Source organism: Pinus tabuliformis, chromosome 2_2 (assembly GCF_031772625.1).
Source record: "Pinus tabuliformis cultivar Carrire ecotype Pingquan chromosome 2_2, CPIR1, whole genome shotgun sequence".
Lineage (NCBI taxonomy): Eukaryota > Viridiplantae > Streptophyta > Pinopsida > Pinales > Pinaceae > Pinus > Pinus tabuliformis.
Genome location: NC_142300.1, coordinates 35346143 through 35490321, shown reverse-complemented (window position 1 = coordinate 35490321; position 144179 = coordinate 35346143). Strand labels below are relative to the sequence as shown.

The following is a 144179-nucleotide window of genomic DNA, read 5'->3' as shown; positions in this document are numbered from 1 at the left end:
CATAGATTGCTCCTATTCTTTGTTTTGAGTCTGTATTTTGGGGAAGGCTCTGTAGCTGAGTGCGCGGAGGCCTTGAAGAGTCTACATTTGAGCGTGAAAAACACCTGCATCTAGGTGCACAGGTTAGGGAAGAGAATTTATTGAAGATCATTATTGATAAAGAATAAGTTTTGGCAAAGTATTGTGTACCTTTTTGTGTTGATTCTTTGTTGTTATTGATATTGTTATGCATATTGTTTACTAATTTATCTGAAAGAATACATGTTATACTATTTTCTCTTATGTCCATGCGTTAGGAATAATTCTATAATATCAGTCATTAGCGTGAAGTTATTCATGTATGAAAAGTTGTAGGAAGGTAAAAAACATGAGTAAATAGATGACACAACAATGCACATAACCCTCTTGCTACAAAAACCTGGTTCTGCAACCTCACATAACTGCTTCGGTTGAGACTATCATATGCTTGCAGGTCATTGGTGAAAGGGCTAGTGGTTGAGGCTTTTGTTGGTGCATAGTGTTGATTTGTGTAGCTTGGGAGGTATGCCAAGCTGTATGGTTCAGGGTTTGGAGGGAAAATCACCACAAGGGTAGCTTGTGGGCTTTGAACCCAGGTATGAGGTTTTGGCACCCATCTTGTTTTGTGGAAAAACCATGATGGATTCATGGCATGTGATGGATGCAGATGATAGTGCTCATAAAGACAGTTCCAACACATTGAAAATTGTGCGAATTCGAGTTGTAGTTAGAGAGATATGAAATTTTCAAGTTGACAAATTAATTTGGTTGTCAAGTAGGCTGCCTTGATATGTGTCACTTGAAGTGAGACATTGAGACATTGTATGTGTATAAATACAAGGTGTATTAAAGTTAGTTAAACATCCAACACTGTGCAATACATCTCTTACTATGCTCTGAAATTTCAGTGAACCAAGAGGGGAAAATGACAGCATGGAAATGCCCTAGGTGTTGCGTGGAAGAGTTCAGATGGCTGTAGGTGACAACATGAACATGTAGGGAATTTTGGGTGTTGTTTGGTATTATTTTTGGGTGTTCTTGCAGGGCAGAAAGACTGAGTTTGTTGGTTTCTAGGCCAATGTCTTGAGGGCTAGAAACAAGTATGTTTGGGGCTCTTTTGGAGGATTACAGATGATTTGTGATAGAATTTTGAGGGTAGCGTATTGCAACAGAACTTTTGTGTGGTAGGCCGCATGCCATACTACAGTAGCAAGGCTTGCGTGGACTATTTGAAGGGATAGTTTTAGCCCCTACCCTCATCTTGGAGGGCGAGTCTATCTCTGATCTAGGTTCGGGTGTGACAAAGGACCCTTCCAAGACCTTCTACTTCTGTGATATGTTAAATTCCATATTTAAAAGAACATAAATGAATACCTCTGCATGCTATAAAGAAGAAGGAACATGACAATCATCAGCAACATAAAACTCAAGGCATTGATAATGGAGTTTGTCCAAGAGTGTTATCGGGAAATCTAGTGTCTATGCAGAGCTGCTAGTCCCACTAACGTTGGTAGCTACCTGAGACACTAGATTTCCTGATAACAAAATGGCGACTCGGCTGGGGAGCGAATAGATTGTTTTTTTGTCTACATTTGTTTACTTTATAAACTTACAGACAGAGCCTGAAGTTAAGCCAGCTAGCCTTCGAACTGCATTTACTATGCAAGTGCAAAGTAGATCAATGCTGCTTCAGTCTATCTCTGGGTTTTGTTTATGAACTGAATAATCAATTTCCAAGCTCTCTAATTGCCCTTGTGGTGGCTCTAGTAACCTTCTTAGATCTACCCCTATGATTGATTTACTGATTACGATTTGCTCGGCCTAAGTCCCTAAACTGAGTTGCAAACTGTGACCGAGAACCCAGTTCAAGTCCCGTCCTTAGACCATCGCATTGTCTCTTCTTTGGATTCTGGATGCATCGCACTTCTCGAGTGTAGTAGGTGCACTGCATCTCTTTTTCCCTGTGTTACAAGTGCGCTGATCAGACAAGGCCTCTTCTGCTCTTAGATTTTGGTTTCTGTGTTCACTCTTTTTAGCTCTATTCAGGAGTTTTGCTGCCTATAGTTAGTACATCTCTGTTGAAACCCCCTTCCTTGCCATTATTCCACCTCCATTGTGCAAAGGACTGTAAATGATTTTATGTGTTTTGAGCCATTTTCAGTTCTCTTTTACAAAGAAGTAACGTAATTGAACTGTCGTTTCTTGATTTGAAAGTGTCGCAAGTGTCGTTTTCAGTCATAGAAGAGAATCTGATTGTTCTTTATAGTCGATTAAACTGTTACTCTTGTATTTGATTTGAATTAATATTTTTTCAACCGTCGAAAGCAAGTTTTCAATTCCAAATAACAAAGTGTCGTCATTGTCTTCATTTTGTCTTGAAAATAAACTTGTTAGTAATGTCGCTTTGAAAATAATTCAGATTTGTGCTTATCTTTCTTTTAATCATTCACACATTATGAAGGCTGAAAACAAATACATGCATGTGCATTTGCATTTACACTGTTTGTTGGTTTGATTTAGGACAATGCATATAGTGTGTGCTCTCTGCTCTATGTTGAAAGAATATTGTGTCTCTTTCCTTAGTAGCTAGGATTTTCATTGCAAAAAGAAGATTAAACGATTGTTTATCATCTTAGATTGCATTTTAGGAAATTGTATATCTACATCACACGGTCAACCTGAAAGGCAAATTTCTTAAGCATGATCAACTGTAAAACAAATTTAATGAATCTAAAAACACTTTGGAACCTAACGCACAACATTTAGAAGTCTAGGCTAGAGATATATTCTGGCATCGTAAAGCTTGGTAACTCTTGTTTTCATTGCTGGTTGGCTGATTCCTCCACTTTGAGACGATAAGTGCCAGTACGAACTTGTGCTCCCACGTATCGTCAAGTATATATTGGGAGACCACAATAGGCTTTATCCTTTATCCATAGGAAGTCGTGTCTGCCGCCCTATTGATCGCAATGCACTAAACACAACATTCGGGAATATTGACTGCCATACCGTAAAAAGTATTCTGCAGTTTTTCGATTGGTTTGGTAATCCATCTGTCTAGATTTCCAGAGTAGTCTCTTTCATTCCTTTTCAAACTCCTTAAAGGAAAAGGTCCATATGAGCACTTGTCACTTCAGGCTCATTAAAAATCGAAGGCGACTAGAGTCATCTTTTGTTTTTTCTCAACTCTTAAAAATTGAAAAAACAAGTTGTGTCAAAGCGTCTAAAATTTATTTTAATCTAAATAACGTCACTGTTCCCTCATTGGTCTTAGAAGTTAGTCTCCCTTCATCGCAAGTTCTTGTAGAATCGCTAGGAAATATTTTGGATAGACTAGATATGTCTGAACAACCGTCGACATCCAGGACTATGTCATCTGACGCAGCAGCGGCAGAGCCTCCTGCTGTTACTCCAACGATGTTCGCTGGTATACCATCTGTCCCGGCAAGTTATCAACAACAAGCCGGAGTCCAATCAGGGACTGTTTCGACGACATGGTTAGTTCCTATTTCTTCATCTGGATTATCATCTGGTATTTCTTATGTTGAAACTCAAGAAATTGATCCAATGTGTCTTCAAAGGCCAATCTACCCTTTAAGTACTGGCTTGCCACCATATGGAGGGCAGTATGCCTTTTCATTGTTCCCTCCCGGAGAACAACCATATGAGAGTTTACAACAAAGTTCAGGTCAAACTGGAATTACATCCAGCGGTTGGGTACCAATACTGCCTCAGCAACCAAGGGTTGTATATTCAATGCAATCAGTCCACCCTGTGTCGAATATTCCCACTATACCTGCTATGGTGACTGCATCGCAATTACAAGCGCTACCTGTTGTATGTCAACCCCAAGTTTCTTAGGTTGCAATACAACAGCCTCTTATCTCAATGACTCAATCAAAACCTCAAGTTAGTGCCTCCCTATCTGGAGCGACTCAGGCTCAAACAAGTACTATGACTCCTCATCTTGGTCAATCATCCAGTATTGGACAATGGCAAATGGTCCAACAACCAGGGCTGGTTCAATCTCAACAACCGCAATTCCAACAATCATATCAAGGACTTGAGCAACAAGTCTTTGTAAGTAATGGGCAACTTCATTTCCAAAGTGGTTATCAACAACCATACTATAATGGTTATTCCCATCAACCTTATCAAAGTTACCAGCATCAAATGCTTTATGCTGGTATGCGAAGATCCACTGCTCAGGCGATTCCATCTTATCCTGGGTATGCTTCGCCTAACCTGAATCAACAGTTGCCCTTTGTAGCAACTCTAGAATTACCAGATCTAAACCAGCTGACGAATGATCCAATTTCTTATGCCCCTTGGTGGCTGGAATGGAAATCCGGGTGAAGACCCGTCGAATCATGTGATGACCTTTCATCTGTGGTGTTCATCTAATACTCTAAACGATGATTTGATTAGGCTTCGCTTTTTTCAGCGAACGTTAACTGGTTCGGTAGCAAAATGGTATATCGAATTTCCTAGAGCTTCATTTGATAACTTCACCACCCTAGCCACAACCATTTTAACCCATTTTCAGTTACCAATAAGGTACAAAATAGGAACAGAGCTTCTTACCAATTTCAAACAGACAACGGCCGCTCACATATCTGATCATATTCATGAGTGGTGACGTCATCGTAGAATGGTAAAAACATACGTTCCTGATCAGATTTTAGCTTAATGGTTTATTAAGTCATTATTACCTTCCATTATAGAAGATGTGGCAAAGGGAGGAGTCGTCACTGAAGAGCAAGTTATTTCTCGTGCGCAATATTTAGACTTGATTTATACTCAGTTTGGCACGCTCTACGATAAAATCCCTGACGCCCCCAGACTGGAATTCTCTATTCCTCCTCCTCCTAAATCGAACAATAAATCTCATGCCGACGATGGCGTGATTGGTACGACAAACACGAAATTAGCAAAGGCTACATCTAAAAAGGCCTGTAATATTTCTAGTCAAAATGCAACTAAAGAACTTCTCGCCTCGGAGGTAAATGCCATGTCAACCGACAAGGGCAAACAACTGAAGCAACCAGGGGGCAAGAAGAAAAAGAAAGGGAAGAAGAAGAAACAGGAGGAGTCATCTCCTGAAAAATCTTCTGTAAACCCTTCTGGAAATAGGAAACCAAATCATCCATGCTTTATATGCGATGAGGATCATTAGACATCAGATTGTCCATATAAAGTTGAGCGTAGAAAATTCTTCAAGAATACAAAAACCTCGGTAGTATTAACTGATTCGTTTCCGAATCCAAGAACAAATACGGTTGCTAGTGACAATGCTTCTTGATCCCAAGTACTTATGTTGTCCGTTTCGAAGAACCAAAATGATGCTTTGATATCGACAAGGAATAAAGATTACAGGAATCCACAGCTGTCAAACAACAAGGCTAATGATCAACCTAGTAGTTCGACGACAACTTCGACCGAAGTTGTGCCACCCATCATTCCTGAGATAATGATAAAGCCACCAAAGGGAGTAGTACACAAAAACCCACTTAATCCTCGTGCCAGAGCAGCACGGCATTATAATATAGTAGGGGACTTGGCCCAATCACCATCCTCTATGTCGACACTTGAGGTACCACAAAATTGCCCCTCCCAAAAGCAAGCTTTATTATCAGTAATAGGTGGGATTGACCCAATGGATTCCAATCTTGTGGCCTTTGATCGTAAAGAATATGACCCTCAGTTACCAGCTCAACTAGCTTTCCTTATTCAAGTGAAATCCCTCAACAAAATTGTTCATCGAACAAATATTAATGAGGGGGAATCTACATGTATTATGTCGATGAGTTGTAGGAAAAATTTAGGCTCACCACCCTTGTCGAGATCGTCAACGACGTTAAAAGCATTTGATGGACGATCATACACTCCATACAGGATTTTAAGTAACTTGCGAGTTGAACTAGGGGGCAAAATAGTAGAAATAGATGTTGAAGTAATCGACAGAAACCTCGATTACAACATCCTACTAGGAAGGCCCTCGATATATGATATGTTTTCCATTTTGTCAACCTACTTCAGGAAGATTGCATTTCCCTTTCAGGGAGGAATTACAATCGTCGACCAACAAACTTTCCTCCCCAATAGTTCACAAGTTACAAGAAGCATTCCAATGATCCATGGAAGCAATCATTCGCTTCAAAATATCGGAGTAGGCCTCCTAAAAGACCCTGCCTTAATGGGTACTTTTGCCCTACCGCCTCCGAGTAATCTGGCGGAAGTGGCCACAATGGAAACCTGCAATATGAAATCTTCTATATCTAATGGATTCGGAAGATTCCTAAACATTTTGTCAGCATGGATCATCGCCATTTTAGAAATATTGTAGCAATCAATTTTCTTGGCTTGGGGGGCAAACCCAAATCAACGCTCATAGAGTGTTTGGACAGATAGGTCTAAGGAATATGGCATCTCTTCAAATCCTTGGTTGCATGTAAATTCTATAGACGAAGGAATCATTCAATCAATGATGAAAGGAGAGGCACCATGGGAATATTACCACCATCACTCCCATCTTCCGAATTACCGCGAAGATTATTCCAACAACCTTAATCATCCTTCAATTTTTTATTTTCTATCAAATACTGTAAATACGGTGGATGTTGAGGATGGTTCTTATCTTGTGTTGACCTCATTAAAAAATGAAACAAGGAGTCATGAGGAAAGTTCTTTTACTATGCCAACCTCATTAAAAAATGAAACAACTCCCTTTCCAAATCGAGTCTTTGATTATGATCTTGTAAAATCCAAGTCAAGATTTTCAAAGATCTCGGAGGTAAACCTTCATCCCAACCACCGTTTTGAATGCAATGAAGCTTGGGGGGCATGCACCTCAATTTGCGTCATTATGCTAGGGACATGCAAACTTATCATGAGAAGTGTTACCGCAAGGTTAAAGATAGTTAAAAAATAAACCCGCCTCGAGCAGTTTTAACGTGGAATTCAAGCTCGTTAAAAAATAAACATAAGCAATGAGCAAATGTTCCCCCAGAGTTTAAGCTCCTTAAAAAATGAACCGTTTTTTCTGTAAATAACCATCGTGAAGGTATTATCATCAGCCTTTGAAGTATTAGCTGATCATTCACCTCCATTTGATTGTTTACCCTTTTGAGGAACAACTGTGAAGAGTGATCCTGTTAGCCATCCTTGTGACACTGTCGTGATTGGAAAATTCCAAACCTCACCTGGAATCAGCTGCTACCCGAATTTATCACTCGTTCCTCAAAAAACAAGTCTTCTTTAAGCTCTTTTCAACTGACTCATAAAATATGAAAAAATTACCGAGCAATTGGCCTCTGCAGCTGGTTAAAGGGACCGGAAGTGCTATCCCTCCTTTAGATTTTAATCTTTTTGGACTTGAGGGATCATTACACAAAAATATCAAGCGCTTGTTTTGTTCGGCTCATTAAAAGTATCGAAAATTCATCCCTTTTGTATTGTTTTATACTTTTTCGAACTCAAGGGATTATATGACGAAAAAGGATTATTGGAGTTTTCTTTACGTCCCTTTTTCAGGCTCTCTAAAATTGAAAAGGACCGAGTTATCCTTGTTGTTAAACTTGTTAAAACCGAATAGCGACAAACTTGTCCATACATACAAGAATGAGTTTCACTATCGCTAGGCTCGTTAAAACATAGCGATGGGTTTGCCCAAAGGGAAAATTATAGAACAAGCATATGTTATCCTCCTCAAGCTTGACAAAAATAAAGAGGTACTGGTCAGCAATGACTGGGGAAAAATTGGGAAGAAAACTTGAAGAAACTTTATTGGTAGCAAGTCGCTCTTGAACATGACACTTTCACTCCGCATCCGAGTCAGGTTGGGTTGTTCCATTCACTCGTCATATCACCATGGGTCCATCAAACCATCCATATTTGGGGTTAATGCTACCAATCCATCATGTCAGTGTCTCCGCTATGTTCAAGAGAAGTCGCTTATAGAATTCACCTGTGTCTCACCCACTTCAATACATTTACGCTCCATTCATTCATGACCGCCACCCTGAACCTTATATCACCAGATCGTTTTTACCTCCATTAAAATCATTTTCTCCGTTCTGTGTCATTGATGTGGGATTCACTAAGGCTCTCCTATGACGGATCGCTTCTTGTCGACATCAGGTCATTATCCAAGAAGTCGATCTAGGAACAACCCTTTCAGTACTTTGAAACTTGCATGCCTCAATGGCAAGTTATTTCACTTCCAGCGATAGGTTTACATCAATGGCCTTCGACCGAAAGATTTTGCGTGGCGTTCGATGCCAAGTCCCTTATTCACACCACGTGAATTGTACTGTAGTACCTTGAGGGTCATCATCATTATCGGTGATTCCTCTCGCGCCTGTTAACAGCTCACATCATTCGCTGGTAATCAGGCGATGTCTTTCCATGTTTGACTCCAGAACATCTCTCACATGGATCGACTTGTACTTTGAGTGAAGATCGAAAAATATTGAAGACCCCGGATCTAGTTTCATCCATCTGGGCTGTGATATATATTCAGGAAAATAAAGACATCAAATGTACATCATTACTGCACAGATAATCATCCAACCTAAGGGATGATGGATCTACCAGATCATCAGTCTACACTCAGATGATTGTCTATCTTATGTACATGAAAATGAATTTATAAAGCTGAGCATGGGAATGCCCACCTCAGCTAGATCATGAAAATATTATGAAGATAATGTATTGTATTGTATCTTATTACAGGTCACCTTCCAGCTTGAAAAAACTTCAGATCCTCATGATAAATCATTTCACCTGACATCAACAGATTAACGACCTCATGCTTTAGGGGGCAACTGTTATAGACATTTTTGGGCACTGCAACCCCGATCGTAAATGTCCATAAACCAAGGGCTCTTAAGTCCCTAAAAGTGTTGTTCCAACCTCTAAAAGAACAAGCTCAACTGATTACATCTTCTCCCAAAAGTTCTCCATGAAAAACCACTCAGAACTGGTCAAAACTAGACCATCTCACCTGCTCCATGGTCAAAGTGCGGTGCATCCCACCTAAATACACACGGGAGGTGTGATGCATCTTGAAAAGCCCTTCTATGGGGTGTGATGGGCGAGAGTGGAAAAATGGCAGGGTCAATCTGCAAGGTGGAGGATCATGGAATCTTCCAGAAACTTCTCCTGTGACACTTGCCTCTCTGCATTCGCCCAGGGATGAGTAAGAGATCATCAATCTCCAAGTGGAATCAAGAACTATCAGGGAGAGGACACTAGTCAAATCTCAAAAGCTAACTCACCCCCCTTGCAAACATCTATATATGGATCCCTCATCCCAGAGATCCAGAGGCTGCAATTTTGTATCTTGTAAGGAAGTGCTGTTGGTTTCTTGGTGTAATATCGTAGTGTTGGGTGATCTAAGATTTTCATGAGGTGAAGAAGGGCTTTCGTGCTGAGAGGATGATGTTGGGTCATAACAATTGGTTGTAATCCTATTTGCTATTCTTGATTATTGATAAATCTATTCAAGTTTTCCTCCACATTCTTGTATGATTGATGATATATGCATTTGTGTGGTCAATATATATCTGGTCCTATATTGCTTATGATAATAGATCTATGTTCCTGGATAGCGCTATGCTGCTTTGATTCTACAAGTGCTCTTTGAAGCTGGGTAGACAAGTAAGCAAGTGGAAAAGATCTATCAGAAGGGAGAGGAATCAAGCAAGGAACCAAGCGTAAGATAGAGGTTGGTCTCCTTTATTCCCCTCTTATCTATTTCTCATAAAGAAAAATGAAAGTGGTTTTAGTTTGTTTGTTTCTAAGGTATCTACCAGCCTTAGTGGGACTAGCAGCTTTGCATAGACACTAGATTTCCCGATAACAAGGAGGGACTACATATCTAGTCCCTCGTGTCAAGATGGTGTAGGTTGCTACATTAAGTGCTGTCAATAGGGATGATGTACATAAGAGGTGGTGTCGCTATCATATGAGGAAAATGCTCTCATGTAGGAGTAGCTCCAAGAGACGGTCCACTACAGGAACTCTCATTCAAAACGGACTCCTATTAGTATGGCCGAAACTCATGCATGACGATAACGAGCATCCCACCAACATGGCATAAAAGGGATATCAATGCAAACATACATGGGAACAACATGAGTATCCCATCAACATGATGACAAAGGGATCTCAAATAAAACATGACGCATCATGACAACAAGTACATCACATAAATGATTCCACATCACATCAAGCAAGAATCATGAAGCAAGTAAAAAAAACAAGATCCAACATCAAACATCAAACAAGGATTTGTGTAGCACAATGCATAGCAAAAGAAGTACATGAATGCACTGCATATACCTCACATCCTGAGGCCATCTGAAGAAAAGGATGTCAAGCTACTGAAGCTATTTGTACCATTGATCTCACGGTGTTGAATCACATGGAAATGATTGCTCGCACATGAATGCTGACACTTGCACTCCACTTTGAAAAGTGTTTGAAAAATGAAATGAGCAAATGAAAAATCTAAATGTACCATCAGATTTGTGGCATCGAATAGTGAAAAATCAACTTTCAAATTTCTAAATTCTGAGAAAGTGGAAATCTGGGGCTTAAGGAATCATTTAGATTCCCCCTAGATTCCTCAAAGATTCCCTCCTCCAAGCCCTCCGAAAATCTGTTGTCCAGATTAGGAAATTGACTACGCCATCAAGCTCATGTCACTAAGAGGTGTAGGATCGACATAAAGTTTTTCCAATTTGGACACTGCAAAAATTTCACCCTTAGAATTTCACCCAATCATGGTTCTACCTATGTTGTTGTCAAGTTCATGGTTCCAACTTGCATTAAAAATTAATTAAAAAAATGCCTCGATCTGCATGCACACTTTTAGCTCCTCCATGCCTCCTGGTGCACTGACAAAATGAGGGTATATATAAATTTTGGGCGGACATTTCCATGTGGGTTGATTGGTGCGGTGGTAAATTTGTTATGTGATTGGAGAGAGGTGAGGGGATCAAGTCCCGGCCCTCTCGAATTAGGCATGCATCTAAATTTTTGACATATGGTTTATAACCGTTTCCCACAATCGATTCAAAAGGCACGTTAATGGTGGTGGGTTTGTTGGTTGTACGTATTAATGGTTGGTTGATGTGTTAAATGGTTTGTTTAAGTGTGACATGGGGCCGCCGAATGGTGGTGGGCTACCCCACATGGCTAGCACGGGCTTGATACTTGCTGCCCCGCATTAATTATATGCTTATATATGGTATAGTGTGGTGGGGCGTGGGCCGGGTCCACCGGAGGTGGCCCGCCCGCTGCCCATAAATTACATTTAATGCATATGATGGGGTGCCTAGAGGGTTCGGCAGGGTCATGGTCACTAAGCCATAACTAGCTTTGATTTTTGTAGTTGAGGGAGGGTCAGCGAGGGTTGTAGCCCATAAACACATAAATAAAATTTGTTTTTATTAAAATTTTGTGTCCGACGGGGGTGCCGGGGGTCATGGCCCGCCACCCAAATTATATTATTTTTTTATTTTCATTAGAACAGGGCTATTTTTTTAATTTTGTCTAACATAAGGGTTATTAGAAAAATTAAAGAGGCAACAAATTCACCCAGTTTCGGGAGATAGGTTTCATGCCTTGGGGCCAGTCAAATTGTAGGACACTTAAACCTAGCCCATAGTCCAACATTGACCAAAACTTTGACTAGCTCGTTCTCCCTCATACGAGCTCAGATTGATGAACCGTTCACATTGTAGCGATCAGGACGACAAGATCTACGCTATGGTCCTAGTTCAAAAGCATTTTGAACACTCTAATTTTCAAGCTTCCATAAGCCCTCTGTCCTGTGTGTGTCCTTAGAGCCACCTGGATCAATCCTCCCCATTGAAGAGCTTTTGGTCCTCCAAAAGCATGAAAAAAATAATCTTCAACTTCTCTGTACCTTGTTTGCATCATACGTGTCCTGAAAAGGTCCCGCTTCCATCTCCTTCACCTTTGTTCTTTGGAGCCTTAAGCAATGAGACGACACCTGCAACCTTTGCAACCTATAGTACATTGTTTTTGAAAATCACATGCTCAACTTACATGACCAAAGAATGACCCAAGCATCCCATACTTGCCATGAGTTTATAACACATACTTAGTGGTACATCGAAATGGAAAGAATACCCCAGCTACGAAAATAAGGCCAAAATATCATTGTTGCTTCAACAAGTGATGGTCAAACACATCATCACTGCAACACATGATTTACAAAGATAAGGCCAAAACTATTTTTGCTTTGAAAAGTGATGGAAAGACGACACCACTTTTACATTTTATCATGCAACTCAAAATGAGACCAGACATCATTTTCACATAACAAGTGATGGAAAACATCATCAATTTTTACATTTTAAAATGCAACAAATGATTTAAAAAGTCACGACCATGACAAGATAACATATCCAAAAACCATTTTTCACTTATCGATATGAATGGGTCACCTCCTTGTGTCATACTTGTTGGTCAAACAATTGTTTCATCTGGTTCATGCATCAACACTTTGTCTTCCAGGAGCTGCTCTAGATGGAGCCTCCAACATGTGGCTCTTTGATGGCCACCTCTGTTGCAATAACTGAAATACATCTTCTTCTTCCAGATCTGTTTAACATGTTTCTTTGTCTTCCATTAAGAGGTTCTTTCACACCTCATCTTGTTGTGTGCTGCTATTATTTTCCAACACTTAGAGAATGTATGGTTATGTAATCCACAAATGGTGCATGTTTTCCGATGCCATGTGTTACGCTTATCATTAAAAACATGATTATAACCGAAATGAACATTAGAATATCGAGACTGGTTATACCTTCCCTTCCTATCTTTGGTGTAAGTATGCCAATGAGATCTTGCCTCAGCTCTTTCCCTGCAATGGAAACTACCATGGGATGATGGGGATGTATTCCCATCATTCTATTTCCTCGATGATTTAAACAATGTCTTGGAAGAATCCGACACCTTCGAGCATTCTCCCTTGGTGTATCTCAAGCCTCCAAATCGAGGTTTCTTCTTAACCTCCAATGGTTCAGTTATGCCTTGGTTATTAACAGCAAGTTCTTCTTCCTCCTCGTGCCTTGTCCTTGTAAGGAGCCTCATGTTTGTCCCTGTAATTGGGATCTCCAAATCTCCAACAAAAATCATACTGTGTGAAGATGAAACTGGAAGGAGATCAACATTTTTTACCTCCTCTATCGATTTGGAAAGAACTGATTAGGGTTTCTCATCATCTATTGTTGGTGGTTCACTAGCTGTCTCAGCGCTTTCCCAAACTTCCTTTCTAACATACCCAAGCCCAGCCTGATAGGGTAATTCTTCTACTTTGATGGGTTTGACAATGCCTTGGTCATTAATTCCCAAGCCTTTTCCTTCATACCCAATTCTCTTCAATAGTTTGGAGCCAATTCCTGAGGTATGATTTTCAAAAATAGCAAAGTCATCATCAGGAAACATACATGAATTTAGAGAATTACTTTTTACCTCACATGGGTCATGCTACAGCTTTTCCAAAGCCTCATCCTTAGCTTGTAGCTATCATAGAAAAATATGTTTCTCCTCTTTCCCTTCATGTAGAAGCATCTTCAATTCAGCGTTATCGATTTGAAGACTTTGGTTGTTGCGCTTCAATTCTTCCAGGGCCTCTTCTATGGCTCGCAACTGAAGCTGCAATCGATCCTTTTCCTCTGTCTCTTTTTGTAGAGTTTCATACATTATTTCCACTCTTTTGGAAATTCTGAGCATGGTCTCGTACATTTTTTTTCATCCTCTATCACTACACATTCCATTGTTCACACTTGCAATTCACATCCACACAAAGACCGCTCTGATACCAAACTTGATCCGGGTCTGGGTGTGACAAAGGACCCTTCCAAGACCTTTTACTTCTATGATGTGTTAAATTTCATATTTAAAAGAACATAAATGAATACCTTTGCATGCTCTAAAGAATAAGGAACATGACAATCATCAGCAACATAAAACTCAAGACATTGATAATAGAGTTTTTCCAGGAGGGACTACATCTCCAGGCCCTTGTGTCAAGATGTTGTAGGCCGCTGCATTAAGTGCTGTCAATAGTGATGATGTACATAAGAGGTGGTGTCACTATCATACAAGGAAAATGCCCTCACGTAGGAGTGGCTACAAGAGACATTTCGCTGCAGGAACATTGATTCAAAAAGGACTCCTATCAGTATCACCGAAACTCATGCATGACGATAATGAGCATCATGCCCACATAGCATAAAAGGGATCTCAATGCAAACATACATGGTGACAACATAAGTATCCCATAAATATGTTTATAAAGGGATCTCAAATAAAACATGATGAATCATGACAAAAAGTACATCACACAAATGATTTCACATCACATCAAGCAAGAATTATGAGATCAAGAGGAATACTGGGGATGGATCTTCATTAAAGACTAATGATGAATAGAATTGTCCCTTAGTGATTAAGGCAACGAAGGGGAAAGGTAAAATTTCTCATTCCAAATCAGATTCTTATCATGGAGGTAAGAAGAAGGACATGACGAAAGTTAAATGTTTTCATTGTCACAAGATGCATCACTTTGCTACAAATTGTCCATTGAGGAAGTCCAAGGAGAATTCCTAAGGAGGAGCGGTGGGTGAGGCTTTGGCCTCCTAATTCGAATTGGATTTCTCCTTTATTGCATGCTTGGTGTCTTCAATGATGGGAAGTGTTTGGTACCTTGACAGTGGAGCTTCATTCCACATGAATGGAAACAAGGAATTATTCAATGACTTGGAGGAGAAGGATCTCTAGATGCATATGAATATGGGCGACAATGGGAAGCATAGTGTTACCAATATCTAAAACCTTTCAGAGGGAGCATGGGGCTCCTCTCACCTTGAAGAATATTATGCATGTACGCGGACTGTAGAAGAACTTTGTATATGTTGCCATGCTTGAGGATAGATGCTATGATGTGATCTTTTTGAAAGGAACGGTGTTCCTTTGACACATAGCCAAAGGGAAAGTAAAGAAGATAGGGATTCAAGTTCAGAATATATATAAGATAGAGGTAGAGGATTTTGCTTCTTTGAGCTCAAAAATGGAAAATATGTTGAGACGAGACATCGACGAGTTGTGGCATAAGCGATTGGGCCACTTGCATCATGGGGCTTTGAAGATATTGCAGCAAATCTCTACCGGTCTTCCCAAAGGTATGCTTGAGCAAGTTGATACATGCAAGGGTTGTACTTTTGGAAAATACACCAAGCCTTCCTTTGGAGATAGAGACAGTCAAGTAGAGTCTATTCTATAGAGAGTCCATTCAGATGGTTTTGGACCATTCTTGATAGTATCCACCACCAAACATAGGTATTATATTATATTTGTAAATGACTATTCTCATAAATGTTGGATATTTTTCATGCAGAGAAAGGATTAGACATTCACAAAGTTTTGTGAATTCAAAGAATTAGTCCAGAAACAGTCAGGCAAGAAGGTTAAATCTCTACGGAGTGGTAACAATGCAGAATATGTCTCTAATGCATTCAAGAACTTCTATGCAGCGGAATGGATTAAACGAGAGTTAACTACACCTCATAACCCTCAACCGAATGGGGTTGTCGAGAGGAAGAACATGAGAATAGTAGGGGCAGCAAGGGTGATGTTACATGATCAAGGCCTACCACTACACTTGTGGGATGAGGCATGCAACACATCAGTTTATGTTTAGAACTGTATCCCACATCAGATACTTGTGAGTAAAACACCAGAGGAAGATTATTCTTGGTAAGAGGCTAGATGTTGGTCACATCAGGATTTTTTGGGACATCGGTTTATTTCCATGTGACCAAAGATGCAAGGAAGAAGCTTGAGCCAACAAAAAAGTTGGGGATGTTTGTGGGGTACACTGATAATCTCCACAACTATCAAGTGTATATGCAAACTAGTCAGATGACAATGGTTTGCAGGGATGTAAAGTTTGATGAGGAGAAGGCCATGCAAGTATCCCTTGAGAGGGAGCTTGAGCTACATGCAGAGGTGGAACTTTTAGTTGCTAAGGTTGAGGAACCTTATATTTATGTGGAGTAGACACATGCAGAGGTTATGTGAATGGAAACATCCACTCAGGTAGAGTCTCCCAGAGAGGGAAGAAAGTGCACCAGAGCGGCTAAGAAATTGTTGGATGATGCACCGGAGAATGTGGGAGAACCCTGTTCTCAGTGTTGACAGAGGAGGTCACCAGAGAGGTACACTAGATACATGGCACATATGCGTGCATGTGTTGTAACAAAGCCATCTTCATTTCAAGAAGCAGTGCAACAACAAGTTTGGGTTGATGCGATGGTGGAGGAATATGACTCCATAGTTCGAAACAGTGTTTGGCATGTGCTCCCGAGACCAGAGGACAAGTCAGTTGTGAGCTCTCATTGAATTTACAAGGTAAATCAAGCTGCAGATGGTAGTGTTGAGAAGCATAAGGCAAGTTTTTTGGCCCATGGGTTTTCACAGGTAGAGGGGATTGACTATGATGAGACATTTGCTATTGTTGCAAGGTACTCATCTATTAGATCTATTTTGGCTCTATCTACACAGATGGGATGGAGTATCCATCAGATGGATGTGAAGACTACCTTCCTTAATGGAATGATTGAGGAAGAGATGTACATAGAGTATCCCGAAGGTTTTGAAAGCTTGGACTGTGAGTCACATGTGTGTCGACTCAAGAGAGTGTTGTATGAACTGAAGCAAGCACCCCGTGCTTGGTACACCAGGATAGATTGGTACTTCATTGGGTTAGGCTTCACGAAGAGTGAAGGAGATGCAAACCTGTATCACATAGTGGTGGAAGGTAAGATTTTGATCATTGTACTTTATATAGATGATATCATACTGAGAGGTGATGAGAATATCATCAAATATTGCAAGGAGGAACTTGCAAGAGAGTTTCAGAGGATGGACATGGGGCTCATGCATTAATTTCTTTGCATGGAGGTATGGAAAAGAGATGGGGAGTTGCTTGTTTCTCAAGGCAAGTAGGCCAACGAGATACTCAGGAGATTTCACATGGAGAGAAGTAAACCCATGGAGACTCCTCTAGCTGGTAACTAGGGGAAGGAGGATTCTACTTGAGGAGAAGTAGTGGAAGCTACTGTTTACAGGGAGCTTGTGGGTTCACTCATGTATTTGGTGAACACATGACCAGATATGTTTTATGCAGTTAACCGGCTTAGTCAAGCGATGGTTAGGCCTACCAAGCTGTATTGGAAGGCAACAAAGCATGTATTGAGATACCTCAGAGGGACTACTCAATTTTGCTTATGGTACATATAGACAAAGGGATTGAAGCTTCAAGGCTTCACTGATGCAAATTGGCCAAGGTGTCCATCCGACAGGAAGAGTGCATGAGGAGGGATATTTAGTATTGGGTCACCGACAGTTTCTTGGTATATCAGGAAACGAAGATCGGTTGCACTTAGTTCAGTAGAGGCAAAGTACATCGCTTCAAGTCAAGAAACATGTGAGGTTTTCTGGATGAGGAAGATCCTGGTTAGTTTCTCTTGTCAGCAGATGGATCTGACATTGATATATTGTGATAATCATAGTTGTATCAAACTATTTGAAAATTCAATTTTTGAAGATCACTCCAAGGATATAGATATCCAGTATCATCATCTCAGATATTGCATATTAAGGAGGATCATGTTTTTAGATTACATTCACACGGAGGAACAATATGATGACATCTTGACAAAGGAATTGCCAAGATGTAAATTCGAGTTTCACAAAGACATGATCGAGGTAGTGGATAATCCCTTTCTTGTTGAGAGGGAGTGTTGAGAAATGGCAATAAGAAATTCCAGTTTAATTTGTCCTTGAATTAAACTATGAATTAAAATAGAATTATTTTCTCATAGAAATTTGAAAATAATTAATTAATTTTAATTAACACAATTAATTTAGGAAATTTGAATTGGAAGTCTTTTAGAATACATGTATATGTTATCCCTAACTTATAGGAGTTAAGGATGCGTTATGAATGAGTTGTAATTAGTTAACTCAGTTTATTGAGTTAAGTAGAGTTAAATTAGTTCCAATGAGTTTCACGAACTAATAGTGAGTAAACAGTGAGTTGGGACACTAGTGACCTAATTAGTGCTACTCTAGTTAACTCAAGGTTCCACCATAAAAAACTCATGCATGTTGATTCTGAGAAATACCCAGTTGAGACTATCGTGTAGGGAGTGTGTACTAATTGTTTTAGATTTTTCCGAGTTGCACTGATAGTGCATGCAATCAGGAACTGATCATTGAGGGATTGCATTATTTTTAGAGCCTTTGTTTCCCTTTAAATACAATCTCTCCTTCATAGGAATTACACATTGGAATAGAGACTTGGAGAGCTTATGAATTGGCTAAGATTTGGCCTTCAGCTTGCTTATGAGTTGGAGATTGAATTTTTTGAGTGCTAGGATTGTTATAGAGAGAGAAATAATTGTAATTTCATCTTGATTTTTCAGATTAATACAAAACAAATAGTGGGGTTTTGAGCTGTGGCTTTCCTGGATATTTATTGTGTTATGTGCCTTTGATTCTCTTCCTCTATTCATTATTGTTTACTCGATGTTTATGGGCTTTCGTTGTAAAGAGTAGAAGTAGATTCTTGTCTCTTGTTTTAGTAGATTACATGAGCTTGTTAATCTGCAATTTTTTCTACAGTTCAATCCAGGTATACCCAAGAGATCAGATAAACTCAACAACGCTCATAGGTAACATTTCAAGATCCCTTGGGCTTTGGGTCTGCCATTTAAGGCAAGAATTTTAGTCGCGCGGTTTTGGGTCATGAGGGTTTTACAAACCGAGACTCCATTCCCCTCTATGCATGTCTATTACTAGTCTCAGACAACTTTCTTGGCCATTCTCGAGCGAATTAGAAGTATATTATGTTTCCTTTTTTTTAGTGAACCTATTTATAATTTATCCATTCCCATTCATAGGGTATGACTCTGATTTTTTTCCTATTCTTGGTGGCTATGATTTTTCTTGCTTATAGGTACAAAGGATTCCCACTGACCTAGGCTCACAGTTGGAAATCTCAAGCTTTTCTTACCCTTCCTAATTCATGATATGCCTAGGTCCCTTTCCTGGTCGATTGGCTCTTTCTCCAGTGGTTTCTCGTTATTGCTTGCTTTCAAGTCACGGCTTGAAGCTACAATGTGAATGTATTTAGTGTTTTTCTTGGCCTTATTGGTTCATGTGAGTTAGCCCCACAGTGGTAACCTTAACTTGTTTACTCCACATGCATTATATGTCTGGGCCAAATTTGTACAGTTCAAGGATTTATGGATTATGAGTAAATTTTTATGTTTAAGCTCAACCATTTACTGGAATCCTAGCTCTCTATAATGTATGCATGCTTGTATTCTCTATTCATAGTTACAATATATTATGTGGGATTTTTTGTGTGATGGATTATCGCATTGTCGAATACATGAATGTTGTCAATGTTATATATTGATTCAAATTTAATATATTGTAGATGCCTATTGTTGCTCCTATTTATGATATTGTCATACTTCTACTTTTGGTTATCATTGTTTATCCAATTTACCTATTAGTCTTATTAGGCTTCTTACTGCCTTGATTATGATGCATATTTAAATGTTATGTTTCCCTTTTTACTCTCTCGACTAAAAGGAAATCTACAGTTTATCATTCCCTTTCATATTTGGTTTTGTTATATGGTTCAATGTAAATTTATAATATGTCATAGTATTTTCTAGCATATCCAGCTAGTCACACTTCACAGATTGTTACTGGATAGTGCTAGCTTTTGTTATAACAAAAAGTTCAATTCCATTCTACCTATGTTGTGATGATAATGGAATGGTGCCTCCTTATTTATAAAATTTAGGTCCTGTGTGAGTCTCTTCATGAAATGTTTTTCTTTTCTATCTACACAGGATTACTTGTCTAATTCTATTTACAACTTATAGTTGCAACTAAGTAGTTACACTAGAGTTATAATTTAAATCTCTATATTATTTATCAGAGTTTTTGTACTTCCTTATTAAAGGTAACAGAGTGATGTCTAGATTAGTTCCATTGTGATTTAAACTGGTTGTATTACTCATATAATTTCCTGTGAACGTGTTTGTATTGTTTCAAGTAATTGGTGTAGAGATAGGTGTCTCCAAGGGTTAACTATGGTTCCTATCTTATGTCACTTAATGCATGCGATGCTCATTTTTAGTATCCATTATTTAGTTTAACAATTCTTTGTAATATAAATATACATATGCATAATATTTTTGAATCATTGCAATACGGAATTTGTACTTTCAATACTGATATAATAAGACATGATACAGGAAAACAGGTAGTAAATCAACATTACTCCATTCTAAATGACATAACTATTCTAATCCTTAAAAAAAAAGACTACTATTAAGTCTTCTAGAAGTATCTTAACTTATTAATTCCTATGCTATGAGAATTCAGTGTTACCAGATATCCTTACTACTATCACATTAGTAATAGAACACCAGTTTCCCATATTTATGTAGACATCATTCCTTGCCCTATTATAATCATAACAGGTAGAAAATCAACAGCTAACACTAATTGCAAATGTGTAAAAAAATAGAAATAATAACCTAACCAGAACAATGGTAGTCATAAGACAGTTCAAGTCGAGCATTGCTCTCCTCCCAACCATAGAATTGCTCTTCCTCAGTTCACCCCCATGCAGAGATTCTTTTTCCGATAAGAGATCAACAACTCCATTGATCCTTGCAATAGGAATTTTATGCATTCTTTCCATGTGGGAATCTTCCCTAAAGCAGTGTCCCTCTTTATGGGTTTTTTTTCCTTTTTAGCCCAAATATCATTTTTGCATCCTTAGTGATGCTTTATGCGATTTTGAACTTAGAATTTATCTCCAGCTAAGTTCTTAATGGATATTTATCTCCCATCCATTAAGTTTACTGAGAATTATTTCTAGAATCCTTATCATGGAAAGCCATCTTATCCAGAATATATTCTGCAGGTGCTAAACTTTCAACTATTTCCAATTTCATTATTATTTATAAGTAGACATTTATATACATTATTGTATCAGCAAAGTCTGTTTTTCAATAGACAACCAAAAGTATGGATCATAACTAAGAAAAGTAATAATTTTTTCCATAGGAGGAGAGATGTTACAATAATTCTCCAAAACATGATAACCTCATGTATGTGTGTGAACAAAAAAGGGTACAATATGTAAGGGTGTTCCATTAATATAAATTGGTAATTTTTTAGGTATGTTACAAGATGGTATTAGAGTAATAGGTTGCAACACTCTAACCTATGAGCTCAACCATGCTTTTTATTTAGCAAAATAAATGCCCCATTGTAAACACACACACACACAAACACAGAAGATCCATTAGAAGGGTCACACATAGGCAAATAGTATATTTGGGTACATTTAGGAGATCAGGCATCACTTTCTAAAATAGAATTATTGAATATGGTTTAGAGATATGATGACAAAGTTAATAATTCTTTGTACACACAATGAGAAGTTACTAAAGGCCAATGCTGAGGATGAAATACTTGTTAATAATCTAACAGATAGATTAGATTGAAAAACTATGGAATCAATAAAGGAAGAGGAAGGCATAAGAGAAACCTCCAAACAAAAGAATCCTGGTAGTGTAGATGAGATTAGAGATGAAAAATATGAAAATTTGGAGGAACATATTTAAGCCAAAATACCTCTAAATCATGGAAAGAAAACAAAAATATAGATGAAGAGGGAATTTAAGAAGATTAGGCCTCCAACTTACGATGGAGAGTTAGAAGAAGCAGCCAAAGTATTGTAATTAAATATTAGCCGATATTTTCAAGCTAATGATTACCCCAATAATTTGAAGGATAAATTAGTTAGATATTAGTTATAGGGAAAAGCATCCTTGTATTTGGAGGAAGTTAACACGGTACAAAATTTGGATGATAAGATGATTAAGTGGGAAGAATTTCAAAGGTTTTTCAAGGAAAAATAGTTAAGTAAAACATATTATGATGATAAGGAAAAATAATTTCATGAATTGAAACTCAACTAATGAACATTTATGTGACGGTGATGAAATTTACTCACCTTTTTTAGATACATACCTTATATTTGTGAAGGAAAAACCAAGGTACAATGGTTCATTGGTTGCCTTCATCTCTCCTTTAAAGAGAAAATTGAATTTGATAATATTGAAAAATAATGTATGCCTCAATCCAAAGAGAAATAATATGGTATTATCAGTCTAAACAAATAAATGAAAATACAAAATCATGTTCCAATAAGAAGAAAGATATATTTTCACAGGGAAGAAAAGTAGTTAAATATACCTATTTTAAAAAAATTGGTAAGGGTAACCAAAGTCATAATTTCAAGAGAATCACTAATCAAAGATAAAAGACTCAGACAAAATTTAAATCTAAATAAAAAGACTTTAACAATAAAGGTTTTAATGTGAAGGGAAGGGAATCAGCGAAGTGTTGTGGTTTTGAGGAGCCTCACTTTCTATTGAACTACCTTTGTAATACAAAATCTAGAAAATATTTGAGGGGATTCTCAAATAAATTATGTGGATAGGAGTATTCCCTGAATTAATGAACCATTGGAGGAGTGCTAGACTAAACATCAATCCATTATGGTGGAGTAGAAGTTAAACTTTTGAACTAACCTGCTTCTGTTTTGATAGATCCTTGTGCCAATTTAAGTCGTATGAGTCCCCAGATAGGAGAAAACTATAAATGAAAGTCTGAAAATTAAAAAAATGCATTGTTGGTCCAGCTCGCTACAAACACAAAGACGAAAGTTACTAATTGGGTGAAGGCCTTTCCTATTAATTTAAATGGAAGTAAGACCATTATGAACCTGAATATTCTTCCTTTGGGTTCTTATGATATACTGGTTGGAATGGATAGGTTAGAAGGACATAGAGAAATTGTTAATTGTTTAGATAAAATTGTTACCTTTACCATGGATAATGGACAAATATAGATTGTAAAAGATATACCCATACCCATTTTTGTTTAACATATATCTTCCTTATAGTCAAAAAGGTGTGTTAGAAAGGGGTGTGATATATTTTCTATTCAAGTAGACAACCATTCACAAGAGACAAAAAAATGGAACCTTAGATGACCTAGAGGTGATTTTGGAATGCAAAGATGTTTTTTTGGATGAGATTCTTGGACTCCAACCGAAGAAATATATTGAATTTTATATCAAAGTGATACTGGAGACCACACCAATGTCTAAAGAACACTATAGAATGAGTGTGCCACAGTTAATGGAGTTAAAATTGAAATTTCAAGAATTATTAAATAAAGGGTACATTACACCGAGTGTTTCACCATGGCGAGAACTAATTTTCTTTGTTAAAAAGAAGAATGATACATTTGTATTATGCATTAGTTATGTTATCACAAAATCAGGTACTGAAGGCTGCTAATCAGCAAGATTCTGTGTAACTATTTCAAACCAGGCTTTGGACTAAGGCTTAGCCTCCTTAGTCTGAGAGGGCTCTCTCACAGATTATGAATATTGACTAATGACAAGAAAAGATGGCTAACTCTTATAAGACACATGAAAAATAAGCTGGCTGGACAACATTGAATTGATTCCCATTGGGCTTATGGAGTCTCTCATATCTCAGCAAACAAAAACACTATCTTTTCATAGAAATCAGGGCACTTTACATCTATATGTTCAAACATAACTTTGAAACCACAGTTTGCCAAGGCATACAGGAAGTCAGAGCATGATTCATGAGTTCTGAGTGATTATGCATTAACAAAACTGTAAAAGAACCTTAAAGAAAGAATACCATCACACATTTGAACAAGAAGATCCATTGTGAATCCTGAGAAGAAAACACAGTCATTTGCATTACTGAAATTTGTTTATACATAAACCAAAAACAGTCTTCTCCAAAACATCCAACCCCTTGTCTATCTCTGTTTCAGCTATTTATAAAGTTCTTCTACCTGACTCCCCTTCATCTGAGGGGAACTCGAAGTCCTTTTCTAATGACACCTATTCATCTTTAAACTAACTAATAAAAGTCACTTACTACTAACTGACAGCTCTAGAAACCTAAAACAACTAGGATTCTAATCCTACATCATGCTGGACATAGTATTTATTACAATCAAGATTCATTCTCTGCCAAGTGGATTACTATAGCTGTAGCTTTGATGGCTTTAATTACAATGAACTTCGTTCTTTGACATCTGCTCTCCTTCTGGCGGTGGCTGTGATAGCATGAGAAGAGTATGCAATGAACAAGCTAGCTTTGGATACTGGATGCATTAATGGTTCAATAGTATTCAGATAAAACCCCTGTTTTTCCGGTCTTTGTCTTCCACCACTCTTCGAAAATGTAGCAGCATGTCCCCAGCTCTTTAATAACCCAAGGTATGGAACGTTGCCATGTTTCTTATGTGCTGTAGGCTGTATTGATGGACAGGTGTGCAAGCCAAAACAATACTCCTCGTATGCAATTCTTTCCAAACCCTAATGACCGGTAATAAAGTGCCTTTACAACAGTATCTTAACAGAAGTTGTTTACTGTTGAATATGTCACAGCTTTGATAGAAACCTTTATTAAGATTCATTCACTAGTCTCTTGACCTCCTAATACTTTCTACAGCAATTTTGACATCCTGTCTTTCAAGCCATTGATCAATTTGAGAGATGCCCTAAGCTGCAAAACAGTTTCTCGAATATCACCAAGTTTGCTGAAATCTCCTTTAGTTACAAGGCTGTTCAGAGCCGTTATTTTATTGGCAACATCCTTGATGATGTCTTGTGATAGGACATTCTCAAACACTCCAAATGGTAGAACAACTGACATTGGAACTTTGACCCATGAAGGTACCTTTCCTCTCAAATATGCAATATTAAAAGATTTAGATCCCACCAGTTCACCATTAAATTCATCAGCTGACACTGCATATGTTCCAGCAAAATGCTTCTTCTTTAAAATGATTCTTGGGGTCTGCTCATTTGAAGATGACAATATTGCACAACCTCCTTGCAGGTTCCTGCTCGCACTGAAACATGGGATAGAACATCTGGCATATCATCTGTCAGAACAGCAACCACACCATCTGGAATTTCTTTCTGTGTCTTATCATTATCCAAATTTGAGTAATCTAAATGAAGCCTCCAACCCTTCAATCCAGCTAACCTAGCATAATGCACAGCTGCCACGAGATCACTATCTGTTGCAAGTAAAACTTTATCACCTTCATCATCCTCATACAGAATCTGAGGCAGATGAGCCGAATCAATGTCATCTCCCACTTGCTGAATCATTGCAGATATGAGCTCTGTCAAACTCTCACAGTTAAACCTATGAACCCGGCCTTTTCGATCCTCTAATTTAAAAGGGCAAAGGAATTTCCTAGGTTCAGAGATGGATAAGCAGCTTTTGCCATTTCTGTTGTCTCAGAAGCCATCCTTGCAGATGCATCGCTGTGGGAATCCTCATAATCTTCTGCTAGCTCTAATGCCAAAGTTGAATCCCAAAACTTCTGCATCATTGAACCTGCCATGTCATTTCCAACTGCTCCAGAGCTTCACACAGTGGCCATTGCTGCATTGGTAATTTGCAACACGTCTATATAGGCCACAACGAATCCATCTCTATCTACAACCGGCAGGTGTAAGAATTTGCCATCATGCAAAGTCATACAAAAAGAGTCGCATTCCATTCGTTACCTTCTCAACCAGCTCTTTGTGCGCCTTAGGCAACCCAAAAACACGATAATCGGAAACAGTCCTCCTTTGTTTTCGAGTTGCACATAAATATTAGCCCTTGAATGTCTTCCTTCACGCCACCAGCTGTGAATATTTGTCTTGAGTCCAACATAATGATATATTTGCCGACGGGGCATTAATTCGCCATTATCCACCAGGGTTCCGACATCTGAGTTCCGCTGCATCTAAAAGGCATGGCTTTCAAAAAGTATGAGACCGTGTACAAGTCTTTGAGCGATTTTTACAGAATAATTAACCCTCATAACTCACCCGTTACACCTAAGCTGAATGAGTCTCGGCACCCCATTAGATTGCGGGGCTTCTGAATTGTGTAACGTCGGCACCGCCCTGAATTTCTTAACACCTTTTTTCAAGAGATAAATTACAATGGTTTTCACATCCTCGTTCACTTCATAAAGGCCATCAAATATAGGGGTTCAAAGCATTTCTCGCTTGAACTTATCCTCTAACAACAATGCATATATGCACAATATGCGAGCTCTTTTAATCTCTCATCCCCCAGGCATGATTCGATCAAAGTGATTGTAGATGGAAAATCATTTGGAAATGCGATAATAAGCTTTCCTGCTAAGCTTAAGGCAGCTACCTTGAGCTATGGTGTTTCTGAATGGAACATACACTCTAAAATATCCCTGTAGTCCTTTGTCAAGTGGGAACTTGTTGGCATGTATTGACCAAGGATTTTTTGTAGCTGCTACTCTTAAGTCTATTGGAAGATTTTCTGCTTGCACAAGCTCTCTTAGAAAAGGAACATGACACCCTGGGACAAATTGTCCATCTAGAAACATCTAAGCATAATGGCCAACTGCATCTTCTTCCATTGCTCTTAGTTCATCCTGCTTTGAGTAACACGGCCAGGACCTTGGGTGCCCACTTAATGATTTGTTTCTTGACATCTGTCTCTGTTGACTCCAAATCAGAGTAGAAGCGGCCCTCAGCTAAAAGTGCATTTTCAATTTACTGATCCTGCTGTGCTTTTATAGCAGCTTTCACTTGATCCCTGTCTATATTTTTCCCTTGAAGAATACTAAAGCCGAGGCCAGCACCAATTGTCAATCTGTGTGGATCAACAAGAGAATTGTGGTGGTTTCCACGATGATAGCTAAGCCGGATAGGAGGAGAATCGGTACCATAACTACCATGAAATATGTTGATAGGCTCTGTACTGTATAAACAAATATGAATGGGATGATTATATATCTCCAATATTGCCTGGATTTCCAAATTATTACCATAGACCTTGTCTCTCCTTTTCTCTTGGAAAAAGCTGTGAAGCTTTCTGTGAAAAATTGAGAGAAGTGATCTCTCTCTTTCTCCATATAGTCAATGCACATCCGTCTTGTGACATCATACACCTCTGGGTCACCATAAACCTGATCAGCAACTGCACGAAAAAGGCAATTACCATCTGCTATCATGCGCCTCACTTCAAGCCCCTTTGATGCCAACAGAGCCTGCACGTGTCAAGACCGATATGTAAAACCTTACACATGCTATTCCCGTAAAATTCTTGCAGAAAATATGACAACTGGGATGAGATGTGCTATGGATCAGCACGAATTCCCCATTTTGTAGCACAGTTAGTACAAAGTCGGTGCTTTCTGCTACGAAATCACGAAAACAGGTTGCGTTGCGAAACTGCTAAAGGATTTATGCGCACCGAAAACACTTTGTCCTTAAGCTAGTCTGAGCAATTTTGGCAACATAATTTTCAGTGATAACAGTGGCTCCACTTGGGATAGTGTGCCCTTGTGGCACACTAAGAACTCTCAGGTCCAATGCCTTATAAAATTTATTTGACAACCATCTTCTTTAATTTCTTTGGGCCTTCACCTCGGGCTTTAGCTAGATGATCACTGTAGGAGAAAGAAAACTACATCTACTGAAAAAAAATGCTCAGTCAACCTTGAGCTTATTTGCAATTTCCTACCTACCTACCCTATCAAGTTCAAACTTCTTTCAGCTCAATCAATGTGAAATTTCCAATGTAGCCAATCATTTGTCTTATCTGATATTTGATTTCTTTGACTGCATCGGAGCTCAGAGCCAATATGATAGTATGATGACCGCTGCCACTGAAATTGTCTCTGATCTTTATAGGAAAACTGAAACACTGGAGAGTAAAACTCTTCCATGTAGTCAGCGATAGGATCCCAGAATACATGATCAGCTTGATTTTTCTTGTAACTTTCCAGCTGTGCAAACTGATCTTCAACAACAGTGTTCAATTCCTCAATCGTGAAAGAGAAAGGAACCAGCATTCTCCCCTTGCGTTCTGCCATAGAAAACTTCTGAAAATAATGATCATGATTATGAAAACTATATGCCTGAATTTGACCTTCTAAACCTTCAATTTCTTTCTCAATGTCCTCAGCAACTTCACCCAAAAATCTCATCTTATCCTCTGCCTTGCAGTCAAAGGATTTTAGATATGAGGACAAGGACAAAGGAAAATTTTCATTTGTTTCTCCATTACTATGATCATTATTCCATTGTTTGAAACCTTGAATTGAAGGAGAGTTTACCACCACCTCTGACCTATCTATCCATTCCTCTAAAAACATAAGCCATAAATCTTGAAATGACTTAATGGATTTGATAGGAAAGCTTCCAATCCATTGTTTACATTTCCCTTGAAGTGAATCATAGAATAACATAATGCAAACATCCTCATGTTTAACTCTAAGAAGCTCAGCAAAATGACAGAAATCTGAGATATGCTTCAGAGTTAAACTCAAATCCTCTCCATTAAATTTGGGACCATTCCTTAGAAAATATGCATCCTTGGGAAAATGATTTGGGAAACCATGAATTCTTGAAAAATCTATGCATGCATACCTTGAACTAAGAATGGTAGCTTCTGGGTCCTTCATAACTCCAGTGGAATCACCATGAATGTATGAATTTTGAATTATTCAACAATGGAGTTGCCAAGGTAGATTTGCAGCCTCAAAAAACCTTCTGAGCTCCTGCTACCTTCAGAAGTTCAGCTTCATGATTACGGGAATGAGTAATCTTCAGGCTCCTGGCAGACACACCAAAATGTTATCACAAAATCAGGTACTGAAGGCTGCTAATCAGCAAGATTCTGTGTAACTATTTCAAACCAGGCTTTGGACTAAGGCTTAACCTCCTTAGTCTGAGAGGGCTCTCTCACAGATTATGAATATTGACTAATGACAAGAAAATATGGCTAACTATTATAAGACACATGAAAAATAAGCTGGCTGGACAACATTGAATTGATTCCCATTGGGCTTATGGAGTCTCTCATATCTCAGCAAACAAAAACACTATCTTTTCATAGAAATCAGGGCACTTTACATCTATATGTTCAAACATAACTTTGAAACCACAGTTTGCCAAGGCATACAGGAAGTCAGAGCATGATTCATGAGTTCTGAGTGATTATGCATTAACAAAACTGTAAAAGAACCTTAAAGAAAGAATACCATCACACATTTGAACAAGAAGATCCATTGTGAATCCTGAGAAGAAAACACAGTCATTTGCATTACTGAAATTTGTTTATACATAAACCAAAAACAGTCTTCTCCAAAACATCCAACCACTTCTCTATCTCTGTTTCAGCTATTTATAAAGTTCTTCTACCTGACTCCCCTTCATCTGAGGGGAACTCGAAGTCCTTTTCTAATGACACCTATTCATCTTTAAACTAACTAATAAAAGTCACTTACTACTAACTGACAGCTCTAGAAACCTAAAACAACTAGGATTCTAATCCTACATCATCCTGGACATAGTATTTATTACAATCAAGATTCATTCTCTGCCAAGTGGATTACTATAGTTGTAGCTTTGCTGGCTTTAATTACAATGAACTTCGTTCTTTGACATCTGCTATCCTTCTGGCGGTGGCTGTGATAGCATGAGAAGAGTATGCAATGAACAAGCTAGCTTTGGATACTGGATGCATTAATGGTTCAATAGTATTCGGATAAAACCCCTTTTTTTCCGGTCTTTGTCTTCCACCACTCTTCGAAAATGTAGCAGCATGTCCCCAGCTCTTTAATAACCCAAGGTATGGAACGTTGCCATGTTTCTTATGTGCTGTAGGCTGTATTGATGGACAGGTGTGCAAGCCAAAACAATACTCCTCGTATGCAATTCTTTCCAAACCCTAATGACCGGTAATAAAGTGCCTTTACAGCAATATCTTAACAGAAGTTGTTTACTGTTGAATATGTCACAGCTTTGATAGAAACCTTTATTAAGATTCATTCACTAGTCTCTCGACCTCCTAATACTTTCTACAGCAATTTTGACATCCTGTCTTTCAAGCCATTGATCAATTTGAGAGATGCCCTAAGCTGCAAAACAGTTTCTCGAATATCACCAAGTTTGCTGAAATCTCCTTTAGTTACAAGGCTGTTCAGAGCTGTTATTTTATTGGCAACATCCTTGATGATGTCTTGTGATAGGACATTCTCAAACACTCCAAATGGTAGAACAACTGACATTGGAACTTTGACCCATGAAGGTACCTTTCCTCTCAAATATGCAATATTAAAAGATTTAGATCCCACCAGTTCACCATTAAATTCATCAGCTGACACTGCATATGTTCCAGCAAAATGCTTCTTCTTTAAAATGATTCTTGGGGTCTGCTCATTTGAAGATGACAATATTGCACAACCTCCTTGCAGGTTCCTGCTCGCACTGAAACATGGGATAGAACATCTAGCATATCAGCTGTCAGAACAGCAACCACACCATCTGGAATTTCTTTCTGTGTCTTATCATTATCCAAATTTGAGTAATCTAAATGAAGCCTCAAACCCTTCAATCCAGCTAACCTAGCATAATTCACAGCTGCCACGAGATCACTATCTGTTGCAAGTAAATCTTTATCACCTTCATCATCCTCATACAGAATCTGAGGCAGATGAGCCGAATCAATGTCATCTCCCACTTGCTGAATCATTGCAGATATGAGCTCTGTCAAACTCTCACAGTTAAACCTATGAACCCGGCCTTTTCGATCCTCTAATTTAAAAGGGCAAAGGAATTTCCTAGGTTCAGAGATGGATAAGCAGCTTTTGCCATTTCTGTTGTCTCAGAAACCATCCTAGCAGATGCATCGCTGTGGGAATCCTCATAATCTTCTGCTAGCTCTAATGCCAAAGTTGAATCCCAAAACTTCTGCATCATTGAACCTGCCATGTCATTTCCAACTGCTCCAGAGCTTCACACAGTGGCCATTGCTGCATTGGTAATTTGCAACACGTCTATATAGACCACAACGAATCCATCTCTATCTACAACCGGCAGGTGTAAGAATTTGCCATCATGCAAAGTCATACAAAAAGAGTCGCATTCCATTCGTTACCTTCTCAACCAGCTCTTTGTGCGCCTTAGGCAACCCAAAAACACGATAATCGGAAACAGTCCTCCTTTGTTTTCGAGTTGCACATAAATATTAGCCCTTGAATGTCTTCCTTCACGCCACCAGCTGTGAATATTTGTCTTGAGTCCAACATAATGATATATTTGCCGACGGGGCATTAATTCGCCATTATCCACCAGGGTTCCGACATCTGAGTTCCGCTGCATCTAAAAGGCATGACTTTCAAAAAGTATGAGACCGTGTACAAGTCTTTGAGCGATTTTTACAGAATAATTAACCCTCATAACTCACACGTTACACCTAAGCTGAATGAGTCTCGGCACCCCATTAGATTGCGGGGCTTCTGAATTGTGTAACGTCGGCACCGCCCTGAATTTCTTAACACCTTTTTTCAAGAGATAAATTACAATGGTTTTCACATCCTCGTTCACTTCATAAAGGCCATCACATATAGGGGTTCAAAGCATTTCTCGCTTGAACTTATCCTCTAACAACAATGCATATATGCACAATATGCGAGCTCTTTTAATCTCTCATCCCCCAGGCATGATTCGATCAAAGTGATTGTAGATGGAAAATCATTTGGAAATGCGATAATAAGCTTTCCTGCTAAGCTTAAGGCAGCTACCTTGAGCTATGGTGTTTCTGAATGGAACATACACTCTAAAATATCCCTGTAGTCCTTTGTCAAGTGGGAACTTGTTGGCATGTATTGACCAAGGCTTTTTTGTAGCTGCTACTCTTAAGTCTATTGGAAGATTTTCTGCTTGCACAAGCTCTCTTAGAAAAGGAACATGACACCCTGGGACAAATTGTCCATCTAGAAACATCTAAGCATAACGGCCAACTGCATCTTCTTCCATTGCTCTTAGTTCATCCTGCTTTGAGTAACACGGCCAGGACCTTGGGTGCCCACTTAATGATTTGTTTCTTGACATCTGTCTCTGTTGACTCCAAATCAGAGTAGAAGCGGCCCTCAGCTAAAAGTGCATTTTCAATTTGCTGATCCTGCTGTGCTTTTATAGCAGCTTTCACCTGATCCCTGTCTATATTTTTTTCTTGAAGAATACTAAAGCCGAGGCCAGCACCAATTGTCAATCTGTGTGGATCAACAAGAGAATTGTGGTGGTTTCCATGATGATAGCTAAGCCGGATAGGAGGAGAATCGGTACCATAACTACCATGAAATATGTTGATAGGCTCTGTACTGTATAAACAAATATGAATGGGATGATTATATATCTCCAACATTGCCTGGATTTCCAAATTATTACCATAGACCTTGTCTCTCCTTTTCTCTTGGAAAAAGCTGTGAAGCTTTCTGTGAAAAATTGAGAGAAGTGATCTCTCTCTTTCTCCATATAGTCAATGCACATCTGTCTTGTGACATCATACACCTCTGGGTCACCATAAACCTGATCAGCAACTGCACGAAAAAGGCAATTACCATCTGCTATCATGCGCCTCACTTCAAGCCCCTTTGATGCCAACAGAGCCTGCACGTGTCAAGACCGATATGTAAAACCTTACACATGCTATTCCCGTAAAATTCTTGCAGAAAATATGACAGCTGGGATGAGATGTGCTATGGATCAGCACGAATTCCCCATTTTGTAGCGCAGTTAGTACAAAGTCGGTGTTTTCCGCTACGAAATCACGAAAACAGGTTGCGTTGCGAAACTGCTAAAGGATTTATGCGCACCGAAAACACTTTGTCCTTAAGCTAGTCTGAGCAATTTTGGCAACATAATTTTCAGTGATAACAGTGGCTCCACTTGGGATAGTGTGCCCTTGTGGCACACTAAGAACTCGCAGGTCCAGTGCCTTATAAAATTTATTTGACAACCATCTTCTTTAATTTCTTTGGGCCTTCACCTCGGGCTTTAGCTAGATGATCACTGTAGGAGAAAGAAAACTACATCTACTGAAAAAAAATGCTCAGTCAACCTTGAGCTTATTTGCAATTTCCTACCTACCTACCCTATCAAGTTCAAACTTCTTTCAGCTCAATCAATGTGAAATTTCCAATGTAGCCAATCATTTGTCTTATCTGATATTTGATTTCTTTGACTGCATCGGAGCTCAGAGCCAATATGATAGTATGATGACCGCTGCCACTGAAATTGTCTCTGATCTTTATAGGAAAACTAAAACACTGGAGAGTAAAACTCTTCCATGTAGTCAGCGATAGGATCCCAGAATACATGATCAGCTTGATTTTTCTTGTAACTTTCCAGCTGTGCAAACTGATCTTCAACAACAGTGTTCAATTCCTCAATCGTGAAAGAGAAAGGAACCAGCATTCTCCCCTTGCGTTCTGCCATAGAAAACTTCTGAAAATAATGATCATGATTATGAAAACTATATGCCTGAATTTGACCTTCTAAACCTTCAATTTCTTTCTCAATGTCCTCAGCAACTTCACCCAAAAATCTCATCTTATCCTCTGCCTTGCAGTCAAAGGATTTTAGATATGAGGACAAGGACAAAGGAAAATTTTCATTTGTTTCTCCATTACTATGATCATTATTCCATTGTTTGAAACCTTGAATTGAAGGAGAGTTTACCACCACCTTTGACCTATCTATCCATTCCTCTAAAAACATAAGCCATAAATCTTGAAATGACTTAATGGATTTGATAGGAAAGCTTCCAATCCATTGTTTACATTTCCCTTGAAGTGAATCATAGAATAACATAATGCAAACATCCTCATGTTTAACTCTAAGAAGCTCAGCAAAATGACAGAAATCTGAGATATGCTTCAAAGTTAAACTCAAATCCTCTCCATTAAATTTGGGACCATTCCTTAGAAAATATGCATCCTTGGGAAAATGATTTGGGAAACCATGAATTCTTGAAAAATCTATGCATGCATACCTTGAACTAAGAATGGTAGCTTCTGGGTCCTTCATAACTCCAGTGGAATCACCATGAATGTATGAATTTTGAATTATTCAACAATGGAGTCGCCAAGGTAGATTTGCAGCCTCAAAAAACCTTCTGAGCTCCTGCTACCTTCAGAAGTTCAGCTTCATGATTACGGGAATGAGTAATCTTCAGGCTCCTGGCAGACACACCAAAATGTTATCACAAAATCAGGTACTGAAGGCTGCTAATCAGCAAGATTCTGTGTAACTATTTCAAACCAGGCTTTGGACTAAGGCTTAACCTCCTTAGTCTGAGAGGGCTGTCTCACAGATTATGAATGTTGACTAATGACAAGAAAAGATGGCTAACTATTATAAGACACATGAAAAATAAGCTGGCTGGACAACATTGAATTGATTCCCATTGGGCTTATGGAGTCTCTCATATCTCAGCAAACAAAAACACTATCTTTTCATAGAAATCAGGGCACTTTACATCTATATGTTCAAACATAACTTTGAAACCACAGTTTGCCAAGGCATACAGGAAGTCAGAGCATGATTCATGAGTTCTGAGTGATTATGCATTAACAAAACTGTAAAAGAACCTTAAAGAAAGAATACCATCACACATTTAAACAAGAAGATCCATTGTGAATCCTGAGAAGAAAACACAGTCATTTGCATTACTGAAATTTGTTTATACATAAACCAAAAACAGTCTTCTCCAAAACATCCAACCACTTCTCTATCTCTGCTTCAGCTATTTATAAAGTTCTTCTACCTGACTCCCCTTCATCTGAGGGGAACTCGAAGTCCTTTTCTAATGACACCTATTCATCTTTAAACTAACTAATAAAAGTCACTTACTACTAACTGATAGCTCTAGAAACCTAAAACAACTAGGATTCTAATCCTACATCATGTTGGACATAGTATTTATTACAATCAAGATTCATTCTCTGCCAAGTGGATTACTATAGTTGTAGCTTTGATGGCTTTAATTACAATGAACTTCGTTCTTTGACATCTGCTCTCCTTCTGGCGGTGGCTGTGATAGCATGAGAAGAGTATGCAATGAACAAGCTAGCTTTGGATACTGGATGCATTAATGGTTCAATAGTATTCGGATAAAACCCCTGTTTTTCCGGTCTTTGTCTTCCACCACTCTTCGAAAATGTAGCAGCATGTCCCCAGCTCTTTAATAACCCAAGGTATGGAACGTTGCCATGTTTCTTATGTGCTGTAGGCTGTATTGATGGACAGGTGAGCAAGCCAAAACAATACTCCTCGTATGCAATTCTTTCCAAACCCTAATGACCGGTAATAAAGTGCCTTTACAGCAGTATCTTAACAGAAGTTGTTTACTGTTGAATATGTCACAGCTTTGATAGAAACCTTTATTAAGATTCATTCACTAGTCTCTCGACCTCCTAATACTTTCTACAGCAATTTTGACATCCTGTCTTTCAAGCCATTGATCAATTTGAGAGATGCCCTAAGCTGCAAAACAGTTTCTCGAATATCACCAAGTTTGCTGAAAACTCCTTTAGTTACAAGGCTGTTCAAAGCTGTTATTTTATTGGCAACATCCTTGATGATGTCTTGTGATAGGACATTCTCAAACACTCCAAATGGTAGAACAACTGACATTGGAACTTTGACCCATGAAGGTACCTTTCCTCTCAAATATGCAATATTAAAAGATTTAGATCCCACCAGTTCACCATTAAATTCATCAGCTGACACTGCATATGTTCCAGCAAAATGCTTCTTCTTTAAAATGATTCTTGGGGTCTACTCATTTGAAGATGACAATATTGCACAACCTCCTTGCAGGTTCCTGCTCACACTGAAACATGGGATAGAACATCTGGCATATCAGCTGTCAGAACAGCAACCACACCATCTGGAATTTCTTTCTGTGTCTTATCATTATCCAAATTTGAGTAATCTAAATGAAGCCTCCAACCCTTCAATCCAGCTAACCTAGCATAATGCACAGCTGCCACGAGATCACTATCTGTTGCAAGTAAAACTTTATCACCTTCATCATCGTCATACAGAATCTGAGGCAGATGAGCCGAATCAATGTCATCTCCCACTTGCTGAATCATTGCAGATATGAGCTCTGTCAAACTCTCACAGTTAAACCTATGAACCCGGCCTTTTCGATCCTCTAATTTAAAAGGGCAAAGGAATTTCCTTGGTTCAGAGATGGATAAGTAGCTTTTGCCATTTCTGTTGTCTCAGAAGCCATCCTTGCAGATGCATCGCTGTGGGAATCCTCATAATCTTCTGCTAGCTCTAATGCCAAAGTTGAATCCCAAAACTTCTGCATCATTGAACCTGCCATGTCATTTCCAACTGCTCCAGAGCTTCACACAGTGGCCATTGCTGCATTGGTAATTTGCAACACGTCTATATAGGCCACAACGAATCCATCTCTATCTACAACTGGCAGGTGTAAGAATTTGCCATCATGCAAAGTCATACAAAAAGAGTCGCATTCCATTCGTTACCTTCTCAACCAGCTCTTTGTGCGCCTTAGGCAACCCAAAAACACGATAATCGGAAACAGTCCTCCTTTTTTTTCGAGTTGCACATAAATATTAGCCCTTGAATGTCTTCCTTCACGCCACCAGCTGTGAATATTTGTCTTGAGTCCAACATAATGATATATTTGCCGACGGGGCATTAATTCGCCATTATCCACCAGGGTTCCGACATCTGAGTTCCGCTGCATCTAAAAGGCATGACTTTCAAAAAGTATGAGACCGTGTACAAGTCTTTGAGCGATTTTTACAGAATAATTAACCCTCATAACTCACACGTTACACCTAAGCTGAATGAGTCTCGGCACCCCATTAGATTGCGGGGCTTCTGAATTGTGTAACGTCAGCACCGCCCTGAATTTCTTAACACCTTTTTTCAAGAGATAAATTACAATGGTTTTCACATCCTCGTTCACTTCATAAAGGCCATCACATATAGGGGTTCAAAGCATTTCTCGCTTGAACTTATCCTCTAACAACAATGCATATATGCACAATATGCGAGCTCTTTTAATCTCTCATCCCCCAGGCATGATTCGATCAAAGTGATTGTAGATGGAAAATCATTTGGAAATGCGATAATAAGCTTTCCTGCTAAGCTTAAGGCAGCTACCTTGAGCTATGGTGTTTCTGAATGGAACATACACTCTAAAATATCCCTGTAGTCCTTTGTCAAGTGGGAACTTGTTGGCATGTATTGACCAAGGCTTTTTTGTAGCTGCTACTCTTAAGTCTATTGGAAGATTTTCTGCTTGCACAAGCTCTCTCAGAAAAGGAACATGACACCCTAGGACAAATTGTCCATCTAGAAACATCTAAGCATAATGGCCAACTGCATCTTCTTCCATTGCTCTTAGTTCATCCTGCTTTGAGTAACACGGCCAGGACCTTGGGTGCCCACTTAATGATTTGTTTCTTGACATCTGTCTCTGTTGACTCCAAATCAGAGTAGAAGCGGCCCTCAGCTAAAAGTGCATTTTCAATTTGCTGATCCTGTTGTGCTTTTATAGTAGCTTTCACCTGATCCCTGTCTATATTTTTCCCTTGAAGAATACTAAAGCCGAGGCCAGCACCAATTGTCAATCTGTGTGGATCAACAAGAGAATTGTGGTGGTTTCCACGATGATAGCTAAGTCGGATCAGAGGAGAATCGGTACCATAACTACCATGAAATATGTTGATAGGCTCTGTATTGTATAAACAAATATGAATGGGATGATTATATATCTCCAACATTGCCTGGATTTCAAAATTATTACCATAGACCTTGTCTCTCCTTTTCTCTTGGAAAAAGCTGTGAAGCTTTCTGTGAAAAATTGAGAGAAGTGATCTCTCTCTTTCTCCATATAGTCAATGCACATCTGTCTTGTGACATCATACACCTCTGGGTCACCATAAACCTGATCAGCAACTGCACGAAAAAGGCAATTACCATCTTGTATCATGCGCCTCACTTCAAGCCCCTTTGATGCCAACAGAGCCTGCACGTGTCAAGACCGATATGTAAAACCTTACACATGCTATTCCCGTAAAATTCTTGCAGAAAATATGACATCTGGGATGAGATGAGCTATGGATCAACACGAATTCCCCATTTTGTAGCGCAGTTAGTACAAAGTCGGTTTTTTCCGCTACGAAATCACGAAAACAGGTTGCGTTGCGAAACTGCTAAAGGATTTATGCGCACCGAAAACACTTTGTCCTTAAGCTAGTCTGAGCAATTTTGGCAACATAATTTTCAGTGATAACAGTGGCTCCACTTGGGATAGTGTGCCCTTGTGGCACACTAAGAACTCGCAGGTCCAGTGCCTTATAAAATTTATTTGACAACCATCTTCTTTAATTTCTTTGGGCCTTCACCTCGGGCTTTAGCTAGATGATCACTGTAGGAGAAAGAAAACTACATCTACTGAAAAAAAATGCTCAGTCAACCTTGAGCTTATTTGCAATTTCCTACCTACCTACCCTATCAAGTTCAAACTTCTTTCAGCTCAATCAATGTGAAATTTCCAATGTAGCCAATCATTTGTCTTATCTGATATTTGATTTCTTTGACTGCATCGGAGCTCAGAGCCAATATGATAGTATGATGACCGCTGCCACTGAAATTGTCTCTGATCTTTATAGGAAAACTGAAACACTGGAGAGTAAAACTCTTCCATGTAGTCAGCGATAGGATCCCAGAATACATGATCAGCTTGATTTTTCTTGTAACTTTCCAGCTGTGCAAACTGATCTTCAACAACAGTGTTCAATTCCTCAATCGTGAAAGAGAAAGGAACCAGCATTCTCCCCTTGCGTTCTGCCATAGAAAACTTCTGAAAATAATGATCATGATTATGAAAACTATATGCCTGAATTTGACCTTCTAAACCTTCAATTTCTTTCTCAATGTCCTCAGCAACTTCACCCAAAAATCTCATCTTATCCTCTGCCTTGCAGTCAAAGAATTTTAGATATGAGGACAAGGACAAAGGAAAATTTTCATTTGTTTCTCCATTACTATGATCATTATTCCATTGTTTGAAACCTTGAATTGAAGGAGAGTTTACCACCACCTCTGACCTATCTATCCATTCCTCTAAAAACATAAGCCATAAATCTTGAAATGACTTAATGGATTTGATAGGAAAGCTTCCAATCCATTGTTTACATTTCCCTTGAAGTGAATCATAGAATAACATAATGCAAACATCCTCATGTTTAACTCTAAGAAGCTCAGCAAAATGACAGAAATCTGAGATATGCTTCAGAGTTAAACTCAAATCCTCTCCATTAAATTTGGGACCATTCCTTAGAAAATATGCATCCTTGGGAAAATGATTTGGGAATCCATGAATTCTTGAAAAATCTATGCATGCATACCTTGAACTAAGAATGGTAGCTTCTGGGTCCTTCATAACTCCAGTGGAATCACCATGAATGTATGAATTTTGAATTATTCAACAATGGAGTCGCCAAGGTAGATTTGCAGCCTCAAAAAACCTTCTGAGCTCCTGCTACCTTCAGAAGTTCAGCTTCATGATTACGGGAATGAGTAATCTTCAGGCTCCTGGCAGACACACCAAAATGTTATCACAAAATCAGGTACTGAAGGCTGCTAATCAGCAAGATTCTGTGTAACTATTTCAAACCAGGCTTTGGACTAAGGCTTAACCTCCTTAGTCTGAGAGGGCTCTCTCACAGATTATGAATGTTGACTAATGACAAGAAAAGATGGCTAACTATTATAAGACACATGAAAAATAAGCTGGCTGGACAACATTGAATTGATTCCCATTGGGCTTATGGAGTCTCTCATATCTCAGCAAACAAAAACACTATCTTTTCATAGAAATCAGGGCACTTTACATCTATATGTTCAAACATAACTTTGAAACCACAGTTTGCCAAGGCATACAGGAAGTCAGAGCATGATTCATGAGTTCTGAGTGATTATGCATTAACAAAACTGTAAAAGAACCTTAAAGAAAGAATACCATCACACATTTGAACAAGAAGATCCATTGTGAATCCTGAGAAGAAAACACAGTCATTTGCATTACTGAAATTTGTTTATACATAAACCAAAAACAGTCTTCTCCAAAACATCCAACCACTTCTCTATCTCTATTTCAGCTATTTATAAAGTTCTTCTACCTGACTCCCCTTCATCTGAGGGGAACTCGAAGTCCTTTTCTAATGACACCTATTCATCTTTAAACTAACTAATAAAAGTCACTTACTACTAACTGACAGCTCTAGAAACCTAAAACAACTAGGATTCTAATCCTACATCATGCTGGACATAGTATTTATTACAATCAAGATTCATTCTCTGCCAAGTGGATTACTATAGCTGTAGCTTTGCTGGCTTTAATTACAATGAACTTCGTTCTTTGACATCTGCTCTCCTTCTGGCGGTGGCTGTGATAGCATGAGAAGAGTATGCAATGAACAAGCTAGCTTTGGATACTGGATGCATTAATGGTTCAATAGTATTCGGATAAAACCCCTGTTTTTCCGGTCTTTGTCTTCCACCACTCTTCGAAAATGTAGCAGCATGTCCCCAGCTCTTTAATAACCCAAGGTATGGAACGTTGCCATGTTTCTTATGTGCTGTAGGCTGTATTGATGGACAGGTGTGCAAGCCAAAACAATACTCCTCGTATGCAATTCTTTCCAAACCCTAATGACCGGTAATAAAGTGCCTTTACAGCACTATCTTAACAGAAGTTGTTTACTGTTGAATATGTCACAGCTTTGATAGAAACCTTTATTAAGATTCATTCACTAGTCTCTCGACCTCCTAATACTTTCTACAGCAATTTTGACATCCTGTCTTTCAAGCCATTGATCAATTTGAGAGATGCCCTAAGCTGCAAAACAGTTTCTCGAATATCACCAAGTTTGCTGAAATCTCCTTTAGTTACAAGGTTGTTCAAAGCCGTTATTTTATTGGCAACATCCTTGATGATGTCTTGTGATAGGACATTCTCAAACACTCCAAATGGTAGAACAACTGACATTGGAACTTTGACCCATGAAGGTACCTTTCCTCTCAAATATGCAATATTAAAAGATTTAGATCCCACCAGTTCACCATTAAATTCATCAGCTGACACTGCATATGTTCCAGCAAAATGCTTCTTCTTTAAAATGATTCTTGGGGTCTGCTCATTTGAAGATGACAATATTGCACAACCTCCTTGCAGGTTCCTGCTCGCACTGAAACATGGGATAGAACATCTGGCATATCAGCTGTCAGAACAGCAACCACACCATCTGGAATTTCTTTCTGTGTCTTATCATTATCCAAATTTGAGTAATCTAAATGAAGCCTCAAACCCTTCAATCCAGCTAACCTAGCATAATTCACAGCTGCCACGAGATCACTATCTGTTGCAAGTAAAACTTTATCACCTTCATCATCCTCATACAGAATCTGAGGCAGATGAGCCGAATCAATGTCATCTCCCACTTGCTGAATCATTGCAGATATGAGCTCTGTCAAACTCTCACAGTTAAACCTATGAACCCGGCCTTTTCGATCCTCTAATTTAAAAGGGCAAAGGAATTTCCTAGGTTCAGAGATGGATAAGCAGCTTTTGCCATTTTTGTTGTCTCAGAAGCCATCCTTGCAGATGCATCGCTGTGGGAATCCTCATAATCTTCTGCTAGCTCTAATGCCAAAGTTGAATCCCAAAACTTCTGCATCATTGAACCTGCCATGTCATTTCCAACTGCTCCAGAGCTTCACACAGTGGCCATTGCTGCATTGGTAATTTGAAAAACGTCTATATAGGCCACAACGAATCCATCTCTATCTACAACCGGCAGGTGTAAGAATTTTCCATCATGCAAAGTCATACAAAAAGAGTCGCATTCCATTCGTTACCTTCTCAACCAGCTCTTTGTGCGCCTTAGGCAACCCAAAAACACGATAATCAGAAACAGTCCTCCTTTGTTTTCGAGTTGCACATAAATATTAGCCCTTGAATGTCTTCCTTCACGCCACCAGCTATGAATATTTGTCTTGAGTCCAACATAATGATATATTTGCCGACGGGGCATTAATTCGCCATTATCCACCAGGGTTCCAACATCTGAGTTCCGCTGCATCTAAAAGGCATGACTTTCAAAAAGTATGAGACCGTGTACAAGTCTTTGAGCGATTTTTACAGAATAATTAACCCTCATAACTCACACGTTACACGTAAGCTGAATGAGTCTCGGCACCCCATTAGATTGCGGGGCTTCTGAATTGTGTAACGTCAGCACCGCCCTGAATTTCTTAACACCTTTTTTCAAGAGATAAATTACAATGGTTTTCACATCCTCGTTCACTTCATAAAGGCCATCACATATAGGGGTTCAAAGCATTTCTCGCTTGAACTTATCCTCTAACAACAATGCATATATGCACAATATGCGAGCTCTTTTAATCTCTCATCCCCCAGGCATGATTCGATCAAAGTGATTGTAGATGGAAAATCATTTGGAAATGCGATAATAAGCTTTCCTGCTAAGCTTAAGGCAGCTACCTTGAGCTATGGTGTTTCTGAATGGAACATACACTCTAAAATATCCCTGTAGTCCTTTGTCAAGTGGGAACTTGTTGGCATGTATTGACCAAGGCTTTTTTGTAGCTGCTACTCTTAAGTCTATTGGAAGATTTTCTGCTTGCACAAGCTCTCTCAGAAAAGGAACATGACACCCTGGGACAAATTGTCCATCTAGAAACATCTAAGCATAACGGCCAACTGCATCTTCTTCCATTGCTCTTAGTTCATCCTGCTTTGAGTAACACGGCCAGGACCTTGGGTGCCCACTTAATGATTTGTTTCTTGACATCTGTCTCTGTTGACTCCAAATCAGAGTAGAAGCGGCCCTCAGCTAAAAGTGCATTTTCAATTTGCTGATCCTGCTGTGCTTTTATAGTAGCTTTCACTTGATCCCTGTCTATATTTTTCCCTTGAAGAATACTAAAGCCGAGGCCAGCACCAATTGTCAATCTGTGTGGATCAACAAGAGAATTGTGGTGGTTTCCACGATGATAGCTAAGCCGGATAGGAGGAGAATCGGTACCATAACTACCATGAAATATGTTGATAGGCTCTGTACTGTATAAACAAATATGAATGGGATGATTATATATCTCCAACATTGCCTGGATTTCCAAATTATTACCATAGACCTTGTCTCTCCTTTTCTCTTGGAAAAAGCTGTGAAGCTTTCTGTGAAAAATTGAGAGAAGTGATCTCTCTCTTTCTCCATATAGTCAATGCACATCTGTCTTGTGACATCATACACCTCTGGGTCACCATAAACCTGATCAGCAACTGCACGAAAAAGGCAATTACCATCTGCTATCATGCGCCTCACTTCAAGCCCCTTTGATGCCAACAGAGCCTGCACGTGTCAAGACCGATATGTAAAACCTTACACATGCTATTCCCGTAAAATTCTTGCAGAAAATATGACAGCTGGGATGAGATGTGCTATGGATCAGCACGAATTCCCCATTTTGTAGCGCAGTTAGTACAAAGTCGGTGTTTTCCGCTACGAAATCACGAAAACAGGTTGTGTTGCGAAACTGCTAAAGGATTTATGCGCACCGAAAACACTTTGTCCTTAAGCTAGTCTGAGCAATTTTGGCAACATAATTTTTAGTGATAACAGTGGCTCCACTTGGGATAGTGTGCCCTTGTGGCACACTAAGAACTCGCAGGTCCAGTGCCTTATAAAATTTATTTGAAAACCATCTTCTTTAATTTCTTTGGGCCTTCACCTCGGGCTTTAGCTAGATGATCACTGTAGGAGAAAGAAAACTACATCTACTGAAAAAAAATGCTCAGTCAACCTTGAGCTTATTTGCAATTTCCTACCTACCTACCCTATCAAGTTCAAACTTCTTTCAGCTCAATCAATGTGAAATTTCCAATGTAGCCAATCATTTGTCTTATCTGATATTTGATTTCTTTGACTACATCGGAGCTCAGAGCCAATATGATAGTATGATGACCGCTGCCACTGAAATTGTCTCTGATCTTTATAGGAAAACTGAAACACTGGAGAGTAAAACTCTTCCATGTAGTCAGCGATAGGATCCCAGAATACATGATCAGCTTGATTTTTCTTGTAACTTTCCAGCTGTGCAAACTGATCTTCAACAACAGTGTTCAATTCCTCAATCGTGAAAGAGAAAGGAACCAGCATTCTCCCCTTGCGTTCTGCCATAGAAAACTTCTGAAAATAATGATCATGATTATGAAAACTATATGCCTGAATTTGACCTTCTAAACCTTCAATTTCTTTCTCAATGTCCTCAGCAACTTCACCCAAAAATCTCATCTTATCCTCTGCCTTGCAGTCAAAGGATTTTAGATATGAGGACAAGGACAAAGGAAAATTTTCATTTGTTTCTCCATTACTATGATCATTATTCCATTGTTTGAAACCTTGAATTGAAGGAGAGTTTACCACCACCTCTGACCTATCTATCCATTCCTCTAAAAACATAAGCCATAAATCTTGAAATGACTTAATGGATTTGATAGGAAAGCTTCCAATCCATTGTTTACATTTCCCTTGAAGTGAATCATAGAATAACATAATGCAAACATCCTCATGTTTAACTCTAAGAAGCTCAGCAAAATGACAGAAATCTGAGATATGCTTCAGAGTTAAACTCAAATCCTCTCCATTAAATTTGGGACCATTCCTTAGAAAATATGCATCCTTGGGAAAATGATTTGGGAAACCATGAATTCTTGAAAAATCTATGCATGCATACCTTGAACTAAGAATGGTAGCTTCTGGGTCCTTCATAACTCCAGTGGAATCACCATGAATGTATGAATTTTGAATTATTCAACAATGGAGTCGCCAAGGTAGATTTGCAGCCTCAAAAAACCTTCTGAGCTCCTGCTACCTTCAGAAGTTCAGCTTCATGATTACGGGAATGAGTAATCTTCAGGCTCCTGGCAGACACACCAAAATGTTATCACAAAATCAGGTACTGAAGGCTGCTAATCAGCAAGATTCTGTGTAACTATTTCAAACCAGGCTTTGGACTAAGGCTTAACCTCCTTAGTCTGAGAGGGCTCTCTCACAGATTATGAATATTGACTAATGACAAGAAAAGATGGCTAACTATTATAAGACACATGAAAAATAAGCTGGCTGGACAACATTGAATTGATTCCCATTGGGCTTATGGAGTCTCTCATATCTCAGCAAACAAAAACACTATCTTTTCATAGAAATCGGGGCACTTTACATCTATATGTTCAAACATAACTTTGAAACCACAGTTTTCCAAGGCATACAGGAAGTCAGAGCATGATTCATGAGTTCTGAGTGATTATGCATTAACAAAACTGTAAAAGAACCTTAAAGAAAGAATACCATCACACATTTGAACAAGAAGATCCATTGTGAATCCTGAGAAGAAAACACAGTCATTTGCATTACTGAAATTTGTTTATACATAAACCAAAAACAGTCTTCTCCAAAACATCCAACCACTTCTCTATCTCTGTTTCAGCTATTTATAAAGTTCTTCTACCTGACTCCCCTTCATCTGAGGGGAACTCGAAGTCCTTTTCTAATGACACCTATTCATCTTTAAACTAACTAATAAAAGTCACTTACTACTAACTGACAGCTCTAGAAACCTAAAACAACTAGGATTCTAATCCTACATCATGTTGGACATAGTATTTATTACAATCAAGATTCATTCTCTGCCAAGTGGATTACTATAGCTGTAGCTTTGATGGCTTTAATTACAATGAACTTCGTTCTTTGACATCTGCTCTCCTTCTGGCGGTGGCTGTGATAGCATGAGAAGAGTATGCAATGAACAAGCTAGCTTTGGATACTGGATGCATTAATGGTTCAATAGTATTCGGATAAAACCCCTGTTTTTCCAGTCTTTGTCTTCCACCACTCTTCGAAAATGTAGCGGCATGTCCCCAGCTCTTTAATAACCCAAGGTATGGAACGTTGCCATGTTTCTTATGTGCTGGTGGCTGTATTGATGGACAGGTGTGCAAGCCAAAACAATACTCCTCGTATGCAATTCTTTCCAAACCCTAATGACCGGTAATAAAGTGCCTTTACAGCAGTATCTTAACAGAAGTTGTTTATTGTTGAATATGTCACAGCTTTGATAGAAACCTTTATTAAGATTCATTCACTAGTCTCTCGACCTCCTAATACTTTCTACAGCAATTTTGACATCCTGTCTTTCAAGCCATTGATCAATTTGAGAGATGCCCTAAGCTGCAAAACAATTTCTCGAATATCACCAAGTTTGCTGAAATCTCCTTTAGTTACAAGGCTGTTCAGAGCTGTTATTTTATTGGCAACATCCTTGATGATGTCTTGTGATAGGACATTCTCAAACACTCCAAATGGTAGAACAACTGACATTGGAAGTTTGACCCATGAAGGTACCTTTCCTCTCAAATATGCAATATTAAAAGATTTAGATCCCACTAGTTCACCATTAAATTCATCAGCTGACACTGCATATGTTCCAGCAAAATGCTTCTTCTTTAAAATGATTCTTGGGGTCTGCTCATTTGAAGATGACAATATTGCACAACCTCCTTGCAGGTTCCTGCTCGCACTGAAACATGGGATAGAACATCTGGCATATCAGCTGTCAGAACAGCAACCACACCATCTGGAATTTCTTTCTGTGTCTTATCATTATCCAAATTTGAGTAATCTAAATGAAGCCTCAAACCCTTCAATCCAGCTAACCTAGCATAATTCACAGCTGCCACGAGATCACTATCTGTTGCAAGTAAAACTTTATCACCTTCATCATCCTCATACAGAATCTGAGGCAGATGAGCCGAATCAATGTCATCTCCCACTTGCTGAATCATTGCAGATATGATCTCTGTCAAACTCTCACAGTTAAACCTATGAACCCGGCCTTTTCGATCCTCTAATTTAAAAGGGCAAAGGAATTTCCTAGGTTCTGAGATGGATAAGCAGCTTTTGCCATTTCTGTTGTCTCAGAAGCCATCCTTGCAGATGCATCGCTGTGGGAATCCTCATAATCTTCTGCTAGCTCTAATGCCAAAGTTGAATCCCAAAACTTCTGCATCATTGAACCTGCCATGTCATTTCCAACTGCTCCAGAGCTTCACACAGTGGTCATTGCTGCATTGGTAATTTGCAACACGTCTATACAGGCCACAACGAATCCATCTCTATCTACAACCGGCAGGTGTAAGAATTTTCCATCATGCAAAGTCATACAAAAAGAGCCGCATTCCATTCGTTACCTTCTCAACCAGCTCTTTGTGCGCCTTAGGCAACCCAAAAACACGATAATCGGAAACAGTCCTCCTTTGTTTTCGAGTTTCACATAAATATTAGCCCTTGAATGTCTTCCTTCATGCCACCAGCTATGAATATTTGTCTTGAGTCCAACATAATGATATATTTGCCGACGGGGCATTAATTCGCCATTATCCACCAGCGTTCCGACATCTGGGTTCCGCTACATCTAAAGGGCATGACTTTCAAAAAGTATGAGACCGTGTACAAGTCTTTGAGCGATTTTTACAGAATAATTAACCCTCATAACTCACACGTTACACCTAAGCTGAATGAGTCTCGGCACCCCATTAGATTGCGGGGCTTCTGAATTGTGTAACGTCGGCACTGCCCTGAATTTCCTAACACCTTTTTTCAAGAGATAAATTACAATGGTTTTCACATCCTCGTTCACTTCATAAAGGCCATCACATATAGGGGTTCAAAGCATTTCTCGCTTGAACTTATCCTCTAACAACAACGCATATATGCACAATATGCGAGCTCTTTTAATCTCTCATCCCCTAGGCATGATTCGATCAAAGTGATTGTAGATGGAAAATCATTTGGAAATGCGATAATAAGCTTTCCTGCTAAGCTTAAGGCAGCTACCTTGAGCTATGGTGTTTCTGAATGGAACAGACACTCTAAAATATCCCTGTAGTCCTTTGTCAAGTGGGAACTTGTTGGCATGTATTGACCAAGGCTTTTTTGTAGCTGCTACTCTTAAGTCTATTGGAAGATTTTCTGCTTGCACAAGCTCTCTCAGAAAAGGAACATGACACCCTGGGACAAATTGTCCATCTAGAAACATCTAAGCATAACGGCCAACTGCATCTTCTTCCATTGCTCTTAGTTCATCCTGCTTTGAGTAACACGGCCAGGACATTGGGTGCCCACTTAATGATTTGTTTCTTGACATCTGTCTCTGTTGACTCCAAATCAGAGTAGAAGCGGCCCTCAGCTAAAAGTGCATTTTCAATTTGCTGATCCTGCTGTGCTTTTATAGCAGCTTTCACTTGATCCCTGTCTATATTTTTCCCTTGAAGAATACTAAAGCCGAGGCCAACACCAATTGTCAATCTGTGTGGATCAACAAGAGAATTGTGGTGGTTTCCACGATGATAGCTAAGCCGGATAGGAGGAGAATCGGTACCATAACTACCATGAAATATGTTGATAGGCTCTGTACTGTATAAACAAATATGAATGGGATGATTATATATCTCCAACATTGCCTGGATTTCCAAATTATTACCATAGACCTTGTCTCTCCTTTTCTCTTGGAAAAAGCTGTGAAGCTTTCTGCGAAAAATTGAGAGAAGTGATCTCTCTCTTTCTCCATATAGTCAATGCACATCTGTCTTGTGACATCATACACCTCTGGGTCACCATAAACCTGATCAGCAACTGCACGAAAAAGGCAATTACCATCTGCTATCATGCGCCTCACTTCAAGCCCCTTTGATGCCAACAGAGCCTGCACGTGTCAAGACCGATATGTAAAACCTTACACATGCTATTCCTGTAAAATTCTTGCAGAAAATATGACAGCTGGGATGAGATGTGCTATGGATCAGCACAAATTCCCCATTTTGTAGCGCAGTTAGTACAAAGTCGGTGTTTTCCGCTACGAAATCACGAAAACAGGTTGCGCTGCGAAACTGCTAAAGGATTTATGTGCACCGAAAACACTTTGTCCTTAAGCTAGTCTGAGCAATTTTGGCAACAGAATTTTCAGTGATAACCAGTTACAAGAATTTGATAAATTAAAAATTCAGAATAAATATCCATTTCCTAGAATCGATGATTTATTTGACCAACTAAGATGCACCGCTATTTTTCCTAAACTATACTTAAGGTATGGATGCCATCAATTAAGGATTAACGATGAGATATTCCTAAAACAATATTCCAACTAGATACATACGCTATGATCTTATAGTACTTTCATTTGGAATTACGAAGCCATGAGATACCTTTATGTGCTTGATGAAAAGTTTCTTTAATCAATGTATGGATAAAAAAATTGTGTTAATATTTATCCATGATATTTTGATCTACTCCAAGACATTAAAGGAACATAAACAATACTTGGAAATAATATTGCAAAGATTTTGGGAACACTATTTTCATTAATGTAATATCGTTAGAACTCATATATTAATTTTCAAGTGTTAGCATTTATAATTTTAATAACATAAAAAATATTACTGGATTAATGTATTTGGCATGATTCGAAATGGTTGGTTTTCATCTAGAATCATCTTCAGAACAATTTGTAACAAACCTAATCTCTCGCTCAGTCAGTTTATCCAAAAAAAGATATGATATCATGATCAAATCTCTAAAATTGTTTGTTCCTAACCTTGTTTGACTCCATCCATTCGATAACCTCTTTGTTTTATTATGAAAAATAAAGAATAGCTTCAAATAAATATGGACATCCATATGACTAACATTATAGGTCATTAAAGGTGAAAGAATTGGTCAAGGAAATAAACATGTAATTTTCCAACAACTTGGCACAACAACAACTATCTCGAATGATAATGAGAGAGATGAGAGCTAACACTAACCATATCATTAGTTTACATCAGTGATAAACCCTTTATTTTGTTCTAGACCCTTTATGATTTTCATGATACATTCCTTCGTTACATTTTTAACTTTATTTGTTGTTCATTCGATTTGTTGAACTTTGGATTAGAGATGGGGTTTTATGTCATGTAAATGACCTTGGAGGATGTATTATATTCTAATTTCATTCTCTTAGCTACATGGAGACGTCAAGGTAAATGGTTCTTGTTTCCATCATTTAATATTTTACCACAAGAAAGTTTTGATCATTTAGGTTGATGTATTTCCATTTTTTTCTTTAGATGTAACTTAATATGGGTTTTCTACATTCGAGGCTGGTAAATTGACTACTCTATGTTCCCATAACACTGCTTATTTGTGGATTTTTTTTGATGCTATATATTTCTACAGGTGCGTTTGGAGAATGTATATGTGGTTTAGTTTATTACCAAAAGTGAGCTAAAGGTAGTGTAATATTAGAAGGGACAATGTTTGTGTAAACTAATTGCTTTATTGGACTTTCTAATATGATGGCCTCTCATGTGAGAGTTATTCTCCCCACTTTAGAGTAAATATGTAGGAAAAAGTGAATGGAGAGAAGGGCAAACCATACAAGAAAAAGATAATTTAGCTATGCGTTAATCTCTTTAAAATATTGCATGGTGTTGCACATAGAAAAATAAATTAAATGTGGTAATCTCTTTGAAAAGATTGCATTGTTCTTGTGCCTAGAAAGATAAGTTAAGTATGATAATTATGTTGAAAAGATTGCAAAGATAAGTTAACTATGGTCTTGTTCTTAGAGAGATAAGTTACTATCATTATTTATGGGAGTAGTCATAATTTTATAATTGCATATATGTTTTTTATTTGTATGCAATTTAATATAATAGTAGTTTGCAATTGAGATACATATTAAGTCATGGTTTTATAATTTCATGCACACCCTTCATTCACATGTGTGTTGCAAGTTGTTATTATATAGTTAGATGTCGTTTTGCATTTGGAACATGGATAAATAGGTGAAATTTTATAAGTGTATGAATTTGTATGGTACATTTGGAATATAGGCAAAAAGAATTGACTATATTTCATTATTTTACATATTTTGTTACATGGGTAATGATAAGAATGATTTTGAATTGGAATAAATAAGTACATTGTTACCCATGGTTTTGCAGTAAGGAGAATAAATGGAAAACAATCCTATGGTTGCGCGAACATATTTCCATGGTTTTTCATTTCGATTAGATCCATTAAAATTAAGATTTAGGAGATAATAGTTATGGAATTGAATGGGTTAAATACTAATGACTTGTACTTGTTAAATGTAAAATATTAGCTATGAATATGAATTTTATTTATGCATGTGTAGGAAAGTGTTTTTAGGCCAAGAGGTATAATGGGTAGAAAATTATTAATGATTCTGTCAAAGAAATGAGAACTAGTATAGATTGAATTTTATATTTGATGAAAAAGTCATAATCCTATGTGTTTGGTAAATTGATATTGTAGATAATTACGATGTCAGAGTTTCACTAACACTACTATTGTATGAAATAATCATAAGTTTTGCAAAAGAATGGAATGATAGTTTCAAAACTAACCTCATTTGTAATGATAATAAGGTGAATTATAACCAATAATATTGGAGGTGATAAGGTAATTATGTATAACCATTGTTACATGAATAGGGAAAAATAATTAGGTGTCATTTACAACAGTTGTAGTAAACAATCATGCCATGAAAACACTATGCTCAAAATATTGAGGGGTAAAGAGTTCAAGAAACTAATGATCTCTAGTTAATTTTTCTTGTATTTAGTAATATGTTTCTCATGTAAAATTTCAACAATGAACAAGGGATGGAATCCCTTCTTTCCATTGAGTGAGGGGTGAACTCCATCATGAAACATTTAACAAAATAAATGTTTCGATTTTCTCTTCAAGGTTTCCACGGTAATATTGGTGTTCATTTATGGGATTTCTTTATGGTTTTCTTGATGATATGATCACTTTGAATAGCATTCGATATTACATCATTCCTTACGTTTTAATAAGCCTAACTAATTGAACAATGCTAATGATGAAAAATACAATAGAATGCATTATGATAACATGTTGCATTAATGATTATTCCTTTTTACACATAGCTATTTCATTTTTATGATTTCTTCACTTGATGATGGTGATTATATCATTTGATGATCAATTAAGTATATGATAAGTAATTCATGGGATGCTATATTTTGGTAAAAATTGATAAAGGAATTTAACCCTGTGTATGTTGCATCAGTCATAGCGAGGGATGTTACAAGTTGTATGCTAAGTTCAGTAAATGTGAATTTTATTGGGATAAAATATAGTACCTGGGACATGTAAATTACCTAGATAGGATCACTATAGATCTTGAAAAAGTAAAATCCATTTTTAACTAGCCAATTCCTAAGCATGTGGTAGATTTTATATTGTTTATGGGTATTACAAGGTATTGTCATAGATTCATTGAGGGGTTTTATAAACTGGCTTACCCCATAAATTCCTTACAAAAGAAGGGAATTAACTTTAAATGAACCCATAAATGTGAAGGGAGTTTTGCACAGTTGAAGCATTTTCTCAATGATTCACATGTGCTTAAAATAGATGGCATTAGCAAATATTTATATTTTTTACTGATGCTTATTTGGAGGGTTTGGGAGGAGTATTAATGCAATAAAATCAATTGTCAGCATATGAATCAAGAAAATTAAAATACCATGAAAAGAATTATAAAATATATTACTTCGAATTAGCTACAATTATCCACGCACTTAATATGTGGCATCATTACTTAATTAGTAAGAAGTTTAACCTAATCACTGATCATCTTAGTTTAAAATACCTTTTTAGCTAGCCTACCATGAATTCCAAACAAGTCGAGTGGATTTCTTTCTTGAGTGAATATTACGTCAATATTAAGAATATTAAGCGGAAGGAAAATAAAGTGGCTAACATGTTAAGTCAAAGTTTGAAGCAGATTGGTGAGGTAACAATAAGTTGTATTGAAACATATTTTATAGAACAAATCAAAATAACAACTTTAGAAGATAAAATTTATTGCAGTATTTTGGAAAATTTCAAAGATAAAACCAATCATGTATACAAAATACGCAATTAATGAAAATTATTTGCTAACATTTAACCATAGAATTTGTGTCCTTGATGTGCCCAAGTGTTGGGCGCAACACAACTTGACCCAAGTTTTTCTCAGAACTCTGCATTTTGGGGTAGCAAAGTGCACAGTACTGCAGGGCTATGTATTGTGTGATGTTTTAGGGGCTTCGGGGTGCATCAAAGTCCCTTCTTTTTGTAACATGTTTGGTCAGTAGTTGATTGTTCTTAAGAGAACCATGATATTTGGACCCTGATATTTTGATATACCCATTGGTGTAATTAGTATATATAGGAGAAAGGATGTAAGTAAAAAAGAAGAAGGAATGAATAGTAATGATAGAAACATAAGGAATTATCTCTATAATCTATTTCAGGGTTGAAGGAAAGGCTCCACACCTAAGTGCACAGAGGAATAAAATCTGAAACTGAGTGTGCAAACACTTACATTTGGGTGCGTAGGTCAAGGATTTGTACACAGTTTGAAGAATTAATATAAGAAGTACAATTTTGATGGGAATAACTTGTGTATGATTATTGTGTATCTTTTTGATTTATGTTCAGAATTTTGGCTATATTTTACTTCCGTGCAGTAATGGTTATAGTTATTAGTTGGTTAAGTAGATAATCCAACCCTGCGAAGTAATATATGTATGTTGAGGATAAAAGAACATAAAAGGACCACATCGCATCATCCCTCAAGGTTGTAGAAAAATGGTTCTACATCACCCCATAACCACTTCCAGTGATATTGTGATCTAGTTGCAGGTCGTTGCCGTGAGGACTAGTGACTGAGGGTTTTTTTGGTGCATAGTAAAATCTAAACCCGGGCCTACCCACCTAACCCAACAAATTATTCCATTGTGGGGACCACCATTTGTTTGAGGGATATGTTTATGTGGCATTCGTTGATGAAGGAAATCCAAGAGTGGGTAGAACATAAGGAACGAGAATTTTCAGACCAAGAGAATAGAAGCCCTCATCTTTCAACTAAAAGGTGGTTGGAGAAATATATTTTCAAATATCATTACGAAATTTTGTTCGTCTCATTTCATGTTAAGATGTACGAGTGGATATCAAGGTTGACCGAGAGAAAAAACTTTTTTAAGGGAGACAAACCTAAGGAGTGGGCTCCTAAATTGATACAACAAATCAAGAACAAAAAAAATAGGATCTCAAGAGCTATTGAATTCTAAATTGATAGCATCCTGGGAGGATCCATTACTCAGTTTGTGATAAACTCAACTATGTCCTACAATGAAGCAAAACATAAATTTTTTAAAGGACCGTGAGGTAAGTACTTGAGATCTTTAAAACTCTCAATTAAGATGATTTTATGTGAAATGGGAGTTCTACGAATGAAACCATATTATTAAATTACTTATGTTTGGAAGAAGATTTGAAGAAGAGACTAGAAAAATGCAAAGTGGTATAAGATATAGAATAGACACTAAAAAGAGATATGATGGCCAAGATCCAAAAAATTTCATAGAAACTGACTATATCCTCTGTTGAATGAACCTGAAAGTGAATAAAACCTCCCCAAAAACTTCGATGTAAATCCACAATATTCACCATTCTAGCCTGAAAATTCACCGAAGCCTAAATCGAGAAATAATCATGGTACTTTTGGTTTTCCCCATCTCCTTACCCCCCCAATCCCCACCACCCCCCCTTATGAATCCCCCTCCCCCCCCCCCAGAGAAGGAATATGGTCGATGATATTAAGCTACCTCTATTTAAAGGAACTAGATCAGAATATCTAGAGCAATTCTGGTTTTTACGTGAAGCAGTATGGACAGCAAAACAAGTCCATGATGAATATATAAAGAAGGCGCAACTCCTCACAACATTCAAAGATCGAGAATTGACATGGTACATGAAGTATTCAAGCAACCAGATCATATCATTCATAGATATTAAAATAGTGTTGGTCAAAGAATTTAAGAAGCCAAAGTATGAGTTGCAGTGTATCAAACAATTAAAGGAGATCAAACAAAGGCCTACTAAGTCTGTTTGGAAAATTGGCCAGGGATTGAATGTATTATTGGATCAGGTGAGCTTTGACATATCTCTGCAATATCATAAGGAATGGTTCATAGCTGCGCTACTGCCACATATCAGGTTTCCTTTGACACAACGGAAGATAGAAACTCAATATGAAGATTTAGAACTCGCAATGAAATGGAAGCTATGCCATTGTAGATACCAATGCAGGTATACAACAGATTCAGAGTTATCTAGAAAATTTGACACTGCAGTTACAAGATATGAAGAAAAGTAAGGAAGTTTGCAATGAAGTGTGGTGTACAAAGTGAAAACCAGAAGGCCACTCTAAGGAACAACACTCTCTCTTCAAAAATTACATGGTTAGTGGATATGCAAACCCTTTTAATGCCAAATCCATATTATGGTGTGAGATCTAAAGAACTAGAGGTGAACGTCACTTAGAAGATTATTATCTGTTATAAAAATATGTGTAGACTCCAAATAATTTATATTGCAAGTTATGTAAATTAGTGGGACATGATGAGAATAATTGTCAAGCTTATGAACTAATTATGGATGGCGACGCTGACACATATAGAATGCAAGATGAAGAACATGGATAGGAAGGAAGTGGATAACATGGTGGTCAAGTAAAATATCAAGGAAGAGGTCAAGGTGGCAGAGCTAGTCAAGGTCGTAGACAGATTATCTGCTACTACTACGGTCAGGTAGGTCACTTTGCAAGAGATTGTCAGAATCCTAATACAACATGTAAGTATTACAAATCATTTGATAATGTAATTGAGGAGTGTCTCGTACTTATGAAAAAAATGCAAGAAAATGAAAATGAACATTTGACATAGAACATTCAGATGATGATTTCGGAACAAAGAACCGATGAAACTCACATTCATATTGTAACAAGGAGTGGAGTTGTGACTCGAAATGATAAATAAAATGGGAAGAAGGAAGTTGAATTGACTTGGGTAAGAAATTTTGTGGATAAAGCTCCTCCCTCTGATGTTCAAAAGGAAAAGGAAGTGTTTATGGAAGCAAGGCGAAGCTTTAAGGACGTTAGAGCTTTTACCTCTAACATATAACCAAAACAAATGCATAAGAATAACTTCAACATAATATCAGTTGTGATACATGATTTTGTTCTAGGTATTTTAAAGTATTTCTTACAAACATGCATGAATTTAATAAGAAACTAGAAATTTGTAGAAGGGATGCAAGAATTTATAGATTCGTGTGCTTCTAAAGATGTACCACGAAACAACATGTGCGTAGTTAAAAATTTACATCGAGCTAAGCAGAGGACTGGAAAAGAAATGAGGCTCACTGCATAGATCAAAGAATACGACATGGATCGGGTTATTCTAGATTTAGGATCTGATGCCAATATTTTACCACATAAGACCTGGGAATTGATGGGTAAGCCAAAGTTGAAATCGTCACCAATTCAGTTGACAATGTCTAACCAGTAGAAAACCTTCCCTATGGGGAGGTTATCAGGTGTTAAAGTAGACATTGAAGGAGTATGTACTATTACAGATTTTGAAGTGATAGAAATTGTGGATTTTTGAAGTAACTAGACCTGAACCAGAAATACCATATATATTGAAGAAAATAAAGACTAAAATGGTGAATACATGATGAGAAAAGGAACCGAAGTTTGCAATGACTAAATATTATTAGGACGAGGATACAATTAGTAAAGTTACATAATTTCTTCATGAATATCATAAGTTGTTTCCCATTAAGTTTTCAGAAATGAAGGTTATAGTAGGAGATTTAGTATCTATGAATATACCTCTTAAGTCTGATGTGAAGCCAGTCAATAAAAGACATAACATATTGAATCCAAAGTATAAGAAGAAGTTAAAATATGATTTGGACAAGATGATAGTAGCAGGAGTCACTGAACCTGTGGAAGAATCGGAATGGGTAAGTCCCATGGTGATACAAGAAAATAAAAATCAAGGAGACATTATGATTTGTGTGTATATAAAGAAATTAAATGATGCATGCACACATGATCCCTTCCCTACACCCTTTACAGATGAATTATTGATAACATAGGAGGACAAGAGGCCTAGTCATTCACAGATGGATTTTCTGGCTATCATCAGATCAAGATTGCACCAAAATATTTGCATAAGACAAAATTTTCATTAGAGTGGGGCTCATATTAGTATATAGTTATGCCTTTTGGGTTGAAGAATGCCCCTGCTATATTTTTAAGAGTTGTGGTCGCAACATTCAAGGAGTACAGACAGAAATTCCCAGAGGTATACTTTGATGATTGGACAGTCTTTGGACTATTGAAAAATCATGTTGTGAGCTTAAGGTTTATGTTGAACACATGTAGGTAGTACCGGATACCATTGAACTTAAAGAAATATATATTTTGTGTGCCTTTTGGCATACTTTTGGGGCATAATGTGTGCAAGCAAGGCTTGATGGTGAATTCCGCAAAGATAGTTGTCATTGTGAACTTACTTCCACCAAAAACAGTGAGACAATTACGCACTACATTGGGACACAATGGATATTATAGAAAATTCATTAACGGGTATGTGTAGATAACTGTGCCAATGGAGAAAAAATTAAACAAAGATGTGACTTTTCAATGGAATGAAGAATGCTAGAAAAGTCTCTATATATTGAAAGAAAAGATGGTAGCTATGCCTATCTTGGTTTTACCAGACTGGAATAATAAGTTTCATATTCATGTAGATCCATATTGCATAGCTTTTGGAATAGTATTGGCACAACCTTGTAAAGAATAAATCGATCACCCTATAGCTTTTACAAGTAGGAAGTTGTTAAAGGAGAGAAGAACTACACTACCACACAAAGAGAAGGCGTGGCTATGGTATATGCATTACAAAAATTCAGACATTATTTTCTGGGATGACATTTTAAAATGTTCATGGATCATTCTATATTGAATATCTAGTGAATAAGCTCTTTCTAGGAGTGAATATTTGTAGATGGACCAGGAAGGTTGAATGTCGGGCCTCATCATCTATCAAGGTCTGAAACAGGGTAAGAAAAAAAAACATTGAAGATAATATTCTTGATGCGCAGTTGTTTGCAATCAGGATTGCAGATGATTACTACACAAACATTATTTAGTTTTTGGCTAAAGGAATGGCCCCTACAGAATACACTATGAGGCAAAAGAAGGGGTTGGTGGTAAAAGAAACTGATTTTTCATTGATAGCATGACATTTGTATAATATGGGACCAGATGAGATATTGTGCAGGTATGTTTCCGAACATGAAAGACATCCTATTTTGGTAGAAGCTCATGGAGGCATAGTTGGTGGACATTATGGAAGGAAGGATAATACACATAAGGTATGAAGAGCAGGATTATGGTGGTCCATGCTATACAAGGATGCAAAGGGGTATTGTCAATCATGTGATGTATGTGAAAGAACTTGGCAGCCACTAAGGAGGGATGAAATCTATTTGTGCCACAGGTGAAATTGCAGGCCTTCGACAAATCGACCATTGATTTCGTTGGACCTATCAAGCCACCTGGGAAGAAAAATAGGGCAAGGTATATAATCACAACAATTTATTATTTGACAAGGTGGGATGAGGCACAAGCAGTGAGTGATTACAACGTATAAAATGTTGTGAAGTTCATTTTTTGTATATTTTGTCAAAATTTGGGTGTCCAAAGGTCTTTATGAGTGATCAAGGATCACATTTCCTGAACAGAACCATTGAGGTGTTGATTGAATAATTCCAGGTGTATCATCATAAGAGAATCACATATCATCCTCGGGTAAATGGCATAGTCAAAGCTTTTAACAAGATTTTGGAAAATGCATTGACCAAAGTGTGCAATGTGATTAGAGATGACTGGGATCTGATAATTCCAATGGTGCTATGGGCTTATAAAACCACATGCAAGAAACTGATAGGACAGACACCTTTCAGGTTGGTTTATGGGAAAGAAGTTGTGATGCCCATGGAGTATATTGTGTCAATCTTAAGGATTGCAACCTTTACAGACATGGCCAACCCTGACATAATGGAGGAAAGAATGGCACAATTGTTCACATTAGAGGAAGATAGATTTGCAGCAGGATTTCATCCGTAGGTGCAGAAAGCAAGAGAAAAATCTTGGCATGACCGTAGGGAGATCTTTTTCTTTTGTATGGCAGTAAATTTGTGAAGTTCCTAGGAAATTTTAAGATGCATTGGTTGGGCCCCTATATCATCAAGAATATCATGATTGGAGCCATAGTTTAGTTCGAAAATTTGAATGGAGAATTGATATCATTAAGGGTGAATTGAAGCAAATTAAAAATATATAGGGATAACCCTTCCATGGTAGCTTCACTCTAAAAAGAAATGAGGAAAGTATTAGTGCCACTTGCGGTAGGAAGTGGGCACTGGAATATAAACTACACTATAGGAAAGAGCTTCAACATACGAAGGTTAATTCGCGACAGTCAGGAGTATATCACAGCTCATAAGAACCATGACAAAAGAAGGATTTTTCACTACAATGAAAGGTGCATCGAATTTCACTGTAAATATGTCTCTTAAAAATAAAATGGTTGTTGGTGGAGCGGAAAGTTGCATTTATGGAGATAGGTCAGCAAGGATTGAGGGACAGATATGCAATTTATAAACAAAATCCAAGCAAGATTTAGGATAATGATGAGGTTATAAGATCAGGAGAAGTATAAAAGGCCACATCTCGCTAATATTTTAGCACTTTTTTGTCTGAGAGCTCAAAAATCACTAAGTATTGAGAAATTGCAGAAGTCACACTATTGCATGAACACTGGAGAGCTACTCTGCATATTCGAAGAGAAAGGTATATAGGGAGTTATGGCAACTACAACACCATCTGGTACACAGGTAGCATCACCTCTCTCACAACAAATATCACCAAGGAAAAAAATGACTCTCGAGAAGAAAAGAAAGAAGAAAGATAAGAAGCCTAAGAAGCCTAGTGCGCTGCATCCACAAGCCCAACCTGTAAGAGACATTGAAGAAGAAGAAAAACAACTTCATATGAAGACAAAGAGCGCAATAGTTTTGTCCCCGCTATTGCCATATTTATCACCCAAGAAACCCAACACAAAACTAGTCAAAGACTCCAAGGATGCAAAGTATGGAACCTTTACACCATTTCTACCAAAGAAGATACGATTTGAAGGAGAATTGCTTGGAACAATCCCACAATTTATGTTAGAGGATAATGACTTCAACGAGCATAATAAATACCCATAGTTCGCACCAAGAAGGTACCTAAAATAGGTCCACTAATCAGAGAGCAGAGTAATAAGATTGCAACGACATCAGTGGTACAAGCATTGGAGAAGTCATTCTTACTAAAGATGTTGAATGTGCCACACATCGACATAAGTAAACCTAACATAGCATCCGTAAGACAATTGCTCATGTTGATGCACGACTGATGCTGTGGTTGGGAAAGATGATCCCCATTGACAAAATGCTAATATTGCAGATTAACATGTTTCCATACTAAGGAAGGGACCTTGTCAAAGAGTTTGCGGGTAAGGATCATGACAAAGTGATAATGCAGAGTATGAAGAACAAGTTCATCTTGGTTAAGAAAACCCAAGGCTACGACATAAATTCCATCAATGACCAAGGAGTAGGATTTGCCACACATATCTTATCTAGGAATATTATGCAAAAAATTTCGAGACAATGAAGTCCCCATAGTAGTTATTTCCTTAGCTGCATAGTGAAACAATGGGGTCCAATACAACTAGGCCAAATATCTATGTAGATGATTCCTAGAAGATTGTTAGGAATTAGGAGGAAGGTAAGACCTTTCATTATGTATGGATGATTTTGATCATAAAATTGTTGGCATGGAAGGAGTTGGAGGATACACAGTTATCTCTAGTAGAAGCAAACGTGTGCTAAGTCGCATGGTATGCCTCACTCTACTATACCAAGGATACATCGCGAGCATAGGAGAACAAAATATTTTTTTCTTGTATCACATGGATTTACACATGGTGGTAAATCAATAGCCTAGACTATCACCAAGCTTGTACAAACAATATAATTCTACTGTGCAGTTCAAAGCAAACTTTCATAGGATATATGTACAGGCGCAAAAGGATACGATGAAGACATGGCATCCTCTGCCATACTTAGCTACTGAAGATGATATTCTGACATTAATATAACAGTGGCCCACAGAATGGATGACTGCAATGGAGAAATATGTCGAAGATAGTGAAATAGAGGAAGGAACCTCACATCATGGGGAACCAAGTGGAAAGGATAAATACAAGGATGAATAGGAGAAAGAATAGGAGCAAGAGTATGAAGAATATGAGATTAGGAAGTAGACAAAGACAAAAAAAGGAAAGAGGAAGATGTAGAGTGAAACATCGCCAAGAAGTAGAAAGAAGTAGAAAGTAGATAAATACAAGGGCACAATCACAATGGTCCTTACTAATGGGGACCTAGATGAAAGTAGGGAGAAAGTTCAAAAAGTCACAGTGTAGTCATGGAGAAAAATAAAGGATCGCTATGGTGCACTCCTGATATGGTTTGAGTAGAGTATTACATAATTGAAAATATTGGTGCAAACATCCAGACAACTAGTGCAGATAGGCCAAAGACTCCATCTAGAAAGACTAATAGAGGGGACATTTGGGATAAGGATAATGTAGATACTTGTCGGAGCTCTGTAGTTCGAATCCGTTGAAATTAAGTAGCACAAAAAAGGTTGGGACCATGTCAATGTGAACATGGCATCGCTGCTGATCTGATATTAGATGAAATGCACCAAGGCATCGCAAATGAGCTAAAGGAGCATGAACAATGCACTTCATAATTAAATTTTCACATAGAACAACAGCACGCTCGTGATAGGTGTTGAGTAGAGTATTACATAATTAAAAATATTGGTGCAAAAATCTAGATAACCAGTGCATATAGGCCAAAGATTCAATCTAGAGGACTAATAGAGACAACATTTGGGATGAGCATAATGTAGACACTTGTCAGAGCTCTGCAGTTTGACTCCATCGAAATTAAGTAGCAAGAAAAAGGTTGGGACCACGTCAAAATGAACATGGCAACGTTGCCCATTTCAATATTACATGAACTACACCAAGGCATCGCAAATGAGCTAAAGGAGTGTGAACATCACACTTCATAATTAAATATTCACATAGAAAAAGAGCACGTTGCACTAAAGAAACAACTCGATTAGGCCATGAAAGATAAGGATCAGGTAGATCTACAGTAGTAGAGATTTAAAGAGGTGGTCAAAGCCACTTGTAGGGAAGTTCCAAACACGGATGTTCACGAGGAGGAATTAGTTGAGGATAAGGTCGTCAAGATCGACCTTGCAGTCAAGGAATCAAGGAAGAAGATCATGGATGTGTAGTTAAAATATGAAGTAAAGATCAGTGAGCTTTAGCTGAAGCTGTAGCCAACCATGCCACCAGAAGTATGTGAAGAGAGTGAGATTGACCTAAAGAATGTAGTTATAGACATCTCTGAGACAGTGGTAGAATGTGGAAAAATATTGGATGAGAATGTGTAGATTTTGACTTCGCTATAGTAAGATTCGAACATATAAAAGATAGAAGATGAAATACAACATAAGAAGAAGGAGTTAGAGGAGATTTTGGCAAGTGTGAAGACCTTTCCAGTCGTGGAGAAGCTCACCATAATTAGTGAACCTAAGGCACTTCAGAAATAGATCAAAGAACTCAGAAGGGAAGAGATAATTTTGATGGAGAGATCTCAAACATTGTAGGATGAGGCTCTCCAACTATTCCATAAAGTGGTTGGGAAGGTCTAGGAGCTTCGAAAAAGGAATAAGCAGTGTTGCAGAAGATTACATGATTAGTAATAGAGGAACTACTGGAATAAGTGCGCAGAGAAGAGATACATGAAGCATAGATACTAGAGCAGTACAACATCACCTACAACAACATCACAACCAAGACTAGAGGTAAGGAAAATGAGTGACTCAAGAGTAGTCACATGTGAGTGTTGGGGGCCTATTGGGCACAACCCACCTTGGCCTATGTTTTGATCAAAACTCCATGTTTTGGGGAAATGGAGTGTGTGATACCACGAAGCTTTGCACCGATAGATGTTTTAGGTGCTTTAGGGTGGGTCGAAGTCCATTCATTTTGTAACAAGTTTGCGAAATAGTTGATTTTTCTTAGGAGAACCATGGTATTTGGAACATTGTATTTTATATACCCATTGATGTAATTAGTATATATAGGAGAAAGGATGTAAGTTGAGAAAAAGAAGGAATGAATAGTAATGATAGAAACATAAGGAAATATCTTTGTAATCTATTTGAGGCTTGAAGAAAAGGCTTCGCAACTGAGTGTGCAGAGGCCTAAAGTCTACAGCTGAGTGCACAAACACATGCAACTAGGTGATTCGGTTAAGGATTTGTACATTGTTCAAATAATTAATATAATAACTAAAGTTTTGATGGGCATAACTTGTGTATGATTATTGTGTATCTTTTGCTTTATGTTTAGTATTTTGGCTATATTTTACTTCCACACAGTATTGTTTCGGGTTGTTAATTGGTTAAGTAGATAATCCAACCTTGCGAAGTAATATATGTATGTTAAGGATAAAATAAGATAAAAGGACCACATCGAATCATCCATCAAAGTTGCCGAAACTTGGTTCAGCATCCTCCCATATTCACTTTTGGTGAGACTGGGATCTGCTTGGAGGTAATTGCTAAGAGGGCTAGTGATTGAGGGTTTTGTTGGTGCGCAGTAAACTTTGAACCTAGGTCAGTCCACCTAAGCCAAAACCAAGCTTAAATAATTATTTTTTATTGAACACCATATAAGGAATCTATTAGCTCACCCATGTTATCAAAAATCATTTTAGCACTTGGAAAATAATTCTTTTGGTCCCGTATCAAAAAAGACTTGGTCGTGTATTTAGAAAATGCCAAGAATTTCAAAATTTAAAAGTAAAACATCATCATCTAGCAATATTGTTGAATCATTTTCCTATGCCAAAATGAAAGTGGGATTTAATTTCATTCGACTTTATCATTGGTTTACTTAGAACTAAAATAAAACATAACTAGAATATGGTTGTAGTAGATAAATTGACTAAGTGTATTCATTTTATACCTGTATAATCTACTTACAGAGGCACAAAAGTGAACTTCAAAATTTCCTACCACCCACAAATAGATGGGAAAATGGAAAGGACCAATTATATCCTTGAAGACATGATGTGCATATGTGCAATGAACTAGCCCACTAAGTGGGGTGATTATTTACACTTAGTTGACTTTTCCTATAATAATAGTTAACAAGTGTCCCTCAAAACGATCCCTTTCAAAGTTCTATATGGGTCGAAGTGCCATACTCCCTTGAGTTGGAGTCAACCTAAAGATAGGCTTATGCTAGGACCATCTCTTTTGTAGTAAATGGAACAATTTTTTAAGAATATTAAAGCAGAAACTAAAATTAGCTCAGGACAAGCATAAGAGTTACATGGATTTAAAAAGCATACACAAATAATTTCAAGTATGGAAACGTGTGTATAATAGTGTTAGGTGGAAAAATATTACCCTAAAGCTGGGAAATTGTGTTAATTTAGCCCCTTTAATTTTGTGGGTCATTTGAAATACTATGAAGGGTGGGTCCATTTGCCTAGTAGCTAAAATTACCAACTGACAACAAGGTTCACAATATATTTCATGTGTCTCTTTTGAAAAAGTATACTCATGATCATGCTCATGTTATTGATTAAAATGTTGTGTAGGTCGAACTGAAAGGTGGGTTCCAAGCCGAACCTCTATAAATCTTAAATGGAAGGGAAAATATACTTCAGAATCAATCCATCACCCATGGTTTAAGTGAAATTGAAGCAATTTGGGCCCGAAGAAGCTAGCTGGGAAATGGAGGTAGAAATGAGAAAATATTTTGTTGTGTTGTTCTAGAGGGAAGCAATGCAAAAAAAATTAGAAAAATTAAGGACAATGTTCCCTTTTAATGGGTGGGGAAATGTAGTACCCTTAGTGAAATAAGTTATGTTAATACTTTTATGATTTTATAAGTTTGATAAAAATGGGTGAAAGGATGAAAAGTAAAATTTGAATATTTTTATGAGATTGTAAATACTTTTTGCTATTAATCAAACATTATCATTTTTAACTATTGATATTTAAAAAAAATGAAAAAGGCAACCACGTGAGTAGTTAGGCTCCCAACTATTAGGAAACAGTCGGAATCGGTTATGGTCCAAGAAAGGACAAAGACATAGAGAAATGAAAATTCTCTATCTTACAAGGGATGATTTTCCCTACCACCTGAAGAATCGTGATGGGAGATAAGTGTAATGGGTGGAAAATGATTTACAATACGATTTCAGCCAAGAAATGAAATCTGGAGATAAAAACAAGATTCCAATGAGAGAAAAAGATTGGCTTGTGAAATTAAAGCATTTGGCCCAATTTTAGTAGGACGTTGTTAGGGGCTTGAGGAGGTGATTTTGTGAAAAAAATTATTTTTTTCCTAACAAAAAAGGAGTCTAGACCTTGGGGGGAACGATTGAGACAACAATTCATTAATTAGAAAAAGTGTGGTAACCTTCATTGTGTTTTTATAAATTCAAATAAGTAATTGAGTCATTTATATATTATGTTTTGAGGATTTGCATATATGATAAGAGTTTCTTTTTAATGAGTAAGAAGTAGAAGGAATTGAAAGTATTTTTTGGATGTAATTTTGTAGACGTATAAAAGAAATTGTTAACTTAGTAATAATTAACTCTATGGAGGTGACTCTATAAAATAAATTGTGGAGAACCTAACAAATGGTTCTGATATGCTATCATGAAAATTTTAGGTATATACATATTTACATATATGGGTTAAATTTGTGATAAATCACCCAGGTTACCCCTCACCCAACATACAATCCTTGATAAGGGAAAAATCCTTTAGAAAAATTGGGAAGTCCAAAAACGCATAAAGCAATGGAACTTTATTTTTAGTACAAAAGGACTCTCCATAAATTATATGTGTATATATACTAATATAGATATATACATGTAACCATATAGGAGAATGAAGACTACAAGGGTGACAACCCCAAAGTCAATATATACATAACACAACATAAATATTCCTTAAACAAATCACATTAAATGTATAATTTATTTAAAAAGGAACTATTTTCTTAAATAAAATAGACCATTTTAATAAAAAGATTATATGCTAACAAGAAAGAATTAGCATCGACATATTTGGTTCTTTATAAGAATAACGAAAGAGAAATTCACGACTTTAGCTGAAAGGGTACTGGAACAAATATACATTTCGTATAGAAAGACAAAAACAATATATATCTAGCCCCCAATAGGATTAATTAGTTACAGATGATAGTCACAATAGGCCATAATAGTAAATATGAAAAACATTAAGACGACGGTAAAATAAATTTGGACTTGGAGTCTAAGTCTATTGTACAAATAGATTAAATAATTGTTCCATGCATGCATAGGTGTCATGAAAGACTTGGCCAAATCTAGCCTAATTCCTTTATTTTATCTAAGGACGTATTGTATCAAACATACAAAAAGAAGAAAAGGGGTTTGAGTACCTAGAGATTATATACAATTAAAAACCCAAAAGCTCACTCCTTGTAGAGCTTCAAACACTTTCGATACTAACATGCATGGAACCGAATAAAAAATTATTAAACCATGGAGGAATTAAAAGCAAGACATCACTTAATATTTTATGCATAAATATGGTGAAAGGGTATTCTTCACATTAATTATCCGAGAGCGGTGTTATAGTCTCCAAAAGTCTTAGTCGTGAGACAAAGACCCAGTCTCATTATTTCAGAAAATAAAACCTCAAGAAGAAAAGTAATAAGAGAAATAAATTATTTGTAAGGAATCCTAGGATTTAGGAGTTTACCATGTGTACAATGCTCCACATGGGAGACATGATATTGGAAAAGAACAGATGGAACTCTAACTTTGTTAGGACAAAATATAGGTAAGTCATTAAATAGTAACCAATAGAAACCAAGTCCTAATGAGTTCACTTAGGGTAGAAAGAAACCTAAGAAACATGCAAAGATACTATATTTACCTAAACCTCTCATTATTTTCGTAGTGACACCAAATTCGAGACTCAAAAACGTCATCACCTTGAATTGCAACAATGGAGTAAAAACTAGTGTAATAGTAGCATTTATATTTTTCTCAAAAGAAGAATTGTTGTTGTTATGACTCCAAGAAGCTAATTTCAACCTCCATGTAAACCCTTGAGCTAGGGTAAAATCCCATCTAAAAAAATTGCAAAACTATTTCTAAACATTTAGAGAAGGGAATTTTAGGTAATAAGTTTAGAACCGAAAAAAAAAAACAAAAAAAAAAACAAAAAAATAAAAACAAAAAAAAAATTATGTATTTTTTCATACCTGTCATATCAATGACATTTCAGTTAATGGAAAGATTCTATAAATGCCATATTAATCAAGGATAAAGAAATGGCCTAAGCTTGGAAAAAAATTCTATGAAGTGTGATGGTTAAAGTGGAATAGTATCAAGTATAAAGAAACCCTCATTGCTATTAGAGATGCATAGTTTCGATGACATGAACTCAAGTGAAAATTGATGACCAGACTAGTAGAAGCGGCTAGGTGGTTACCCCAATTGCAAGAAAGAAATATCGATCACTGTTACATCAAACCTTGATATATTGTTTGTTCGGAAAAATACTAAGAGGGCAGTGAATCAGTATTTTAAAAACTCACAAGTGTAATTTTTCTTTTCTGAAATATGTGCTTGACTTTACTTAAACTAGCTCTCGTATGTACCTGACTGTTGTAAAAGAAACTATCGTATGCTTAGTAAAATTGTAAAACAACTAATTCTTTATCTATTAAACTTTAACTGGAATGTAAGAGATTTATTAGGAATTCGATAAGAAGTAAGTAGGTGCAGTAAGAACATAATAAAGTATCACACATAAGAAACACAAATGAACACCAGGATTTAAGGTGTAATCCTAATGTGGGAGAAAACCACTGTTGTTTTCATCTCAGTCTTAAAACTTATTAATATCTGTTAACGGGAAAAGTGTCTACTCAAAACGCCCCTATCCCACTAAGGTGTGACAGTACCTTAGAAACAAACAGAGAAAACTACTTTCATATTCTTCTTTATGAACTGTAAACGAAGAGGAATAGGATGAACCAACCTGTGTCTTGCGCTAGTCCTTTGATCCAATCTCTCTCCTCTTTGACAGCTTCCAGCTACCTACTCCCTTACTTTCCAGCTTCACCAAGTTCCTGCAAGATCACAGAAGAGGAAAACTACACAAAGACATGGATTTATATTCATAAATAGCTTAGGATCGCTAAACATGCAAATATAACAAAACATCATTGATACATAAGCATGTAGGAGAAACTCAAATAGTTTTATTGATATAACAAGAAGGTCCAGGAGGAGTTACAACCGATGATTCCTGAAGCAGCATCAACCCCCCAGCAAAGGAATCCCCTCTTCACCTCCAACAAAGCATAAATCACCCAATACTCTGATCTCTATCTCAAAACCAACAGCAATTCTCTGCAATGTACAAAATTCCAGCCTCCGGATCTCTTGCTGAGGGATCCATATATAGATGTATGTAAAGAGGATGAGTCAGCTCATGAATTGATTGGTGGCCTCTCTCTGTCAGTTCTTACTTCCACTTGGAGATTGAGAGCCTCTTACTCATCACTGGTCGAATTCAGTGAGGCAAGTGTCATTGGAGAAGATTCTGGAAGCTTCCATTGTCTCTCCACCTCGTGGAATGACTCTGCCACTTGTCATTTCCCGCTCAACGCACCATGGTAGTGCATTCAAGTGCATTGCAATGCACCTATCCAGTGTATTTGGGTGCTTTGCAACGCAGCTAGCTAGTGGAGCAGCTGAAATGATCCTGATTTGACTAGTTCTGAGCAGTTTCTGGTGGAGAACTTCTGGGAGAAGCTGTAATTTGTTGACCTTGTTTCTTTAGGAGCTGGAACAACACCTTTAGGGACTTAGGATCCCTTGGTTTATGGACATTTCATGCTTAGAGCTGTAAGGCACAAAAATGTCTATAACAGTTGCCCCCTAAAGTATGAGGCCGTTTATCGGGTGAAATGCTTTATTAGGAGGATCCGAAGTTCTTTCAATGCTGGGAGGAGACCTGTAATAAGATACAATACAATACATTAGCTTCATATTGTTTTCATGATCTAGCTGAGGCGGGCATTCCCATGCTCAACTTTATAAATTCATTTTCATGTACATAGGATAGACAATCGTCTGATGGTATACTGATGATTCTGATGAAGTCATCATCCTTTTGGTAGGATGATTATCTATGCTGCAATGCTGTACATTTCAATGTCTTTATTTTTCCTGAATATATATCGCAGCCCGGATGGATGAAACTAGATCCGGGGTCTTCAATCTTGTCCAATCTTCACTCCAAGTACAAGTCAATCCAAGTGAGAAATGTTTTGAAGTCGAACATGAAAAGACATCGCTTGATTACCAGTCAATGATGTAAAATGTTAACAAGCGCGAGAGGAATCACCGATAATGATAATGATGCTCAAGGTACTGCAGTACAATTCACGTGGTGTGAATAAAGTACTTGGTGTCGAACACCACGCAAAATCTTTCGGTCGAAGGTCATTGATGTATACCTGTCGCTGGAAGTGAGAAACTTGCCATTGAGGCATGCAAGCTTCAAAGTACTGAAGGGGTTGTTCCTAGATCAACTTCTTGGATAATGAGCTGATGTCGACAAGAAGCGATCCCTCAAAGGAGGGCCTTAGTGAATCCCACATCAATGACACGGAACGGAGCAAATGATTTTGATGGAGGTGAAAACAATCTGGTGATATATGGTTCAAGGTGGTGGTCATGAAAGAATGAAGTATAATGTATGGTAGTGGATGGGACACGGGTGACTTCTCTGGATGACTTCTCTTGAACATGTCGGCGACACTTATGTGATGGAATGGTAGCATTTACCCCAAATATGGATGGTATGGCATGACCATGGTGATGCGACCGGTGAATGAAACAACCCAACCCGACTCAGGCACGGAGTGGAAGTGTCATGTTCAAGAGCGACTTGCTACCAATAAAGTTTCTTTGAGTTTTCTTCCCAATTTTTCCCCAGTCATTGCTGACCAGTACCTCTTTATTTTTGTCAAGCTTGAGGAGGATAACATGTGCTTGTTCTATAATTTTCCCTTCGGGCAAACCCATCGCTATGTTTTAACGAGCCTAGCGATAGTGAAACTCATTCTCGCCTAAAGACAAGTTTGTCGCTATTAATCTTTTTAACGAGTCTAACGACAAAGATAGCTCGGTCCTTTTCATTTTTAGAGAGTCTGAAAAGGTACGTAAAGGTAACTCAAAAATTCCTTTTTCGTCATCTAATCCCTTAAGTCCGAAAAAGTATAAAACAATATAGAAGGGATGAATTTTCGATTAGCTTTAACGAGCCAAAAAAAACAAGCGCTCTATCTTTTTGTGCAATAATCCCTCAGGTCCAAAAAGATTAAAATCTAGAGGAGGGATAGCACTTCCTGTCGCTTTAACGAGCTGGAAGGCCAAAACTCGGCAAACTTTTCATATTTTATGAGTCAGTTGAAAAGAGCTTAAAGAAGACTCGTCTTTTGAGGAACGAGTGATAAAATGGGCAGCAGATGATTCCAGGTAAGGTTTGGAATTTTCCAATCACGGCAGTGTCACAAGGATGGCTAGTGAAATCACTCTTCGCAATTGTTCCTCAAAATGGGTAAACAATCAAATGGAGGTGAATGATCGGCCAAATGAAAAGTGGAGGTGACGGTGCAAACACGACCAAGGCTTTAATGGCTGAAAATGCTTCATTCATGGTGGTTATTTACCGGGGGGATAGTTCATTTTTTAACAAGCTTAAACGTGGGTGGAAACATTTGCTCGGTCTTATGTTTATTTTTTAACGAGCTTGAACTATGCACTAAAACTGCTCGATTAGATGGTCTTGTTTTGATTTTTACCATAAATAGCTTTGTCTTTCCAAAGATAGTACTGTATTTTCAACTGCTTCATCAAACTAGTTAGAAATGAACAATATTTGCTTGAAAATGAGATTAAAATGCTAATATTTTACTTTGAACTACGTAAAAGCAATCAAAAAGTGTTTTTTACCTCTCATTTTACCATTTCATTTGACCTTGGTTTGTTGGAGCTTTGGAGGGGCCTTTTCCCCCTCGATTTTCATCAGCTTATTTCGGGATATTCTGTGGACAATTCTCGGCGCCGTTTGGACCAGGTAGGAGCTAAACCCGAGCTCTTTCATTTCATGGTTTCCTTTTTGCATTATGTGCTTCATTCCCTGCTTTTCTGAGCCCCTGGGGTCTGAGGGGTTCGTTCTGCCATCAACACACCCTTAGCACATCGAAATCTACACTGAATGTTGGCCTGTATGAAGGCAGTTTGACATTCAACGCAGTTGGAACACTGCTGTAGGTGCATTAGGCGCAGAAAGAGGATTTGTTGCACGGTTTTTGGTGGAATTATTGCCTGTTTCTCATCAAAATCAGGATCTAATCTCCTCTCTTGTTTGTTTTTTCAGAGATCTTGGAGAAACATGACCCTTACATGGTGAGAACGAGAAAATGAAGAAGAGGACATGATTTCCCTACATGATCCTGTTACAGCGAACGCGCTGCGGAATTGTGGCTTGCTGAAGTTCTTCCGCATATCTAGCATGAGACAGCAGATTAACTTACTGAAGTATTTGCTTGACTCTTGGGATCCTATCAACCAGGTTTTCCATATTAGGGGCAAATCTATCCCCTTGACTGCAGTAGACATCTATTTCTTGACTGGCTTGTCGAGGCGGGGTGCCCCCATCTCTTTGTCAGGTTCAGCCCGAGGAGGCGATTCTGTGAGAGATTATGTTCACCAGTATTGCAGGGAAGGATCTCAGCCGAGTAAAGACAGCAAGATCATCATCCGTGATGTCACTGATAGGTCCCTTAGGACTATCCTATTTACTTTTGGTAGGATGGCCGGTAGCGCGTCTCTTCATGTAGCCAACAGATCCTATATGCAACATGCCTTGGAATGCCTCCAACCGAAGGTGTTCAACTGGTGCGACGCAGTACTTCTTGTGATGAAAGATCAGTTGACCAAGATAAAGAACGGGAGGTTGAAGAACTTTGGGTTCGGTTCTATTTTGACCGCCTTTGCCTTGGAGAAGATACCACTGATGCAGCCGCAGTACATTGCACTTGACTTACCTCCTCCTACTGAACCACGTATGCAGAGATGGGTTGACCATATGTCTAGGCATGCTGGTCAGTCTCAGATTTCGTTTTCCGATACCTTCTTTAGGTGGTTCGATCGTCAAGAGATGGTTTATGCCGAGTATCCATATGCTAGCATGGACTTCCGGGGTGATCCAGATTTAGTACTGCTGGATGGCGAGCAATGGGGTGTTATTGGTAAAATCTTTGACCATATCGTTGTTTACTGTTTTTATTTATAATGTCCTTGTGCTTTATTCTATCAAGACTTTAATCAAACTCATGAGTACTAGCTGTTGCCCCGGTAGGAGAGGCCACCGGGAGAGTTATTCTTCGTGATCTCGATGTGGCAGAGACTCTCACAGCTGTGCAGGAGCAGGTTGAGAGCCTTACTCTTGGTATTCCAGATGTGAGGATCGACGAGCTACCTTTGCAGTTACAACGGCATACTACTGGTGTGCCTAGACGATGGACTCGTCTCTTACGCATGATCGCACAAGTTGTGACTTGCTATCACGAGCACCATTAGACTAGGGTGCCCCCTAGCACTTTGAGTTTTTGGGTCAGGTGACCGATTTTGTCTTGGTTACAGAACATTATATGTAAACCATAAATAGCTATATATATTTTGATTTTCGGGGTTTTATTTTGGTTGAGCTATATGATCCACATGTAAAACATTGATGATGTGTTTCTTTTTATAAAAGTTGCAAATGTCTATCTAACACATAGTTTTCTCATGAGTCGGTTAATGTGTTTAAGTTTCTGGAAATATGTTTGTATTGAATAAGATCAAATTGTCTTCCAAAATCTTAACCCTTAGGAACATGCGATAAATAGCTCGGTTTCGGACGGAATATATACCATTGAGTTGTAGTATTACGAGTTGTGAGTCTAGCCTGACAATTAGTCGGCGTATACCATGGGTGATGGCATCAGAGAGAAGTTCTATCAACGCGCTATACTCAGCGATGTTATTCGTTGATTGATCAATACATACACCTCTGAAACTTACTAACTCGCCGCTTGGATCAAAAATGGCCCAGGATGCGGAGGACAGGTTACGCGAACTACGACTTGCTCCGTCGGCATATCCAACACATGGCTCCAAAAGGTTTGACATCTGCAATAAATGCAAAAAGGTGGATTACTTGACCAAAACAAACACTTTAGTGAAAACAAAAATATATCAAAAGCATATTGGTTACTATTTATGCATAGTAACGCTTGAGGTACAACCCATTATGAGGTTGCGCCAGTGGAACTCCGTCATAATCCATTAACTCATAGGCTCCTTTTGCTAACACTCGTTTAACAATATAGGGGCCCATCCATAAAGACTTAAATTTACCTGCTCCCAATTTATCGGATTCTTGGTCGTAAAGCAAGACCAAGTCACCTTCTGAGAAGACACGGGGTTTGACATTTTTGTCGAACTGCGCCTTGACTCGTTTCTTATGGGCTTCGTTAGCCAAAGCGGCATCACGACGGGTTTCATCCAATTGGATTAATTCCAAGAAACGAGCCTCTTCTTCTGAAGTTCCGGGGAGGAGATCGATTGCGAGTTTAAGAGACGAGATTTCACACTGGACTGGTAAGACTGCTTCCAGGCCATATACCAGTTGGAAGGGTGTGAACCTGGTTGCATTCCTTACCGATGTTTGGTAAGCCCACAAGGCTGAGTACAGGATTAGGTGCCACCTTCTTTTGTGAACTCCGATCATCCTTTGCAACATGCGCTTCAGGACCTTGTTGATCGCTTCAACTTGTCCGTTGGCTTGCGGATAATACGGAGTAGAGCTGTCGTGAGACAATCCTAGTTTGGAAGCTAATTCGAGCATCATGTGATTGCGAAAATGCGATCCATGATCTGTGACTATAGCCTGTGGTACGCCGAATCTGGCGACTACATGATTGAAAAAGAAAAGGGCAGCTGTTTCACGAGTATTATCTAATGTAGGCATCGCCTCGGCCCATTTGGTAAAATAGTCAACTGCGACTATGATATACCCATGCCCCCCAGTCGAGGTGAGATTACATGTCATGAAATCGATGCCCCATTTGGCGAATGGCCCAACAGAACTATTGGTTGTAGAGGTGCAGGTGGTCTTCTGGTTTTGCTATCAAAAATTTGACAAGCATGGCAACTTCTGACTGCGGTTATGCAATCTTTGAATATTGTTGGCGAGAAGTATCTTGCTCGTAAGATTTTTTGTGCTGTAGCATATCCAGATTGATGCCCCCCACACGCGCCTGAATGATACTCATTCAGGACTTTTTCGGCCTCCTCATGGGTGAGGCACCTTCTCAGAACTGTATCAATACCACGATGGTAAAGTGTATCACCGACGATCATGTAGTCTTTTGCTTGGTATCGAATACGTTTTTGTTCAGAGTGAGAGGTGTTTGGCCTGAATTTCTGGGTTTGGAGATAAATGATTATATCCCCATACCACTCATTGCTTGTAGATATCAGAAACAAACTTTCATCCACGATTGATTCTTCAGATGTTTCATCGTTGGATGACGATGGGAGATCGCATAATAATTCTGTGAAAACTAGAGCTTTCTTTGACTTGGATTTCACAAATTCCAGATCAAACTCTTGAAGGATCACTATCCATTTTGAATATTTGCCCCCCAGCAACTGTCGCGACAATATATAAGTCATGGGTTGCAATCAGACAGAATGGTAGTTTTCCAAAAGAGGACATAGTGTCGAAATCTTTGTATCGCTTGAACAGCTGCAAGCGCTAGTTTTTCAACATAAGAATATTTTCTTTCTGTGTCATTTAAGTTCTTACTTAAATGATATATAGGATGTTCAATTCCATTGACTTCTTGAACTAAAACCATTGCGATGGTTGTATCTGTTACAGCCAGATACAGGTTAAAATCTCTTTGATAATCGGGGGCGTACATTAAAGATGCTTTCATTAGGGAATCCTTTAAAGCATCAAAGGAAGCTTGCGCGACTTGATCCCAAACAAAGGGTACCTCCTTTTTCAAAAGACGTGTATAACCTTTAGCAAGTTCGGCGTAATTTGGAATGAACCTCCTCAGAAAGTTTGCTTTCCCTTGGAGTTTCTGAATCTGAAGCAAATTTGAAGGTGGAGGCAAATTTATGATTGCCTGGACCTTGCACGGGTCGAGACGAATCCCATCCTTGGAGACTACAAAGCCAAGTAAACGACCAGAACTGACGCAAAATACACATTTGTGTGGATTGAGTCGTATCTTGTAGTGTCGGCAACATAGAAATATCGCTCTTAAATGCTGCGGATGATCAGTCCGCTTTCGCGAATGAGCCGGAAGGTCGTCGAGGTATGGTTGAACGATGTTTTTGATGTCATGGAAGGCATAATTCATTGCCCTCTGAAACGTCGCCCCTGCGTTCTTTAAACCAAAGGGTAATTTTCGATACGCGAATGTGCCCCATGGACAAATGAATGCAGTCTTTGACTGGTCCTGCTGGCGGATATTTATTTGATTATACCTAGAAAATCCATCCATGAATGAAAAGATTTCGCATCCGGCACATTCATCAATTATCTGGTCGATGAAGGGTGTAGGGTAGTTGTCTTTCGGACAAGATTAATTTACATCCCTATAATCGACACAAACTCTAATCCTCCCCTGTTTCTTCATAACAGGGACAATATTCGATACCCAATCGGTTAGAGGAACCGGGTAGATGAAACCAGCATGGAGAAGTTTTTCAACTTCTACCTTAATGGCAGCGCCTTTCTTGGGGTGCACCTGCCTTAGCCATTTTCGTACTGGTTTAACATCTGGATACATCTTAATTTTGTGTTCAACGATACTCGAGTCGATGCCTGGCATTTCACTGTATGACCAAGCAAAGACATCTCTGAATTCGCGAAAAAGAGCGTTATATATTTCCAGTTCTGAAGGAGAACAACATTTGCCGACATAAATATTCTCTACAACATCTGTTTTGGTCGAGATATTTATGGCTATAGTCTCTTCAATGTTGGATAAGTTTCGCTTGGAATCCACCGTGTTTACAGTATTTGAAAGAAACTCAAATACTGAGGGATGATAAAGGTCATGTTGAGTCTCTTCTTCACAATCCGGAAGATGGGAACGATGGTGGAAATCATTCCATGGTGCTCCTTCAATTACCATAGCTTGGAGAATTCCTTCGTCGATGACATGCACTTGCGACCAAGGATCTGAAGGAGTACCATATTCTCTAGACCTATCTATCCAAATGCTTGATGAGCGTTGATTTGGGTTTGCCTCCCATGCTAGAAACATTGATTGCTATAATATTTCTATTGGGCTTGGGGGCAAAACCATTGCATGATCCATATTGATATCGTTTTCTGAGATCATCGTAGAAGATATCATATTGCAGGTTCCTATTGACGCTACTTCCGCCAGATTGATTGGAGGTGGAAGAGTGAAAGTTCCCATTAGTATAGGATCTTTTAGTAGGCCTACTCCGATATTCTGAAGCGAATGGGGGCTTCCATGGATCATGGGAATGCTTCCTGTAACTTGAGAACCATCGGGGAGGAAGTTTTGTTGATCGACGATTGTAATCCCTCCTTGAAAGGGAAATGCAACCTTTCTAAAATAGGTTGACACAACAGCTGCCATGGCATATATCCATGGTCTTCCTAGTAGGATGTTGTAATCAAGATTCCCATCGATGACTTCAACATCTATTTCTACTATTTTTCCCCCTAGTTCAACTTTCAAGTTATTTAGGATACCATACGGGGTATATGTCCTTCTGTCGAATGCTTTTAACGTCGTCGCAGATCATGACAAGGTTGGAGATCCTAAAGTTTTCCAGAAACTCATCGACATAATACATGTAGATGCCCCCTCATCAATAATTGTTCGATGAACAATTTTGTTGAGGCCTTTCACTTGAACAAGGAAAGCTAGTTGAGCCAGTAACTGAGGATCATATCCTTTGTGGTCGAAGGATACAAGATTGGAATCCTTAGGATCAATCCCACCAATCGCTGATAATAAATCCTGCTTTTGGGATGGGCAATTTTGTAGTACTTCAAGAGTCGACATAGCGGATGGTGATTGGGCCAAATCTTCCACTATGTTATAATGCTGCGCCACTCTAGTGCGGGGATTAAATGTCGACTTGTGTACTACTCCCTTCGATGGTTTTATTGTCAATTTAGGAACGGTGGGTGGTACAACTTCTGTCGAAGTTGTCGTCAAACTACTCGGTTGGTCATTATCCTTGTTGTTCGACAGGTGCGGATTCCCGTAATCTTTGTTCCTTATCGAAATCAAAGCATCATTATGCTATTTCGAAATCGACAACATTAGCACTTGAGACAGGGAAGCATTTCCACTTTCAACCATATTTTCTCCTGGATTTGGAAACGGATCAGTTAACACAGCTGAGGTTTTCAAACTTTTAAAGAATCTTTTAAGCTCAGCTTTGTATGGACATTCTTTTGTCCAATGATCCTCATCACATATGTGACACCCTGCAGGGGGTTTCCTATTTCCAGGAGGGTTTGAGGAAGATTTTTCAGGTGATGATTCATCCTGTTTCTTCTTCTTCCCTTTGCCTTTCTTCTTGCTTCCTAGTTGTTTGGTTTCTTTGCCCTTATCTGTCGATACGGCATTTACTTCCGAATCAAGAAGTTCATCTTTTGCATTTTGATCTGAAATCTTACGGGCTTTCTTGGATGTAGCCTTTGTCAATTTCATGTCTGTTGTGCCAATCACGCCATCGTCGGCGTGAGAGTCATTGTTCGATTTAGGAGGAGGAGGAATTGAGAATTCCGGTCTAGGGGCGTCAGGTATTTTGTCGTAGAGCGTGCTGGACTGAGTATAAATCAAGTCTAGATATTTTGCACGAGCGATAACTTGCTCTTCCGTTACGACTCCCCCCTTTGCCACATATTCCGTGATGGAAGGTAATAATGACTTGATAAACCATTCAGCTAATAGCTGATCGGGAACGTATGTTTTTACCATCCTACGACGACGTCGCCACTCATGTATATGATCAGATATGTGAGTGGCCGTTGTCTGTTTGAAGTTGGTAAGGAGTTCTGTTCCCGTTTCATACCTTATCTGTAATTGAAAATAGGTTAAAAAGGTTGTGGCTAAGGTGTCGAAGTTGTCGAACGAAGCTCTAGGCAATTCAATGTACCATTTTGCCGCTGGACCTGTTAACGTCCTGTGAAAGAGGCGAAGCCTTATCGAATCATCATTTAGGGTGTTTGATGAACACCATAGATGAAATGTCATCACGTGATTCGATGGATCTTCACCCGGATTCCCATTAAATTTAGGAATATCTGATGGAAGTTTATGTGGAATCACTGGCCACCAAGGGGCGTAAGCAATTGGATCGTTTGTTAACCGGTTTAGATCAGGTAACTCTAAAGTTGCCATGAATGGTAACTGTTGATTCAGATTAGGTGAAGCATACCCAGGGTAAGATGGGATTGCCTGAGCAGTTGGTCTTTGCATGCCAGCATAATGCATTTGATGCTGATATGACTGATAAGGTTGGTGGACATGACCATTGTAAAATGGCTGATTTTGACCGTTTTGAATGTACGGCTGTCCATTGTTCGCAAAGATTTGCTGCTCAGAACCTTGGTATACTTTTTGGAATTGTGGTTGTTGGTATTGCACCAGCCATGGTTGAGAAGCCATGTGTTGTTGCACTATACTAACCGTTGGACCAAGGTGTGGGGTAATTGTACCCGTCTGGACCTGTGTCGCCCCAGCAGTTGGCGATTGTGGTTGAGTCACAGGGTCAAGGGGCTGTTGCATTACAACCTGAGAAATCTTAGGTTGACATTAGGTTGACATACAACAGGCAGCGTTTGAACTTGTGACACCGTCACAATAGCTGGTGTAGTCGGGATATTCGACATAGGTACACATTGTTGCATCGAATACACAACCCTTGGTTGTTGAGGTAGTATAGGTACCCAACCACTTGAGGTAATTCCAGTATAACCTGAATATTACTGTGAACTCTCGTATGGATATCCTCCTAGAGGGGATAATGAAAGGGTATACTGCCCCCCATACGGTGGTAATCCAGAACTCAAGGGGATTGTTTGCCCTTGGGGACCAGACTGCCCAAATTGACCTCCAAATGGATCAATTTGTTGAGACTCAACACAAGAGTTTCCGGATATTATTCCGGATGAACAAACAGGAATGGGCCAGACTGTCGAAACAGCCCTTGAGTGGGCTCCTTCTAGCAGTTGAGAGCTAGTTGGGACAGATGGTATGCCGGCGAACATTGTCGGAGTCACGGCAGGGAATTTTGCTGTCGCTGTGTCAGACGACACAGTCCTAGATGTTGACGGTTTCTCAGACATTTGGAGTCTATCCAAAAGATTACCTAGCGATTCTACAGGAACTTCCGCTGGTGATAGACTAACTTCTGATGTCGAAGGAAATAGAGTGATCCCGTCTCCAAAGTGATTTGGAGTACTTGCTTGAGGATCTTCTACAATTTCTATTGCAATCAAACCAGGTGGAAGGGGAAGACCGTCAGGTCTGTAAAATATTTCTGGTGCCGAAGAGGTAGCGACAGATGTTTGAAGAGTAAGACTCTCTGAAGCGATTATAGATGGAACTGGTTCAATAACACAAGTATTTATTCTCAAACTAGGATCAGTACCACTGTCCTTCTGTGGCTGTTGAACTTCTTCTATTGAGGCAGGGATTCCAGAAATGTTTGGAGTAACCGGAGTCTCTGATGTTGTTGGAACACTTGTTCTAACTTTGATAGGAGACTTGGATCCGGTTAAACGATTTCTCTTTGTCCGTACTGGTTTCGCTTCCAGAGACAAAGACGGTTGACTCGTAAGCCTCCGCGAACAACGGGGTTTCAATTGACTTTCTTCCACGATTGCGGATTACTCGATCAACTAAAATAAAAGGGAAAGTATGTTTCCATATTAAATGAATTTTAGGCACTTTTGACACAACTTGTTTTTTCAGTTTTTAAGAGTCGAGAAAAAACAAAAGATGACTCTAGTCTCCTTCGATTTTTAATGAGCCTGAAGTGACAAGTGCTCAGATGGACCTTTTCCATTAAGGAGTCTGAAAATGAACGAAAGGGACTGCTCTAGAGGTCTAGGTAGAGGGAGTACCAAACCAATCGCAAAACTATAGAATACTTTTTACGGTATGGCAGTCAATCTTCCCGAATGCTGTGTTCGGTGCATTGCGATCAGTAGGGCGGCCGACACGACTTCCTATGGATAAAGGTTTTATGCCTATAGGGGTCTCCCAATATATACTCGACGGTACGTGGGAGCACAAGTCCATACTAGCACTTATCGTCTCAAAGTGGAGGAATCACCCAACCATCAGTGAGGACAACAGTTACCAAGCTTTACAACGCCAGAATACGTCTCTAGCCTAGACCTCTAGATGTTGTGCGTTAAGTTACAAAGCGTTGTTAAGTTCATTGAATTTATTTTAGGTTGATCTTTCTTATGAAGTTTTCCTTTTGGGTTCACCACGAGATGTAGATGTAATTCGTAAAATGCAATCTAAAGATGATAAGCAAGCTTTTATCTCTTTTCAGCAATGAAAATCCTAGCTACAAGGGGAAAAGAAAGACACAATATTTTCTCAAAGAGCAAGGAGCACACTATAAATGCACTTTTCCTAAATCAAGCCAAACAGACTATCAATATGCAAATGCACATGTGCATGTATTTGTTTTTCACTTTCTTAATATTGATGCCTAAAAAGAAAGTTGTTGTACAAATTTGAATTCGTTTTCAAGTGAAAAACACAAACAAGCTTCTTTTCGAAATCAAAAGGTAGAGATGACTACGACACTCTATGATTTTGAAGTAAACACTTGTTTCGACACTAGAAATTCACAAATTCAAGCCAAAGGAAAAAGTAAAAGCATAATCAACTGTCAATAGCAAATAAACTTTCTCCTAAGATCAAAATCGACACTTACGACAGATCTAAATCAAAGGACGACAGTATGGCTATTCTACTTTTGCAATGGGAAACTGTAAATGACGCAACAAACACACAAAAACAAATACAGTTTCTTTTATACAACTGAGGCGAAATTAAGGCAAAGAAAAGGGGTTTTTAAACAGACACACACAATGACCACAGGCTACAAAAATCAGAGACAAAATTGGAAAAAATGAGCAAAGAACCTCAGCTGCACAGGGCTAAGCTGATCAACGCACCTGGTACACAGAGAAACTGGATTGCAACACAGGTTGCCCTCTCGGGAACTGCGCTAAAATGCAGAAACTCTCCACAGCACCTGCGCTGGGGCAGAAACGAGAATTCTACCTGGGTTCTGGGTCACAGTTTGCAGTTTAATTTATGGTTTTTGGTCGGGTAAAAGCAATCAGTAATGCACAATCAGAGGGTGGATTTAATGGAGGTATAAGAGCTATCACAAAGGGTAATCAGATCATTTGTGAATCAGCTATTCAAATCATAAACAAATCCAGTGAATGGATTGAAGTAGCAGGTGTCTACTTTGCATTTGATAATGACAAATGCAGTTCGATTGCTACTTCTGTGTTTATGAAACAAACAACAAGAGAAACACAAACAAACTAACTAGACACGTTCCCGAGTGGAGTCGCCATTTTGTTAATGGGAAAAGTGTCTACTCAGAACGCCCCTATCCCACTAAGGTGTGACAGTACCTTAGAAACAAACAGAGAAAACTACTTTCGTATTCTTCTTTATGAACTATAAACGAAGAGGAATAGGATGAACCAACCTGTGTCTTGCGCTAGTCCTTTGATCCAATCTCTCTCCTCTTTGACAGCTTCCAGCTACCTGCTCCCTTACTTGCCCAGCTTCACCAAGTTCCTGCAAGATCACAGAAGAGGAAAACTACACAAAGACATGGATTTATATTCATAAATAGCTTAGGATCAGATTTAAGCTAAACATGCAAATATAACAAAACATCATTGATACACAAGCATGTAGGAGAAATTCAAATAGTTTTATTGATATAACAAGAAGTTCCAGGAGGAGTTACAACCGATGATTCCTGATCCAGCATCAACCCCCCAGCAAAGGAATCCCCTCTTCACCTCCAACAAAGCATAAATCACCCAATACTCTGATCTCTATCTCAAAACCAACAGCAATTCTCTGCAATGTACAAAATTCCAGCCTCCGGATCTCTTGGTGAGGGATCCATATATAGATGTATGCAAAGAGGATGAGTCAGCTCATGAATTGATTGGTCGCCTCTCTCTGTCAGTTCTTGCTTCCACTTGGAGACTGAGAGCCTCTTACTCATCACTGGTCGAATTCATTGAGGCAAGTGTCATTGGAGAAGATTTTGGAAGCTTCCATTGTCTCTCCACCTCGTGGAATGACTCTGCCACTTGTCATTTCCCGCTCAACGCACCCTGGTAGTGCATTCAAGTGCGTTGCAACACACCTAGCCAGTGTATTTGGGTGCTTTGCAACGCAGCTAGCTAGTGGAGTAGCTGAAATGATCCTGATTTGACTAGTTCTGAGCAGTTTCTGGTGGAGAACTTCTGGGAGAAGCTTTAATTTGTTGACCTTGTTTCTTTAGGAGCTGGAACAACACCTTTAGGGACTTAGGATCCCTTGGTTTATGGAAATTTCATGCTTAGAGCTGTAATGCACAAAAATGTATATAACAATATCAAAAACTTCTTACATTATTGTATTGGTGCAGACTCATGATAGTACGCAGGAACCCACTTGTTAAAGGCTACAAACTTCACTTGTTCTCCAACTCCTACTCAAAGGGAGATCCAACCCCCTCATCTAATTACCAGCTACTACTAGAAGGAATCTTCGACTCCCTCACTGAAGGCTCCAACCCTCAGGAAAATCTGTGGATCACATTTCATAAATGTTCACACTAGATCCACCTTCTTTAATACATCACAACTTGTAGATCAAGTTCCTTAAGTGAAGTAACGTATACATGTTTTCATATGAATGATAATGGTTGTAGTTCATTGTATGCTTTGATGCAATATTGTGTGTTCAGTTATTTGTTTTTGTTACAGTAATCTCACTGTTTTGTAGATCATTGGTGCATAATTATTTCAAATTTATGTGTCAGTATGGCCCTTATAATGAAAATATACTTCAGATTGAAGTATTCATCAAAAACCCTTTCACATGCACACTTATCACTTTGATCTTCACCTCCTTATATAATTAGATCCTTAGCCAATACCATGATTCAAAACTACACTAGTGCCAGTGGTAATCTTGGATGGGATCAAGTAACCATTATTGTGCTCAATATTATGGGCTAATACCATGGTAAGGACCCTTAGTATTCTTGAATTAGTGTTCCAGCATGTACGTGACTTTTCTTATTTGTACCTGTGTGTATATGCAACTTGGCCTTGACAAACTTGCATATAGATCTTCAAATATTCACCTTTATCAAACGTATGACTATGATATGTAAACCTTTGTCCCATCATTCTGATATTATGTTCCATCACTCAATCACCTATGAACTGACCTGTAGGTTCATCTAGTTACCATATACTTGTTCTGTTACAAGTGATTTTTCATCAAGGACAACACATGCGTCATAATACCAACAATCTACCCCTTTGTATGTGATGGAAACCATGTTGGTGTTGATCATCTCAACCTATAAAGACCTATTAGATACATCAAATAACCATTATTGAAACAAAAATATACTATCCCCCTTTCACATCAAGGGTAAAGGGCAGACCAAATCTCTCCCTTTGGATCTGATTTGCACTATACTATCCATACTCCCCCTGAGCACATGCTGAATCTTCAGAAAGATTTTCAAATGAAGAACATGGCTCTATAACTCATCTGGATATAGACCAAATCTCCCCCTTTGGATCTGATTTGCACTATATTGTCCATACTCCCCCTGAGAACATGCTGAATCTTTAGAAATATTTTCAAATGAAGAACATGGCTCTATAACTCATCTGGATATAATGTTCCTATCACCAAGGACTCATACTTACATCAATCGCCTAACCAGGTGGCGATACATATTTGAATCAACCACCTAACCAAGTCGGATTACATTTTTGACACTACCACCCAACCAAGTGGCATTACATATTTGACATGACCTCAAAAGTCCATACATGAATGAATATGAAAATTATTACATCATAGGTCTCCACATGACCTTTACATCAAATTACATATATGACATTAATAACTCAGACCAAAATATGTTAATAGTAGCATAATTCACCGACCATAATGCCAACAATACATTATATTCTGAAAGGTTAATGCTCCCCTAAACATGTGCTATTGGTTCGTTTTCAATGACTCATTCATCAAAGAATATTCATCAATCAGATAAATATCAATGTGAAAAACATAACTCAATACCATATCAGCAGACTGTACCCATCAACACTAGACAAAGAAAAATCAAATCATAGCTGTCAGTAGCATGTTAGAGGCTGATCTTGAGTCTATCCCACTATTTTTCTTCATAGAAAAACATACGTCACTATCTACAAAGAAACTCACGTATATATGCGACTATACTTCATGAAACCCGCATATAGAAAGCAACCTTCTAAATTTTCACATGTAGGCAAAGAAGACTAGATTAACAAAATGAGGCAGAGACAACTCCTAGTTTCTATCTGATATTCAAATGCTTCTCTCGGAAGATTCTTAGTAAATATATCAATAACTTGTTCTTTGGAGGGAACATACTCCAATTTAAACTTTTCTCAAGCACTTAATCTCATATAAAGTGATACTTAATAGGAATATGCTTAGTCTTGGAGTACATAACAATATCTTTTGAAATACTAATAACACTTGTATTATCACATAGGATGGAGATTTGTGGAGAACATTTGATTTGCATATCTTGTAATGTTTTCATCATCTAGAGAAGTTGTGTGTAACAAGCAGCAACTGCCACATATTCTTCTTTCATTTTAGATAAGGCAATGGAACTTTGCTTCTTGTGGAAATAAGATACCAATTGGAGCCCCATGTAAAATGCACGTCCACTGGTCCTTCTTTGGTGATCAACATTTCCAACCCAATCCCCATATGTGTATGCATGAAGGGTAAGATCTTCATCTTTAGGATACCCTAGACAAAAGTCTTTGGTTCCTTGGAGATATTTGAATATTATCTTTACTACTTGAAGATGTGATTCCTTTCGATAGGGTTGGAACCGTCTAGCAATCCCAATTACATGCATGACATCTGGTCTAATAACTATTAGATAAAGTAGGCTTCCAATCACAGACCTGTACTTTCATTAGTTTACTAAGGGAGAATCATCATTAGAACTGAGGCTACATCCTATCATCATGGGATTACATATAATTTTGCAATCTTCCATCCCATACTTCTTCATAATCTGTTTAAGATATTTTGTTTGTCAGAGAAAGATGTCATCTTTTTCTTATTACACTTGTAGACTAAGAAAATAGGTTCATTCCCTAAGTAAAGACATTTAAAATTCTTTTTTCATAACAGAAACAAAGTTTTGAATAATAGATTCTTCATTACTGCCAAAGATGATATCATCAATGTAAACAACAATAATTAGAAGTTTATCACCCTCAATTGTTGTGTACAAATTGTTGTCTCTGGATCCTTTCATGAAACCTTGCTATTGAAGATATTTGTCAAGATAATAATACCATGCCTGCGGAGCTTGTTTTAGCCCATATAAATCCTTTTTGAGTTTTCATACAAGGTTTTCATCATTCCCCAAAATGAATCCTTCTGGTTGTTTAATATATACTTCTTCTTTGGATCCCCATTAAGGAAAGCATATTTTACATCCATTTGATAAAATTTGAAATGTTGAAAACTTGATAATGCAAGAAACATTCTTATGGCTTTAAGTTTGGCTATTGGTGCAAATGTTTATTCAACTTCTATACCTTATTGTTGAGCATAACCTTTACAAACAAGTCTAGCTTTGTTCCTAATGATCTCTCCATTTTCATTCAACTTATTTTTGAATATCCATTTTGTGCCAACAAAATTTTTATCACGAGGTCTTAGAACCAATTCCCAAGTATCCTTCTTTTCAATTTGATCAAGTTCTTCATTCATGGCCTTAACCCAACATTAATATTTACTAGCTTGATTTACATTTTGTGGTTCAATGGTGGATACTAAAGCTATATAACTAGGAGACCGTACAAGGGTTCTTCTTATTTGAACCCAGAATTCATTTTCTCCTAGAAATTGAGATTCTAGATGATTCTTTTGAACATACTTGGATGTGTCCTTTTCTTTGTCTGATGTGTCTTCTTCTTCTGCTTGATTAGTTTCTTCTTCTATATCATTGCAATTTGATGTGGGAAAGAACTCATCATCATTATCCTCTTTTGCTAATGTTACTTTTTTGGGATCTTTTCATGCTTCATTCATCACAACGTCAATGCATTCAAAAAATTTCTAAAGTCTCTTATTGTAACATTTATATCCTTTTCTTCTATACGAGTAACCAAGAAGTATTACTTCATCTTCTCTAGATTCAAACTTACCAGGTTTTTCATCATTATTTTTTATGAAAAAATTTCTTCCAACATCTCTAAAATGATTTCTAGTTGGATGCTTGCCATACCAAAGTTCATATGGGGTTTTATCACTATTCACACGAACATGAGCCTTGTTGAGAATATTTACTGTGGTATGTGCAGTTCACCCTAGAAGGTGTGAGGAGTTCCAAACTCATCAAGCATAGCACCAACCATTTTTTAATAGTTCTATCAATTCTTTCTGCCACGTCATTTTGTTGAGGAGTCTTAGCTACAAAAAATTATCTTTTTATGACATAGTCTTCACAGAAATAAAGGAATTCATCTAATATGTATTCTCCTCCTCAGTTAGATCTGAGAAATTTGATTTTTATATCTAATTCATTTTCAACTAATTCTTTGAAGACTTTAATTTTATCAAATTCTTCATCTTTGTGTTTCAATAAACCGATCAAGCAGATTCTAGAAAAGTCATCAATGGATAAGATATAGTATTGTTCTCCACAAGGTGAATTTTTCCTTACTGGTCCACACAAATTAGAATGTATAAGTTCAAGAAGCTTACCTGCTAATGCATCTTTGAAATTAAATTCAACTCTTGTTTTCTTATTGAATTGACATGACTTACATATGGTACTTTCTGGTAGGGTGATGTCAGATAGATCACAAACAACTTTCATCCTGCTTGATTTCCTTATTTGAGAGAAGCTTAGATGTCCCACCCTTCTATGCCATATCATGTTTTCCTTTGCCTTACCTAGATAACATTGTTCTTGACCACCTTTCAATATATACAAATTGCCCGGGGTTCTTTTTACTTTTATTGTGGTCTTTCCTATGTCAAGTTCACGAACCACACATTATTTTGATCAGAATACCACCTCATTTCCTTGGTCACACATTTTACTAACACTCAACAAGTTATGATTTAATCCATAAACATACATAAAATTACCGTCTTTAACCTTTTCTTTTATAAAAACATAACCTTTACCCTTAATGACAGCAGGTGAGTCATTTTCGAAAGTGACATTCTTTTCCTTTTCTAAAGCATTATATGAAGTAAGTTTATCTTTATCACCTGTCATGTGTTTTGAGCATTCGCTATCAATGTACCATTGGTTTTCTTGTCCTTATGCAAACAATCCTATGCCACAACTTTCAGACTATAACTCCTTCCTTTTCCATACCTTAGAAATTGTTGATATTTAATCTTTTTGAGATGTTGGTAGTAATTTTCTCCTGCATTCAGATTCTTCATGTCCAAAGTTATTCTAAAATGAGCATTCAATTTCATTTTTAAAAGGTGAGAAATTATTATAATTGTTCTTCTTAACTCTTGTCTCATTTTTTGTTTTATGTCTTCTCTATTCATGATGGTTTTGTATGCAACACATTGAGCAACCTTATGAACAAAATTATGACATGAGAAGCATTGTCGATCAAAGAAGAAATTTTTGTGATCATAGAATCTTCTGGTGATGTTTACATCTTGACTAGTGCTTCTGGTTTTTTTAATCCTTGCATTAGGGAGAACATGATTTACCTGTCGAATGCCTTTATTCTTTTGTTGAGGACTGAAGCTTTGTTGACTAGTTTTTGTCGCATTCAGATAGCTTCTAGTGGTGGCTGAAGACTTTTGTATTTGAGATGTATCTCCAATGTATCCAAGACCTATCTTCATAAGAGGATAGCGTTGTACATTGATAATTTCTTCTAAAGTTTCAGATCCTTTAGAAAATCTAAGATTCAAAGTTTTTATTTTCTCATGTTCCTTTCTGATACTTACTACTTCACATTCTAACTTCTCATTATTCTTTTCCTTTTCTACGAGTTGATGCTTCAATGTATCTATGGCTACCTTTTTTTCTTCCAAGAAAAAATTGAGTGGAGTAATTTCTTCAAAGAAATATTTTTCCTCTAAAGCATCCATAGATTTATCGTTAGACTCATTAGTATTTTTCTCAAAATCCATGAGTAATTTAAGATCTTGATCAGATTCTCCTTCTTCACTATTTGACAAGCCATCACCATCTTCATGATTATAATAACTTCTTCTATTGTCAAATCATCTCCTACTACGTTTTGCAGTATCCTTCCCTTTGTCATGGTTGTCTTTATGAGGACATTTAGCAACATAATGACCAACTATACTACAAGCAAAAAAATTGAAGGGAATCTTACCCCTGAACTTTCTAGTGCCCAATTGAATTTTATTTACAAATTTCACCTCATCTTCTTATGATATATATCTAGATTGATTGTGTTCTTCCATTTATTTTCCTTTTGCAGATGCTTTAAATGCGAATTCTATGACTTCTAAGGGAATTCCTTTCCTCATTTCAAAAGAAATCAGGATCCTGTGAAGTTAAACAATGGTAAGAGTCTATAGATCCTGCTTCTCTTCGATGGAAGACACGTTTGACTCGAATTTAGGAGTTAGAGATCTTAAGATTTTCTCTACTAAAGTGTTATCCTTTATTTCTTCACCTAGATTTTTCATGTGATTTACAATCTCATCTATATGTAGAAAGAAACTAGCAATAATTTCATCATTATGCATTCTGGGAGTTTCATATTGAATTCCAAGAGTGTGGAGTTTAGCATTTTTTACCTTGGTATCACCTTCATAGCTTTGAATGATTCTGTCCCATATTTATTTTGTTGTGTTTAACTATATAATTTTGACAAATTATGATTCTGCTAGACTTCCCAATAATTCATTGACAGTTTTGGCATTGGTTTCATATGTCTTCTTCTTTTTTGCTGCATCTGTGGGAGCTCTTGGTGGATATTTCTAATGTCCTTCCACAATTTCCCAAACATCTGCTCCAAGGGATTGAAGATACGATCTGGCTCTTATATTCCAATATATTAAATTATTTATGTTGAAGATTGGTGGTTTGATAGATGTCGTTCTGTCTTGATTGCTCAAGGATATACTTTTGCAAGGAATCAAGCTTCTTTTAAAGGACCTACCTTCATTCCAATTCTTAGTAAAAATACTGGGAGAGAGCTAAATGAGTATTTCAAAAACTCACAATAATGAATTTTGTTTTCTAAAATATGTCAATGAATTTATTGAATCCATATCATGTGTGTATGTGATTGTTGTAAAAGAAACTAGTGGATGCTTAGTAAACTTGTAAAACAACTAATTCTTTATCTGTTAAAATTAAACCAGAACGTAAGATATTTATTAGGAATTTGATAAGAAGTAATCAGGTGAAGTAAGAATAGAATCAATTATCACACATAAGAAACACACATCCGTACCAGGTTTTAAGGTGGAAACCCAATGTGGGAGAAATCCACCATTTTTCTCGTCTTAGTCTTCAAACTTATTAATATAAAAAACAGCTTACATTATTGTACTAGTGCAAACACATGCTAGTATGTAGGCACCCACCTGTTGAAGGCTACAACCTCCATGCATTATCCAGCTCCTATTGGAAGGGAGCTCCAACCCTTGATATAATTACCAGCTACTACTGCAAGGAAGCTTCGACTTACTCACTAAAGGCTCCAACCCTCAGCAACGTCTGTGGACCACATTTCATAATGTTTCACACTAGAACCACCTGCTTTAATATTGTTGACACCTCATCATCAAGATTGGGTGAACAAAATGTAAATAAATAAATAAGTAATGTGAACAGTCATCGGGAGATGAAGTGAACAATCTCTCCCTCATGTATATAATGAAGACCAACCTGAAGGAATAAATATACGAATCAATTTTGCTTTGAGGAGTTACTGCCTGGCCTAACATGGTATCAGAGCTAGCTCCCAAAATTAGGTTTTGTGTAACTCTTAGTGTCATTTCTGCCTATGTTCTGCCTGTTTTGTAGAATTCACACCTCCCTATCTGCCTGAATTCAGTTTCCCATATATACGTTGCCCCTTGATCTAATGTGCATCCAACTCTCATATAATCTGTGGTAGGTTTCAGAGCCTATTCCTCCACCTGCTATTCATCATTATTCTTGCTGATCATAAACATCTGAATGTCGCTCCCTCCATACGCTGCTCCACCTGCTATTCACCATTATTCTCGCTGCACATAAACATCTGAACGTTGCTCCCTCCATACGCTGCTCCTCTAGTGGCTCACTGGTGTCACCATTCTCTCTCCTTTGAAAATAGTTTGCATGGTGAGACCTCTTGCTGCATTCCTTGATGATCTCTTGGTATTCATGGGACATAGAACTATGCATGAAACCAAATAGTTTGCTGGTTCCGGTAGAGTTCATGGGACATCATGAGCTTGTGCGTTACATGAACTGAACCCAGAACTGCTACAACGCATTACATTAACTGAACCAAGACTTTCTACTCCACGAGACCTTCGTTCCATTATGTTATGCATTTTCCTGTTTGACATGGTATTATACAACAACGCTTCACACAAGTCTGCTTGCTTGTTTGAAGTGTTTTTAGTCCGGTTTTGTTGAAGATGTATCGACTGTCTTTCATTGACATTTCAAAACAGAAGGGGTCGGTGCTGGTGGCCAGAGGAATATTTTAATTGAGGAGTTAATCAAGGTGACTGATTTAAATTCTTTAGTGTTTTAACACAGTGTAATGCCTCTCAACCTTTAATTGAAGAGTGCAACATGTGGGAACACCGTGAGGGTGCATTGAAGGGCATAAATGGTGTGTTTGAGTGGTATGTTATGTGCTGAAAAAAAAAGTATTTTGAAAGTCCATGGTTACACTATTCATGCATTGGTGTAATATCTTGTAATGGCTATACATGAGACCATGTGCACAATAGTACTGTGTTTCAATACTCTATGTTTTTTCATTATAGTACTATATTTCAATATAGTACTGTCATAACAATGCCTCTTTGAATTGTAATTTAAAAAAAAAAAATTACCACCAGAAGTACAATTTTACTGTGTATTGGCAGAAGTATTTTTCTATTCGCAAAAGCATTTTTACAGTACACAGATTTTTGCTAACAGAAGTATTTTTTACAGTATGCATTCAATCATATCTATTGTGGGAATAGTTATCACTGGAAAGGAGAGATATTGTGAGTGGTCCCGGATGATAAAACACACCCTCATTTTCAATGAGTTAGGGAAAGGAGTGTGTGTCAGAGACGGAGACAAAGAACCAAAACAACCTACCTCAGACAAAGAGCTCATCATTTTGGAAAACAAGAACAACAAAGCTTATGCATTAATAGCAGCATCTGTAAATGAAGAGGTGAGTCGCCATATTTCGCCATTTTCAACTGCCTTTGAAGCCTTACAAAAGCTGAAAGAACTCTATGACTCACATTCTGCACTTGAAGTTGTTCAACTCATGATTAAACTCTTCACCCTTGAACTGCAAAATAATGATCCTCTTGCTCTTGCAACAGAAGTAAAGTCTATAATTCATGATATCAAATCCACTAAGGTTGAATTGGATATTCCTCTTATCACTTTTCTCAAGGAAATTTATCCTACTTACTCCAATTATCTTGATTCATCGCAAGCAAATGGAAATCTCAAAGATATCACCTTTGACTCTCTTGTGAAAAAGTTTGTTGAAAGAGAGAAAGCTTTTGGAAAGAAGATAGCCCCTGAATCTTCTGAAGAGGCCGTGTGCCTTGCTCATAAAGAAAATAATCCTGCTAAATATTTTTCCAGAGGAAGAGGTGGTCGAAGAGGAAGAGGAAGATATTTCAGAGGTGGTGGGGCAAACACTCTCAAGGAGAAAAGGAAGATTTGGACTGCATACGCTGGAAAAGAAATGGATCACATGATGGCTCTACGTGCAAGCTACCATGGGACAAAATTGAGCAGCAAAGAAACCAACAGAAAGGTAAAACTGATGATACAGACAAAGGTAAAGCACCCGAATCTACTCACTATGTTGTGGCACAATCAACATGTAACCATATTCAACTTCATCATTCAATCAGTTCTACTTGAGACATTATCACTCACCCTAGATCAAAATGACGACATCATTGACAAAAAACAGAGATACATCAACACTGATTAGGTTGATCAGTCATTTATGAACAAAAACCATTCCTTTATGTATGTGACTTTGAAGAAATAAACCCCACGTGTATATGTGAGTTCACTGAGACCAACTTGCATACAGATCTATAAAGTTTGACCTAAAATTGCATATCTCTTCATAACTTCAGAAATACCAAGATCATAGTATTCAGAGATGAAATCATGCATCAATACTTAGATCTAGTCAATCCATGAGTAGATCATACAATGGAAAGTCATTTCAGGTTTCATGATCCTAATCCATCTATGTATTCATCAGTGCATCATTATTTCAGATCTATGTGTCAACTATGGCCCTTACAATGAAAATATACTTTAGATTCAAGTATTCATAAAAAACCCTTTCACATGCAGACTTAGCACCTTTATCTTCACCTCCTTATATAGCTATAGCTTTAGCCCATACCATGAGTCAAAACTACACTAGTGTCAGTGGAAATCTTGGACGAGATCAAGTAACCATTACTACCTTCAATATTTTTAGCTAATACCATGGTAAGGACCCTTGGTATCCTTAAATTAGTGTGTTAGCATGTATGGGCCTTTGCTTCTTTGTACCTATGTGTATATGTGACCTGGCCTTGACAAAACTGTTTAAAGATCTTCAAATATTCACCTTTATCAATCTTTTGATTATGATATGTAAACCTTTGTCCCATAATTTTGTTATTCTATTCCAATACTCTGTCACCTCTGAACTGCCCTGTAGATTCATCTAATTACCATATACTTGTTTTATTACAAGTGAGTTTCCATCAAGGACAATATATGCATCATAATGCCAACATTATTTATCCATTTCATGACCTCCTGAATTGACAAGGTGATGTGTAATAGCTATAATCATCCAAAAAGCCCTAAAACATACACACATTAAGCTAGTCAGGTAATTCAGACAATATAATTCCATGGGCTAAAGAGTGCCAAGATGTAATTATGAAGCTAAAACCATAATATGAGTTTTACATAAACAATCCAATATGAATTCAACATATAACCCATTCATAAATACTGCTCATTATTTTTTATAGTCTATAGAGTTTGAACGTATTAATGGTTGTGTAAAATTATATAAATGTGTATAAGATATATGATGCCAAAGGGGGTCAATAGATACATATGAATTCCCAACCTTTTTAAAGAGTTCCTATATTGTTGGCCAAGGCTATGGAAGGGAATCACATAATGGAAGGAAGAAATTAGCAATATTAAGGGAAAGAAATTTACAGTGGGAAATAATGAAAATAAGGATTAACTTATGAATGGAATAAAGTTTAGTGACATTGAATAAAATATTTAGTTTTAATATATGGGAACATCTTCTGATTAAAATATAACATGTAAATAATTCTCAAAAACACAATAACCTCATGTATGTCTGTATATAAATAAGAAAAAACAAGGTACATTATGTAACAATGTTCCATTAATTTAAATTGGTCATTTTTGAAATATATTACAATACGGATTTATTTCTTCTTTCCAGAAAATCCACATAGTTGTTATTTTAAAGTAAAATGACAATATGCATTGTAATTTTTACTAAAAAGAATTCATTTTAGAGAAAACTCTTCCATATTGTCATCCATTTCTACTTAGCCAAATATAAAATATTAAAAATTGAAGATGAGAAGTAAATTCTTAACCATAATAGTATCACAAAAAAAATGTCTCATCATTGCATGCAAAAAGGCATTAAATCAATACTTCTTGGAATGAAAATACCATATTCCCCACTTCAAATTCCTTTCCGAGGAGATTCCCATTTTTTATTTCCAAGGCCTCCCTTGAAAGACAATCTGCTTGAAAAATAATTTATCTATGGAGATGTTGGATTATCACTGAATCAAATGCTTCATGTACTCCCTGAATTCTACATTTCGAATGAAAGAGTACAAGATTATCCCATCACATTGAGCCCTTCAGTAACTCAATCACTACTTTCAAATTTCCTTCTACACGTAGACCATGAAACCATTTGGCCTTGGAAAGTTATAATAATGTTCGAATTGTCACTAACTTTGTTCAAGTATCAGTGCCTATGCTACCTCGAGTATTGAGCCTAAATTAGTGATTATGACTAAAATGAAAAACAACACTAGCACCACAATCACCCTACACACCTTAACATGTACCATTGAAATAACCCCAACGAGAGGCTAAATTAAAAGGTGGCTCATGCCTAGGGTTGATTATTGAAACCATAGCTTTATTTTATCATTTACAATAAGCATATTGGATTGCATGAGCCACCATAATTGTGCATCTCCTAACTCTTTAGAATGACAATCACTTCATTTTCAGCCATAGTCCCCATGTATTGTATGTCAATAACACTTAAATTATATATGATGAAAAACAACTACCAATTGCCTCATGCTCTACTTGAAATAATCATAATTCCACAAACAGAAACAACCCAATAATATGAGAACTTATTTTGACACTTGAATAACGATTAGACAGAAGACAAATAGATGATTCACTGATTATATCATGCTCATAGATAACATACATATTGGGACCCTCATAACCCCACTTTTGGTCATTATACAAGTCAAAACCTTATTAGCCAAAACTAACCAAACATAATTATTTCTTTTAATGGACATTCCCATTGCCTTATAATTGGCCACCACAATTTATTTTCTTCATCCCTAATCACATAAAAGAGTGCCTTATATCCTTCTCTTGTTGATAGAGTATCTATTGATTTATTCCATGACAAGACTAATTGGTCCTCCTCGTGTATCAACATTATAGCACTATAATTTATATATTGATAAAAAATATTCAATCTTGAGTTATATTCCCTAGAAAACCTATCATCTCCTCACGTAATCACTCTTGATGCCCACCATAAAGCTCTCCACTAACAATTTTTTTTTGGTAATGTAAGCCCCTCTCCTCTAGTTCATCATTTGTAATATGTCGTGGATATTCCATTAGATAGTTAGTCACAACATATATGAAAAAATTATGGTTAGAGTGTTAAATCCACACTAAGATTGTTTATTTCTCCTTAAATTTCTAGATTTGGGAATTATTGTTTGTTGTTCATGCATGCAAATTATGATTATGCCAAATATTGGGAAAAATGAAATAAAACCTCACAAACCAAAATTAACACAAGACACATCATGGGAAACCATTCTAGGATAAAAAAAAAACTAAAAAGTGAGCCTCTTCAACTCTGTTTCTCTTAATGGACAAATGGATGCAAGTACAAAAAAGTGAGGCTTGTGGCCCATGGGTTGTTACAGTGAAAATATACTCTATCTCTTCTCTCTCTCTATCCCTCTTTGCTACTGTACTCATCCATGGACCAAAAAACACTTTAGTAGATCTGAACCATCTTTCCTCCTAGTGGGTCGATTATATCACACCCTAATAATGTACTATTAGTTAGGTGTGACACATTTAACTCTTAACTAGAGCTACAATATGGACCCTTTTAGAGTATTATTCATCATGATCACATGGATATCATTTACAATGAATAATATGGGATGGTGTGGCATTCTCACAAATTATGGTGGTAAAAATAGTAAGGTCAACTTTTGAGAGGCATAATTTTTTCATGCGGATTTGAATTGAGGTGATTCATGCGCCGTTGGAAAGGTATCTAGTTATAGAATAGGATAAAAAACGTTTTTTCTAAGTCGACATTTTTTCTCTTAAAAATCACCATTTGATGCATTAAACTACACGTGATAGGTTTTAAACTCTAATTTTCCAATCTAGCTCTCGACTGTCAAAAATGGTCCAGTTAGCATATTCGTCTACTCTTTCCATTCTAGAAGCATTAAGATAGATGAAAAAACATAGTGAGGTAACATGTATCACACCTCCCACTTTTAGGAGGCTCTTAGTTGCTAAAATATTATATTGAATGAGTCAAATAATTTTTTCTTGCATATTTCCTTGGGTGTATCATTTATCCTTGCTTGGAAGCTATGCTTTCAACCTAATATTCCCAAGGACATGTTGCCCCTATCTTGTACTCTTAGACCTATTGTATAACACTATACATTTTTTCAACTATGCCTAATAATATGGTGCTCTTCTTCGTGTTCCTGATCTAGCATGGAAGGCTCATAGAGTTTCATATTCTCTAGGTTAACCACTAGTAAATGTACATGTATGGGGGTATACTAAGTATATACATGTTATTTGCCACATTTTCTAGTATTTCAACAGGATTGTATCATAGAGCCTTGAATTTCTTACAAGGACCCTACAACCACCCATTGCTTAATCGGAACCATACTTTTTCTCTCACGTTCAAGGACTTCTATGTTTTTCCTTGATCACGCCTAGCCTTATATTTTTCCTATGACTTCGACAGTTTCTCTTGTACTTGTATAAGGGTCTCCCCAATAGTCTCAATAATGTTTCTACTATTAACGAATCCCCTATAAGATCCTCCCTCACTCCTCCTTGTTTCCCATATGCAATATCCAAAGGTGAAGGTTACAAATATCCAAAACAAGTTTCAATTAATGGGGACATAATGCTAGAAGAGGGACTTCTCTATTATAAGAGTGTTGTATAAATACCATATTTTCATCCCAAGGCTTTAGACAGTTCTATTAAAACCCCTCAAATGATGCACCAAAGTCTCATTGGCTACTTATGTCTACCCATATGTCTGTGGATGAAATGTTGTAGACTTATTTAATGGTGTGTCCATCCTCTCCCACAATGTAGTCCACTAAGTAAACCAGAAGTTTTTTTGTTTCAACAAAACATAGTTTGTCCATATGATAAAATTATAAATAACATATAAATTAAGTGATAACATAATTTACTTCTACTCAAAATTAGATTTTTGCAAAGAAAATATTATCCAAATGTTAAAATTGGTATATCTTTACCATATTAGGTTACAGAAAATTGAGGTCCGAGCACACAAAAATCAAAATGAATTGCGAAATCAAAAATTTGCAATCACAATATCATAGTGCCTCTAACATCATCTTAATTCTTATATTAATCAAAAACCAGTGAGTAGTAATAATGTCAAGAGAATTCTGCTTGAGACTAATGGCATACAGACAAAGATTGTAAAAGTATGAGAGCACAAATTTATGAAATGGAAAGTTCTGTCATATCTATACCTACTCTAGCTATGCTTCAGACATGTTAAATAAATTTCCACTCCAATATCTAAACATGAAAAAGGGAATTAGTGTGTTTCTTGTAGCTTCCACATATTAAACTGCTCCAATACCCTATTGTTTCATCAAAATTGCAAGTATTGTTTAACGGATTAGCGATATATGTTAGTGTTATTTGGGCCTCATGGGTTGTGTTCCAGAGTGTAGATGTAGTAAACATGAGCATTTATTATGTGTCTCATCAAGAATTCTTCTTCATCATCAACTTTGTTGTAGCTTTCTTCAAAATCATTCATCTATGGATCTTGATCTGCATGTTGTTTTGACTTAGGATTGGTTATGGGAAACTATAAAAATCACATCATGGTGAAAAGACTATGTGTATTTAAGTTTGACATTGAACAATAATCATCAATATAAGAAAATCTAAAGTGGACATCACTGTGCTTACTTTCTCATCTGTTGAATTTTCTGTCAAGATGTTCAACTCCTTCAATATATCATTCTTATCAACAAGTTGAAGAGAAAATTGGCTTTAGATTTCCATAATGAAAATGAAGATTCCATGGCAATGAATTTGAATGATCATAAGTTTTTTAAGTATGTAAATAAAAATATTTCCTATAATATTGTCATAATAACAGAAATAATCCATAAACGAAATCCACAATTATGCTTACAACAATTTCTTATGTTGGTGAACAATTTTCTCTATGGTGGTAGAGTATCTAAGGTAGTAACTATATAAAATCCAAATTTGTTGGGAACATTGTTAGAATAATGTAGAAATGAAGTGTTTAAGAATTGTGATTTTTCTAGCTCATGGGTTGTCCTATGATGAGTTGTACTCATAGGTTGTTGAATTGGTTTCCTTCATAGTTAGTGTTATGGGTTGGTTTCTTTATTGTTTGTGCTATTTTTTCTTTTAATATATTACATCCAATTTCTTAGAATCTATAATGTCCAATGTTTGTCTAAGAGTCTCCATATATATATATTGTTGCATCAAGAATTGGTATAATTGAGTGTGATATCACATATTGTGAGACTATGTGGTTTTAATTATATATTATTTTTTTGCATCTCTCTACTATTATATTTTGGTATCAAAGCCACGAGGATGAGATCTGAGTGGTCGCATTTGTATTCTTAGTTGTTGAAAGTGTGGAAAAAATATGAAAAAGACAAGATCTCACATGTTAAATGGATTTAAGTGTGACAAAATTTCCTTATTAGTGTTCAGGGTTCCTATCGATTCCCCAAGGACCTATGTATTGGCCTACTAATTGTGAAATTGTTGAAACTCTTTGGTGCAAAATTTGACGAGATCCCCTTAGATCCTCCTGAGGTCAGCGCCACTTCAAGGTTGTCGCCGCAAATGCAACTGCTATCATATGTGATATTATGGCACTATTTTTTGTATTAGGCAGAGAATCTCCTTAATGAGTGAAAGCAAAAAAACTCCTGAGTTGAATTAAACCACCGTGTATTTCTTTCTAGGAAATATTATTATATTTTCATATTTATAATACATGGACATGCGCCTTGTCACAATTATTTTAAAGGTCACACCACCCATTTCAAACATGCTGAAAATTTGGGTATTCTAATTTTGTTTTTGGTGAAAATATGTTCCTTGTGTGTTTTTAATTTTTTCTTGCTGAAAAAATAGAAATAAGAGATTATAAAAAGGAATTATATTGGAGGGTTCTCACTGTGGGGTGCGATATTTGCCCAAATTTATAGTATTGCAGAGATTTGGTTATGATTTTTTTTTGGGGATATTTGGTGCATTTGATTGGAACATTTAAAAATGTCAAATATTTTAGCTCATACTTATTTGAATGAATGCACTAAAATTGATCAAAAAAATTATGTGAACTAGAATTTCAAGTTGTTGACAATTCTAGAGGGCTATAATTTGTGGTCAATTGTGAGTAGGGATGAGCCCAAACCCACTGCTATTAGAGGAAATTTCAACCTGAAAGTGTCAATGAAATTTTCATGTAATATACATGTCATAATATGTAAATGAATCAAGATAATTTAGTTTTAAAAATAGCTACATTTAAATATTTTGGCCGGAAAGAAGAAAACTACTTTTTTAATTGTATTCTTGGCCTATATCCTTATAGGTTTCCTCAAACTTCAAGTGTAGACACTCATTGGACATGAAATTGAATTTCACATCCAATGAGTACCCATTATGCATATTGCTGAGAAGGCCCACATTAATAGAAATTGAAGATACATTAAAAATGTGTGTTGAACATGCCTTTTGATGTATCTAATTTTTTTGTCAATGTGGGTCTTCTTAGAAGTATGTATAATGGGTAATCATTGGATGTGGAATTTAATTTTGTATCCAACAAGTTTCTACACTTGAAATTTGAGTAAACCTATAAGGAGATAAGGCAAAATTATAATTAAGAAAAACAATTTTATTAGTTTTTCTACAAAATTCATATCTCTTATTTTATAATTTTAACTATTATTTTATTATTCTTCTATAGGAGGTAAATTTTAAGGTGAAATTCCATCTATTATGACTTCTTTGTTTCATAAAGCAAAGGTGTTATCGGGTATGAACATAAAGGACAATATAATTCCTCACATTAGAGATTGCAAGATATCCTAAGAATAGTGGAATGTGCTCAAGGGTTTACATGAAACAACAAATACAAATTGGATATTATTTTTGAAGAATAAGATTTTCTCTATAAAAATTGAGGAAACTGAAAATATAAGGAATTTCAATTCTCGAGTCAAAGATCTAAGTCATAAGTTACGAGATGTTGGTTAAAATGTGTATAATGCTCACTTGGTCACCATCACATTAAATGTCTTAGTGAAATATTATCAAATTTGAATAAGATTTTGTCTATAAAAATTGAAGAAACTGAAAATATAAGGAATTTCATTTCCCCAGTGAAACATCTAAGTGATAAGTTAGGAGATATCGGTGAAAATGTTTACAATTCTCACTTGGTCACCATCACATTAAATGTCTTAGTGCACTTGGTCACCATCACATTAAATGTCTTAGTGCAATATTATCAAATTTTTGTTTCAAGTTTTTTAACTATAGAGAAGCCCCCTACCTTTGATGAATTGAAAATAATTCTTCTATAAGAGGAAGAGTAGATGAAATTTTTTAATTTGGGTTCTAGTAGTTAAGATTTGCCATTGGTAGCCAAGGGTAAATAACCATAGGGAGGCAAGCCATGGGAGAAAAACAAAGCAAGCAATTTCAAGAAAAACAGAAGTCACAATCTAAGTTTCTAATTCATGATAAGAGAAACAATGATTGTTATTATTGTTGCAAACCTCGGCATTGCTCTAAATATTTCTATAAAAGAAGCAGGGGCGGGGGAAAATCAATAGTGATGGCCTTTATATCAATTTTAAATCTTTTTGTAGGATTATCAATTTGAAACACACATACACAATATTATCTTATTTAAAAATGAAAGGAAAAATAAATTCAAAGCATAATAATCATGGAAAACATCAACACAAATAATCACACATGAAGACACATGCATTTCTACTGGAAACCCTTGGGGAGAAGACCACCCTACTTTTGCTGCAATGATCAATTATTCTATTAATTTTTTGAACAAATTTACATGGATTAGCTTACAACTATAAGCCAAAATATTTGGCTTCCTTCACAGTATGTTGGCACCAATCAGACAACAAATGTGTTTCTCTCATGGATCTACTAAATTCTATATACTAGAAGCACCCACCATTAATGATCCTCTCCCAACACCCACTGGAATATCCAACACTAATTGGATGGAGAAATGTATTCCTTCTATTGATCGGCCAAATCACTATCTAGTTTGAAGCCTCCATGACTTCACTTCCATACAAACCACATTTCAAAATATTTCACAGTGGGTTCTTAATTCTCTCAACACGAGCAACCCAACAAAACCATTTATCTACACATAAAATATCAATCAAAACTCTGGGCTAGAGGAGGTAAATTATTCACTTATTCTCACTCTAAAACACTGCTCTCAGAAACACCACAAGTTGCCAATTATTCTCCACTCTACAACACATAATATTCTGAAATTCTCTTCAAATCATCTTTGAAATCTACATACACAATTCTAATAAAAACACTGCAAAACAAGCACCTACCATAATTCTACTCACTCTCAATGCCGTCACAATGGTATTCTCTCACACTCTAAATCAACCAACTAGATAGACTCAAATCCTTTCTCTATTTATCATTTTTTTGTGATGATTAACTTAGTAAATGCTATAGGTTATGGACCACTCAACAATTACTTTCACATGCTTTAGATTTGGTTGAGATAGGATTCTTGACTGAATCATACTACTTAATCTACTAGCCTTTTGATATTTTCAACTTTAATTATCTTCTAGAGACCAGAATTCTTACCTTGACCTCTTTCTGGAAAATTTTGACCATAAGCTTCACCAAAATACCAAAATTAGTTGATTTGTGGTAGGAATGTGGAGAAATTTTCATGAAAAAGCTCAATCTCACCCACAACACTAGAAAAACTAGACTCAAGCTATTATGTCGCTCACACAGGCTTGTTTCCTAGTGATCAAAAACTTTCATTCACTCTTATGAGTCATTATCCATGTGATTAGGGAAGAGGATGGTCAAAGTCATCTTTCCTCATCTTAGAACCTCATCAAACTTCTTCAAGACCTTGACAAGCCTCTATAGGACCTATGGAAGTCACTCACACCTCTGCAACATTTCACCATGTCACTACCATATCACTAGAATCATCATATGTGAAACTAAGTTGACTTGGATGCCAACCAACAACCATAGTAGCACCTATGCCATCAAACTGCTCCACCATGACTCTACCATCAATATGCAGCTCTACAACATGTCACACATGCTCCAACACTTGTACAACCATCTCATGCATTTAATAATGCTTTTATATCCTATCAAATACCTATGTATCATAGCATCAACATTTGGACCTAACCGAGACATAGAGACCTAATCAACAAGGCTCCTCAACTATTACTCTTGCAGCATCCACAAACACCTATATGCAACAACATGAAGATCATCACATATCCAAGCTAGTCTAAGGTTGTAGACATGCCAAAGACCATCTACACATCATCCATACACAAGCCACCTACACCCACACATACACATCCATAGCCAACTCACCACAACCCAAGAAACTAGGTTGACATCAATGTCAACCAATAACACATCTGCAACAATGCAACACACATCAATTCCAACAAATCATAATGTAAATTTGTGGAAAAAGACACCTTAATAAGTGACAGATTTAAAAATATTATATTGTTTGTTTTTGATGTTGTATTGTCAACAGAGATTTTTGATATGGATGCATGGTTAGTTGATTCTAGTGCATCACTACATATGGCTTGTAATAAGGATTGTTTGATGAATATTATGAGGACATTGATGGAACTTATTTTTGTAGAGTAGATAGCACATCAGTTAATGTTTAAGGTTATGGACTAATAGTTGTGAATTTTCCTAATGGACAAGAGAGATAGATCCATAATGTGATGGATATTATTGGTATAAAAAAGAATTGAATTTATGTTTCTAATATTTTTGACTAGGATTTAAAAGTGGAATTTGTTAAATCACATTGTTTTGTTAAAGACATCCAATACCGCTATAAGGTTATTTCCATGGATACAAGAGTTGGAGGATAGTATAAGCTCTATGTGACCAATACAAGTCATCAGGCATTGACATCTCCAACAATATGGCATCTAAGGTATGGATATTTAAATCACAATGATTTAATGTTACTTCAAAAGAAAATATTGGTTCAACTTCTTCCTATTATGAAGAATGATCATGTTGAATGTGAATGATCTGCACTTGGCCAACAACACAGAGAAGAATTTCTTGTCCATAAACAGAAAATACACAAATACACAAATACTTGAACTGATTCATATTGATGTACTAGGACCTATGCAAACAAGACCTTTTTGTGGAGCATGGTAATTTCTTATTTTTTTTGATGATATATCTAGGTATACATAAGTTTATTTTATAAGAAAGAAGAGTGACTTTTTTGAGTACTTTAAAGAATTCAAAAATACTATGGAAAAATAAATTAGCAAGTGCATTAAAATTTTAAGATTTGATTGAGGTAGAGAATATAAATCAAGAGAATTTAATCAATATTGTAAAAGAAATGGGATTCTATAACAATTTACAGTGCCACATACCCCTCAACAAAATGGAGTTACTAAGAGGAAAAATAGAACAGTAAAATAATGTGCACCTAGTATGCTTCAAAGTAAAAATGTCCCTAATTGTTTTTGGTGTCAATCCATTAATACTATTGTTTATTTGAAAAATAGGAGTCCAACTAGAAATTTATATCTTAAAACACCTTTTGAATCATTTTATGGGTATAAAGAAAAGGCGAGTCATTTAAGAGTATTTGGATGCAACGAATTTGCTCATATTCCAAAAGATGAAAAAAGAAAAATTGATGCAAAGTCAATTAAGTCCACATATATTGGTTATTGTGATGATAAAAAAACATACAAGTTGTTTGATCCTAGTTCACAGAGATTGCTTGCAATTAGTGAACTTGTGTTTCATGAAGGTGATAAAATGAATAATACTAGTGTATAGCATGATACTAATGATTATGTCAAAATATATACAAGGGTTGAACAACAACATGAATAAGCACATGAATAGGCATAGGTTTAAGAATAAGAGACATCAAGCAATCATGACACTCCAAAAAAAGGTGAAAAGACTCCACAAAGTATGAAGAAAGATAACATTATACATTGATGTCTCATGCAATGAATGTTCTAGAACTTAAATAATATAAAAAATAAAGAGATGTAATGAATGAAAAATATAGCTCTATGATGAAGAAGACACATGGGAATTAATACAATTTCCAAAAAAATAAAATTATCATAAAATGCAAATGGTTTTAAAAACCCAAGTTTAATGTTGATGGTACGATTGATAATTATAGAGCTATATTAATTGCAAAAGGCTATTGACCAAAAAAAATTATAATTTTGAAGGTGTCATCCCATTACCAATGGATGTGGAAGACAAAACCTGAGATTTCAAACTCAGAACAATTAGTGACTGACAAGAACCAAGAACTAATACACTGGATGGAAAATATAGCTAGGTTGTTTACACAAATCGTGGCATGGAAAATTTTATATGAGATGCCATTCACCATGGCTTCGTTGTCTTAGAACTAAACGAAAAACAATAATTTAAAGTTTAAACCATTCGTGCATAAATGAAATCTATACCTCGACATGTTTGATGGTAATATGCTGGAATTTGTACAATGATGCATAACATATATTGTGGAATGATTTCAATCGCGGCTAGCAAGTCCGGTGTTGAATTAATTATGACATGGTATAATTATTTCCCTGTCATTACTATCACAGGTTTGTCAAATCTAGTTGACAAGAGAGTGCGATTTATATAAGTAGGTTTAACAACAACTACAGGGATATTCATACCTCGCTATATATCCAGTGACATTTAGGTTGCAGATCATAAATGGCTTACATTCTAGTGTAAACATGGTTAAAGTGTAACTAACACTTATATATATTTATATAAATTTATTAGTAGTTGATTTTTTTTTAATAGAGTGAGAAAATTTAACATCATTGATTTGTCAAATTAGTAGTGAGATAATAATCATTGGTGCTAATGTATGTTGATTCATCATTTTTATTTAAGGAAAATCAGACTTTGCTTATTGAGTCATTATTTTGTTAGACAAGAAAAAACACTTTTCTGGTACACTTGAGGCCAAACAACTATGGTTGACATATTTTGATTGGTATTATTTTTCTTTTTTTTCATACATTTATTATTTAATTTTATCTACCATTTTCTATTTGATAATTTGTATGGTAATTTTATTATTGTATGAAGCAAATGTGGAATAGTAAGTATGTATTTAGAGATGCAAGGTAGTTAATATTTAAGCTTTCATCTATTAATATAAATGAGACAAGAATATGCCAACATCTTTTATTTATATTCATTATATGAAAACTTATATTTAAATAAAGATTATTCTGAAAATGTAACTTATAAAGTGTGCACAATTTCACTAAGATGAGAATAAAAAATATATGTAATATATATATTTATGAAGGGTTATAATTTGTATGGTAATTTTATAATTGTACCAAACAAATGTCAAAAATAAAATAAATATGTATTTAGAGATGCAAGATAGTTAATATTTGAAATTTCATCTATTAATATAAAGGAGACAAGAATATGCCAACATTTTTTATTTATAATCATAAGATAAAAACTTGCATTTAAAGAAAGGTTAATTACCAAAGGTAGCTTACCTAGTTAAATGTCTTAAACAATTTCAATAAAATGAGAATAAAAATATATGTAATATATATGCCTATAAATTGTAAACAGGTTAAATGTCTCTGTGTGCAGAATTTCACCAAAATGAGAATAAAAAATATATGTCTATAAGTTGTAAACAGTTTTATGTAGGATTTAGTTCAAACATTATATGGAGAGGTTGGCCCCCTCAAAGAATTAAACAATATTGCAACATTTTTACTATAATTATGTTGATAAAACCTTTGCATTAAATTTATACAAATATTGTTAAAAATTTAGTTTCACTTAATTTATAAAAATTTAACTATAAAAAGTTTTACTTAATTTTTTTTACTTATTTTAAAAATTACAATTTGTTAATTTCCAAATAAACCATGCTAAATTTAAATCAACTCTAAAACTTATTATAATCCAAATTTTCTGTTAAGACTTTGTTTTAAAAGTTAAGTTATATTTTACAAAGAGTATATTGAAAAGTGAACAAATTCAATTAATTTTTGGTGAAAATTTTAATACAAAATTGAGGTGAAGATTACTGAAATTTTATTTAATTAGTAAAATCTTTACCAAAAAACTTTGTCATTCAATATGCAATTTTTTTTAAAACATAGAATCAAATAATAATAATAATTTTATTAAATAATAATTTTGTTTTATTCATGTTTTAATTCATTATTATTATAAATCAATAAAAATTATTATTATGTGAATTAAATAAGTGGTAATGTCCATAAATATTATTATGAATTTGTGATAAACATCATAACATGATATATCACACATTGCTAAAATTTTAAAAACCTTAAAAATTAATAAAATTATAATTTTGTTTTAAATTATTATTATTATTATTACTAATGACAAAAATAAGTTTTATATATATATATATATATATATATATATATATATATATATATATCTAAAAGAAAATGTAACAATAATTCATTTTTTTACAATACTATGAACTAATATCATTGCCTATCATTACTACATCCACATAAAATCATAATGCATCTCATATGAGGCTACCTCATATCATATTTTTTTAATTAATGAATTTAACTGAAAAGTTAAAAATGACAAAACTACTTTGTACATAAATCTCAACCTTTGATTTGTGAACATTATTTACATTATTCTAGAATACTTTACAGAATTTAAATCCTTACAATCCATTTAAAATCTTATTTTAAATTAGACATACCAATAAACATAATTATCAAATATTTAAAAAAAATAAAATTATTAATCATTTAAAAAAATTACACTTTAACCAAGCTAAAACTAAAATCTTAAAAATAATTATTTTTAAACTATATTTATTCTTACCAAATATCAAATACATTTCAATATATTCTAAATACATAGCTATTACCATCAAAGAAATTTAAAACTAAAATCTTAAAAATAATTGTTTTTAAAATATATTTATTCTTACCAAATATCAAATACATTTCAATATATTCTAAATAAATAACTATTACCATAAATTTCAATATATTTTAGTTAAATAACCAAACAAGATATCATTCATCTTAATTTTCTACCATTTGAATTTGAATCACTTTCATTCGACAATTTTTTAAATATATCATTCTATCATACATGACCTTAACTTGGATTCTAAGAAATCTGTGTTCATATTTCAAACTTTTCCGACATTCCTAATTTCAAAACAAAACTAATTCACTTAATTTAAATTAATTAATTTAATTTGATATGTATTATATTTATGATAAAATATACTAAAAATATTAAAAAGTGTTTAATAGTTATTATTAATATTCTTGATCTTTTAAAAAAATTTATAATTTGATTTCGCTGCGGCCCTGACCTAGCCGGCGCTGCGCAAAGCTGTTGGCCGTCCGGCCCCTGGTTGCTGCAGAGGGCCTGCTCCCTCCTGCTCCGCAGATCTGCGCCTCAGAGGCTGCTGCGACCCTGCGTTCTGATTGAGGACATTTTATCGGGGAATATGGACTCCAATGGGGGCGCTTCCCCCCCTGCGGAGGTCCTAGCTTTCAAAGCAATGATCGAAGCCTGCTCGAAGAGAGCCCCATCGGTGGCCCAGCAAAAGTTCATCAAGAGGATGGAGAAGATCCCCACAGTCGCCCTTTCAGAGGAAGAGACGTGTAAAGCAGCTCTAAACCTGGCAGAGAGAGGTCTTATTGGACAGTTCACAGGCCTTTGGCCTTCACCAAAGTCAGTAGAAGATTGGGCTCAGAGAAATTGGAGCCCCCTGATCAAGGAGGGTGTGAAAAGCTACTTCGTCGGGAAAGGATACTTCGTCTTTGTGTTCGATAATCCGGAAGACAGAAGCCTAATATTCAGAAATGGGCCATATTTTATGGGACCGCAAGGCCTGTATCTGAATAAATGGTCCCCAGACTTCGACCCTACCCAGGATGTCCCCTCAGCAGTTCCGGTATGGGTGAGACTTCCCCACTTGCCTCTCCACTGCTGGAACCAAAAATCCCTTGAAAACATCGGCAATGCATTGGGTAAATACATCGACAGAGCTGTAAGAAAAGATCAGTATTCATGCGCTCGAATATGTGTTGAAGTCGATCTGGAGGAGGGGTTACCGGAAGCAATCAAACTTACAGTAGCAGGCTGGGAGCACATTCAAGAACTGGACTATGAACAGCTTCCGTTCAAATGTAGACACTGCCACGAACATGGACACTTCGCGAAGCACTGTAAGAAGAAGGTAGAAGAGCAAACAGACAGACAAAAAGAGGAACAATGGACCCTAGTTCAGAAAACAACAAATCCTAAAAAAGGCCCTAGCAAAGGAAGGATAACAGGGACGACAAGCAGCTCAAAACCCATCCAGGAAGAGGAAACAGGGATGCCAAGCAGCTCCAAAATCATCCAAGAAGAGGAAGCAAACGTACAAGGGACATCAAGCGCACAGATCAACCCAACAAATCTGGAGCATGAAGACCTAGTGCATGTAGAAAGCCCCCCTCCAAGCAAAGAGAGTGAGAAAGAAAAGCAGGTCGAAGCTACTCAGGGAAGTTCGCCCAACCCTTCATATGCAGATATAACAAGGAAAAAAGCAATGGAAAGTTCAGAAACATCAGAAGATGAAGCCTACGAGCGTCCTACCAAAAGAGCTGGCAGGAAATCTCGGAAAGAAAAGAGAGAAGAAGAGGCCGAGAGGCTTAAAACCCAAGGGAGCCAAGCAACCATAGAAATGTCCATTGGGCGGAATAACAGGCCGAGACCTTCCAAGGGAGGTCCCACCCCCTCAACAGGTAAATAATGAAATTTGTCTCTTGGAACTGTAGAGGGTTGGGGAGCCCTGCAAAACTAGAAGCAGTAAAGGATCTCCTTAAAGCAGAACCCACAGACATCCTCATGCTCCAAGAGACCAAAATTGAAGGGCATTCCCTTCTAGACACCAGTAGACTAAAATGGAACAAAAATACAGGCAAGGCAGTAAGCGCAAGGGGAACCTCCGGAGGACTGGCCACTCTTTGGTCAGACAACACATTTCAGCTCAATAAATACTATGAAACTCAGCACTGGATCTACACAGATTTGACGCATAAAGTAAGTAAGTTGAATGTCTCTCTCTTCAATTTATATGTTCCGGTAAATTATGCAGAAAAAAGAGAATGCTGGTATTCTTTAACAACTTACCTAGAACAGCAGTCCCCAAACAATATTATCATTGCGGGAGACTTAAATATAGTGCTGAAGCCAAAGGAGAAGAGGGGAGGCTCCAGTTCAAGAGATCCCATGCTGGCCACGGTGGAGGAGATCGTTCAGAGCTGGGATCTCTTAGACTTCCCTCCAGTCCATGGGCTCTATACATGGACGAATAACCGGGTCGGGTCGGAACAAATCTCTGCCCGGCTAGATAGATTTATGATCCAAAGCGGACTCTTGATGAACAAAAAGATCGCCAGCACCAAAATTTTGCCCAAATTGACCTCGGACCATAAGCCAATACAGCTGCTTTTAGAGGACGAGGAAGATTTGGGACCCATTCCCTTCCGATTCAGCCCTCTGTGGATTGAGAAGCCGGGTTTTTTTGAAACAGTGAAAGATGCATGGGACAAGCCCATTATAGGTTCCCCCAGCTACATATGGGAGCAGAAGATGAAGGCAACAAAACAGGCGTTGAAGGAGTGGATTAAAAAGCCTGCACCCAATCCAACCAACCAAAGGAAAGAAGCAACTCAGAGGCTGCACACAATGCAAATGGAAATGGAGAATAAAGATATAACAGCTGAGATTCTGGATGAGGAAGTCAAAACTCAACGCTCTACCTATCAAGCCTTCCGAGTTGAAGAAGAGTATTGGAGATTAAAGTCTAGGAGCTTATGGCTAAAGGCAGGGGACCGGAACACTTCTTATTTCCACAAACAATACAGAGCTAGACTATCTCGGAACCATATAGCGGAAATTAAAACTATGGAGGGACAGGACTGCAAAGGGTTTGACCAGGTGAAAGCTGCAGCTGAGGCACATTTTAGGAATTTATATAATAATGGAACTCAAGCTGAAGAAGGGGAAATCAATGACTTTCTTTCTAATATTCCCCAGCTTGTCAATGATGAAGAAAATACAGTCCTATGCAGACCTATCACAACCGAGGAGGTCATCCAAGTGATCTGGTCAATGGAAGCCGATAAGGCCCCTGGACCCGATGGATTCTCTATCCATTTTTATCAATCTTGCTGGGAAGTTATCAAATCTGACCTCCTCAAAATGATCAAAGGATTTATGATTAAAGCTAAAATAGGAGGAGGTATCAAATCCACCTTCCTAGCTTTAATCCCAAAGGAATCCAATCCAGAAACCTTTGCAAGATTCAGGCCAATATCGTTGTGTAACGCTTCTTACAAAATCATAGCCAAGCTCCTAGCAAATCGACTCAAGCCTTTGCTCAAAAAGCTGATCTCCAGTAACCAAGGCGGATTTGTGGAAGGCAGATATATTATGGACAACGTCATTCAGGTCCAGGAAACTATTCACTCAAGCAAACAACGGGGCGAGAAAGGTATGTTGATCAAACTCGATATGGCAAATGCATTCGATAGAGTAAATCGTTTGTTTCTATGCAAAGTCCTGCTCTCTTTTGGTTTCTCTCAACACTTTGTCCAGCTTATCAAAGCATGCATAGAAACCCCGTGGATTGCCCCTCTTGTCAATGGACGTCCCACCAACTTCTTCCAAGCTCAAAGGGGCATCAGGCAGGGTTGCCCTCTCTCCCCCTTCCTGTATATTCTCATGGCAGACTCTCTAAGCAGGAAGTTAGCAGTTGAAAAATCCGTTGGTTCCCTCCCGGGGCTCAAACCTTCCGAGGCATCATCACCCTTAAATCATGCTCTCTTCGCAGATGATTCTCTGCTCCTCGGAGGTGTTTCTACCAGAATAGCGAAAGCATTTGACAATGTACTGAAAAGTTATTGCAGGGTTACTGGAGCTCTTATCAATGAGAGCAAAAGTGAAATATACAGTTGGAACGCGGAACAGCAAGAGATCTCCAACATCTCGAGGATACTCGGGTTCAAAGGCCAGGCCAAGTGGGACAGCTTCAGATATCTTGGCCTTCCCATTTCCTCTGGAGCAAACAAGAGATGTTTTTGGACTCATATAATCAGCAAAATTAAATCCAAAATCACAAACTGGGGCGGTTATTGGTTAACAAAAGGAGGCAAATCCATTCTTATTAAAACGCAGCTGTCAGCTCTTCCCATATATCAATCAGCATTTCTCCTCGCCCCCAAATTTGTCACGGACCAGATAGCATCCCTGATCAGGAACTTCCTATGGCAAGGCGGGAAAGGAAACGAAAGAAAGTTGCACTTAGTTAAATGGGAAACGGTCAAGAGGCCAATAGATGAGGGTGGTCTTCAAATAAGGGACCCCTCCTTTATCAACAAATCGCTGGGCGGCAAACTGCTGTGGAAAATTGTAAGTGAACCCTCACATCCTATCAGCATAATATTACAGTCTAAATACTCAGACAAAGAAGCGATAAGGAAAATGCAAATACAGTCCACAGCGGCCAGCTCGCAGGTATGGAGGCTATGTTGCAAGAGTAGCGAATTCTTCAAAAACCACATGTACAGAATACCCGGAAATGGTAAGTCCACACAACTATGGAAGGATCGAATTATGGGGAAAGATCCGCTGGCGGAAAGAGAGGATATTGCAGAGCTAAGAAATTGGCTGGAAAGAGCAGGAGTCAACAGAATATACGATCTGGCAAGTTGGGATGAACGTGGAGAATGGCTAAAATGGGACTTCCACGGAGTCCCTGAGCGCCTAAAGGATCAACAGATCCAGCTTGAGAACCTGTTAGAAGACGCCACCCCAGTCAGCAGATTTAAAAAGGATCGATGGGGTTGGGGAAAGTCTGGAAAATACACCTCAGCAGAGGGATACAAGTCTCTTCAAGGAAAAAGGATCAGCCAACATACCCCAGCCTTTTGGAAGCAGATTTGGGAGCCATTAGCGCTACCAAAAATAAATTTTTTCTTCTGGACCTTGGTACACAACAAGTTATTGACAGGGGACAATCTGACAAAAAGAAAGTATGAAGGACCCCATAGATGCGCTCTCTGTAGATGTCAATCAGAAACTGCCCAGCATTTGTTTCTTGAATGCGCCTTTGCCAAGAAGGTGTGGGGACTCCTCCTCGACGAGTTCCAGATCATTCTCCCACAGCAAACCTCAGTCTCTGAGCTGTTCGCGAATTGGTGTGCTAGCTACCCCAAAGGCATCCTCCCCAAGTCATTTTGGCGCAGGATATGGATAGCGTTGCCAAAGTTTGTTTGCTGGCAACTGTGGTTAACCAGAAATCAGCAGATCTTTAAAGAAACGCAGTATTCCCCGCACCAGGTCGCAGCAAAAGCTAAGGCCCTTCTGTTGGAAGCGGCTCAGCAGCAATACAACAAAGAAGACCCCCTTCTCAGGCCAGAAGAAAAAAGGTGGCTTGCTATAGATCCGCTGCCCCGAAATTATAGAAACTCACCACTGAAAGCAAACCTGGAATGGAGAAAAAGAGAGACTGATGACATCTTTCAAAGTTGGTGGAGGGCGCAAAATGTAACTACCATCTTCTTCGATGGAGCGTCCAAAGGGAATCCTGGAGTAGCAGGTGCTGGCGGGGTTATCTACTTTGTGGAAGGGCTCCCCACTGTTTCCTTTGCATGGGGTCTCGGAGAGAAAACAAACAACCAAGCGGAGATTCTGGGGCTGCTAAAGGCATGTCACATTGCAAGAGAGAAAAGTGCCAAAGATATTCAAGTCTTCGGAGACTCAGAAATTTTAATCAAAAAACTAATCAGAGAGGAATACTTTAACAATGTAGGGCTCAACAAAATATTGGATAGGCTGAAGGCGGTTCTACAGAGTTTTGACTCATGCAAATTTTATCATATACTCAGAAACTCCAACAAGGAAGCAGATTGTATGGCGAACTTGGGCAGCACTCTCAACAAAGGAATTTTAAATGTAAATGGGGAAATTCTATATCATCATTTGTGAACAGCTCCTTTCTAAAGGAAGCAAAAGTAGGATTTCAATCATGTAAGCAGGGCTGCCTAGGCAAAGTCCCTATCTATTTCTAACATATCAATAAAATAATCAACCGTTTCAGTTAAAAAAAAAATAAAAAAATTTCTTGATCTTTTAGTTCACTAAAATTATAGCGATTTTGATACCATTGCTTTTTAAAAGCCCATTAAATTACGATGATTTTCAAACACATCATTTATAAAAAAAATAAAAAAAATTGAATATACTCCCAATAATATTTTATTATTGTCAGATTTTAGATTATCTATTATATTCAAGTTATATTAAAATTTCAAAATATCTAACACCCTACAAATTTCCTTAGTTTTTAATTTTACGAAAATAAAATAATTCAAAATAATACACTGCTTTCTTAAAATCTAATAATCCATTTTTAATTTCAATAAAGGATAATCGTTATCGTATACAATAAGCATAACCACTGTGATGAATGATAAATAGAGGCATAATCTTTGACGTAAATCCTAATGACAAGATTTCAGTTTCCGAGATTGAGCACCCTGACAGTCCGACTGAGCACTCTTGCCTGACGCACAAGCGGCACACTTTAATTGAAATAATCTGGTACTGTTCAAATTCTGCCATTGTCACGCCATGCAAAATTGCTTATCGTTATGCAAATTCCTGGTCCTAAATGTTTTATTGTCTGACAAATATGGAACGAAACTGTTCCTGCTAATGCCAAGAGAGTATCATGTGATGCTTTATGTCTTACTTACACTTTGGGCCACAGTCATGACAGGAATAAGTATCCCTTACACTCCGGTTAATTGCATTCAATGACATGATTATTTTGATAGAACATACCACGCTATTCACATAATTATGATCATAAAATTGTTTTATGCTGTGTAAAATTCTTTGATATAGTTCCACATAGACTGGAACATGGGGACTTTGTCGGAATTAAATATTCCATGTGTAATCTTGAATTTACATTATATCAATAACTAATTGCAATTTCTCTACTTCAATGTAATCAGCTTTGACTTATTGGCATCACTTTGCTATTACGATATTTTTTGTTTTCATGTACAAGATTTGTAAACTGACTTATTTGTATAGCTTCGCAATAATGATATTTTGTTTTCATCTCTAAGATTCTGATTCTCACAGCATAGCTGAAACTTAAAGACAGTTGGCATATGCCCTGATGACAATACTTCACCGATATAAATTCTGACGACTGTCGACCGTGAATGCATTCAATGGATGACCGCAACTAATCTGAGTGGGTGCTTATGTCACTATGCATGTGATAATATAGTTCGAATTGGAGTGAAAGTCGATATTCTCATGATAATTGGGTTTTTTTCCTCCATACAGTCAAACTTTAGGGTTTTTTACTCGCTGCAGTCGATTTTTCCGACGTAATGTTTTTTCTATCTCGATGCAAGCAATTTTTCTGACGTTAGGTTTTTTCCTTTATCTGGTCGATTTTTACGATATTAGGGTTTTTTAATTCGATGCGATCGATTCTCCCGACGTTAGGGTTTTCTTCCGTTTTGCTTCGTCGTTTACAATAAATGCATTCATGCATACAATTTTGTTCGTCTCTCAGTCAATTTTGTTTTCGTGAATTGTAGTTGCATAATCTGCGACGGTGCATGGTAATAAATGGATATTCTCAACTCCAATCACGGACTTTACTTCTGAAAAATAATTGCCTGCAATGGCCTCTGTAAATCAGCCCTTTTCCACTGACCAGAAAAGATATTAGATTCCTCCTCCCCAGCACGTGAAAAGGGAATCCAGTTTTCAATCAAACAAAAAATTCGCAAAGTTTCTTCGGCAACATGAATGACCCATCTAGCAACTTTTACGTGCCCGTATTATCAAGTTCATAAGTTACAACACTGATTGTTCATAAGTTACAAAGATAATTATCAAAGAAAAGTGATGATTAATTAGCCACTGGAACTTTAATTGATTTTTTTATTACTCTCTCTAATCATCAGCAACCTTGATAGAAGGCAATGCGCAACTTAAAGAGAATACATGTTATAAAATCAAAATCATCTAGATTGATGTCTCACCAACTTTCGAAATTAATTTCGAAGAGAATCACCCTGTCAACTTTCCTAAATTTTCCTGCACCCTTATTACAGGAAATCGATACTTTCTTTTCTCTTTAATGCTTCTATCAAATGGAATTGTACACGTCATTCCAGAAAAACTGTGAGCAACTTATACCCACCGTTGGCCTCTCTCTCCATGTTAAATCAGTGAAGAAAATCAAAGTTATTACAAATTGATTTACATTTTATGTTTTTCTTTTCGCTGTTGGTTAAATATTTACTTCGTTTTTTCCATTATTTCTTCATAACTCGTGAGAAGATCCTTTAATGTGCAGGGGAGGAAGGCCCTTACCAAATAAGGAAAAAATTAAGTCATTACCGTTATGCAAAATTATGAACTATTATTTTGTTTGGGAATTTATATTTTCTCAATTTTAAATTAATTTATTATAATAAATAATTTTAAATTAAATTATTGTAACCACAGTGAATTTTTTATATATATATATATATATATATATATATTATATTTCAGTGAATTTAGCTTTATTAACTTATGATTTAAAATGAGTTAAAAGATAAAAAGTAAAAGTCGAATATTTTAATGAGATTGTAAATATTTATGGTCACTAATGAAAAATTAATGTCTTCACTCATTGATATTTTTGAAAAATTGAAGAGGAACAACTGCATGAGTAGTTATGCACAATATCATGGGTGGAAGATTTAGAAACAAGATTGGTGAGTGAGAAATACAATCTGAAAAAAAAAAAATCACTTGGAGATAAAGAATCTATTTGTGTAATTAAATATTCAACCCACCTTTAATGGGATGCTGCTAGGGGCTTGACTAGGTGACTATAAAAAAATGTTGATTATTAATTATTTTGTTGACACAAAAGGAGTCTATTTTTGTGATTATTGACATCCCTAAGTTATATATGGTTACTATAATAGGTAATTTGATTCTTATTGATCACTAAATAAGATTGTTAAGAACAATGAAAGAGACATCTCACCCTAAGACTAAGAAAATCCTGAGTATAATTACTCTAAGATGCAACATATGAATATAGTTTAACTATATTAGAAACAGTAAATGATTAAAGCCATAAGTACTAAATAAGAGCTACTACAGAACGAAAAATATTCATATTAACATTAACTACTCAGAATACAAGTAATATGAAAGCAATTCCTATCACCAACTCGGGCGGTGTTTCGAATAGATTTGCAGTAGTCCCACACTTGTTCAAATCTCTGGAGGCATCACCCATACGACCATAGTGTAGGATCATACATGCAATATGAAAGAAAGTCCCATCACCAATCCCAGCCTCTAGAGTTTAGTATTTGGAATCTATTTGTACGAGTCCCACTGTGTTCAAATCTCTTGAGGCATCACCCATACACAACTAGAGTAGGAGGATACAAGAAATCTCAAAGAAAGTCTTGTCACCAACTCCAACCTTTGGAGTTTTGGTGTTTAGAATCGATTTCCTTAGTCCCAGCTGTGTTCAAATCTCTGGAGGTGTCGCCCATACACATGTACTGTAGGATGATACAAGAAATATGAAAGCAAGTCCCATCACCAACTCTAGATTGTGGAGTTTTGGTGTTTGAAATCGATTTGTAGTAATCCCACCCATGTTCAAATCTCTAGAGGCGACGCCCATACACCCATAGTGTATGAGGATACATGAAATATGAAAGAAATTATCATCACCAACTCCTGCCTCTCAGGTTTTGGTTTTGGGAATCGATTTGCAGTAGTCCCACCAGTGTTCAAATCTCTAGAGGTGTCTCCCATACACCTATAGTGTAGGAGGATACAAGCAATATGAAAGTAAGTCCCATTACCAACTTCAGCCTCTCGAATTTTAGTGTTTGGAATTGATTTGCAGTAGTCCCACTTTTGTGTTCACACAACACATATATAAAGAAATAATCTATCTCCATTCTACAATAACCACAATGCAAAAATGCAAACATAATGGAAAAATATGGAACCAATATTTCAACCATATTGAGATCTGCTTTGAGACGGGGCATCTAGCCAAAAATTGCCCAAAAGCCTCTGAGAAAAATTTTGCTAGAAAAAACCACCACAGATCTACATGGTGGGAAGGAGCACAAAAAGAACACTACACTATCATCAAAGAAGAATATTCTAGACAAAACTCTGAGTCACAGGAAATCAAGGAAGAAGGAAACAACTCTCAAAGCAAGCAAGGAGAAAGCCCGCCCCAACAAATCAACAGTTATGAGGATTTGAATACCGCAGAAAATAAATCTTCATTTAACAGCAAAGCAGATCTCCTAAACCAAACTTCTTCTCCGACTATAGATCGCGAAGCTAAGACACCAATGTCCCAAGAACCAGAAGAGATGAAGGAGATGCAAGACAAAGGAAGTTGGAAGACCGTAGAGAAAAGAAAGAAAGCTACAACACCAAGCTCGCCAAGAAAGACGAGGAGCCACACAAGTAAAAATTAAGAAAATTGTAGGTCCAATAGACCAATTTGGTCTCAGTGGACGTTAACCATCATCATCATCATCATCATCATCATCATCATATATATATATATATATATATATATATATATATATATATATATATATATATATATATATATATATATATATATATATATATTGCAACAATTACAAAGGTTTGAGAATGTCAAAATTTCTATGAAACAATAGGCTTTTAGCCTTTAGTCTTAGTACAATGTTAAGCCAATAAATGGTGAGAACAACCTAGAACCCTAATATACTATAACAACTATCTATGCATCCATATAGCCATAAAAGGTATTGGTACTATGTGATATGTCTCAGACATATATGTGAAGAGTAGCTGGATTCAATCTAGCATGTAAATGAGGATTTTTAAAGACATATGAACATGTTGGGAGAATATTCTTGTCGAGTTATACCTATGACAAGAAAACCTCAGACAAAGTTAGAAAAAATAGGGTGTTAAAGTATAAACTCGGTACATAATGAATGAAATTATAATTCAAAGAATGAAGATTAATAGTTTACCTAGGGCTATAGCAAAAATCAACTCCAATGATGTCGCCCTCTAGAATCCACATACACCCAAGGTATTTTGGTAGATCTAAGAGACAATTAATAAAGTATAAAAGAAATGCCATGGAACAATTTGGAAAATTTTCCATAAACCTATATTAGAGAAGAGGGTGATAAAATTTATGAATGATGTCAAAAACCCTAGTTACCCACATGAAAATAGAGAATAATATTTGATATTCATTGACAATGTGATTAAGAGCAAGACAAAAACTATGGAAATGGATTAAGTTTACAAGGTGTGACTAAAATAAAAAAAATCAAACAACTTTGAATGAGGTGTGAGAAATAAAACCCCAATCTCGAAAGTGGACCCCAATATGAAGGCTAATGATGAAATACTAGTTGAATAATAAATTATCCAATATGCCATGAAGCCTCAATCCTTGCAAGAAAAAATGAATACCCTATTCATGCTATTATCTATTCACAGTGAACAAGAAGCACTTTGAAAGCCCTTAGAAATATATGGAATACACAAATTTCATAGAACATAAAGTTTCAATTTAAGGTAACTTAAAAGTAGGCATGGAGGGTTTACCCTTTGTGTCCATCCTTGCTCGGAAGGATTCAAACACCTGCTATCGTAAACCCTTAGTATACTTGAAATATCCTTAGAAAAATTGCATAAAATAGATAAGTAATTCCTTTCAAAAAAAAAGGATTGACAATGTAAAATAATGAAGGGAATGTGCCATGAAATTACCATTTGGTTAAGCACCAATAGATGAAAAAATTCCTCTATGTAAAGACAACAATTCAACACATGTGAATAAAAGTAATGGCGGTGAGGGAGACCTTGCGGTGAGGGAGACCTTGCAAGTATAGAAGAATAGAGAAACTCTTGGTTGTAAGAACAAAATCCAATTGTACAAATGAGACACGAGTTAGGGTTTTCCACCCTTCGGTAAAACCTAATTAAATATCCATCATATAATCATTATCAAAAATACGAATCGTACATAGTTCATTGAATAAAAGAGCCATGTGAAAGCATTTGGGTAGTGTCAAATGTGGTATGTTCCAAGTGGGCACTTATATCAATAGAATGCTAGTCTAGTCATAGAGCACATTTAGGAGAGACTATACATTTGATTAGTGAAAAATAGGATAAAAAATTAAAATAAACGAATATTTATATCCCAATGCTTTGTTACCAAAAAAGGGTCAGATCCCTTATAATAATTCATGGATGAAGAATACTTAAAATAATTTATACTATATGTTTTTGTTGATAGTGCTGGAAGTTTGTCAACGAAGGGGTCTCCTCGGTATGAACTCCCAATTAGACCTCAAACCATTTGGAGTAGGAGCCCAAACTAGAAATACGATTGGTTGTCATTACTCTTAGGAATTTTCCTTGGCCACAATTATCAGCATAAGATATTATATGAACAATTGTTGAAACAAGAAAGTATGTTAACATTGTGAGGCATGCAATCACAATGTATATAAGGTGTCTTCATGGTAAGGAAAGGGAGAGTGACCCTATAGAATAAAAGTGATAGAATTATCCTAAAAGAGACACACAAGAGAAAAAAGGGATCGTTAGTTAGCCTGCAAAATAGTTCATTAGATAAAAATAATCATAAAGAAAGTAACAACATACATTCAACATGATACATACCAAAGCCAATGAAATAGTTCATTTTCATTAGTACGAGTTAACAAAAACATACACCATAAACAATGAAAGAATAATATCACAATCATTCACGACATATGCATGAAAGTGTGTCAGATCTAATAGCTTTATATATTAAGTGAAAGTCCCAAGATACACAATGAGAATGCTACCACACTAGTCCCAATAGTGGAACACTAAGATGTTATTTGCTTCTCCAAAAAAAGATCTTCTCTCCTATGCCAAGCTAGAGAAGCCAAGGTGAAAAAGTTCAAGTGCCAAAAGTACATTATCTTGAGCTATGAGGATGTATTTATAACTAATGAGCTAACTCTTCACCTCCCTCATGACGCTTGACCTCCCACATGACTCTCAAGCCCATATTATGACTTTTCGAATTCCTATCTAGCCTTTGAGCTTATACATGGATTTAGAACTTTATAGTGACTCTTCATATTCCTTGTGGGACCCATGGCCTTGCACACATTTTAAATTTCCTCATTTTATAAAATACAATAATTACATTCCACAAAAGATGTGGCAAGTCACATTGACACATATGACATTGTGCTAACACTTATATAGGCCATGACATCGCAATGAGCAAATGGAACTTCATGATGATGTAGAAATGGCAAGATCTTCCCTTTACTAATCCATGATGATGTAGAAATAGCAAGCTCTTCCCTTTACTTATATGACTTTGACTTCTTCATGATGGATCTTTTCCTATTCTTCCTCTTCAGCCTCTAGAGAATCTGGATGAGTATCGAAACCTTATCAGTTGACATCTTTGTCTTGACCCAAGATCCCTTTGTGTTCTTCATGATGGTTCTTCCTTTGATCCTTCTTCATACATTTTATTTTGTAACCTCTGCTTGATGGCCTCTCTTAATCATTACTTTTTCATTTTTTAATGATGATACCTATAGATAGAGACCGCTCATGAAATGCCAACATCAATACATAAATCACCTATTCCACCACTTCTTACTCATGGAAGATGTTGATCAAGATGAGGCAACATAGCAGGGTTTTGATCGCAGGAGGGTTGGAATTGTGTAGTTGGGCATTGCAGGGACTAAGGAGATGCCTCACTAACTACTGGAAGTATTCAATATGTAATAGGGAGAAACCTAGGATAAAGGATTGTGCAGTGAGGGGTCTTAGTTGGCAAGAGGAGGATGACTAATCACTATAACTGCGCAATGCGTAGTGATCAAGAGACAAGCTTAGTGAATTGCATATTTGAGGACATTAAAGACCCAAAAGTGATCCCCTTCTCACTGGAACTATGCAACTCATAGTGGGAGGCCAACCTGATGAAGAGAACTACGCAATTGAGCACCTTAGAGAAATAAGGAGTCAATGTTTCTGATTGAAAGTACGCAATATGTAGTTATTAAAGGGAAGGCTTGACGTAGCGCGGAAGTGGGGTCAATAGAACCCCAAATCACCCCGCGGATCCCATTTAAACTATAACCAACGGTTTTTATTTTTAATCAAAATACATTGAAAAACAACGCAAAACATTGATATTCACCGTTTTTATATTGGCGCGCTTATCATACGCCAAAAGTCAACACATCAACCCTCGGGGACTACTGATCTGGATCTGTGAGATCCAACAGTCATCGAAGATTTCAGATAGAACAGTAGATCGGGATTTAACCACCCGATAAAGCAGTTTTATTCCCCTCCAAATTTTCCACGTGTCAAAGGTTGAATGGAATCGGTTTCCGACCCTCTAAAGCAACTTACCACCTTTGATATGCTCGAAATGTTGTCCCCTATAGCGAGATCACCTAGCGATCCAATGGTCACGCTTAATCGCGATCCAACAGTTGCGATTGAATCGCACAATCACAGTCACAATGTTCCCTTGGCCTAGTCTCTTTCCACTTCGAAGTGCTGATGTGACGATGCTTGTAGACCCCATAGACTATCAACCCTTTTCCATAATATTTCGGATCTGGTATAATCGCGATGTCGAAATTCGACGATTCAACAAGTCAATTCCTCTCCACTTAAGCGATGCGATTTGGGCCTATGGACTCGATAACCTTAAAAGCCTCCATCCATAATTTTTGAAGTATGGATTCTAAATCCGAATGTGTTTTGCATCGATCCTTAGTGTATTTTGGGTTTTCCGCTTGTGGAACCAAAACATTAGAATAAACTCCTCGATTGTTCCTTTAACTCAATGTTATTTATTGTAAAGTGTGAAAACACAGAGCAAGCATCAACATCATCCGAATACAAAGAGAACAAGCATTCAAGGACCTCCGTGGCTATATATTTAATCATGCGCACAACACCAATTTATTCATAATAAAAGAGTTACAAAGTCTCGGCCTTGGGCTTGATTACACAAATAAAGACCTTTGTCTCAAAATACAATCCACACACTATCTTGCTTTCGCTCTACTAAATCCACTCCTCAATCCTCTCTCCCTTTCATTACATTTTTCCTCCCTTTTATAAATCGAATATCTCTCTAACTGTGTCTAACAAATCAATCCCTATTTTTAATAAATATAATAGCAAATCTTCTAATTCCTAGCTCTATCTCACACCTGTGCTAACAACTCATCATTGAGCCTAAAATAAGACAATTTCTAACTTATTACAATAATGAAGTACAACTCATTTCTTGAGAGATCAAACCCTCTAAGTAAAATTTCCTTTTGACCCATCAAGTCAATGAATTTCACCTTGTTTAGCCACAACATGAGAACAAACTTTCACAATGCTGGCTAAGCCCAAATCCTCCTACATCAGACTCACGGGAAAGAAAAGGATCGTCCTTCAAACTTTCAGGACTTACTCCATACTTCTGTAATTCTACTGTTGTCAACCAACTAGCATCCTCAACTGGTTGTCCTTTCCATTTGACTAGATATTGAAAATAAGTCTTTCCTCTGGTTCTTTTGGATACTCTTTCCTCCAAAACAGCTTCCACTTCCTTCTTAGCTGTCTTTGGCATCTGTTCTTCCCAGTTCACTGTTTGAACTTCATCTCCTATAGTTTCCTCCTGTAGTTCTATCTCTCCCTCTTTATATGGATACAAATATACAACATTGAAGATAGGTGATATTCCAATCCCTTCTGGCAACTATATTTCATATGCATTAGCTGAAAAATTTCTTACAATTTTACAAGGTCCTATCTTTTTCATTTTTAGTTTATGGTAAGTTTTAATAGGAAATCTTTCTTTTTTCAAATACACCATCACTAAATCTCCCACATGGAATTCTTTCTCTTTTCTTTTCATATCTACCCTCTGTTTGTATTTGTTGCTACTTTCCTACAATTTTCCTTTGACTTCTTCCTGTAGTCTCTACATCTATTCTACAAACTCTTCAGCTTTTGCTCTACTGGTCTCCTGTTTACTCAAATCCCTTAGCTCATACACACCTCTTGGATTCATTCCAAAAACAATCTAAAATGGACTCATTCTAGTACTTCGGTTTGGAGTATCATTATAAGCAAACTCAGCTTGAGCTAGTGCTAAATCCCACTGCTTAGGATTTTGATACACTAAACTTCTCAATATATTCCCCAAGCTCCTGTTTACTACTTCAGTCTGTCCATCTGTTTGAGGATGGTATGCTAAACTAAAACTAAGGTTAGCTCCCAGTTTCTTCAAAAGAGTCCTCCAAAAATGCCCTACAAACTTTATATCTCTATCAGACACAATACTTATAGGTACCCCATGTAATCTTACAATTTCTGAAAAAAATATATTAGCTATATTTGTTGCATCACTAGTCTTCCTACATGCAATGAAATGTGCCATTTTGGAAAATCTATCTACTACAACATAAATAGAATCATTCCCTCTCTGGGATTTTGGTATCCCAGAATAAAAGCCGTGCTAACTGCATCCCACGGTCGGTCTGGTATTGGCAATGGCTAATACAATCTTGTATTCTGACTCCTTCCTTTTGCATTGTGACATATCCTGCATTTCTCAACAAACTTCTTAACATCAGTCTCCATTTTTGGCCAACAATAAAAAGCATTCACCTGAGCAAAGGTTTTATCTTGTCCAAAGTGACCAGATAATCCTCCACTATGTTTCTCCTTTATTACGTCTCCCCTCATGGAACATTTGGGAATACAAAACTTGTTGCTTTTAAACAAAAGGCCTCCTTGAATGAGATAGTCCAACCAATGACTTCTGTTACGACTCATTGGATTGTGAACTGTTGTATAGATATCTTTGAAATCTGCATCATCCTTGTACATTTCAATCATTTCCTCAAATCCTACAATGCCCACTTTGAATTCTTGCACAATAAAACTTACCCTGCTTAATGCATCTGCTACCTTATTTGACTTACCACTCTTTTGCTTTATTACAAAAGTAAAGCTTTGTAGAAATTCTACCCACATGGCATGTTTTTTATTCAACTTCAGTTGGTTATTGATGAATTGTAAGGCATGATTGTCTAAATACATTATGAATTCCTTTGGCAGCAAATAATGTATCCATTTCTCTAAGGCCTGCACAATAGCATAAAAATCTTTATCATAAGAAGAATATTTCTTCTTTGCATCATTCAAATTCTCACTGAAGTATGCTATTGGTCTTTTCTCCTGACTCGGAACTGCTCCAACTACAACTCCACTAGCATCTATTTCTACTTGAAAGACTTTCTCAAAATCAGTTAAAGCCAAAATTGGTTCCTCTATGATCTTCTTCTTCAACAAATTAAAATATTTGTCTGCTGCTTCTGTCCACTCGAATGGCTGATTGATCTCATTGATTGTTTCAAGATTGGGTGCACAAATCTGACTAAAGATTTTGATAAATTTTCTATAAAAACTTGTAAGACCATGGAGGCTTCTTACCTCAAATATATTTCTGGGAGTAGGCTAGTTCCAAATTGCTTGGACTTTCTCTGGATCCATCTTCAAGCCTTCCTTAGAAACTACAAATCCCAAGTAAACCAATTCTATCTTCATGAAACTACATTTCTTTAGATTTATTAGTAGTTTCTCTTTCTGCAGAGTTCTTATGACCAACTTAAGATGTTCTAAATGTTCTTCTTTACTTTTACTAAAAACTAGAATATCATCAAGATAAATAATAACAAACTTGCCTACATACTCCATCAAGACTTCATTCAATAATCTCATGAATGTGCTAGGTGCATTAGCGAGTCCAAAAGGCATCACTAACCACTCATACAACCCACTATTTGTTTTAAATTCAGTCTTCCACTCATCACCTTCTCGGATTCTTATTTGATGATATCCACTATTCAAATCTATTTTAGTAAAGTATTTTGATCCACTCAAACAATCCATTAAATCATCCATGCGCGGTAAAGGAAATTTGTACCTGATTGTGATCTTGTTGATGGCTCTATAATCTATGGACATGCGCCATTCTCCTCCTTTCTTTGGACTGAGTACTATTGGTATAACACATGGACTAAGACTTTCTCTAATTCGCCCCTTATCCATCAGCTCCTGCACTTGTCTTCCAACTTCTGCATTCTCTTGAGGAGTTAATCTGTATGCTACTTTATTTGGAAAACTTGCTTCAGGTATTAGGTCAATATGATGACTAATACTCCTAATTGGTGGCAATGCATTTGGAAACTCATCCACAATAATATCAGCAAAATCATCTAACAACATTTTAACTTCTTCACGCAAATCATCAAAGTTTTTGGAAGTCAAAATTACCTTTGGTCTTCCCACAATAGCAAAATGCAACTCGTCATTCTTCACTACTTCCTACAGTAGCTCCTTTCCACTTATCAGCATAATACTACTTCCTGGTGTTCCTTTGTTAGCATCATTCTTCAATGGAAACAATGTGTGTTTAGTTCCATCCTTCTCCAAAGTATAAGTGTTTCTCCTTCCATCATGAATATCTTTCCTATCAAATTGCCACAGTCTTCCCAGCAATACATGGCATAGATCGATGGGCATTACATCACATAATATCACATCTTTATAAATACCAATTTGCATCTCCACCTTGCGTTGTTTAGTCACAATAATCTGATGTCCCTTCTGTAACAATGATACCTTGTAAGAAGTAGGGTGCATGGTCTTTGCTAGTCCGAGCTTGTCCACCATCTCTGTAGAAATAATATTGTCAGTGCTTCCACTATCAATTATTGCTTTGCAACACTTACCTTTTGATTTACAGGTAGTTCATAACAAATTCTTCCTCTGAGTTGGTTCTCCAATCTCCGGCTCTGCCCTAAGGAAAGTCCTTCTCAATAACAATGATTCACTTTCTTCAGGGGGTTCTTCCTTTTCCATAAGTTGAGGTGGTTCTGGCTTTGCCTCAGCCACATTCTCATTACTCTGACTTTCTGGTTTATTATGAGGACAATCACATGACATATGTCCCCATTCTCCACATGTATAACACTGAACATCTCTTCCTTGCCCTCTTCCACTGGGCCCAAATATTCCTTTGTTATATTCTCCCCTCTATGGTGGTCTGATACTTGAGCTTCTTGCTTCATGCTGATGCTATTGTTCCCTTGGTCTAGTAGTTCCCCTACCTCTTGCTGAGCTTTTTCCTCTATTCCTTTGGCTCTGTTTCCTCAATATCTTCTCTTCTGCCTTCAAACTTGCTTGATAGGCATCCTCAATAGTCTTTAGAATTAACAAGCTAATCTCATCTTGTATATCATACCTTAAGCCATTGATATATCTAGCTATCTTTTCTAGGTCATCCTCTACATGCCCTGCTCTAATATTCAATCTATAAAATTCTTCTATATATTCTTTAACGAATATTCCTTTTTGCCTTAAATTTTTCAATTGTTTAAAAAGATTCAAATGATAGTCTTTAGGAAAAAACTTGGCTTTCATTTTACTTACCATTTTGTCCCATATCTTGAACTTGGACTTCCCTTTCCTCGTTCTTGATGTCTGTAACTCATCCCACTAGATAGCTGCATGACCCTTTAATTTGGTAATTGCAAACTTCACCTTCTTCCTCTCATCAACCTCTTCATAGTCAAAGTACCGGTCTAAGGATTTGATCCAATCCATTAGATCTTCTGGGTTAAGACTCCCTTCATACATATGGATTTCCGCCTTAGGTTTTCCTCCTACTTTCACCAACATCTTAATGACTTCGTAAATTTCATTGTCTTCATCTACTACCTCCTCTGTAGGAGATTCTTCTGAAGAACTTTCAGCTCCTTCATCAGGTGCTCTTCTCTGGGCACTCTCAGTTGTCTCCATTCTCGTACACAGACTTCGTACCTCTTCCAGTATAATTGCATTTGCTTCAGGTCTTCCTTGACCAATGCCTCTCCTTGGTAGCATTTTCATTGCAAACAACCCTTTCTTTTGCTTCGATACCACAAATGATGCAACACAAAAGCGAGCTTAAGAGAACCCCAAATCACCCCGAAGATCCCATTTAAACTATAATCGACTGTTTTTCTTTTTAATAGAAATACATTGAAAAACAACACAAAACATTGATATTCACCCTTTTTATATTGGCACGCTTATCATACACCAAAATTCAACACATCAACCCTCGATGACCGTTGATATAGATCTGTGAGATCTGATGGTCGTCAGAGATTTTGGATAGAACAGTAGATCGGGAGTTAACCACCTGATAAAGCGGTTTTACTCCCCTCTGCCTTTTCTAGATGTCAAAGTTGAATGGAATTGGGTTCCGACCCTCCCAAACAACTTACCACCTTTGATATGCCTAAAATACGTCCACTGTAGCGAGATCGCTTGGCGATCCAATAGTTGTGGTTAATTGTGATCCAACTTTTGTGATTGAATCGCACAATCGCAATCACAATGTTCCCTTGGCCTAGTGTCTTTCCACTTCAAAGTGCCGATGTGATAGCGCTTACGGACCCGATAGACTATCAACCCTTTTGTATAACAATTTGGATCCAGTATTATCGCGATGTTGGAATTCACCGCTTCAACAACTCAGTTCCTCTCCACTTAAGCGATCTGATTTGGGCCTACAGACCAGATAACCTTAAAAGCCTCCATCCATAATTTTTTAAGTCCATATTTTAAATCCGAATGTGTTTTGCATCGATCCTTAGTGTATTTTGGGTTTTTCTCTTGCAGAACCAAAACAATAAAATAAACTCCCTAATTGTTCTTTTAACTCAATGTTATCTATTGTAAAGCATGGAAACACAGAGAAAGCATCAATATTGTTTGAATACAAAGAAAACAAGCATTGGAGGACCTCCGCGGCTGTATATTTGATCATGCGCAAAACACCAATTTATTCATAATAAAAGAGTTACAGAGTCTCGGCCTTCCCTTGATTACACAAATAAAGACCTCTATCTCAAAATACAATCCACACAATATCTTGGCCTCACTCTACAAAATCCACTCCTCAATCCTCTCTCCCTTTCATTACATTTTTCCTCCATTTTATAAATCGAATATCACTCTAACTGTGTCTAACAAATCAATCCCTATTTTTAATAAATCTAACAAAAAATCTTCTAATTCCTAACTCTATCTCGTACCTATGCTAACAAGTCATCTTTGAGCCTAAAATAAGATAATTTCTAACTTATTACAATAATGAAATACAACTCATTTTTTGAGAGATCAAACCCTCTCAGTAAAACTGCCTTTTGACCAATCAGGTCAATGAATTTCACCTTGTTTAGCCACCAAATGTTAACAAACTTTCACATTGTTGGCTAAGTCCGGATGCTCCAGCATCAAGGCTTAGGAAACTCCAATGTTGGGAAAGTCAGTGACATGGAGAGGCCTCACTACCCACTTTAAATATGAAATTCATAATGTAGTGCAAGAGATAACATGAATTGTGTAGCTGTCAAGGTTAGGAAACTAGATTAGTGGCCTAGGCTTCAGTGTTGTTGAGTGTGCTGGTGGAGGAGAATTTCCTCTAGGAATATGTAGTGTGAAATTTAAAGAGGCATAGGATGCTTAACTAAGGCTTAGGATTGTGAAATTCATAGTTCTTGAGCAAGTTGCAAAGATAGTGAAAGCTCTAAAATGGATAAGTGTGGGATCAATGAGACATGAGAGGACAAGACATGTAAATAAGCCTTAAAATGGTGATATAACACACAAATAAAATCAAAAAACTCTAAAGTGATACAAAAACCTCAAAATCCACATGCATACCATGAAATAGCATCATATTGACACTTCTTTTTAAGTGCCACAATTGAAATGTCACTTGCGACACTTAGAATATAAGTTACAAAAGGAGTGTTTACTGCAACAAAATAATGTGCTAAGCTGTGGGAGAGTTTCTAGAACATATTATCATTATATATATAATAAAATAATGAAATAGAGTCTGCTAGAGCTACCTCTAGTGATGTAACAAAGTGCGACGCATGTAGGAGGTGAAACAGTGAAAAGCGACAGTTATGACTGTACGAGAAGTGAAAATGGCACTTGCAAAAGCTCGAAAAAGTGAGAGAGAGACATTCCAATGCAAATAAAAAGTAAAAGAAATAATTGTTAAAGTAAAATAAATAAAAAATGATAGTCGTGAAAGTGAAATCAACACTTGCAAAAGTAAAGGTACACAATTGAGAAAGCTCACTAAAATGAAGATACAATCCAACGAAGAATGAGAGAAAGATTGTCAAGTGATATTTCTGATTCACTCTCAGTAAAGATTATGTAGTGTACTATCCTCATAGATGGCACAATAATTATCCATATGGATTGCACAAACACTACAACTAGACATTGTTACACTAAAAAATGTCACCTTGACTACTTACAGTTAGTATGGCTCAAATCAACAGTCATGCTACCCTCTTAGGCAAGTCTCATGCCTCTGTTATCCATCTCAAACTCAAAGAAGAGAGAAAGTCTTGTAAAAACTATGTTTATCTCTGGGGTCGCAGGTTCTCTCTAGCCTTACCTGCGGGGACGCTGACTATGTTCACAAAATCTGCGTCTATGGACGCTCTGTATGTTAAGGGACAGGTGCGTCCCTCTGTAAAAGGCAAAATGCGCGAGTTTTATCTTGAAAAAGTTACTTGTGGTTACTTCTAGAACATTCTAGAGGTCGGTTTGATGAAATGGATGCGCCTCCAGTTGGTTCATGTATCTCTATTAAGGGGGAACTTATCCCATCAATAAGGGAGCTATCCCACCCATAGAGGGGGATGATCCCATTGATAGTGGACCTGAATAACCTCTTTACAGCACTATAAATAAAGGCATTGAGCCAAAAGGAGAAGAGGTTGGAGCTATACATTTTCTTTGGGTAAATGCTGCAAGATTTAGGTCTTCCATTAGAGCCTTTGTGAGGAGAGATTGTCTTCACTTGATTCTACTTGGGAGAGGGTGAGCTTTGTCAAAGTAGAGGAAAACCCTTGATGGACCCTGGGAGGAACTTGCACAACACCAAGGCCAGGTTGTAAGAGTTTCTTTATTTCGTTATTAATACAAACTGGTTTATTTTTCTCAATAGCTTGTGTTAATGAGTTATTTCATGTGTTCCTTGGTCTGCATGTTGAATATATGTTTTATTATATGAAATGCAAGTGCTTGGTAATTGTTTGATTGTTTGTGGTTGCAGGAATTGACTTGAAGGAGGAGCTCATCCGGATTGTCAAGAACGGACTTCAACAACAGCGTTTTGGAATAAGGTAAGCCTAAACACTTGTAGTTTTCATGTTGTAAAAGGTGTATTTAGAGAAAGATCACTCCATTTTGTCTTGTTTGTCATTAGAATGTCTTAGACTTCTAGGAAGGTCAGTCGTGTCCGCACCCTTGACAGATTCCGTGTGACAAATTGGCGACTCCGCTGGGGAATCCATTAATGAGAGAGTCTTTTCCTTTATATGAACTTTGCTTTGAGAAAATCATTTTTATTTTCTGGTTTTTGACTGTGAGAATTAGTATTTGGGTGGCTTAGCTTTAGTTTTAGTTGGCTTTAGTTTTTCTTCCTTTTTCCAGAAGGACGCAGTCTCTGTGTGCTGCACAGTGCGTCCTTGGACGCGCTGTTGTCGACTGCACAGTGCGGGGCCGCACCTGTGACAACGGGTGGCCTGCGTCTTCCTGTAAAAGTTAAGAAAATTCCATTTTTGCTTTAAATTACTTTTAGATTTTGTTTTTTCTTAGTGTTTTCTGCCCAGATCCTTTAGTACCCTGTCAAGAATTCTCACCTGAACTAGTTTTGTGAGCTTTGAGTGTTTTAGTGGTTTTCAACGAAGTTTAGACCTAGGGTTTGATTTTTGGAAAGGCTTTGTAGTAACTTTGAGCTTAGAAAGTTGTCCAGCCTTAGATATCTCTGGTTAGTCAACCTTCTTAGAAGTTGAGCCTGTCGTAAAGTCTCCTTGTTTGAGCAACTTGTCATTTGAGTTGTTTTGGGTCAAATTTCGCATTGCTTGTTTTTAAAGTATTGATTTCCATTTTCAAAAAGGACAAAAAGATTAGAATTTTGTTTTGACTAGTTTTTGGTTCTGCAATAAGCTAGTCCTTGATTTGATTGTGATCAAGTAAAACACCTTAGAAATAATCATTGTTAGTTTTGGCCTCGTTAAGATTGCTTAGAGTAAATTTGCTTTTAGTTTGCTTATGAGTGCATTTTCATAGATTTTAAGAGTTGTTAAGATTGATTTTTGGTTACATTAGATTTACTTGCTTTATTAAAAGAAAAATACAAAAACATCTTCTTAAAAAGTCTTGTTTCAAGTAGCTTTTTGTTTTCAAAAGAAGAAAAGAGTTTTTTCGTGCATGTAAAGAGAAGTTATGTTTTTATGCTTGGAAAAGAAAAACGAATTGTTTCTTTGATTGTCTTCAATTAAGAAGTTGCTTTTATAAAGATTGCATTCTCTCAACTTTTTAGTTAAGCAATTCATCGAAAAAGTAAAGTAGTGGATAAATCATTTTAGGTGCATTTTGTAGTGGTTTCGAGTCGAGTCAACACACCACTAGTTTCACTTCCATCACCTTTTGACTTAAGAAACAACCTTAAAAGTAACGCTTAAATTAAAATCAATCTAGTAATCTTTATTTTTCTAGGGCTCTGAAGCACCAACATAGCTTAGGCTAGGGTCTTGGAGTAGGTGAGTACTTAACTCTCCAAGACTACAAAACCAAACAGATAGTCTATCTTGAGTAGAACAAATCCAATTGTTTCAGTTACATTCTGGGAAAGCTCCTCTTAAAGGAGAAACACGAGCTCGTGTCCGAACCAGTGAGGGGATCATTCCTCCCTCGTTGGGAACGACGCCAGGCAGTACGTATTACAAACGGTAAACCTCGGATTAACCATTGTCGAGGAGCCAGGGGTCACTTATCGGTAAACCTTGGATTGTTGTCAAGGAGCCGGTAAGGGGATTGGAGCTTGCTACTCTGCCCTTGCGTGCTGTCGGAGTTTAGACTGTTCCCCCAGGTGTAATTGTTGTGATTGGTAACCTTAGTGGCCATAATATCTAGGATTCTACCCAAGGTGACGGTGGAGGGAAGGTCCCACTGTACCTGGAGCAGACGTCGGTTATACTCACTTGGATTTTCTGGGGGGTTCGCTTCACTTCGAGACGGTTAAAGTGGAGGAACTTGGTCCAGTCTATTCATTAAGCAGGTTGCCGGGGTAACTGTTCCACCCACTATTTCTGTACTGAATCCTGCGAGGTTGGGCCTAATCACCAACTAGCGCTTTTGGTCCGGAAGACTACTGTTTGTGTGTGGTTTGACGCTCTAGATTATTTAGGCGTGTGCTTCAAATTTGATTGGTTCTTTAGAAGACTTTAGGTGGTTTGATTTGAAATTTTTTACTTTGATTTCGTGTGTTGTAGTTAAAATCTTTAATTGTGGCGGAATTACCGAGACAGTCCCGTAGACTTCGGGGCAAGTCTCCTGAGATTGTTACCGGAATAGATTTGTTAAGAAAACTCCGTAAATCGCGGGGTGAATCTCCTGAAGACATTCCGGGTCATTTAGAAGGGTTAAAGGTCCTTGTAACTCCTCCTAGTGGCAGTAGAGTAGGATCACCTGAAGAAGGAGAATCTTCCTTGGTAGTCCATCCAGATTACCAAAGATTAGAAACAGGTTACAATCCCGAAGCTGTTACAGTTTCCGAGCTTGCTGGTAGTTTTTCATCTGCCAGTGAAACAGGCGAAGAACCTGAAATTTCAGAACCTGTTACTCCAACTCCTAGTGTTCCTGATTCACCAAGAATAGAAAGAATTATCACCGAAAATCTTCCTGTTGGATTAATTGCTATAGAAGAACTTGTTCCAGAGGAAGAAATAGGCGTTTCTGATTCTGAAGATCTAATTACCCTTGATCTAAGGGAGCGTGAATCCATCTTTTACAGTCCTCCTAGAAGTGAATCTTGGTACCTTGCATTAACCAATTTTTTAGACAACTCAGTAGGTTTTTCTACACCTCGTACTCCGGTTCCACCTAGAGGAATTCATTCTCCTGTAAATATGTCTGGTCAGTCATCTGTGTTTTCACAAAGTCCTGAATCATTTTTACATGGCGGTCCTTCTGTTCCTACTGGGTATCAATCACTTTCTGGTACCTTTGCGGGAGCATCTCCTCAACCCATTGATCATGGGTTATTAGTTGGAAACAGTGGTAATGTACCATTGAGTATAGGTGAAGTTTATATGATGTCAGGTTCAACTCCCATTAACCAACCTCAAGGTGGCCAATTACCGCCTGGGGGGCAACCTTCGTTAATGCCTGGGGGGCAACCTCAAGGTACTTCATTTGTGACTGGGGGGCAACCTCAAGGGTATCAACCCCAAGGGTATCAACCCCAGCCTCAATATGTACCCCAAAGTCAACCTCAGTATCAGTATCAACCTCAAGGATGGCAACCTCAAGGATGGCAACCCCAAGGGTATCAACCCCAAGGGTATCAACCTCAAGGATACCAACCTCAAGGTCAAGGTCAACCCCAGTATTCGTATTTACCTCAAGGTTATCAACCTACGGGTCAATACCCTGGTCAAGGTTATCAACCACCTCAAGGGCAATCATATGGGACTACACCTTACAGTTATCAACCCTATCCTCAATACGGCTATGGATCTCAGTATCCTCAACCTGTTACGAGTCAATACCCTGGAATGTTAACATGGGATCCGTCACAGGGTCAACAGATGTCGCAACCAAGTATACAGTCGGTACCTCAAGCAGGACAACCTGCAGTTCCTGGTCCACCCCAGCAACCGCAACCTGTCCAGTCAAGTGTTCAGACCCCTGTAACTTCTGTAGTTACTCAGCCGCCAATTGCACCTAGTACTCCACCTCACACGGCTGCAGCAACTACCGCTTCATCTACCATGCTTACTTCTGGAGTATCGGCAGCTCCGGTTTCTACTGTCCCTGTAACCGCTCCTCAGACATCTGTACCGTTGTCTGGACCCACGGTTCAAACCACAGTCCAGATGCCTGCAGGCCAACCTGGTACAAGTACGGTTGTTACTACTCAACCTCAATTTGTTCAACCTCCGTACCAGGGACAGTATCAACCTGGGCAAGCTGCCCAACAACCGGTTTACCAGTATCAACCGTATCCTGGGTACACTTATCAACCACCTCAGCAACCCCAGTACGGTCCGGTTAATCCTGGTTTTCCAGGAGGATATAATATCCCAAATGCGACTCCTGTTCCTAGTTATCCTGGATATCCTCCTCCTGGGGCTGGTATTGTGACTCAGAGTTTTAGAGATCCTAACCGGCAGTTACCGTTTATTGCGACTTTAGATTTACCCGACTTGACGCGCCTAACGAACGATCCAATTCAATATCTTCCGTTCTGGCCGCCAATGCCAAATAAGTTGCCCAGCGATATACCCAAGTTCGAAGGTAAGTCTGGAGAGGATCCGTCTAATCACGTGATGACTTACCACCTCTGGTGTGCATCAAATTCCATCTCAGATGATTCTATCCGCTTACGTCTTTTCCAGCGTACACTCATTGGTCTCGCAGCCAAGTGGTACATTGAGTTGCCACGGGCTTCTTTTTACAACTTTAGCCAGTTAGCTACTTCATTCTTAACTCATTTTCAGTTACCAGTCAGATACGATAATGGTACAGAATTATTAACTTCGCTAAAACAATCGACATCCACGTACATTTCTGATCACATCCATGAGTGGAGACGTCGAAGGAGATTAGTGAAAGTTTTTATCCCGGACCAAATCTTAGCTGAATGGTTTGTCAAATCATTATTACCAAGAATTACTGAAGATGTAGCTAAGGCCGGCGTAGTTACTGAGGAGCAAGTCATTGCTCAGGCACAATACCTTGACTTAGTTTACACTCAGTCGGGTACGTTACACGAGAAAATTCCGGATCTTCCAAAGTCAAACCAAATCGCTGCTGCTCCTTCGGGATCTCATGCCGCTGATGGTATGATCGGTATCGTGACTACGAAGAGTAAGAAGAAGTCTTCCAAGACCTCCAATACTCCAATTATCACTTTGCCTGATTCTCCGACAGGAGAGTCTTCTCCTCCTGAACTTACCGCCGACATTCACGCTGTAGAGTCATCTACGGCCAAATCCAAAAACGGTGGAAAGAAGAAAGGAAAGAAGAAGGCTAAAGCAGACAAGGCTCCAAAGGAGAAAACGGAAAAGTCGGAAACCAATGACGAAAAGCGCAAACCTCGTATCCTTGTCTTATTTGTGAAGAAGATCATTTTACGAGAGACTGCCCTCATCGGGCCGAGGTAGTGAAAATAGTCAAAGGTTCTCCGACTCCTGCTGTGTTAAAAATCCATTTCCCGAGCAGGAAAATAAGATGATAGGTTCTTCTTCGAATGCCAGTGAAGAACCCATTTTGATGATGTCTCATGTCAGGATTGCGACTCGATCGCAAGATTATGGTAGTAAGGCTCCTGTTGATGGTAAAGAAGCAGAATCTTCTCACTCTAACCCATCAACCTCAGCTCCTGGTTCCGATCCACTACAGATCGAAAAACCTAACCCAGACTTAGTGATTAAGCCGCCCGCCAAGGGTGTACTTCGAAGGTCTGCTTTCAATCCACATGCGAGAGCAGCCCAGAATTACAACATTGTTGAAGACTTAGCTGTTTCACCTTCAGCAATGTCGGCACTCGAAGTGCTGCAATCATGTCCAGCGCAACGAAAATTGCTTTTGTCGGCTATTGGAGCTGTCGATGTTCAGGACCCGAACCTAATGATCTTTGATCTAGAAAGTAGTACACCGCGTCTCCCCCATCAAATGGCTTTCCAAATTCCAGTGATAGTCAAAAACAGGCCTATTCATCGGACTGTGATTGATGAGGGAGCTTCTACGTGTATTATGTCGATTCAATGTTGGAGATCGCTTGGTTCTCCTTCGTTGAACCAATCCCCCACCATCCTTAAGGCCTTTGATGGCCGTGGGTTCCGTCCGTTTGGTATTCTACAAGAATTGCCTATAGGGGTCGAAGGTAAAACCGTTAGTCTGGATGTGGAAGTGGTTGATGCCCCTCTAGACTACAACCTTCTTTTGGGTCGAAGTTGGTCATATGCTATGACAGCGGTCGTTTCATCGGTCTTCAGAGTCATTAAGTTTCCACATAACGGTAAGATCGTGACTATTGATCAGCTGACATACTTTTCATCCGACCCAACCTCTTTAGAAACTATCCAGCATGTTGGTAAAACGACAATCCCTTATAGGGACATTGGTGTAGGTTTAGTTAAGGATTCCGGTTTACTGGGAACTTTTCCTCTCCCTCCACTCAATGCAGACCCTTCGTTTGCAACAATTCATATGATCACGTCAGAAAACATTATTTATGATGATCCTTGGTATGTTCCCTCTGACTCTGAGCTAGACTCACTCGGTGATGTTATGCCGTTGAGTCCGTATGAGATTGCTTATGAAGCTCTTATGTCTTTTACCGACTTTCATTCAACCGACCAAATGAATGTGGTCAGTGAAGAGTCACTTTTCACCTCACCCTTAGAACGGATAACGTTTCCCGAAGAAGTGTCATCTGACGAACAACTTCGCGAAATCCTAAGTGTAGATGATCTACCATGGGAAGATCTCCATCACAGATCTTCGTTTTTACCTAAGGATGATGCATTTGAAAATGATTTTTCATCTATCTTTACCGCTGAATATGTCAAAGACGCTCAGGATCCAACGAAACATTCTGATTCAGAGCTGAATTTAGGGAATATTTCTCGTACTATTCCCATTGATATTTCAGTGAAGCCCGGAATCGAGGAGAACATTCATATAGGTGCCGCATGTACTGAAGAAGAAATCCAAACTTACAAGGCCCTATTCCAAGAATTCCGCGACGTGTTTGCCTGGTCTTACGAGGAAATGCCGGGAATCGATCCTGCCATTGTTGTTCATGAAATCAAAACCTACCCGGATGCTAAACCCATTCGGCAACGGTTGCGTCAGATTCACCCTCGAAAAGCAGCTGCAATCAAAGCCGAAGTCGAAAAGCTGTTGAAAGCAGGTTTCATTTATCCGATCCCGTTAACGGATTGGGTATCGAATATTGTTCCCGTCAATAAAAAACAAGGAACAATAAGAATCTGTATCGATTATAGGGATATCAATCGAGCTTGTCCAAAAGACAACTATCCTACGCCTTATATCGATCAAATAATTGATGATTGTGCCGGAAGTGAGATGTTTTCCTTCATGGATGGTTTCTCAGGTTATAATCAAATCAATATTCTACCTGCCGATCAACCAAAAACGGCATTCATTTGTCCATGGGGGACATTTGCTTATTGCAAATTACCTTTTGGCCTTAAGAATGCCGGTGCTACTTTTCAACGGGCCATGTCTTATGCATTTCATGACATCAAGCACATTGTGCAACCCTATCTCGATGATTTGCCTGCTCATTCTTTACAACGAGCTGATCACCTTGTCCATTTACGAGCAATCTTTATGAGGTGTAGGCATTATCGAATTCGGTTGAATCCCCACAAGTGTGTTTTCTGTATAGAAACAGGTCGATTGCTGGGATTTGTTGTTTCCAAAACCGGCATTCGCGTCGATCCCTCGAAAGTCGAGGCTATCATCCAATTGCCTCCTCCTTCGAGTTTGCGCCAACTCCAAAGTTTGCAAGGGAAAGCAAACTTTTTACGCCGATTCATCCCTAACTACGCCGAGGTCACTAAAGGTTTTACACGGTTGTTGAAACAGAACGTACAATTCTTTTGGGACGAGATTGCTCAACAATCTTTTGATGCATTGAAACACGCGTTGACCCATGCACCGTTATTGCATCCTCCCAACTACAACCAGGACTACTTCTTATACCTCGCAGCTTCGCATTCCACCATTGGAATGGTGTTAGTTCAAGAAGATGAATTCAAGGCAGAGCATGTGATATATTACCTTAGCAGAACCTTAAATCCAACTGAGTTAAAATATTCACATGTGGAGAAATTGGCCCTGGCAGCCGTTCAAGCTGTCCAGCGTTTTCGTCACTACATTCTTCTCCGCAAAACTACTGTTATTTCGGATTGCAACCCTATGATTTATATCTTGACAAAACAACTGCTAGGGGGCAAGTACTCTAAATGGATCGTCATCCTGCAAGAGTTCGACTTGGAGTTTGAGAAGTCCAAGTCTAAGAAATCTTTAGTCTTCGCGGAATTAATGTGTGATTTCCCGAGTGCTGACACAGAGACTGTGGCAGAGGAGTCCATTGCGGACGAATCTTTGTTTCTTATTAGCACTGTAGATCCGTGGTATGGGGATATAATCATCTATCTCCAAACCCAAACCTTTCGGCCTGAAGCTTCCAAGGAAAACCGTCGAAAAATTCGGTTTCAATCCCAGCAATACAGAATTATTGGAGATACACTTTATCGCCTGGGGGCAGACTTAGTTTTTCGACGTTGTTTAACTCACGATGAGGCTGAGAGAGTTTTGAATGATTGTCACTCTGGAGCATGTGGCGGTCATATGTCTGGGTATGCCACAGCTCAGAAGGTGTTGCGCGCTGGCTATTTCTGGCCGTCTATGTTTAAAGATTGTATCCTTGCCGTCAGAAAATGCCACAACTGTCAAGTGTTTGATCGCAAGATGCGCGCTCCACCTGCTCCTCTCCACCCTATAATTGCCGCTGGTCCATTCGCCAAATGGGGCATTGACTTTATTACTTGTAACCCTCACTCGGCCGGGGGGCATGCGTATATCATCCTTGCGGTTGATTATTTTACTAAGTGGGCCGAGGCGATGCCTACATTCGACGCAAGCGGCAAGACAGCTGCACTTTTCGTATTCAATCATATCATAACTAGGTTTGGTGTCCCACAAGCAATCATTACGGACCATGGAAGCCATTTTCGAAATGTCATGATGACTGAGCTTACAAGCCAGCTTGGTTTGCGCCACGATAGCTCTACACCTTATTATCCGCAAGCCAACGGTTTGGTTGAGTCAATCAACAAAGTTCTAGTCGTCATGATTCGACGGATCATTGGTATCCATCGAACGAATTGGCATAACATGTTATTTTCGGCGCTATGGGCATATCGAACTTCAGTGAAAAATTCAACAGGTTTCACCCCTTTTCAGCTAGTTTATGGCTTAGAAGCTGTGTTACCTATTGAGTGCGAAATCCCATCACTTCAAATGGCTGTCGAATTACTTCCAGCTACTTCCGAAGAGGAGAAACGGTTGTTATACTTGGCTAAATTAGATGAGACTCGACGTGACGCTACTTTAGCTATCGAGACTCACGCAAAACGAATGAAAGCTCAGTACGATAAAAATGTAACTCCTCGAAGTTTTTCAGAAGGAGACCTAGTACTATTATATGATCAAGCGAACGATAAGCTAGGTGCTGGAAAATTCGTTCCCATGTGGCATGGGCCCTACATTGTAAAGCGAAAGCTAGCAAAAGGGGCTTATGAGTTAGTTGATTTTGATGGGGACTCTTTGGGTAAACCCAGAAATGGACTTTACCTAAAGAGGTATTATGCTTAAAATGATGGATGGAGAAATTTTTAGATAGGTTAGATTTCCTTTCTAGCTAGCAAGTGTGTTAGTTTAGTCAGTGTGCTTAGCTTAGCAAGTGTGGTTTTCGTCATTATCCTGGCTTATCTTGGTTTTACTCTTGATATTGTAGATGTCGACGCCTCTCCAAACATACATTGGATTCGCTGATGGTGCTTGTCGTAGTACACGGAATATCTCTTCCGCAGCTTGGGTTATCTATTCACCCTCTGACGAGTTAGTTTCTATGCATGGGGTAAGCCTCGGTCAAACAACGAATAACATTGCAGAATACAGTGCAGTGGTTGAATTATTATCCGAATCTATTTCATTTGGAATTCGACGTTTGATAGTGAGGTTAGATTCTGAACTTGTTGTATTACAGCTTAATAGAGTTTATGCCATTAGAAATCCTGTGTTATTAAGGTTGTTTTTGAGAGTGCGTCTCTTGGAACGTGAATTTGATTACATTGAATATCAACATATTCCAAGGTCTTTGAATACATTAGCAGATGCAATTGCTTCTCGAGTGTTGGACAGACATTTATAATAATCATGCAAGTAAATTTAAAGACATTTCATCATACATGTTAAACAAGATAAGCCGGTAATAGTGATATATAGATATAGATAGAAGTGTGTCCAAAAATATATACATCGTCTTCGATCATAGGTTTAACACACCTTATGATCGGCAAAATGATAGTACAAAAAGTCAAAAATGTCACATGTGACTACAAAGTGACTAGTCAATCACTGGTGGTGCTCTCTGTACGACACCACTGCGCGGGCTACCTTGCGCAGAAATCTCCTAAACGGTCCAGGGACCGCGACTACGAAGCGCTGAAGCCTCATAGGAATATCGTCCATAGTAGTCTCAGGTATATCTGCCGTGAGACGCTCTAGATCATGCTCCAAATCAGCTAGTACTTCTGCTGTCGCATCCTGTAGGGCCGGTGCCGGTGCAGCTGGATGTCGTCTGTCGTAAGGCCGGAGATTGGCTGGACGCTGTGGTCCAACATCTGCATTTTTAAAATTTTACTGTTACTTTGAGACGATATATATGAAAAATAAAAAAATACATAATTAGAAAACTTGTGAAAATGAAAGTACCTCTGTCATCCCATTGTTCTCCCTGTGGAAGAACCATGTCCGGATCACCTCTGAAATCCATTCCGGCATATGGAAAGTCTTGTATCACAAAAAGCTGGCCCTCTAGCCAGTCGAAGTAACTGTCTGAGAATCGAACTACTGCAGCACCCTCGTCAGGATGCCGGGCCATCACCGCAACCCATCGAACAAGCTTTGGCTCCCGAGGACCCAAGTCATCAACAGTGAGTTGCTGAGGGATCAGCATAGGAACTCTCTCCAAGGCAAAGCTCACGACTATAGGCCCATATCCAAAAGTTTTTAGTCGTCCGTTCTTTGCCTTGGTTAGTTGGCTCTTCATATGAGCCGACACAGCTTCGCACCAGTTGAAGATGGTGCCTTGGTAACAGTCAACTGCCATCCGCATTTGGGATCCGGAGGCAATGTGCAAGGCGGCCGCGCCACAAATCCTGGTGACCGTAAATGCAATAACTCTAAGTTCCACCAGAGCGATGTGCTTTATCTCCACGCCTTTTTTATGGCGAGTCCCTGGTCTGCACCACTCCTCGCGGAGATCATCAAGGGATTGGCCACCCGGCCTGGTCCCCGCAAGGTTGAGTTGCTCACCTCTGTTTGGCAAGCCAGTGAGAAAGTATACATCCGAGGGCTCTATCTCGAGCTGGTGCCCTCCAATGTAAAAACATTGATCTTGAACGTTCCATCGCTCAACCAGCCATTCCAAAAATCTTACCTGGCCCCTCATGCCCGGTATGGTCCAATATTTGTACAATCCACATGTTCTTAAGGCATCCAGAGAGGGTTGGTGGTTAATCGCAGCTTCATCGTCCTCTACGTGCTCTCTCTCTCTCCAGTCTAACATGTTTTAGGTCCTGCACATCAAAAGAGTCAATTAGAAATTAATTTGAGCAAATTTGGTGGTTTTTTGAGAGAGTTGGGGTTTTGAAATGCGCCCTTTGCGGAAGACGCACCCCGGCTTTGTAGCACAGGGCGTCCGGACGCAGCTCGCCTGAAGGCGGACTGCGTCCCCCGACCTTTTTCCCGTGTGAGAAAAAGTCGGGGGACGCAGGTCACCCGAAGGGCACCTGCGTCCGCCGAGGGGCGCATTTTGAACCCAAAACCCCCCCAAAAAATGAAACAGAGACCAAAAACAAAAAACTAAACGGATAAAAATGAAGAGTGGGATGTGTAAAATACCTCGGTGAAGCGGCGTTCGATTCCGACGGTCAGATTTTCCGCAGCAACCACGGGAAGTTTCTTGTCAAAAGCTCCTTTTTCAACCTCAACAGTGAAACGGTAAAAATGACATGGTAAAAGGTCTTTTTATAGGTTTTTTGGATGAATTAGTTCATTTTTTACCATGAAAAGATGTTTTTGAATGTATTTTTGCCTATTTTAAACAGGTATGAGTAATGTGTTGCTTTTGTGCAGGACGAAGGGATTTCGAGGGAAATTGTAATTTTTCACAAACAAAATTTCAGAGTCATCTTTTAAGCCCTTTTCTGACTCCTAAAACATGAAAAGATCGCCGAGTGTTTCTTTTTCACTCGTTAAAACGGAATTAAAAGACGGTCCCCTTTTAGCTCTTTTCTGACCGCAAAATCAGGAAAAGATTGCCGGGTTTTTGTCGTTTCAAACTCGATAAGGAAATAAAACGACGTGTCTTTGATCGCTTTTTACTTTTCAGGTCAACGACACTATTATGAAAGTACTCCTTGGTCGCAAGATCAAGCGGTTCCCCCAGGTATTATTTTATACTTTTTCGGGCTTGAGGGACACAAACTTACGAAAAAGTTCAACGTGGAGTTTCCTTAAGTTTTTCAGACTCTCTAAAAATGAAAAACGCCGAGTTTCTCCTATACTGGGCTCGTTAAATTTTTACAGTAGAGGACCTGTTCAATTACAAACAGGAACGAACCACTCCTTCCTAGGGTTCGAATTTAAACTAGGTTGGACTCGTCCGAAGGATGAGCTTATAATCAAGCATATGTTATCCTCCTCAAGCTTGTTAAAAATAAAGAGGTACTTGCCAGAAATGGTGGGGGAAAAGAGAGAAGAATGAACCTATTTGTCACCTTTTGTCTCAGAAGAAACTTTATTACCACTCTTGAGCACGACACTTTTTCATTTCACCTGGGTTGGGAAATCTTTTACCTCACAGTTGACCAAATCACTTTGAAAATCTTTAACCGGGTTCAGGGATCAACTTTGAGTTATTCGTCACCAAACCATCTGTT

The 144179-nt window shown here is 37.7% G+C and overlaps 2 pseudogenes; both read right to left on the bottom strand.

The window, feature by feature from the left end:
- Window positions 1-32099: 32099 nt before the first annotated feature.
- On the bottom strand, window positions 32100-35749 carry LOC149191382 (OVARIAN TUMOR DOMAIN-containing deubiquitinating enzyme 6 pseudogene; annotated as a pseudogene).
- Window positions 35750-48329: 12580 nt separating this feature from the next.
- LOC149191381 (OVARIAN TUMOR DOMAIN-containing deubiquitinating enzyme 6 pseudogene) lies at window positions 48330-103063 on the bottom strand (annotated as a pseudogene).
- Window positions 103064-144179: the final 41116 nt, after the last annotated feature.